This window comes from Carassius auratus, chromosome 18 (genome assembly GCF_003368295.1).
Source record: "Carassius auratus strain Wakin chromosome 18, ASM336829v1, whole genome shotgun sequence".
Taxonomy (NCBI): domain Eukaryota; kingdom Metazoa; phylum Chordata; class Actinopteri; order Cypriniformes; family Cyprinidae; genus Carassius; species Carassius auratus.
In genome coordinates, this window is record NC_039260.1 from 7,300,185 (window position 1) to 7,444,363 (window position 144,179).

Consider the following 144,179-nt stretch of genomic DNA (forward strand, 5'->3'; position numbering starts at 1 on the left):
CCAAACCAAATATACTTGTGGATTTTAATGGGAGAGATCAACTATAGAGGAAGTGTTACAATGGATTATGGACTTGTATTTAGGTCAGAAGCAACAGTTTTAGGTTAAAACACCTTAAAGATGAATTTGTTTCTTACAAACACGCATGTGGATTATTATGATGTATTTATCAGCTGATGGCATCCATTCACTGCAGAGGATCCATCGGTGAGCAAGTGACGTAATGCAAAATTTCTCCTAATCCGTTTCAATGAAGAAACAACCTCATCTACTTGGATGGCCTGAGGTTGGGTACATTTTCATTTTTGGGTGAACTATTACTTTAAAAAACAGTGAAGCTGTGGGGGAGTGGGAAACACAATATAAATCACAATTTTGTCTTTTAGGACAAGCCTGCAGTTATGGCACAGAGCATTGCTTGTACATTGGGGCCAAACAAAGCAGCTCTTCCCGTGCAAAATTCCTAACTGGTCATCTTACCAGAATAGTGATTTGCTAACACATCTAACCACCTGTGTGACAAACACTTACAGCTGATCCCATGAAATGTCAGTCAGGTTTAAGGAAATGCCCCATTTATATTCCTGGGTAATGCATTACGTTTGCAAAGCCAAGCGTTGGATGGACAATGGGATGTGGCAAGATATAAGTCGTGGCTTATATTCACACTAAAGATGTGCACACCACCTACTAGCAGTATTTCATTTCAGTTGGATTGGGTGGGTGGCTTCCTCCCTTCAAGTAAGCTCCTGGCAGCATGAGACAGAGTACACACTACACAATGATATGAAGACATTTTTTTTAAAAAGCAGCTCACAGAATTATAGATCATCTGACAGCACAGGGCAGCTGAGCGTTAAGGGTACTTGAAATATGTCTGCGGTCAAATTGCTTTGGTATAATCGGTCAGAATCAGCCGTTTCCATCATGCAAGGCCATGAGACTCCTGTGGCACATGTGCACCATCACAGTAAAGCAGTTCAATACACTGATCGTCTGAATGAAAGGTCACCAGCACGAAGGGAAGCAAATTTCACAAATTATGTGAATATGTGCAAAATCAGATACAAAGTGAAATGTGAATTCATAGAGGTGAACGATTACCCAGGGGAATCAAATTGAATTTGAGAAATTTAGAAAAGGAAGAGCGAATCAGTATCGTAAGGACATGCACACGCAATGAGACCTCAAATGTAATATACAAAATAGGGAATATAATAATGAATGGCATTTGATAGCATAATTTTAACAGCCCACAAAGATCATCTGCCCAAAAAGAGGTGTCATGTTTCTGAGCTTGTAGCCCTCTGTGAAAACAGGCTCAAAACAGCAGACATTGTCTTTGATTTTTCCATTTAAAACTACTAAAACATTGAGAAAAAAAAAAACATGTTCTTAGGTCTCTTGTCTTCAGTTAAGGTAATAGTTCAGCCAAAAATGGAAATTCCAGCATTACTTTCAAAACCTGTATGGTTTTCTTTCTTCCTTATGACTAGAATGCACTACCTGACTTTTAAAACCAGATTTCCATACACTTGTGAACTCATAGACTTAACTGTAGATGACACACTAATAGACTTCATAGTCATTTCAAACACAACAAACGCACTAAGAAATGTGCCTTGTTGCTAGGAGATATGAGACAAATGAAAACATGTATGATATCTTCCGACTGAATGGAATCATAGTCTGAAGCTAGAAAATCTGAATCTGTGCCCAGCATTCAACATGATTTTCTGTGAATCTGTAAAATCTGCAGGCTGGCTCTGACTTTTGGCAACTAGCATCGACTCCTCCAGACAGGGCAAACATCTTGTAAGTGTATTCTAGACTTTGGATAAAATGCCATATTGCATTAATTAAATTGGAGATCTATGAAGGGATAAGTTGGACTTGGAATATAGCGAACAAATCTTATGAATTACTTCTGTGGTGCTTTTTATAGTCCTCATTGAAGCTTGAAAGGCCATGGTCACCATTAACTTTCATTACATGGAAAAGAGCAGAGTGAACATGCTTCTAAATATCTCCATTTGTGTTCCATGAAAGAAAATGAACGAATGAAGCCCTGTAGAAGTCTTAAACTCCACATTCACACAAGTGTCTAAAAAGCAGTTCTTTGCTGATCCGCTAAAGGATTTTGACAAGGGGTTTTGATGATCTGCTCCCTGAGAGACCCTACCCTTATTAGATTCCAATCGCCATTTTACCTGTTTCCCCATCTCCATCAAGACCAGATTTCAGAACAGCAGAACTAGCACATCTAACTAAGGGGGCAACAACCAAGAAGATCGTCCCAGTCCCTGTAAATTTTAGTGACGGGCCTCTTTTTAGAAAAGCATAGCCCTGGCAGGACAGACGAAGGTCTGAGGGAAAAGTAGACATTCACACACGTTTGTAGACTAGAGAGGAAAAAACAAATGTCAGGCCTAACGGTGATCCTCAATTTTCAGATTTTTCCAGTCTTTTCAAGTAGTTCTGTTTGACAAATGACCACAAGCGCTAACCAATACCCCTCCCCGTTGTTCCACTCGTTCATAAAAAAAAAAAAAAAAAAAAACCCTTTGAATTCAAGATGATTTCTGCGCTAAAAGGGTAAAATAACTACCAGGCTTCCTTTGCCAAAGGAATCCCATGACGTTTTTATAAAACAATTTAGTCCAGCTTTGCTTCAAAAGCATCAGTTCAAGTGTTGATTGACTAATGAAACAGTTTTGAAATCCTTACGCCACTGGATCACAGTGGACCATTTGGGTTCTTGCCTTATGGCTTGGCTGAGGCATGGCAAACATGGCAAAACAGGCCAAGAACGTCTCTCCATTCTGATCCATGCCAAGGGGCAGAAGTGACCTCAGGGCTGAGGTGAAGAAATGCACACCAGACCACATAAAACCTGGTCCTGTTGCTTAAGGTACTCAGCATAAGGTACTCAGAGAGACCCCCGTCCCGTTTGGTTCTCCTTCACCAAGGGCAGCCATCAGATAACCTGCCATGCAGCTTGTCCATACACATTAAAAAGACACTAATAAATTAAAAACATGAAAGCCAAAGAATTCTCGAAGGCTTGCTGCCACATGAAAATCAATGGATGGTTCATTTTAAAAAGCTCCAGATAAGATGGGTCTTTAAAAAAAAAAAAAAAAACTGGAGCTGTGTTCACAGAGACCAGTGCATCTCGTCAAAGTCCACGGCCTCACCCAGGTTAGCATCGGTCTCCAGTAAGCTCATGATGACCGCCATGGCTGCCTCGTCAGTGCTCAGAGCGCCTAACCCAGGAACCCCCTCCAGATCCAACTGAGAGCTCCCCTCTGGATGACAGGAGCACAGGCGAAGCAAAACATCTTTAGTTCAGTTTAAAATATTCTAATATTACAGAACAAGAAAATATACATTTTATTTTTAATCAACAGAATTTGTCATCATGATATTTATCATAACTTACTAATACAATCTTAAGTATACTTTTTATTTCGAATTATTATTATTATTAGCAATAACGTATCATGAAATTTAAAAAAAATTATAATAATTGTGAACACAAATTTGTCATGAAAATCATGTCACAATGCAAAAAGTCTTACATTTTCCACACAAAACACAAAACCTTTTCTCCTGGGAAAACCTAGACACATGCTTGACAAGCTAGTATCTTAAGTACCACATGGCCAATGTAATATAATAATGTGACATCTACCCATCAGACTTTCTCCCGCGGTGAAGGCCCCACCCCTCGCTTCCTCCTCTGAGCTTGATTTGCCAGGCATCTCCACATCTGTCACTTCTCCATTTGGCACCTTAAAGCATGTGAAGTACTAAAGCGTTAGAACACAAGAAACCACAAAACTTGTATGTTAACTTCTAAACAGACAGACACATTTGTCTGACAGTCTCACATTGCTGCTGGCCTGAGCAAGGGCCAGTGGAGACTTGTCCTGCAGTAAACTGAATGGACTTGTATTGCCGCTGGATGGTGAGGAGTTCATCCTTAAGAAAACAGCATGACATCAGAATTCAAAGATCTTTTTTTAGGGAGGTGCAAAACTGCATATTTAAAAAAAATCAATCAATCCCTAATTGACAAAGTTTCCAAGAATCTTTTGCACTGCTGCTGACAAAATAAATATATTATGTATAGTGCTTCATACAATTAAGCGTGATTAATCACATCTAAAAGAAAAGTTTTTGTTTGCATAATATGTGTTTGTTTTGTATATTTATACACATATGTATATAATATACACACAAACACAAGCAAATACATGCATATCTTTTGAAAATGTTTACATGTAGTAACATGTCTATATTTATATTCAGAATCTTTATTATAAATAAAAATATTTAATATATATACAACGTATTTTTCTGAAATATATACACATGCATGTGTGTGTATTTATATATACATAATAAATACACACAGTACACACTCATATATTAAGTTTAAGTGCGATTGTTTAATGTCACTAATTATGTACTTATATTTATAAAAAAAAATTAACTACTCAACATCATTAATTAACTTGTCGATTGAAGAACGACAAGCTTACCAAACAACTCTGAATCACCTTCATTTTCATCGCTTGTAATACTTCACTGCAAATTTAATAATAGAAAGGAAGCTACATAATTAGTTTACCTATTATAGTCCATTATCTCATTAGCAATTTGGGTCCCTATGCACCCAGCGTAAATCATGCCTGATGCACTGGAGATCCCTGGGATGATTGGAACTTGTTGGGACTTCTTGGCATCATCTACAAAACAAAACGAACAAAACTACTATTGGACCTTAAGAGTTGGATATATTTAGAATTAATAATAACATAAGGTTCGCTAAACCAAAAAATTATGTCTTTCTGTTTGATATCCTTAGCAAGTGAACTCTGCGGCCAACTTTGTAATGTGTTTTTTGTATACATCTAATCCTATTGGAAATCTCTAAAACTGTTGCCATTATTGTGCTTATATAATTCATTTCAAATCAATAGTAAAATCTGACAGTGATGATGAATTTCACATATTTTATCATTTTTGAGACAAATCATGCCAACCAAATTCAGGTGGTTCCAGCTAATGAATAAAAAAAAAAAACACAAACCCAAACAAAACAAAACTAAACCAAACCATATCAAACAAACAAAGAAACAAAAAGATACACAAACACAAAACTAAACAAATCCCCAAGCAAAACAAAAAACAAATCAAACAAAAGAAAACAAACAAAAAACAAAGCAAAAGGTATATATTTTAGGAAGGTGACCAGCTTTTTATTAACTGGAGAGCTGGACTTGCATTTATATAGTTTCCTTCTCCTCTACACTGTATATGGTTTTACAATGCAATAATGCAAATTATAGGTACACGCCTAGAAACAAAACATATTTACAACATTCACAGATCTCAGTACTCACCCTCCGAGGCCTTGGAACTACTAGGCTGCTCAGATTTATCCCCTGATCCACCTGGATTACTTTTACCGCTGAGTCAGGCGGAAAAAGAGTCAAGAAATAATCGGTTATCTCATTGATCACAGAATTTGGACGTGACAGGTTGAATCATGAATTGTTATGCATTAATAGGAAAAACGGCCTGTTAGAAAAACCAGATGAAATGCTGGTACTTACGATATTACGGTGTTGGTCGACACTATGTATTCTATTTCTTTGGTCCAGGGATTTATAAAACTAAACCACTGACTTTGTAAGGTGACAAAAGAGCCATATTTCGTTTTAAACTTATAGCAGTTTGTCTCAATCTTCTCTTTACTCCTCAGCACTGTGAAAAGAGGCGACCGAAATGACACATTAAAGGAAGTGCAACCAAAAATAAAACTGTAATTTACTCATAAAACCAGTCATTCCAATCCCATATTATGTTTTGTATTTGGCACAATATAGCTTGACAGACACTTGTTCAATCATTAGATGGAAGAGTTTATTTTCTTCTAATCTTTTTTTCCACAGAAGAAAGAAACTTATAAAGCATTGGAATGTGTAAAAGATAAACAAATAAAAGGTAATAAATGTCACATTTAGTTAGTTGTAAATGCATGTAATCCAGTATTACACTCGGAAGCACTGCCCTCGTGTATCTGCCACTGAAAGCTGTTCTAATGTTCTTTAGAAGTAAGACTAATGATTAATGATGGATGATAAGGATTTGGCAACTCTTTTCCTTCTTTGTCCAAATGTTTTCGGCAATCTGCCTAGTTTCTTGGAAAATACTTTCAGGAAAACCTGTTTAGAGCTCTAGTGCTCCTAATGGTAAGGATCTGGATGCACGGTACCTTTTCGGTGTCTATCTGCCAAATGAGGCAGGTCGTCCAGATGGAAGTATTCATAGCAGGATGTGCCTAGCAGCTCCTGGGGTAAATAACCCAGAATAGTGGTGGCTCTGTGTGAGCAATATAAATAGAATTCATTTTTTTTAAATCACATTTCTCACCATGAAACTTTAAAGGAGAAATAACTTTTTAGAGACAACTCCCAGAGAAAGTGCCACAGTGTTTACACCAACAAAACATAACTCTTTTTATTTGAGTATCTAGGCTATCCTGTGCTCAAATTAACCAAACAACCAAACCAACAGCAGATGTCAAGACTGTTTAAAAAAACAAACGTTTTTTAGCAGTAATTATATTTGGTACCTCATAAATAACACAAGGATTATTATAGGATAATTATTATAGAACATTTAAAAGTTTTATTATTATAATTTTCTGTAAATAATTGTATATAATTTCACATAGTTTACTATTCTGTTAATTACTGCCCAAAATTAAATCAATATATATTCAATATATACATTTCAAAATTTCAATACAAATATTTCAAAAATATTGTATATAATTACTTTTATTAAAAGGGTGCACGTAAGTGGTGCACAGGTGTACACTCACTTTTTATGTTAAATATAATAATATCATCACACTTTATTATTTTGTCTATTATATTATTTTAAAAGCGTGCATTATCATTATTATTTTATTTCATTTATATTTTTGTAGTTATATATAGGGGTCACACTATGTGCAGTGCGAGTACCAAACCAAATCTCCAGGTACTCTCATGAGAACCATGAGAGTTATGTGCACCCATTTATTAATTTTTAGATATGATACAGTAATTTTTATATAATGTATATAGACTACTAAAACCAATTTAAGTTAATTACTCCCCAACAGACACTTAATACTGACATAGTTAACTATTATGTGAATAACAAATACCTAAAAGTTGTCTTTTCTTAACAAGAAGGAAACTAAATTCAAGTTTTAAAAAGAAAAAGCATGCTGCCCTCTAGTGAGAATGAAGTGCCCATGTACAGTCCACTTACTACGGAACATACCAGACAAGGGAAAGTTATGTGGGTAATTACATACTGTGGAGCTAGTTTGCACAGATGACTATGATTAGGCACACAAACAACTGCCAGTCACAAAAATTCACATTTATTTATTCCCAAAACAAGAGTCAATTTACCGTTGATCCACAAAGGTGAATTTGCCATCCATGGCGTAGCGGGTGACAAATTCAGTAGGCTTGACCTTGATCTCTCCGTTGGCCTGTGGGAGGGTGTGGGGGTGCACGCGGCCCACTGCTACCAGGCAGCTGAAGTGGGAGCTCTCTTTATCCGTCTCAGCCTCCCCCTCTGTGCCCAGCTGGCGCGTGGGCCAGGTGCGCATGTATCCCGTGCAGTGCACAGTGCAGTACCGCTGTGACTCTGTTGGGGCAGTCGAGCAAAACAGAGTCAATTTACAGGTGAGCTGTGAGCCAAATGTCCCACCATATGTTGTTAAAGCGGAACACAAAGGTGCACGTTTCATTCCCTTTTGGATTTGCTCGATTTAATCTAAAAACGTGCCGTGACAAACATCTGACAAATGTTTTTTTATTTCAGTGTTGTGACAAATGTGATATGTAGAAAAGCTTAAATATAAGGAAAACTAGGTTATAATGCATTGTTCAATGCATGTTCAATATATCAAAAAAAAATAAAAAAAATAAATAATGCATAAAAACCAATCCATGGCTTTGCAGGGTTGCCTGAATAACTAACTGTTCTGGGCAGTTTGGAAAACGACATGTTCACCAAGAAAAGAAATGTCAAAGCAAAAAGAAGAGTAAATATTCAGAAGACGTCATCAACATCAACATCTTGAACCTTTGGTTCTGAGCAATAAGAATGACATTGTCAGTCTGAAGCCAAGAATAATGAACCTTTATTTAACTTCTATCTTCTTTATTTTTTTAAATAGAAAAATCATAACAGACAGTGGATTTGATTGCATGAACAAGACTCTTCTGATTCACTTCATTGTCATAATTAAAACTGGAAAACCGTCTTTAACAACTTAATTGTAAAAACTGGATGAGCTGCTGATGTATCCTGACTGAAATGCTACTGACCTTTCTTTTTTGAAGCCCCAGCTTGGAAGTCCCTCTCTTCTTTGACAGTAACTTTGTTGTACTTCATTCGGCAGAAAAATGAGCGCCGGGCTCCAGAGCAGAGCCGAGCTGCTCCGACGGGGAGCTCAGCCTGCACCTGCAATCCCGCTGCACATAAACTCCAGTTAGATTGGTTGAAAGAAATGATTTTTTCTCAAAAACTCATAATTAGGTTTTTACTCACCCTCATGTTGTACCAATTTTTTGTACCAAAAGCAATCCTATGGCTTCAGAAAACTTCAAATACAGCATATGAGTCATATGGACTACTTTTGGTCTGCTTTATGCCAGGAAACAGGTTTGAAAGTCTGGGTTTGGTAAAGATTCTATTTTAAAGAAATTCATACTTTTTAGTGATCAAATGTGACCATTAAGATGTTTATAATGTTACGAAATATTTAAATGCTGGATTCTTTTGATCATTCTATCAATCAAAAATGGTGTTCACAGAACTATTAAGCAGAAGCACTGCTGTCAACATTGTTAATTTAGATAAACGTTATTTGACCCCCAAATCAGCATATTAGAATTATTTCTGAAGTTTCATGTTAAACTGACGACTGGAGTAATGGCTGCGCAAAGTTTGGCTTTGCCACCACAGGAATAAATTACATTTTAAAATATATTTAAATAGAAATTACTCATTTGAACTGTAATAATCTTATAGGAATATTACTGTTTTTACTGTATTTTTTTTTTTTTACAAATAAATGTATCCTTGTTGGTCATAAGAGAATTCTTACTAACCCCAAACATTTGAATGATGGTGTATAATATTCTGTATATTTATTAAGCAGAGTTGAGTACAACGTGCATGCAACAAACATAAAACTGTATACGCATTTCAGAAAAGCATTCAGGAAACACACACTCAAACTTAACACAACCATTTATTACGGTCAAAGTATGTTTACTTTTGGCGTCTATGAGGCGCTCCCGTGGGTAGAGTTCAGAGGCAGACAGCTGTTCCTTCACTTTACCAATGTCCTTAGGATGAACATAATCAAACAGGCTCTGTCCAATTAACTCCGTCTGGGGAGAAAAACATTGAAATGAGCCATGATTTAACTAATCCATTTTGCCAAGAGGTCAGATCATAAACCTAGTTGTTTATCATCAGATGAACAAATGCCGTTTTCATATATATATATATATATATATATATATATATATATATATATATATAAAATTTGTGAGCATTTTTCAGGAATTCTTGAGATTAAGCATATTCTTTTCCAAAATTGAACTGATGTCTATAAAACTAATGTCCTTTAAGAATGATATTGGCAGTTAATAGTACGCTTTTGAGGTCATAAGAAACAAACACGCTAGTATGTCTAAACATTTAACTGTTCATGTATTTTTATGAGCGGTTTTAAAAAACGGCATTTGTTTACCTGGTGACTTTGATGACTATATTATGATTCTATGATGTGGAAAATGGCAAAAAATAAAGAATGAGTATATATATGTGACAATTTTTTTGTCTTGTAGTGGTAATGTACATCTTTTCATAATTATAGCACTTATTTTATTTTTTAAAAAGTTTATAAAGTATATATATATATTTGAACTGTTCTACCCGACTGTAATTCAGTGTTTTCGAAACAGATTCTGAGACAAAGACTATCTTCCCACGGTCACAGCCAACCACAAAGAGAAATCCATCTGCAGCCTGGACAAGAGATAGAGATAGAAAGAGATCATTTAGGGTTGATGTTGTAATTTCACAACCGCAAACAGTCAAAATGCCCTGTTTAAACAAAAGCTATTTCTGGAGCCTTTTCCACCCACATAATCAATAATTTGCAGTGATAATTCTCCTGCTGTTACAAATAGCTTTAAGACATGGTTCTATAAACTGTAGGATTTACCCTTAAGACAAGGTGTTTGAGCTCATCATCTGGGAGGAATGCAGGTTTGTAATTGGCTTCTGCAAACGAGCTGGTTGCTCCTGAAAAACAGGCACTCCATTACCCCACATACATCCAAGAACATCCATCACTGTTTGCTCTGCTTTAATTATGTGTTTGTTCTGCTTTAATTAGGTATTCATGAAGGAAAATACATTTTTCAAGCTCAATATTAGTTTTTGTGTTTGCTAGACTACACAAAAAGCAAATCTACTGTAGGTACCTTTGAGTGATTTGAGGTGCTGGACAGCCATTCGTAACACAGTGAGTTTGTCAAGCTTGCGGGACATGGGGTTACAGGTGGGAATCATCGCTGCCAACTCATCAATCAAGTTATTCATCTTATCTCGCCGCCGTTTCTCGATCTGACTGTGAGGTTCTCTACAAGATGAGATTTGTGTTGTAAATACCACTGAACTCCACGAAGTTGAAATATTACCACATTTAAGGCCCCATTTACACTGCATGGTTCAAGTGACACAAATCCGATTTTTTGCTCTCATGTGGCACAGATCGGATATGACCGGTGAACGTGTAAGCAGGAAAAAACCGCATGGATTCCGATGTTCTCAGATCGGATTCAGGCCTAATTCATATGTGGTAATAAATCGGATATGAATCGGATACGTGCATTTGCGTGTGCCATGTAAGCAGACAAATCGGATATTCCCCAGTGTAAATGCAGCCTAAGTGTACGTCATTTTTTTAGTGTTTGAACTTCAATGACAGTGGAAACTTAACAACTAAATAACAATAATAATAATAACTTTAAAAAGGTGGATAAAATAAATAAAATAATGATAAAAAATGTGATAAGTACCTGACACATTTAATTTTTAAGTGCTGGTCGTCTCCTTCCGATCTAAGAAAACATGATAATAAAAGACATACAAGTGTTAAAAATAACGATTAAAACTGTAGATCAAGGTGAGACATATTGAGTTTCGTAATGGGCTAAGTACCTTCCCTGATCGTCCTCCATATCCTCCTCTAGATTTGAAGCAGATTTTGTTTCCCTGGAAACAAAGTTGTGAGATGATTAAAGTGACTCATGAAATGCTGCGGTGAATCTAAAGAGGACAGTAAACACAGACCACGCACTTCCTCTCCCAATGCATCTCGACTCATTCAGAAAAGCAGGACAGGGGTTAACGGTTCAAACAAGAGGATATTAGTCATCAGCTATAGCAAATCAGCTATAAAATCCAAATATCCAATATTAATGTATTGCATTCTCACACGCACACACATACTTTTTCAAGAAACTAGGGCTGGCCGGTATGAATATATAGAAATTTATGAGGGACTTTACTCACAAAGAAACATGGAGTAATGAAAAAAACAAAGTGGCAAAGATATACGATTGTACAACAACTATGTGACTCTGTATCTCATCAATACGAATTAAACCTATGCAGTCAATGTGACTTATCCAGGCAGCATTAAAAGGCAGAACAAACAGTACAGAACTACTATTTTTCATGTTTTGGTGGTTTGTGTCCATCAAGCTACGAATGAGAAAAGAAAGAGGAATCAAAAGGAGATTTGAGATAGAAATAGATTTACACTACAAAATGACACTACTATTTAAAAGCCACATTACAGTAAAAACATTAATTGTGAAATATTACAAATTAAAATGACCGTTTTCTCTCTTATTATATCTTAAAATATAATTTACTCCTGTGATGGCAAAGCTGAATTTTCAGCAGTCATAATTCGATCTTCAGTGTGACATGATGCTTCAGAAATCATTCTAATATGCTGATTTGGTGCTCAAGAATTTCTTATTATGGTCAATACATTTTTGTAAAAGCCATGATACATTTTTCCAGGATTTCCTGAAGTTCAAAAGAACAGTATTTATCTGAAATCTTTTGTGGACATGTTTACAATATGAAAACAACATTTAAATAATTTAAGTAATTACTTTTTTATACAATTTAAAAAAATTGTATTAAGATTTAAGCATTTAAATAACTAGATCTTTTTTTTTTTTTAAATAGGCATCGTCACACTTCTGTTCAATATACAAACAATTCTTCAAACCATTTTAATAAACCATTTGCAATCTTTAATTTCTTATTACGGTAAAAATACAATATTGTGATTTATACAGTAACTGTCATATTTTGTAAAAACGCCAGCCTCTACTAGTGACAAAAGTAAAAATGTAAAAATGTGGATATACTCACGGGTTGTCCATGCTGCCTTTCCGTTTCCTGGGCAGCTCCATGCCTGAGGCCATGCCGGTGGCTGAGGCGGGGGTCATCAAACCAGACAGAGAGACAGAGAGGCCCTGGGGTTCTCCCTCTAGTGAGTCTCCTGCCAATGGTGGGAGGGATTTAGTATAGTGAATTTACAAAAAGACACACGCCAAAACACAACTATGTGCTACATATTGGAACCAGGGCACAGTGGAATAGATTTCATAACAGACATCTAAAAGAATCAGACCATCTGTAATCGGCGGATTTTTGTGTGAATTCAGAGTGACTTTTTGTCTGTGTGCGACAATAAACAGGACATTATTTAATCTTGTGAAAGTCGTCTTAAAAGTGTAATATTAAAACCCAGAAACCCAGTTTGCACCTGGTTCTTAGAAAGAAAAGTTGACAGAGAACTACTTGCCACATCGAGGCTGGGCGACCATGAGTACAAAACAAACAATTGACTTCACCTCCACAGAAACGTGCATCACTCTTTCCTTCATGCACATCTATACACCTATTCAGACAAGGAGGAATATGCGAGTCTTTTTAAATACACAGTCTTTGACTTCCTGTACAAACGATGCTTTAAAACAAGAAGCATTTTATAGCTGTGTATCCATTTCTATTTACATAATATCCAGTCTCCATTATTGAGGACAGAACAGAACTGTCAAACACTAAAATCATGCATCTGTTGAGTTACAACAGCTTTAGCTTCTGGTTTTTGGCTTAAATCATTGCAGCATTTAGTCATCGCTGCAAATAAAAGCAAAGGACTCTGATTGAAGACATATTGTCAATTCAATTTTGGTTTCTATTTATCATAAAACCAAAAATCCCTAGTGTTATCATTAAAATATATATATATCAACAATTAGCCCATGCTGAAGTAAAGCTATTGTGAATGCAAATAAATAAATCTTTCCACATATTATTATAATTACTATTATTATTATTATTATTGAAATAAGAATGAATAGACTATGTTGAAGTAAAGCCAGAATGTGAATGGAAAAAAAATAAATCTCTTGACATAGTATTATTATTATTATAACACTGGAAAAAGAAAGATTATTTGAAATAACATCTAGTCCATGCTAAAGTAAAGCTACAATGTGAATGCAAAAAAAGTATTAATAATAATAAAATGCCACCCAATATTATAACAGTTATTATTAGTTCAACAATAACTGAAAAAATGAAGAATTTAATTTTTATTATTATTAAAAACTAGCCCACATTAAGGGTAAATCTACAAAGTGAATGCAAAGAATAAAACGAAGCTCTTCACACGAGTGCGGTTCATCATGTTGCAGTTCAAATCACAATCACAGTATTTCTTGCACTAACTGTAATATGACTTTTCTGAGCAAACTGTGCAGCTCTACCGGACACCTGGCAGACACATAATAGAGCTGTATTTGCCATCTGTTATTGCCATTGACCACCATAATCCATTCACAAATTCCCTGCAAGCAGAGCACCTTATTCATGAAGAGGCTTTAATGGTGCAGTCTGTTTTCCCGCCTGCTTCACCTGTTGCTTTAAGCCTCTAAGATCAACAGACCCGCTCCACCTCATCAGGCCCTGAACTGCATCTGCGCGTCCTCCTCACACCGGCCATGTGTACACGTGCATGTACTTTGTGTGTGTGTGTGTGTGTGTTGTCACAGTGCCATCAGGTTCAGGCGACAATGGAACAAGCCAGGCCAAACACAGCTTGTGCCCCTGGCTCCTATATTTAACAGTGCTCTGCAGGCCCAGTGACCTAAATAGTTGTTAACAGATCGGCAACAACCTGATTTTTAATCCTGAGTGCTGGAGTGAAGATCTGCGGCGGGATTATTTGGTTTTACGAAGCCGATAGGAAGGCCGCACCCAACAGTGAAGAGCTCTGTCTTTCACTTGCTCATGATATTACCTGGACTTCACTGCATTGTGTGACGTCATTTGCACAAGAGAAAGGCCATTTCACTGGCTCACTATTCAGTTTCAAGGATGGATCATTCAAATGCATATATACATATATGTATGCACATGCCTATGTACAATTATTTTCAATGTATTCAACCTCAAAAAGAACACATCTATCATCAGCTTAACCGTACTTCTCAAAACAAATGCATTTTAAGTGTAATTATACTCTTTAGATGTCATTAAAAGCAATACACACCCATAAATTGAAAAAATGCCTGAATAATTTACTAGATTATCTATCTAAATAACTTGGAAAAACAGTCAATGCAAGCACTACTTGTCATCATGTAAAAAAAATTATCACAAGGTGCGGTAAATATTCATGATACTTTGCATTGTTATTATAGAGCTGCACTAGAAACATGTCCAAACTCAAGTTATTTACGTCAAACGTTGTGCAAGAACGTGACAAAAGTGTGTGAAAGTAGGTCAATGAATCCACTTCGGTGTTTTTAGCTTTGGCACACTTTTGGCACCACACCTTGGTAGTATTTTACGTCTCACTGTTGAGCATTAAACGGTTAAGCTAAATGTTGGACAAACAGGTAACCGAAGGGTTTAATTATAACCATGTTGACGTCACAAGTTTTTATGTCCCGTAAACTGAAAAGACCGGTTTTCTGTGATGTACTGAATGACCCTTGCAAATTCTCTCAATAAGTCATCTCTATTGAAGTGAGGGAAGAAGGATCTGCTGTAGCTTATTATACAATAAATATTTACTCGTTTGTTACACAAAAGCTTAAGAAAGAAGAGCTAGCTTACAATCATTGAGTCACTAAACAACAACAGGGTCATCAAGACTTCAACAAAGCAGAGGGTCTGGTTTCAACCAGAATGAGTTTATTTTTCAATAATGACTGGCTCACTGTAGATTATTCCACTTATTAAATGGCTACTTACCAAAACAACTAAATAATGAATAAACAAAATAGATTAAATAAACAGACATCAAATACTGATTTCAGCTAAAAAATATTTGTTGAGAACTGATTGGCACTCATTATACAACAATATTGGGCTATTGACCAATCACAATCTATAACTTATATTTAGCAAAATATAGTACATTTATTATGTCCACACTTGTGTTGTTGATAACATGTGCAACTGACAAATGGTATAGTGCCTTATTAGAAAATTCACAGCAAATGATTGATGATGCAGATGAAAAACAATGTTAACTCTTCCCACAGTTAAATAAAACACTGGTGCGTTCCAATCACTAAAGCGTGAATGTCAATGACTAATGTCTAGGTTTAAAACCACAAATCATCCAGTTATAGCATCTTGGCATTGGATGGTGGATTTTCTGTTTGACGAAAGCAAAACACTGCAATAATGCCACAATAACATTCAATGCAAAGCAATTATGCGCATTTTTTTCAGACTTTTTCCTATTGATGTAGTTAAAATTACTCAGCTGCATGGTATGCTCTATTTTTCAGTTCAGTTTTAGACTTCGAGTTGCTTAAGAAATTTGTCTAAAATGTGAGAATCCGTAGACATGACAAATGTCTAAAACAAAAAGTAAAAAAAGGCATTCAGTTCATACATTGCTTAATTTTTCAAACAAATACAAAACTGATTTAAAATAATTTTATTAGCCTATTTTGATAATTAGGTAACTAACCGGTGGCTATAACAACTAGATAAGCTACAAAATTATGACACTCCTATTTTTTTTTATAATTTTTTTTTAAATGTAAGAATAAAAGTATAATGTAGTTATATAAAAGCATCAATCTTCTTGACAAATATACTTTTAAATGTCTAATGGATCATCACAACAAATAGTCATCATTTACTTAATCAAAGTTTGCTTATATTTTATTCTAACACAACTAGCCATAAATGAAAGACAGAAGCATCAGATTTAGAAATTATTTTGATGTGGGTTTGTAATAAACTGGATAAGTAAATGGTAAATTCTTTGAGCTTGATGCTGGCACTGCTTTATGCAAATCTCAAAGCTTACCAAGACAGACATCTGGCCCTTCAAAATAAAATACAAACATGCGAATGACAAAGAAAATCATGTGTACACAAATTTCACGAGGCACACATATCTTAATAGTTTCTCTGAAAACAGAGAAGAATAAATGCTTAACATCTAAATAGCAAGATCAAAAAACAAACAAACTAAAAAAAATCTAATGTCTAGACATGAAGGCAACAGGAAACTGTCTCTTCGACAAGAGAGGAAGTCAAGACAAGCTGTAAAACTGACAGACAGAGTTGAGATGTGACAGTCAGAACATCATCAAAACAATCATTCTTAACTATTATATCCGAGATTTAAAGAGGTCTGAAAAGTGGTGCTTTAGAAGGAGACCTTGAACAAGACTTTCCTATTCAGTTGAATAAAAACACATTCTCAAAATAGCCTCACCATTCAAATCAGAGGAGCCTCTTTGGAGACCGTGACAAAGCGTATACGCAACACTTGGGCCTATGTGTGCAGCACATCCACTAGACTGCAATCTTAAATTCTCTGCTGAATAATATTGCTTTTAACTGTACTTATGTGTCCGTTTGCACATATAAAAATAACACATTAAAATTCCTATAACATTTCTCAGAAACAAATGTACAGCTACTTTCAAAGCTCTCCATTTCAGCAGTCTTCAACATTTGATGATTTGAGAAGTATAAAAACTCTTCCCAGTAGCTCAGGATCAGGTGTGTTAGCAACCCATCGTGCAACATATTTCATCAAATATATGATGTAGCTATAGACAGGAAGTGGTCAGTCAAAGTATTGCTAAAACATAGTGCAAAAGTGTCACAATAAACCCTACTTCTGCTGACCTACTTTTGATCAAATCTTCTCCTTTAACTTTACAGCTTTCATAGTCCTCACAAACAAGAGTGAACTTCTATTAAAACATTTTATGTATTCAGCTCAAGGAATCTAAGAAATGTTTTTTCAGATTCAATACTTTTTAAAAGTAATGGATAACTAAATGTAAAGGAGTTTAATACACTTAGTTACACGGTGTATATACGCAATATATTAATATAGAAAGTGTGTTAAATATGTTTAAAACCCATTTTAAAAAATACAGAAGTGCAAGCAAAGTGATGCAATATGTAATGAAAAATATAACATTATATACTATAAAATTCTAATATAATACAATATGATATATGGTTATATCATATAACGCCATAATATAATAAAATGTAATGTTATATTATAATATATTATAATATCATATAGCCCATAAGGATAAGGATTGAATGAGGAAATTTGTTGTTACAGGATGGCACAGATTCAGACTTTAAAAGATTTAGTATATGCAAAGAATGATTCAATAAAATATTGGCTTTCAAACTGTAAATGTAGGAATAAAATCAGCTCATTCATTCCATTTTGCATCTCACTTTTTAATGACATTTTATCATTTTTATCTTCATTTATAAAAATATCTATAGTAATATCACTGAGGGAAGACTAGCATTAAATAATTAATAAACGAAGAAGGTATTAATATACAATGCTGTCTTCACCCTCCCCTACACATAATTCCCACAGACAATCTACCAGGACAAGTGCATTTTACTTATCAGCTTTGCCAGAATTTACCAGAAGCGTAGGATAGTAAATAATTGGCCTGAAAAAACACCCATCACCAAAATGACTGGAATCTGTAACTCAAAAGAACAGTTACCTAAGAGACATACTTTCCAGATGAGACCCTAAATTCCAGTCACGTTTTTCAGTGTTGGGGAAGGGAGGGGGAGTCGGTCACGAGAGGAACTGACAGCAGATTTAGGTTACACACTTTAGCCAGAATTAAGAGCACAAGTGCCCTATTACATTAAACAGCTTTGTTTCCGATTGTTTATAGCCAAGTTATGCAAAGGTTCACTGAGTTAGGCTGAAGAGAGAAAGCAATGCCTGATAAAGAGGAGGGCATCACAGCTCTGGCCTACAAGTGTGCCGAGTTTGACCTACATATTACACAACCGTCACGTTTCAAGAAAACAGACTAGATCAGGCAGCACTATGACCTCACAATGCTAATGATTCACATTTACGTCACAGGAGGCAGTTTCACTCATTAAAAATGAGACCGAATTCACTAAGGGAAAGGCATCTCTACTAGACAGTGTACTTGGGAACTGAAAACCCAATATATCTAACAAATATATTTAAAAAAATGTGACTTATTGCACAGTATACATAGTAAAACTCTCTGAAGTAGAACAATAGAGTACGAATGTTTCTTTGGGGCTTATGTAGGCTATTAACCCATTTATTAAAGAATTATCTAAATAAAAGATGATCAAAAGTCAGTATTATAGTTTTCTACACACTTTACTATATACTCTACTATAGCTCAAAACTAAAAACACCCGATTTACGATCGAATGACTCTTGTGAATCGAGTCAAAGCACTTATGATTCAATCACTTGGTTTACTAATGAATTAATTCGGCAAGTTTACGGAACTCGAAATTAGTAGTACTTAAACCAAAAATTGTTCGGGATAGTTGGCCATATGGCAATGTGTAAAAGACACACATCAGGAGTTGTGGTAGTCAATCAGTAAATAAAGAAATAACTTGATTAAACATCACATTTTCAGTTTGTTTAATGCTTTTATACACAGTTGTGGCCAATAGCATTTAGGCTATGCCTCCTTTTAAATCAATAGACTACAATTGCAAAAATTATTTCCTACTCTTTTGTGTGTGTTGAACAAAAATCTGAGGGCAATACAATAAAAAATAAACATGTGTATATATATATATATATATATATATATATATATATATATATATATTTTTTTTTTTACAAAAATAAAAGGTGGAGCAAAAGATGAATCACAAACAGAACAGTCAAGTTATATTCTTTATAATTTTCACCGTTATACTCAAATGTAAACACAACCGGTTAAATCATCGATTTAACGCATTTTTCGGATAAATTCTGATTATTTTATTATGATCACCGGTGGAGGTTAGGGGAAAAAAAATATTTTTTTTAAAGTATGCCATATGAAATATACAAAGTTTCCGAAAACAAGAGAAAAAAAAAATCGACAGTAGCACGCAATACACACATGAAGACATTTCCCGTTATACACAAAAGGAAAAACAAAAACATTTAACGTAAAGACCTAGCATAGCCACAGCTGAGTGAATGTGACGGCAGCCAATCTGCCAAAGGCCTCGCAAAATAACAACAGCAAAGCATACTACATGTTAAAAACGCGAATATCAGTCACATTAGAACCAGAATAGGTGGTATTAATCTGCGTTAAAACTCAAAATGTGGCAGGGTGAGCAGTTTCGACGCGCCTCTGCTCGTGTTTGCAGGAGTTCGCTCTACTGAACTACTGACCTAGTTTCGCAGCGAACGCGAGTGTGCAAACCAATCAGCGGGGAACACCGAGAGCTCCCCTCTCCTCCGCCCGGCACTCAGCGCAATCTACACTAACTCTCTCCGCTTCAAGCGGACCCGGTTAGCCTGGACTAACTTGTATTGTTTTAAGCGGCGACTTACCTGGCATTTCCCCCGTCGCTCCGTCACCGCCGCCAGCCGCTGTATTCCTCGCCGACATGGCTGGAGCCGGTACGCCGGGGCCCAGGACTCCGATGCTGCATGTGGAGAACGAAGGCGGTGGTAGTTATTTGCAAAGTGGGGAGAGAAAGAGGAGAGGTGAAGGCGGAGAGAGGGACAGCGAGGCCTTTATAATGTATTTATTTATTTATTTTTACAACTAACTAAATTGGGAGGGTGGACCGAGCGTAAAAACGTGCAAGGAGAGGACGCGATGGAATCAGAACAGTGGTTGAAATCCAGGGAAACGCGGAAGACGACGACAACGCACAATCTCCTCCTACCGTCATCAACACCGCCTTCTCTGCTGTCCGTTCCCTCACGTTACTAACCTAGTAAGTCACGCGATATGTTACGCAAGCCGAGAAAAATGCGGTCACGGATGCGATGGCGGTATGCGGTACTGAACGAGTGCCGGTCAGCCGTCTTTTCGATTGCAGCAATGTTAATTCAACATTTCGATTCTTTTCTTGCACCATCATATATATTCAAACTAGAACTGAATGTACGTTAAGTAATAGGCTATATTGATGATTTGTTTGGAAGTAAATTATATCACAAAAAGCAGACCAAAAACTATTCCTATTCGAGTTGTTTAAAAGTGCCAAAATATTGGATCCTGTATCCTTAACATTCTTATTTGTCTGAAAAAAAAGAGTGTTAATAAATTAGTGTCAAGTAGCCTAAAAATCATTACACTAAAATAAACCAGCGCATTTTATATTAAGTGTATGCATTAGGCCTATTTTATTTTATTAGTTTTGGCAATCCATTTAACTTGTTTATTTTTGAGTAAACTCATTATTGTACAAATGAAACAAATTTTACTGGTAGCCTTATGATTTTTGAATAAGCTTGTCAGTCAGACACTTAGGCTACTCTTTCATATTGTATCAGACTAAACTGAATTACTAGGTAATCCTAGGTTTGATTGATTTTATGATAATACCATTGAAATAATAAATAAAATGGAGTGTTGCTCAGTAGACTATAAATAACAATAGCGCCCTTTATATGTAATGGGATTTTCATTCATTTTGCTTAAGGAAACTATTGTATATGTCTTTTTTTTTCTCACATGAAAAAATAAATAAATTCATCACTCTAAAGATGCTGTGTTGTCTGCATTCTATTTAAAAGATTTCAGGGATTAATTTAATGAATGTGTCTTTGCATGGTTTTTTTTTTTTTTTCTTCTGGCCTGATAACAACTTTGACACCTACCTTGAAACGATCGAGTAACCAATTCTGAAAGAAAAAACAGACACTCGCGCCAGCTAGTGGACAAGAAATGCACCTTAATCATTTTTTTTTTCTTCTAATGGTCCTTGAAAATAAACGCAGGTGATCTGATCTCATATGTAGCCGCAACTGACTTTATTATAACAACACACATTTATAACACACAATTGAGACACAGGAAAAGTTGAATCACACTTTTTCCTGCAAAAGATATTGCATACAGAAAACAAGAGTCATAGTTAAATGATGCAAATGAATACTTTATGTGACCACCACTTCAAGTCCATACATTTAGTCCACTAGATGTCACTCTTTTCTTTAAGAACAGAAAGTGCCCTGGACCAGAGTGTGCTTTCATGATACACTATACTATTAATATATAATAATAACTTCAGTAAAAGTTAATGGGGCAGTGATGACACTTTTTTTTTTGTGAATACATTAAAATTAATTAATTATTTTTATTGTGTATTATTGTTTTGGTTCACATTTTGTAGATAAAGAATCTTCATTTGCACAAATGCACATGTTCATTTTGATCATTGTGAATAGTAAATGTTTTTCAGTTTTTTTTTTGTTTTGTTTTTTTGTTACCTTTGCATTGAATGGCAGACCTTCAGTGAGGCAGCTCCAGATTTTATTCATGGAAGACTATTGAGGCTCCTAAAACAAGCATCAGTGAAACAAAGCCCTAGAGCTGTGTAGACTACCAATTGAAATTTTTAGACCTCAATATCTGTATTTTTAAAGCACACTGTTTTTTTTTTTTATTATTGCATAAAAAAAGCTTTCACGGGAAAAAGTTGCAGCCCTTAACAAGCAATAGAATTAGATTGCATATGTGACTTTTATGCATCAACTACAGTGCAACGGCCCTCACAGTTTGAACCTTTATGTCAGTGTTTGGTTGTTGACGTTGATACATTTGACCCATGAACCCCTGAATCTGATTCTCGGGATAAGGGTGAGATTGGGACTAGAGGACGCAGTGTCTTGTTACAGCTGCTTGTATTATAGAACCCTGAGCCTGCGATCCTTGACTTCACTGTCAATATTTCATGAGCTCTGCTAATCACTCTTTTCGGCTTGCTTTTGTATGGGCAAGACCAAGAAAGGAGAGGTTGGAGAAGAGGCAGCAGTTTGGCATCTTCTGTCACTGTCTGTGACGGAGCTAAGGAGAATGCCGGAGTTTCCATTATTGATGTATGCCACCATAACTTTCACAATGCCGATGCACTGAACCGGAGAAACACGGTTTTGCCCCATTTCTTTCCTTGTGCCTTGTTTCTGGATGTTCTTAGCCCAAACCGCATGAATGATTGTACCCAGAGCATCCAAACCAAAGTCCCTCCTCTTCTTCCTCTCTGTTCCGTCTCTGGCTCAGCATCTCTCCTCCTCCCCTCCAGCACACCTAGACCATCTCAGTCCAGCACAGGAGAGGATGCTCACCAGCGTCTAGTGGATTTTCTGCAAGAGCAGAAGTGTGAGAAGACAAGTGTTTGAGGGACAGAAGAGCAAGGGAAGGAGAAATGCCACTGGGGGGGTTTGCGGGTCTAAAGGAGAAGCTCAAACCGGGGAAGGAGGAGTTGAAGAACAGTGTGGGCGACTCTCTGGGGAACCTGCAGAAGTAAGTGTGAAGGCAGTTGAAGTCTAAGCGCTGAGAAGAAGATATGAGAAGATTGCTTGCTTATACATACTGCGTCATGCTTAATTATGGGAAGGGATTTTAAAAAGTAATTTTTTTTAATTTTGAAATCAACTTAACATTTTCTGAGCAGTTGATTTCTGAGATAAATCAATCATATGCCATTTAAAGATATAATTGAAAAAAATGGCAAAGAATACACTAACATGTTGCCACAGGATATCTTTGCTTGTCAGGGCATCTAGAAATATCACGACATTATTATGCAAAAACATAGCATTTTCACTTTGTATCTGGGCCAGTAATTTAAATGTTATACAGTTTTAGGTGTACATTTGAAGAGATTAAAAACCTGAAGATTTCACATTAGAGCGAAGTACATGTACATATTTCTTGCACATTAGACAGCTTTATATGTGAGATAATGTACATAATTTCCTGTGTCTGTGTAACATTGCCAGGAAATCTCTAGAGCTTGTAGAAGTAGAACTACACGATACAAAGGGGAAAATTAAAATATGGGTGCACACTAAGGTCATGCAATATTTATTTTAATCCCTACTTTTAAAATGGTTTCTGTTTGCAGAATTTCATGCAGATTTGTGTATAAACTAAGCATGCATAAAATGCACCATAATTGAATTAATAAGGCAAAGTAGAGCATTATAATAGGTGCACAAGAGGAATGCCATTTCCAAAACAACAAATATATATATATAAATTTTTTTATATATATATAATTAATTACAATAGCAATTAGAACAATTTTTACCACTTTTCTTGTGGTTAAAATTGAATAATATATTGCCTTGGATGGATGATTATAATGTAAATGCTGTAATGTTGGTTCATGGTTATCTTTGCACATGGCTTTATGATGTTAAGAGGTGATACTGTCCTTTTCTGGATTATTTTCTCCACATCTACGTCATTATATTTTCCTTATATTTTAATTTTTTTCATCTTATGGCAATTTTAAACATCTATACAGTCTCCATTCATGCTGTAAAATTTAAATTAAAAGAAGCATCCTGAGAGTTCTGAATTCATTTAAAACAAAAGATATGAAAAAAAAAAAAAACGTATGGAAACAGTTCTGATCTGAATAAGTGTATGCATTGTTCACAGTAGCAAAACATGCATGTGATCCATTTCGAGAGTGTACTAGAGCAATACTTCACCTTAAAGTGGCTCATGTGCAATAACAATGCTTCACAAACATCAGGAACAAGCTCTTGAAATGATGCTTCTTGATCCTCCATTCACAATCCTCCAGTGTCCAGCTTTTACTGAGCTCCTTCCACTGTATAGAAGAACTCAGGTGTGCATTTCAAAATAGACAGATGAAAGTAATTCCTGTGAGGTGGAGGATGAGAGAAAAGATGCAGGTTCAGTAATGGAACAGGTGCGTAAGGGCGAGATGGAGGGAGCACCAAACGCAATGTGACCTTTTCAACGGCACACTCTGGCAACCCTTGCTGGCCCCCTCCAACTCGCAGTCCATCAGTACATCACTCATAAATATGGGTATATCACTTTCAAACAGCACTGAGTTGAATCTAGATCAGCTAAAGTTACATTTGTAATCCAAAAAGAGGGCCTATTTTGGTTTATACATCAGTTATGGAGTTATATAATTTAATTTTTACAAGCCATGACTATTTCTAAACCATTTTATATCCTACGGTAGGAAGATCGATGGTTCTTATGTGGCTGAAGAGGACAACATTGAGCTGACAGAAGATGGTCGGGCAGTGGCAGCCCCTGAACGCAGCCCACCCCTTTTTGATTGTGGCTGCTTTGGCCTCCCCAAACGTTACATCATCGCCATCCTCAGCGGACTTGGCTTTTGCATCTCGTTTGGCATCCGCTGCAACCTCGGTGTAGCCATTGTAGAAATGGTTAACAACAACACTGTGTACATCAACGGGACTGCCGTCATGCAGGTGAAACTAGGAACATATAAACTGAAAATACCAAATTACCTTTAAATTAGAACGAGGGAATTTTTAGGTAAAGGGATAGTTCCCACAAAAACGAAAATGTTGTCATCATTTACTCACCCTCATTTTCTTCCAAACATGTATGAATTTCTTTGTTCTGTTGAACACACACACACAAAAAGATATTTTGAAGAATGTTGATAACCAAACTGTTGCTGGTAGCCACTGGTTTCCATAGTATGGAACAAAAAAGACTATGGAAATTAATGGAAGTCATGGAATAACATAGGGGTGAGTAAGTAAGTACCGTATTTTCCGGACTATAAGTCGCACTTTTTTTCATAGTTTGGCTGGTCCTGCGACTTATAGTCAGGTGCGACTTATTTATCAAAATTAATTTGACATGAACCAAGAGACATGAACCAAGAGAAAACATTACCGTCTACAGCCACGAGAGGGCGCTCTATGCTGCTCATTGCTCCTGTAGTCTTCATTGAGCAGCATAGAGCGCCCTCTCGCGGCTGTAGACGGTAATGTTTTCTCTTGGTTCTTGGTTCTAAATAAATGCGACTTATAGTCCAGTGCGACTTATATATGGTTTTTTCCTCATCATGACGTATTTTTGGACTGATGCGACTTATACTCTGGTGCGACTTATAGTCCAAAAAATACGGTAAATAAAATTTTACTTCACTTACCGAATTTAGCATTCTCTTACATCTTAACTTTATTTTTATTCAATTGTTCTATTGACAACTCTGCTTTTATCAGTAATAAATAACCAAAAAAATATAGTTTATCTATTTTATAACCACGTACACATATACTGTATATAAACACACAAACTGTCATGTACAAACTGTCAACTTAATATAAGTAAATATTTTACAGATAATATTTTACTTATATTTACTTCATTTTATGATGCTTAATATTTTAATTATCTTAATTATCTTTTTTTCTGGCTTGAATTCTCATTATTGACTTTTTACATAGTTGCCTGCCACAATTTCTTGTAATTTCCTGTCATAAGAAATTTTAGGAAGAAGACATGACTCACACACACACACACACATATATATTCAGAGGTCATTTTACTATGAACATCTTATGATAACTCATTTTTATATCATACACAGGAATGTGCATACAAAAGTTTTTTCTATTTTTTATTACTATTCTTTTTTATTTTATTAATTATATAAAGCTAACGTGGTCTCTTCTAATGCTTTTCTCCTTCAGCCAGCTCAGTTTAATTGGGATCCAGAGACGGTTGGGTTGATACATGGCTCTTTTTTCTGGGGCTACATTGTCACTCAAATCCCTGGAGGTTTCATCTCCAATAAGCTAGCAGCTAACAGGTGAGCCTCATCTTGATGCCCGGGCCTCCACGCCACATCTGGAAGGCACGCCTTTGTTTCATAATACAACTCTCATATTACATTCAGTGTTGAAAGGTGTCTGAAGACCCAAGAAACTGCACAAGTGCAGTGGTCAGGGCTGCGAGGGTTGAATTTGTGCCGTTTGTTGATTAGAGGGGCGATAGCGGTCTTGTAATAAAAGCCTCACAGGAAAAGAGGACACGTGGCTGACAGAGTTAATAATGAAAGATCCAGCAGTAGATCTCTCGCTGAAACACCAGCCACTGGAATATTACAAGTGTCACTTAGACACTGTTTTGGAAAAAAAGAAGCAGATGGATGGATTATATGGAGATAAAGGACAACTGAATGAAACAAAATGACTCTCTTCTGTTTGATCCAGTGATGATGTGCCAGCTAGCATTATGCCTATTCAACCTGATGGGTTTTTCAGCAAAGTGAATTTTGAATGGAGGAAAAAAGGTCTTTGGTAATTAGTTTGCAAAATATTGAAGGTAAAAACTGTATAATTTAATCAGTACAATCAAGTTGGATATCCAATAAAATTTGCATATACATGACAGATCAGGGTTTGAACCTAGGCCCCCGTAGATGCTAAATACAAGCTGCACCAATGCTATATTGCTATAGTAATATTTTATTATAACTTAAAAAAAAAAAAAAAAAAACTTTTTTTATTCATTTTTATTTTTGTTTTAGATTTAGTTATTTCAGTACATCAAGTAAAACTAAATTCAATTGATACATATATATATATATATATATATATATATATATATATATATATATATATATAGAATATTTATAGAGAGTTTAAATGTTTTCCTTTGATCACGTCTTAATGAAATACATAAAGATCCTGAGTAAAACAAAAAATATTTTTACTCTAATATTCATTGACAATGATAGATAGTTGCACTAATGGTTCCAACTAAATTCAGTGCATTTCTAATGCATTTTGATATTATTTTGTGATATGAAATCCTTATTGTAGTATTTTTCAAGTTACAAAATTACTCTCTAGGTGTCACTAACTCGTCACTTTATATGATGTCAAGAAGAAATAAATATTTTATGATTAATGTCTTTCAGAATTTCAGGAGTAATGATAGAGTTATTCAATTCAGTTATTCAGATACCATTATGGAATAACTTATCGTCCTCACTGTCTGCTTTTCCACAAAACATTATTTATATAAATCTACATTATTTAAGGGCGCATTATATTTTTAAATGGCTTAATTTTGACTGAATCCATGATACTTGCATTAACTAACATTAATAAATTTCTCTGAATTATTCTCAGGGTGTTTGGAGCAGCCATTTTCTTGACGTCAGTCCTAAACATGTTTATTCCATCAGCTGCCAGGGTCCACTATGGCTGTGTCATGTTTGTGCGAATCTTACAAGGACTGGTGGAGGTGAGTGGCCCCCAGTGATCTCATCGTCACACAGGTCATAAAATATTTACTTTTTATTATTAATTTACATGTGACATAACCTCACATATTACATATTAATTTTAAATGGTATGCTATTGATCAGTGTATTTAAAGCAGTAATACATTCAAAGATGAAAATTCTGTCAGTATTTACTCACCCTCATGTCATTCCAAACACATGACTTCTTCATTTCTGGAACACAAAAAGATAATAGATTGTTTACACCATCTTCGTTTCCATGTGAATGATGATATTCAACATCCAAATACTATTAAAAGCACCATAAAAGTAGTCGTAAAGTATATACTAGGCTATACTTTAAAGCCACCCTGCTGAAAAAAAAGAGCATATGCTGGTTAGGTATGATTTGATGCTGATTTATGCTGGTCCTTTGTTGGTTTATGCTGGTCCTTTTCTGGTTTACGCTAGTTCTTTGCTGGTTTATGCTGGTCCTTTTGCTAGTTTGAGCTGGTCCTTTGATGGTTAATGCTGGTCCTTTTGCTGGTCTATGCTTGTCCTTTGCTGGTTTAGCTGGTTCTTTGCTGGTTTATGCTGGTCTTTTTGCTGGTTTGAGCTGGTCCTTTGCTGGTTTATGCTGGTCCTTTTGCTGGTTTATGATGGTCCTGCATAAACCAGCATCCCAGTGTCAAAACATACCTAACCAACATATACCGGTATTTTCAACAGCTTTTGAGTGACGACAGACTTAAATTTAAGTCATGATTCACTATCATTGATGTCATTATATGGGTGAACTGCTCTTTTAAGTATTAATTGGTCATTAGAATTACATTTTGATTAAATAAATAAATAAATAAAGCATACTAACCATGTATAATGTTCACAGGGTGTCACATACCCAGCCTGCCATGGGATGTGGAGCAAATGGGCTCCTCCACTGGAAAGAAGTCGTCTGGCTACAACCTCGTTCTGTGGTGAGTACGTAATATTTTATTGAAACAGAACACATCGAGGTTACTCACATAGAATCACTTGCTGAATTCGGAAATGCATACTAGCTCTTACCATTTTATGAAGTATTTCTATAGCAGGAATAGTAAGAGTTGTATGTGGTTCTGAATTCAGCTTGTTCATTTGTTTAGTTATTGAATACATCAATGTTTTAACGAATCATTTGAATTAATGATTCAATGACTCATAAAGACATGTGGACAGTGACACCTTCTGGTGTCAGGACGTAAATGAGCTTCACTTTCTATATGTAAAATAGTCTTTCTTTTGTTGATACAAATGAAGCAGCACCCTCTCCCATTTTCAAATTTCACTTGAGAATCCTTTCCTATACCAAGCAGGAAAGTTTACAAGTGCATCCAGTAATAAAATATACATTAAGACACCTTTTCATTAAAATCCCATTTCCTGCAGCTGCCAGACTGTCCTTCAGGCAGACAGAGGCACGTGTTGTGCTGAGGTCTGGAGTTGTTGCACGTGTAACTGAGCAGACTACTCTGAGTTTGATGAAGGACTTGAATCCTGGAATTGGCATTTATTGCTTTAAATGTTCTTATAGCTTGATGGCTTGAATAATGAAAGAATCTTCATTTTTGGATGAACCATTACTTAAAAAATCCTACAAATATATGAAAATCTAATGGTAAATGTACTACATTAAAATGAACAAAACTAGTTCTGCTCTCTCAAAGCTGAACCGAACCAATCATGCCAGTTTTCCTCTGGCAGTTATGAGGCAACCCCCGCAATGGCTTCAAATTATTGAACTGTCATGTGAAGGGATTATTGCAGGTTGATTAATGCCCTCTCTCTTAATTTAACTTTCTTAATTACGCCTTTGTGTGTGTGTGTGTTCTGGTTGAAAGGATCTTATGCAGGAGCTGTGATAGCCATGCCACTGGCTGGAGTTTTAGTGCAGTATGTAGGCTGGCCCTCTGTCTTCTATATATATGGTGAGTTTAGGGTAAGCCTTTGAAATGTTTTGGTAAAAAATGACACTGAAAATGAAAATCTGAGTGATGACATTTATTAACTGATATGCACTTTATGACACATTTGTCAGACTTTAATCAATCAAAATAATTTACATTCTTATTAGTTCTGGGCAATTATTAATCCGGATTAATCACATCCAAAATAAAAGTTCTTATTAACATGATATGTCTACGGTGTATATTTATTATGTATATATAAACATTTTGAAAATGTTAACATGTATTAACATGTATATATTTATATTCATATAATTTAGATTATATATATATAAATATATTTATTTAATATATAAACATAACATATTTTTCTAAAATATATACATGCATGTGTGTGTATTTATAATTACAATAATAAACATACACAGTACACACACATATGTGAATTCGGACCATAATATGATTAAACTGATGCCAAAATATGTGTCCCGCCTACGTCGTGAAAAATCAAAAAAGGTGGAGGTTAAATGCTGGACTGCTGTTGCGACTGAGGCACTTCAGGATTGCCTGGAGAGCACAGATTGGAATGTAGTGACCGATGGGACTGACAATGTCAATGAAGCAGTGTTTGCTATATCGGGGTATGTACAATTCTGTGAGGACGTAATCATCCCCCGAAAGACTATTAAGATGTATCCTAATAATAAGCCCTGGGTTACCCCAGAGTTAAAGCAACTCCTTAATGAGAAAAAGAGAGTGTTTAAATCAGGAGGAAGTAGAGAAGAGAAAAAGACAAATGAGTGTAAAGCAGCATATAAACATAAGTTAGAAAACTTTTTTAAAGGTGACGCTAGGAGAGCTTGGCAGGGAGTCCAATCTATCACAGGATATAAGTCCAAGAAGCATCCGTTGGTAGCAGAGAATAATTTTAATATGGCAAATGAATTAAATGATTTTTATTGTAGATTTGACATACATGATTTTAAAGTTGAACAGAATGAGATTATTACAGCAGTAAGAGACATGAAGGGTATAGATTTTGATATCCCCATGGATGAGGTCAAATTCTATTTTAGACGTGTAAATCCTCGTAAAGCATGTGGACCTGATGGTATTAGCTGCAGGACATTAAAGGTGTGTGCTGATCAGTTGGCACAGCCCTTCCATAGGTTGTTTCAGCTGTCATTAGATACAGGCGTTATTCCCAGCCTATGGAAACAATCCTTAATAGTGCCTGTGCCAAAAAACAATAGACCTAAGGAATTTAATGATCTGCGCCCTGTTGCCCTTACCTCTGCAGTTATGAAATGTTTTGAAAAAATAATTTTAAAACAACTTCTCCAAGAGGTTTCACCCCTTTTAGACCCGAATCAATTTGCTTATCGTGCAGAGAGAGGTGTTGAGGATGCACTATTATCTTTGATTAACAGCACTCATGAGCACCTTGAACATGCTCAAAGCCTGGTCAAGATTGTGTTCATTGATTTCAGTAGTGCTTTTAATACGATCCAACCCCACCTGCTGGTGAGAAAATTAGTGCATTTGGGAGTCAATCCCCAAATTATTTTATGGATCTATGACTTCTTGACAGATCGTAGTCAGCAGGTCAGATTTAATTCAAGCATATCATCCTCAAAAATTATAAATACAGGGGCACCACAAGGGTGTGTTCTGTCGCCTATCCTATATACATTATACACTAATAATTGTCAAGCTTCCTCTTCAGCTCACATTTATTTTAAATATGCTGACGACACAGCATTGGTTGGTTTTTTAAAGTCGGATATATCTTCTGTGAGTGGTTTTCAGAGGGAATTGCAGGGTTTCACTCAGTGGTGTACTGAACATTTTCTGGAAATCAATGTGAAGAAAACAAAAGAGATGGTTATAAATTTTAGCAAAAATAGAATGATAGTTCCCCCCTCTAATATTAATGGTGAATTAGTGGAGAGGGTTTCAACGTATAAATACTTGGGAGTTGAAATTGATTCTAAATTAACTTTTAATGAATGTGCACTAAACAAAATTAAGAAAATGCACCAGCGGATGTACTTCCTTAGGAAATTATATAATTTTAGATTAGAAAAACACATTCTTGTAATGTTTTATAAAAGCCTACTTCAGAGTGTTTTGTCCTTTGGCCTCATCTGTGTGTTTGGTAACATGCATGTTAAGAACCAAAAGAAACTGCAGCGCATGATTAAGATGGCCAGCAGGATCATCGGAATTGACCAGGTGTCGGTAGCTCAGCTGTACAATGAGCTTATTTCAAAAAAGACTGACCAAATCCTTAATGACCCTACTCACCCTCTATATCATAAATTTATTAGAAGTAATAGGTCAACTGGTAGAATTTTACAACAGAGAATTAGAACAGAAAGGTATAATAAATCATTTGTCCCCATAGCGATCAGATTGTATAATGATCACGCACATCGCAAGCTATCATAGTTTTAGCTATTTGATAATATTATAAATTTTTAACGTCAAATGTTGGATTGTAATTTTTCATTCTTGTAGTACTGTTTTTTTTGTATAGATTGTGTTTTTATGTGTTGTGTTTGTTTTTTGGAGAATATGTTGTGATAAGGGCGTGTAATGAATGAATGACCATATGAATTTCCCCTTGTGGGACAATAAAGTTCACCTTGGTAAACCTTGGTAAACCTTGGTATGTACACAAAAACTTTTATTTTGGATGTGATTAATTGCGATTAATAATTGCCCAGTACTAATTCATATTAAATAGATAAGAATTGAAGAAAGGTTAAAAAAGGGGGTTTGCAACCTCAAATAACTTGATTTTTTTTTTATAAACATTTTAATAATCTATCAAATGAAATGATTAAATTCGATGGATATTCTTTATGGTACCATACATGGCAAAAAAAAATCCTCTTTACTTTTAAGAGTAGCAGCAACATGATAAGAGTGAGTTACTGTGAACAGACTGCAAAAAGTAATAAATCTATGAGTCACTAAATAAACTGCATGAACCCTTGATGTCCACTGTAATGTGTTCATTTGTAATGCTACATTTCAGGGGTGCAGTGTTAAAGTCTGGTTCTGTGCTTATATCCAGGTGTGTTTGGCATAATATGGTATAGTTTCTGGCTCTTGCTGGCTTACAACAGTCCAGCAATCCATCCCACTATCAGTGAGGAAGAAAAGACATACATAGAGACCTCTATTGGGGAAGGAGCCAATTTAATGAGTGCTACTGAGGTAGTCCAAAGTCTTCTTTCATGCATTTGGTATAATAAAACTGAAACTTTCTATATATATTTAATTTAATATTAAGGTGGCAATGTAGTATCCTAAAATACTTTGTATAAAAGGACTTTTTTTTCTCTCTTTGCAGAAATTTAAAACTCCTTGGCGTGAATTCTTCACATCTATGCCTGTCTACGCAATCATTGTGGCAAACTTCTGCCGTAGCTGGACCTTTTACCTCCTGCTCATTAGTCAGCCAGCTTACTTTGAAGAAGTCTTTGGGTTCCCCATCAGCAAGGTGGGCTGTTACGTGATTTAAAGTCACGGAATCCTACCACAATTCACTCTAGAAATAAGCTAAATACTTGATGTCGGTCTGTTTCAGGTGGGCATTCTGTCAGCAGTGCCACACATGGTGATGACGATCATTGTGCCGATCGGAGGCCAGCTGGCTGACTTCCTGAGGAGTCGGAAAATCCTCTCTACTACAGCCGTGCGCAAAATTATGAACTGTGGAGGTAGGCAAAGTCCCAAGCTCACATCATTGGTCAAGTTCTTGCTTTTAAAGGCCTGTTTACATTAATAACGGTAACTATAAAGACATAGTGTTGACTGACCCTTAGGGGCCATTCACACATTTTTGTAAAAATGCAATATGCAGAGCAGTGCAATGGAAAAAACGAAAGGTCAAGGAATTTTTAAAGTCGAAATTGTCTTATTAGAACTCTGTGTCATGTGCAAGATGGCTGATGACTAAGTTCTGCCATCATCCACAGGTTTTGGCATGGAGGCCACATTGCTCCTGGTGGTTGGGTTCTCACACACGCGTACAGTGGCCATCTCATTCCTCATCTTGGCGGTGGGCTTCAGTGGATTCGCGATATCAGGTAACGCATGAGAGAGGTGTCAGTCATCAGAGTGTCAGTCAACATAATCCTCTCTCTCATTTGGCTTTGTTTGATTCTAACCATTTCATTTCTTTGTACTTATGCCACATCTCCAGTTTCAATAATACGGGTTACTCATTTGTAATAAAAGAACTTAGTAGAAAGGGCATGATGATAGAAGCTGAAGTATTAGTTTCTAAAATTACACAGAAGAAGATCTAAATATGTGAAATGTATTTTTATTCTTTGACACAGGATTCAATGTAAACCATCTGGACATAGCTCCTCGCTATGCTAGCATTCTTATGGGCATCTCTAATGGAGTAGGTACCCTGTCTGGAATGGTGTGCCCCCTCATTGTTGGAGCACTTACCAAACACAAGGTATTTTACTTCATCAACTTATGCTTGTGCACAGAAAAACATAATACTATATGCACAAGGAATTGTTTTTAACCTAAGAGATACAATCACATGCAAATAGCTTCCTTCTTTCATGATGAAGTAATTTTCCTTATATTAGATTAGGGGAAATTTTAAGTGTGTAAATATTCCTGGATATTCAAAAACATGACATATATATATATATATATATATATATATATATATATATATATATATATATATATATATATATATATATATATATATATATATATATATATATATATATATGTATATATATATAGATAGATAGATAGATAGATAGCACTTCTAAGGGGTCATTAAAATAGCAAAAAATTATTCCAGAAGTATTTAGTATACATAAATATATTGAAATGATCAAACTATAAAAGATGCAAATTAAACTTATTTCATATACAATATAATATAGTTAAAATAATAAATAAAAAATATTTTTTCCTACTGTTTTTAATTGAAGATCTTGAAAATTCTGAAATTTCTAAATTAATGCTGTGAATGGACTATATCATGGAGCCTCCGAGGGATCTTTTTATGAGGGATCTTTGAGTCAAAAAAGTTGAGAACCAGTGATCTATAGTGATACATTGTAAGAAAAATAAATGATAATAATTACTTATAACCAATTATGAATATATATATATATTCATTCTATTTAAGGTAATTACTGGCTAAATTCATTTATGGACAGTTCTGTGAGGTTCTTAAATATAAAAATGGAAAGTAAGTGTAAGGTTGTAGGTTAAAACTCAAAAGCTCAAACAAGTTCACCCTCACCTCTTTTGCTGTGGAACAAGACACTTAAGTTTAAATTAACCCTTTAATGACAAATAAGCAAATTGAATGTGCATTTTTGTTTTACACAAACATATTGCATATCCTCATTACATTTCTATGTCCTCAACAGACTCGCCTGGAGTGGCAGCATGTCTTTGTGATTGCTTCCATGGTGCATTACACTGGCGTGATCTTCTATGCCATCTTCGCCTCTGGTGAGAAGCAGGACTGGGCCGATCCTGAGAACACCAGTGACGAGAAATGCGGCATCATCGGGGAAGATGAGCTGGCTGATGAAACCGAGCCCAACAGCGACAGTGCACTGGCCACCAAGCAGAAGACCTATGGAACCACAGAAAGCCCTGCAGGCCGTAAGCAAGGCTGGAGGAAGAAGAGAGGGGTGACCGTGCAAGCACATGAAGATCACGGATCAAATCATTATGAAAATGGGGAATATCAGAATCAGTATCAATGACATTTTGGTCACATCACACCCAAGACTGAGACCTGAGGTGTAAGAGGATTTATTTAAGTAACCCACGCTGGGAATACAACATTCCACCTGACATTTGACATAACAGTATATCTGAATTGTGAAAAAATATTTTGGATGGCATCCTTTATGATTTCACCCTGCTGTAGAAGCTGAAGGAACAGTCACATGTGAATGATCTGTGAGTAGTTAATTTGACAGCTGTAGGCAGACATAGTTTCAGCTGAAGTCTATACTACCTGTTTAAAAGTTCAGTACAATATTTTTAAAGAATTTTTTATTTTTTATTCAGCAAGGATGCATTAAATTGGTCAAAAATGACAGTGATAATATTTATAATGCTACAAAAGAACTTGTTATTTTTTTCTTTTTTTTATAATTTCCATTTATTAAATAATGTTTATTTTTTTCTTGAGCACCAAATCAGCCTATTAAAATGATTTCAGAAGGATCATGTGACACTGAAGAATGGAGTAATGGCTGATGAACATTCAGTTTTGCATCACAGGAATAAATAACATTTTTAAATGTATATAAAATAGAAAACAGTTACTTTAAATGTAACTTTAAAAAAGTGCAGCTTTGGTGAGCATAAGAGAATCTTACTGTGGTCCCAAAAGGTCCTTAAAAATGTCTGAATATCATTGCCAGGGGCACCGTAAGGAGAGGGGGAGGTTAGGATGATTCTAAGAATGGAGGGGGAAACTTGATTTCTACAGTAAAACAAACCATGCCAGAAAAAAAACTCAATTTTAAATCATGCATTTGTTCCAAATTCTATTTATATCTAGCGTACTATAAGGCTGACAGCAGAATATGCATTGGTTCTTTTTGATTTTATGTTCTGATTGTTGTCAGCTATGCAAACAAAGCAGATGTATAGTACATAAACGGGTTAAAGAGTCAGAAATATTGTTCTGTGGCTTTTCTTGCATGTAGTAGTGCAGCCTCCACAAACCTCTTTGCTAAATTCAACACATCTCAGAAAATATCATTTAATCATAAAAGTTTATAATGGTCAGAAGATGGATGTGTATTTAGTGGAATGCCTTTGAAAAATCATTAATAACTCATAGTTCATATGTGTATGTGGAAGAGCTTTAATAGAGTTTATGTTTGGCTGAATATAGAAATGAACCATTTTAGTACTTTAGCAACTGAATATAGATATATAAAAAAGATACAATCCACAATGTGCCTGATTTTTTTTTATTTTATTTATTTTTTGCACACTACCTGTTGAAAAAGACATTTCATTGCTTACATGGATGTGAAGATGATTGTTTGAAATGTGCACTTTACCATTGCATCATTGTAACTGATGTCTCTTTAAATGTTTATTTGGAGGAGAATAAAAAAATCTTTCAATTTATCTTTTACTTATACATGTATATGTGATAGATATATTGCCTTGATATAGTGTTTTAATATAGCTCAGATAGCATGCATAATTAATTGGGCACATACATTAGATTACAGCAGCGGCTGCTCTTCTGTTTAAATAGCATCTAACACTTTTAATGAGTTGAGTGCGGAGCAAATGAAATAGAAGTAGACGCAAACGAGACTCTGGACTCACGACATGTTCGTTCTCAGAGAGAATAGATGCATGTTTATTCTGGGATGCTGAAATTGGCTCCTTTTGTCTTTGTTGGGAGCTGACAGAACTCTACTGGTTTCTGTCATTTGGGAGTAAACATCCTTCACATTATCGCTATTCTTAGGTTCACAACAGCATTTCACAGTGTACAACAAATTAGTGTGGCCACCCAAAGATAGCGGCAGGACATTCACATTTTAAACACACACTAACACTTTATCACAGAAAACTGGAAAAGAAAAATGAAAAGGAAACAACAACAAAAAATCTATTAAAATAAAAATAAAAAATCTAAATCATTATACATTATACATAGAATAACATTATGCATATGATTATACATACATGCATTGCATTGAAAAAAAATTCAGCCTACACATTCACAGTTCCAGACCTTTTGGATCTCTAGTTCCAGTAACGTATGTATGTTTGGATTCAGTGCACCATCTTTTGATTTGTTGGTTGGGTGTTACGTGTTAACAGGTCTTTTTAAGGTAAATCTTGGGAAAGTTCAAGGTTGTGGACCTTGTTATGGCATTTTTTGTGCCACAGTCCTTGAAAGCTCATGTTTAACATGCTGATATGAAGCCTCTCGTCGGTTTGTACTACTGTTTGATGGTCTTATCTCTACATCAAGCTTTTATGATTTGATGTGTGGTTCTAAAACGGTAAACACTTTTTATTTGAGATTAACTACCAGATGTCAAACAAAAAGAGGCTTTTGGGTGATAGCTACTCTCCATGCTTCTCTGAAACGCAATGTTTCATGTAATTTCTCAGAAAGACCATTCTAGAATTTCAGACGTTTTAGTTTGCTTTGGCTCGGGTTTATCAAACCACACAGAGAAAGGTTAAGTGATGGACACTCCACTATTATATTAAACATATTTCAGATTTCATAAATAAAAGATGGATGTCCTGTTAAAAACGCCCATACTGTAGTGTGGTGTGACTCACTAAATAGCTGAAGTGTTTGATAATAGTTTTTTAACGGAGCCATGAACGTGTCCTTCTTACAAGGCCATTCATACCCCCTCCCCCCATCCTCCACTGCTCCACAAACAGTCACCAGCCAATGGCAAAGGTTTTGTTTATTTCAGAGTGCTGTCTGTTGACTCAGAAGGGCCCTCTGTGCATGGAGCAACACCCGGTAAATGATTAAAAGGCTTGTTTTTAGATACAATTATAGCGAGAATGAAATTGAAATTGCAATGTTCAATTTCATTACATTTTTAAAATGTCACTTTTAATATGCATTCAAGTAAGAAAAAAAAATCATGTAGCAGAGTTATTTATTATTAGTATCATTTACTATAATATTTTCTTAATAAATTGAATATACTTTAGCTTTTATTTTTATATATTTCTGTTTAAATTTAGTGTAATAGTTAGTAGTTTTATAATTTGCATTTGCTTTTTATTTATTTATTATTTTTCATATTAATGTTTATTTATTTATTTATTTTTACTACTACTAATTAGGTTGTTACTTAAATTTTAGATTTGCACTTTTTTTATCCAAAATAATACTTTTTTTTTTTAAATAACCAAGGCAATATTTGTAATTTTCATTTTATTTAAGTTTTATTTCATTTAAATAAAATGTATTTTTGTCAAAAAGTTATGTTTTTATTTATTTAGAGGACCCAACATAGTACAAAGAGTACAAAATATGTTAGAATTGCCAGTTCTATCCCCTCCCCCCCAAAAAATTATTGGTATTAACAAGCATAATAAGGATTGTGCAACTTGTTTTGTAATGAAATTTGCTAAATATTAATTTATTAATGACAATTATGAAGTATTACTAAAAATCCTTGACAGAATAATGATTGATAACCCTTGATCAAAATAACTCGCATACTCAATTGTACTTTACAATTGTAAAGTTGGGAACAAAATGTTGCAATCACATCTTACACGAGCGTTTAAGAGAACATTTTGGGAGATCGTTTAAAGCTTAATTCTAAAAATTGCCACTAATGTCAGCCTGCCATATGTTGCAAAATGTGTCATCATCCCTGTTTATAACATCTCGAGCCAAGTTGCAGTAATTGGTTATTGGGCAATTCATCAGACCCAGAAGTAGACTACTGTTCTCCACATTAAGCACACAGATATCCCACAATATTTAATATAACCAAAAAGCAATTCATAATTCTTGAACCAAACTATCGAAGACAAGTATCAGATATCAAAGTTTCCAGTGATGAGCTAAAACAGGTGTATTTCTAACCAAACACTTTAATTAACACGAGAGACTAGCATCATTGAGTAATAATTGTGTTTACATGAGTGTTAGGGGATGTGTGTGTGCATCTCTGGGGAATGCGTTGGGAAGAAGGGTGTACTTTACTGGTTATCTCTCGCTATTAAGGAGGTAATGCTGCATTTGTAGGCCTGTCAGCCAAAGTTTGAAGCTGATGGGAGAGGGAGGAACTTCTACTACTCATGAAGAGAAACAGATAGATAGTTTAATTAATAACCACTGTCCCGTTTCCCCATGACCCCATCCACTCTGTCTAGCTGCTACACAGAATCAGCTTGATGCTTATTCCCAAATACTGATGGCTTCAAATATCAAGACATGACCCAGGAGCATGCAGCGTCTGTTAGAGTAATAGGTAAGGAAATTATATTTCTGATACTTGTTACTAAAATAAATCATCTATTATAGCTTACTATTACTTGATGATTGGGGTGATTGGGGCGAGTGTGGAGATTTATAGATTGGAAATGGCTCTATGTTATGGAGACCCTCTGTGTGTACTAGCATGTAAGCTCATGGGAAATTATGGGCTGGATTTATTATAGTTTTATGAGGGAAACTGGTTGTTGTGACTGATGTATCAATCAATATCGCTAACAGTTGAGGTCTGGTTTCATGGTAGTTTGCGACACCGTGGCCTCATTCACATATCCTAAATCACACCGCTGTGACTTTTCTTAAAAGAGCCAGTGTTTCCTCTTGTATTATTTATGCTGGGAAGGTAATAAAATGCCATTGTTGATAGAAAATTAGCATTGCTGCTGTCTCTAGTATTGCTTTGAACATAAGCACACATGCTAATACTGATACCAAGATCAACTTTTACAAAAATAAATCTTCCTTGAATGCATAAACAACTGAAAATGAATAAATGATGTTTTTGTCATGACAATGTGAAAATGATTTATGTATAGCAACCTTTGCTCACACCAGCACTTATGTAGGAAGTATGAAGGTGTTGAGTAACAGAAAAAGAGAAACAAATCTTCTTTGAATCCATAATAACTTGAACTTTGTGAAAATGATTCATATATGTGGGTGACAAAACTGTGAGTCAGTAACTATGAAACAAACGGAGGCAAATTGTTGTTTTTAGCATGAGCGAAAAAGTGTAAAACTATAAAACACCTTTAATTTTACCACTACGCATCCGCATGTTTTGTCCTATAGTCAAATGACATTTCTAAAAATAGACTGATCGTACACCTATAATGAGACTTTTCTTAAAAGAAACAGTGTTTCCTCTCGTATTATTTACACAAATGGTGGGAACATCATAAAACGGGACTGTTGAAAGAAAAAGAGCATTGCTGCTGTTTGCTGATATTGTTCCTTCAATAGAATACGATTTCAAATGAACTAAAGTACACATGCTAATATCAAGAATAAAGAATTTTAAGAATAAATCTTCCACAAGTGCATAATGTGAACATTTATTAGTCATACCGTTTTTTGTCATAAATTGTTGAACATTTTTCATTTATACACACCATTAATGAGGCTTTGCTAAATTTAAAGAAAATGTGCATGAGTATTTTAATGAGGGAAATCAAGTTCACCTGCATCATGTTTTACTTCACTGTGTTCAGTTTATGGTTTCTTAAAGTAATAGTGCTGTGAAGTAAAGTAAAGTAATTAAAATCTTGTTTCATTGTGCTAAAAGTTAAAGTAATTATAACCTCATTTAAAGTTCCAGTGTAGTAAACTGTTGAAAAGCAATATACAGTTATATTTGATTTCATTTTACCATATACACATACTATAGGTGAACACAAAATGATGTAGACGTGCTCCCTCCATACCTGTCAGGAAGTTTTTGAAACTTAAACAAAGGAAAGACCTGGCCTTAAAGAAAAATACATCTGAGATGAAATATTGTGGAATGTTACCAAAATATTTTGAATGATCCAAAAGAAAAATGTAGATAGTTCAGCATTAAAAAGGCATGGGAAATGCAGATATTATAAAATCCAGTGCCAGACTGTACAGTCCAGAGTTGAAACTGGAGCAAAGGCCAGTGCAATCAACTGTAACATTTCCAGTTGAAAAAACTAAAAAAATGATGATATGACTTCTGATATGACTTCATATGATATGACCTTGTCCTCCTAATCTCAAGGAAATCTAAATTAAATCTGAATGATGTAGTATAAAACTTTGCATGTTAACTTCAATCATTGATTTTTTTTCTTGAGAAGCAGTATCTAAATCAATTTAAGTGACGTGTTTTACTATATTGCGCCAATGCCTTAATTTACAATAAAAACTGCCTCCATTTGTAGGTAAAGCAACCACTTCCTCCATTTGTTACTGTCTTGAAGAAACAGGATTAACCCCATCATTCACTTCCATCCTGGACTGAGGGATCTTTGGACTCCAAGACTTAACACACAGGCTTCTGAATGAATGAGTGGGTGGGCCATGACGTCAATGTGGTGGGACCTTTACAGATCCCACCCAGTGATGTGTTCCCCCTATCAGAAAGCTCACATTTTTTTGGTGAGTATATTGGAAATTCACATTCATTTCTTTCCTATGTTATGCTAAGGTTATCTTCACCATGGTGGTTGATGAAATAAAACTATGAGTCAGAAACTAAGAAACAAACTGAAGCAAAATTCTGTTATTAGCAGAAGACAAAAGTGAAACTGTCACCTTTTAATTTTACAAACACGAGTGAGCATGTTTTGTCCTAGATGACATTTATAAATCTAGATCGATCCTGCCTGTAATGAGACAGGAATTTGTGACTTGTCAGGTTAATGAGCAACTATAGCAACCTTTGTTCACACTAGCACTTATGTATGAAGTATGAAGGTGTTCAGGAACAGTAATACTTTATGAAAAGGGATACATAGACACATGCTGAGGAGTTAAAGAAACAACTGGATGGTTAGGAATCAATACGGCTAATAACCATCTGTACCCTTACTGGGTCGCACTGAAATGGCCATGGTTCGGGATAAGGCTTCAGGTCAGTACCGTCTCATGATATTGTCGTCATATTTTGTGTTGTTGACGAAAATGTAGTGCAGATATAGTACAAAAGTTTTAGATGTCTTGTTTACTTTAAAATGATTGGATTGCCAATGAGAATTCAATGTGTCTTTCACAGTTCTGAAAAAGTTGTCATTATTAGCAAGTGGAGTGCATATTTTTTTCCATGATTGTTAATAATGAACACAAACATAGAAAAAAAGCTGATGACCTTAAGGAGTTTAGCTCGAAATATGCAAATATATAACACGTTTAGGTATTCTAACTTTATTTCTAGCACTGTGTACTGAAATAGGCCAGACCGTATAGTTTATAATGCAATACGTAACAGAAAGTGCATGTAAAGTTCTCGGTGTTGCCACAAGGGATGCTGTGGCCGTTATTAGAGTAAACATAGAGTCTTCTTTTATAGTCAGTTTACTCTTTTAGGTCAACTATTGAAATAGCGACAGATTCATCGGTTGTTGATTGAATGGAAGCAGATTTAAATTGTAAGAAAGGGGCGGGGCTTGTTTAAAAACAAGAAGTTGGTCGTTTCACAGGAAGATCGAGCTCACAATAAATTAAAGAAACACTTATGGATGAATCATTCACAGTAAGATCTATAAGATGCATTTAGAAAATAAGTAAGGTGATTTTGAAATGTATATATATATATATATATATATATATATATATATATATATATATATATATATGTATATGCATATGCATATGTTTATGTTTATGTATACGTGTGTGTGTGTGTTTAATCAAAAATTATCATAAAAATCTACTCCCTTATACAGTAATATTGTGTAAAATCCAGAGTAAATCCACTTTGGTTAATGATTTCTTGTTATTTCTGGGTGTGTTTGACTTCTGTATTATGTACATTTTACACAATCTACTGCTACTAGTTGGATAGAGGATGATTATGTTCCTAGATGGTTTTTAATACATACATATGAGGTAGTAAAGATCTTAATGATTCTTATGGTGTCTGAAAGGAAACAGTACCTCAGCTTGTTGTAGTTTCACTAATCGTCATGTTGGCATAAGACCTATTAGCATTCTGTGCTGGGCTAACAGTAAGGTGAACTTAAGCTATGCATCTCCATGACACATGTAAACTGACAAGCTTCACTCACTCCTGCCATCTTCTCCTCAGATATTCTGGCAGAGCAGAACAGTCCATTGCTACAGGACCAGGAGGTCATGTCCTTCAACAGCTATCCCAGCATGCAGTACACCTCGGTGGAGTCCTCCATGTCATCACCATCATATTACTCCAGCCAGCACTGCTACCCACAGTACACTGGGGAGGAGTGGTACTCTCCATCCACCATGTTTGAGATGAGGAAAGGACCGTTGGAGGGAGGCTTTGATAATATACTGGACGAGTCTTGCTCTGCTGTCCCAACTGTGTGTAAAAGATCCAGACACGCAGCCCACTCCGGAAGGAGCAAAGGCGAGGAATTGTGTGTGGTCTGTGGAGATAAAGCATCAGGATATCACTACAATGCACTTACATGTGAAGGATGTAAAGGTGAATGCCAGTATTTTTTCTTGATGTTTTCAGTCACAAAACATGTATTCCTGAACAAGTTTTTCATAAAGTTGGAAACCAAGAACCGGTCCTTATTCACAATCAATTCTATTAAAAAAAAATTAAAATAAAAAAATAGCAGGATTTAAAGTTTTCACACGGAACAACATACTAAAATACTCTTTTCAGTGAATCCAGCACAACTTACTGAAACAACAATGTGAAGCATACAGTGTGTGCAGTCCAATTCCTGAAAGACTCAATCTTATTATTAGATTTTTCTAGTGAATCAAAACCATACACCAAAAACATACAGTGTGAATGTAGTCCAATTCCTGAATAAATGAATCTCATATGATGGTTCTTTGTAGAGAATCATATCCATAGTGCAACCAGTGTAACCCAATTCCCAAATGATTGACTCTAAAGAGTCAGTTCTTTTTAGTGAATCAAACACATATATCTTACAACTATGGTGAGCGTGATTTCACCAAGTACAACATGTTCCTGGATCAACATTCCAATCAACCAATCAACATTGACATATATCTTTTCAGGAAATATCTGTTTTAGGCTTACAATCAGGGTTAGGTGTTTCTACACCCTTATTGATCAGCTGTCATTTCCCACTGATTTTGGGAATAAATTATGGGTAGGGGTTGGTTTAGGGGCAGGGATTGGGTTAAGTCTATATTTTTGGACAAAAATGTTGATCAAGGATCATCAAAAGATGTTGATCCAGGAACATGTCATGGCGAAATCACATATGTGAGATCGGTATAGTTACTGACAGGTTGTTTATGTAACACCATGTAGTTAAAGAGTTTTTTGTCAGTAATATTTCATGTCTAAAAAAATAAATCAATTGAATGTTGAACTATGTTATTATGACCCCTCTAATAAGGCATTAAACACCATTTAAATATTTTTCAAGAACTGTTGTACATTCATTTTTTATTAGTATTCATTATTCTCATAATTTTGCAATGCAACTTTTTTTTAACATTGGCTCAATGAGTGGAATGTAGTTCAGGGCTAGTTGTTGATAGATGCCAAATATAGCTTTTTATATTTATTTGATAGACACTGTAATAATGTACAGTTGCACCTTTGTTCTGTGACCTTGTTGTTCACCCTTAAACCTCCATAGAGACTGTATATTGTATCCATGGCTATATAACTTATGAAGGAGGTAATAATTGAATGGAACCCCATGTGCCAAATTTAGCTCTTTTGAAAATCATTGGCTGAATGACTGCAAGTGTAATTCCACCTGTGCATGGACAATGCCTGAAGGGCAGATGCTGAGCTATGTGTCCCAAGTCCCACAGGCTTGGCTGGGTTTGGTGCTCCTTCACGTTCAGTTTGGATTGGGTTCCCTCTCAGCTTTCTGCTGAATAATGATGTAGGCAACCAGAGCCACATGCCACCATGCAAAGTTAATGTGTGTTATTGTGCTTATGGGCTCATGCTGGAATAATTACCTGTTCCAAAAACAACTGCACATGTTTGTCTCCTGCCTAGAACTGAAAATTGATCATAGAAGAGTATCTGTATTACAGTACTGAACGTAATGTCTTAAACATTACACCATACCTACCACAGGCTCCAATGAACCTTTTCCTTGATCTGTGTTTCAATGTTGCCTTCTTGGTTCTCCTAATAGTTTAGACCTAAAACGGAAGCCACTGTTGCTTCTAATTTTTTTTCATTATGGTTTTCAAAATTAGAAAATAGTTAGATTCCTATAATGCCTGTAATACTTTGGCAATACGTACAAAAGAATGTCATGCAAATAAGGCAATTTAAATTTGAAGCAATGTAATCTACTCCTGAATGCTTTTGTATGTCTATTTTTGCAATTTGATCTGTCATCCTCTTTGTATGAAGTGTACAAACAACTGATAGTATGATTTTATGATATGAAATTACTTATTTACCAAAACCGTGGATCTCAGGGAATTAATTTATGACACAAAATTTTAATTCAGGTCTGTTGATAGAGGTGCAGTGTTAAATGCTAAAAAAGCTAAATGCCAATAATTAAATGCAATTTCTGTCCTTGTAAAACCATGAAAAATGGTGAAAAATAAAATAAAAAAATACAGACAAATGCATGAAACTACTGAAATTCGAGAGACATTAAGAAACCAACATTTTTCTAGCCTATTTTAGAACTGCATATCGTTTGGGCTTTACAGGTCATGGTAATGTTAATACATTTCGATGTTTTGTAACATTTAGCTTTCTCAGTTTTTTTCTGTGCTGAGTCACTGTATGATGGTCTATGAAAAATCTGGATCCTGATACCCAATATTATAGTATACTATAAATGAGTGGCATATTGAACATGCTGTGCTATTTCTTCCAGGTTTCTTCAGGAGGAGTATTACAAAGAATGCTGTATATAAATGTAAGAGTGGAGGAAACTGTGAGATGGACATGTACATGCGCAGGAAATGCCAAGAGTGTCGACTCAGAAAGTGCAAAGAGATGGGCATGCTGGCAGAATGTGAGTAAGAGCAATGTAAACATTATAAAACATGTTCCTGCTCAACTAATACATGAGCCCGAGAGTCACGCACATTGTGAAATCAGATAAGTCAGATCAGAAATTCTTGAACAGCAGTAATAAAGGTAATTAACTGGCATAGTCAACTTAATTGATTTTCCAAAGAGAATGTATCTACAGAGGTACAATGCTCTATTTGGGCAACAAATGATATGAGATGGTTTGGGTTCAAAAATATTGATTGACTTGAGATAAAATATTAGTTGTGGAAGTTGTATTTTCTAAGCTTATTTTTTAAATATAAATACTGATGAGGAATGAAACAGATCTAATCTGTATCTAATTTGTTTTTGCATTCTCAGGCTTATTAACTGAAATCCAGTGCAAATCCAAAAGGCTGAGGAAAAACACAAAAGCCTCATCTGACGAAAGTATAGGGGATGATGTTGGTGATAGTAGAGATGCTAAACAAATTGTATCTACCACTAAACCCTCTAAGGTAAGAACAACACAGGTGCTGTCTGATTGGGTTATTATTATAATAAGTGGTGAAAACTTCCACAAAACAAGCTAAAATACTGTCCCTTTTTGATCTGTGCAACTTTAAGTATTTAAGACACAGTGTACTTGGTGCCATGCTTGTTACAATGTAACTTTTCAAGTATAACTGCAAACTAAGGGTGTTCTATGGAAACTTTATTGAAGTGCTATAAAAGGTTAAAGGGCAACCTCAATGATTCTCTTTACCATCATTCTGCTCACTTTTGCTCATATATACGGTTACTTCTGAAAGATTATATTAAGATCAAGGGCTGTAAAATGGCTGTGCAGGATCAAACATTGGCTAGTTGACACCCATCTTTATTTATTGCTTCACATAGCTGGATACTCCATGATCCAATCTTATAAACAGGAATTTTGCCACATTTTCTCATTTCAGGAGAATATAGAACTGAGCCAAGACCAACAGGCTTTAATAAGTTATATAGTCGATGCTTACAACAAACATCGCATTCCTCAGGATATGGCGAAAAAACTGGTATGTCTTCTCGAAAATCAACCCTTACATTTTATCTCTTTTTAGATCAGCTTTTTAAGTCTTTAAATCTTTTTATGATTCTTTAATGCACAAAGCAGCCAAATGCTACTGTTAAAATCAGTAAACAGCATTGCCTGTTCTTATCACTGTTATTATGTAACCAAGGTTATCACCACCCCAATGTCGTAAAAGAGTGGCTTATTTGCATGCTTTTTTCCTCCTCCCAATCTGCTCATAGCTACAAGAGCAATTTAATGCAGAAGAAAACTTCCTTCTACTGACCGAAATGGCAACTAGTCACGTTCAAGTGCTGGTTGAGTTCACAAAAAATATACCAGGTACTGTTTTTCAAATTCTAGAACAGCTATTTCGCTAGCAGGATCTATACCACTTATCTGAAAAAAAAAAAAAATTCACACAGTTCTAGAAAACAGGATGCAATAATTTCGGCAGTTCTAAGCAAACATATTTTCTGAGCAGGTTTTCAGTCTCTGGATCATGAAGATCAGATCGCTTTATTAAAAGGTTCGGCTGTAGAGGCAATGTTCCTGCGTTCAGCCCAGGTTTTCTCCAAGAAACTGCCCAACGGACACACAGAGGTGCTGGAGGACAGGATCCGAAGGAGTGGTGAGCTCATTATTTGGATTGCAGTATAATTTACAGCATGACTCAATACCTTTAACTGCTTTTATGGACCGTTCAAAGGAATCATGACTCTGGGATTGGGTTTCAAACTAGTATGCCACGTACTTGTTGAGCCCCAGAACAAAGTCCATAAAGTTCACTAGGCACGTTACATAAATAATGTATCTGTCCACCCTAAACAACGATAGGGAATTTGCCATCTTGATAATCCCGTGGTGTACATCTCAAGTGTAAAAGGACACTAAAGTCAGACTGGTTTCAGTTTCAATGAAGTCTAAGCACTGGATGACTGCCAGGACAGCAAAAAGAGGAAAGCCCTCATATAGATAGTCAGTATCATATGCCTTACAACATGTAAACAGATTCTGTAGAGGAGCTGTGGTTAAAGAAGGAAGCATGATCAATTCAGTCTCTTAAAAGCATCTTAAGTCCTCCAACATTGCAACAGTGAATAAGCTTTATTTTAAAGATAGTTGCTTTCAGCCTCTCAATATTTGAAAAGCCATGACGGACGTTCAGTTGGTGATATTTCTAAACAGGCAGATGAATGCAGAGTGGCATCGACTGTTTGAATCCATCACTCTTTTCCCTGCAACACAGGCTCAGGAATATTCACGCAAAAGGCCAGCGGGGGAGAAACAGACTTACTATCTAAAGAGACTATTGTTCTCTGTCTAAACATCGAGAGGCCTATTGTCCCACTCTCTGGCTCTCAGCGCCTCTGACATTTCTCTGGCATGAAGTCTTTTTTTTTGCTCCCTCGTTTTTTTTTGGCGGAAAGTTATGACAAAGGTTATCCTTTCATCTTTTTGAAATTAATGAAACTGTGAAAGGAGTCTGCGTACTGCGATCATTTCATCTCTTGGGGGTGGTGACTGTTTGTATATAGTGAGATTGTGAAGAGTTCGTTACACTCCAGCACTGTTTTTTTTTTTTGATAAGCTGAATTAAGTCATGTTTTTAACATCCTAGCTGTCTTCAGTGTGGCAGCTCCCACCGAGGGTTTCCCTGATTGGTCGGTCTGTAAACCAAACCCTTATGGCTCTTCACACTGAATGCATTACATCAGAAAAGAGCGCTCGGCTCACATAGCCAGTGAAGTATGATAATTATATCAATGATAATGATAAAGACAAAGACCTCGCACAAAACAGGAAAGCCTTTCATAGACAGGCTTTAAATGAACTGCTGTTACTGAGGATCCCACTGAATGTGGAAACGCACAGCTGTGGAGATCCGAGGCCAGATTCAGATCAGCTCTGACCTAACAGACAATAGAAAGCAATAAGGTCGCGACCCCGATGATCTGCCATTGCACACTGAGGGAGTTACAGAAAATCTCTTCCAAAGCAGACAGTGAATACACTGCAAAAATCATCGTCTTAAGGTATAATTGGTATCATTTCACGTTTTTGTGTAGTCAGAATATATACACTTTCCTTAACCAAGATCAACTTAATTGCACAAGATATGAATAGTTATTTTTAATAGTTTTTTTTTTAAATTAATTTTCTTATCTCATGATACAATCTTTTGGGGGGGGGGGGGGGGGGGGGGGTCTGATTTTACAAATAAAAATTTGTTAATATAGTTATAAACAAGTTTCAATATTTTTTTTTCGGAGACAGCAAGACAAAAGTAGATCACAAAAAGCATAAGATGAGATGTAATAGGCCTACATTTTATATTATTGAGGGATGGATACTTTCTAAGAGGAAATTGTGTGATTTATTGTAGTAAATGCATGGGACACTCGCTGTTACTTTTAAATATAGCTAACACTGCCACCTTGAGGCCTCAGAATAAAACTTTTCATACACTTGTACATGCAACAAAGACTACTGAATACTCAAAGTGTGTCCCATTAGATTTATCTACTGAAGCTCAAACAAATACATATTTTATGGGGGTAAGATCACAGAGCCACGGCTGAATGTGTGTACTAATGTGATGTTAAGTCCAGTAAAGAAAGCATGGCCTTTATTTAACTTTAAATCATGGTTGGTATGTAAATATGTGCCTTGGTTGATTAGCTTCAAAGAAACATGTTTTTGAGTGGTTACTGTCGTTTTTACATTCTCAGTACTACATAGATATTCAATACTAGAGGGATTTATAAAAGACAGAAAAGAAATACCTTGGTGTAAATCTTCATAAATATCTTTATTTCCTCCATAGGCATATCTGAGGAGTTTATCACACCCATGTTTAACTTCTATAAAAGCATCGGGGAGCTGCAGATGATGCAAGAGGAACATGCTCTCCTCACTGCTATCACAATCCTCTCACCAGGTCAGCTGATATCGGTCACTTAATGTTTTAAATAAAACGTTTCAGAATGCAACGGTAGTTCAGTTAGTGTTAGGGTTGTTAAAAACAGTGTTCTTGTGTCGCCAAAGTTTAGTGCTGATTTGGTGCTCAAAACACATTTCTTATCATTACTGTACAATGTTGAAAACAGTTAAATAAATAGGAAGTTCAAAAGAACAGCATTCATTTAATATAGAAATCTTCTGTATCATTATACAAATCTATAAGGCTGACATGTTCCAAGTAACCATCAGTGTAAATGCATTAGCATCATATGATAGAAATGTTTTAACCCATTTAAAACCCACATTTGGTTCTTATATAATCAGTTTCCAATAAGTTAAAAAGTTAATGATTAATGGGGTCACAATAGAAAAGGACATATTTGCCATTGTTTTATGCTTCACAAGTCCATAAATGAAATAAATTAGTTTCATATGACTGAAATTGTTCTATCTATCCATAGACAGACCATACGTTAAGGACCAGCAGGCAGTGGAGTGTCTGCAGGAGCCCATGTTGGAGGTGCTGAGGAAGGTCTGTAAACTACAGCACCCCCACGAGCCCCAGCACTTTGCACGGCTTCTTGGTCGTCTGACCGAACTTCGCACCCTCAACCACCACCACGCAGAAATGCTGGAGTCATGGCGCATGAGCGACCACAAGTTCACCCCCCTCCTCTGTGAGATCTGGGATGTTCAGTGACTTAAGTGACTCTTCCACATTTAGAGGAAGAGAAAATTTACAAAAAATGGGCGCTTAAAAAGAGAAACGCTATAGACTTTTACTAAGCTGCCAAAGAGAGGAGTTTACACACTTTTCAGAGAAGTGGACTGTTAAAGTATGTAATATAAATTTAATATTTTGTCAAACTTCAAGTAAAACAGGAAATAAGAAGATCTTAAGACATTATCAGCGCTTCAAGAAAAGATTGATATTGTAATGCCTTTGTAAATGTTTACCTGGCCTTTGCAACTTGGCACCTTGGTTTGTTTTAAAATCTGATTTCCTTTATCAGAGGACTTTGTGGCTTTTTACATTTTATGTCTGTTTGTGTTTTATGTAATTCATCTAAATATTCTTTTCTTTTAATTCTTTTCTTTTTCTATTCTTTTAAATTCTCTTTTCACTTTTCGAGAATTATGTAACCATTCTTTTTCTGTGCCCAAATATATGTGTTTATCTGAAAACTGGTGTTAACCGTTGTGAAGTATATAAACAGTATGTTTAGAATACCTGACCAAATATTAGCCCATATAAATCACAAAACCATGGGCATTAAATTAATAGTTCACCCAAAACTGGAAATTTGCTGAAAATGAATTCAACTTCAGGTAATGTTGATGAGTTTGTTTCATCATCTGAACGAATTTGAAGAAATTTAGCATTATATCACTTGTTCGCCCCTGCAGTGATTGAGTTCAAACAGCTGATATAAAACCTAACAATAATACACAAGCAATCCACACGACTCCAGTCTGTTACAACCCACACATTGGGAACACAGGAACGAGCGAGGAGAATAGAAATAAAGTACATTTCAAAGTATTTAATAAACAAGACTGGGATTACAAGAACATGTGAAACACAGAGGACATGAAATGACATTTGACAGTGGATAGGAAACGAGTGGCAGAACACACTTTAGATAAACAGAAACTAATGGGACACACCTGCGATCAACAGAACTAAATGGGAATAGGAACAGGAAAAAAACAAATATGGGAATAAACATAAACTTGAGCACATGGGGGAGGAAAACACAAGACATGGAACAAAGTCTGACACAGTCAATCAACATCCTGTCAAGTAAAAAAAAGGCATGTTTGTGAGAAAAGTAAAAAGTAACGCGGTGTTAGCTGTAACACACGTGATTTGAATATTTTCACACATGCTAAGCATAACAAAATTCACAGTATTTATTAGTTACCATATCAACATTATATAGAAAAAAATGTGCGCCAAAATTCAGAAATATTTTGAAGATATCGCTGACCATTTATTTTACCATAGTAAAATTAAAATTCTGGCTTAAGTAAATTTTTCATCTCAGTTTTTTTTTCATTATTTAAAATGAGACAAATCTGCTATTATTTTAATCTCCAATCTGTCATTTATCAGTTCAGATCGTTTTTTAATGCTTTGATATCTAGCAGAAGGCACTAGTTTTAAATTCCACTTGCGCAGATGGGGCACGTTGTAACACTTTGTTACAATCAGAGGTGTAGTGGTAAAAAAAGAGGTGGGTTAACTATAAATTCTGGGCGACCACATCGTGGTCACGGTAAGGTGGGCCACTGCCTACCGGTGTATGTGTATCCTGATGACATCGCTATAAGCTATTATGTGATATTACTACCAAGGGTATCACTGGTTGTTCCCTCATATAGGTCACACAATCACTATTCAATTCATACATTAATCTAAGTTCTTGTTAAAGAGACTCAAGAAGGAATAATAAGGTTGAAATCTATAAAGTTTACTAAATGACAAAACAGAGAGAACTATTTTTTTAAAGAGGAATAGAGAGGGAGGCTTATATCCAGGGGTTCCAATGCAATGCACTTGTACATAATGATTAGGGATTTGGGATTATTTTAATAGTCGATTAATCTGTTGAATATTTTCTCAATTAATCGGTTAGTTGTTTGGTCTATATTATGTCAGAAAAATGTGGATCAGTGTTTCCCCAAAAGCCCAGGAATGGTCCTCAAATGGTCCTCTCGTTTTGTCCACAACTCAAAGATATTCAGTTGACTGTCACAGAGGAGAGAAGACACTAGAACATATTCACATTTAACAAGCTGGAATCAAATATTTTTTTACTTTTGTCTTTCATATATTTTATCAATGACACAGACTGCAATGACACAGACAGCTTCCTTACAGAAGGACATCCTTTTGATCACGTGGTTCACGTGAGATGATTGACAGCTTTACAAACTAATGATATTGCACTGATGTCATAGCTGACGCGAATCAAGAGAGAGCAGGCGGCAAGGAAGTCGACCGGAAGTTGAAGTCGGCCGGGTGCCGCAATCTTGTAGCAGAACTTTACTTGCGTTAGCATTCCGTTTAAAGACTTAAAGGCGTTTAAAGACTCCGTTTTTCCATTATTTATTTCTAAAGATACACGACAATGTATAAAGGGCTCCATTTCCTTCTATGTTACATTATGGCCCCGTAGAAACAGTTTTTGTAAAAATAGGCTAACGATTGCATCATAACCACTCGACTCTCTGTCACATTACCGTACAGACAGGAGGAGAAGCTCGCAGGCTATTAACTTAATATGGCGTACTGGCATTACATTTTAAAATACAATACAAAATAATTAATCAGAATACTTACTCCTGCTCACTCATACCAAAGAACTCCCCGCTCAAGCTCACCGTCTCGTGCTGGAGCGCGTGGGGGTGCTGTAGTTTACAGACCTTCCTCAGCACCTCCAACATGGGCTCCTGCAGACACTCCACTGCCTGCTGGTCCTTAACGTATGGTCTGTCTACGGATAGATAGAACAATTTCAGTCATATGAACGATGGCAGTTTGCACGCACAGCTACTAGAAGATTTACATCTGTCAGGCAGGTTGCTGACGTCATCAAGCTTAGTTTGAGTCTGCGCGTCAGAAACGGAAGTGCTAAAAAACGCTAAAAATGGGCTTCACTTGTCTCAATTGAGTTCCAATGGGGTCGCTGTGTCCATTTCTTTTACTGTCTATGGAGGAGAGTAATTGTTAGCTCTGTTAGCTGTTTTAGGTTCTTCAGATCGCATAAATCAGTGTAAAATAAATAGAAATGTTATTGTGTATGACGAAATATTTTACAAACATGTCATACAATTATTATCTCTTCAAACGTGCGCACCATTGGACTATAGCCCTTGCGAATCGTGGATATTGTATGTATACGAACACAAATAAACCGGAGATGAGATGAATGGCTGCTGTATGAGTGATGATTTCTATTCAAAATAACGAATGTTATTATTATTACTATTATTATTATTAATTGCCGGATATCCATTTTTGAATCTTGATGCAGTCTGTTGCGTGTCGTTCATTTTGAACGAATCTTTAATATGAATCGGGACTATCGAGTTGAGCATATGAGCATTACACAACATATGGGTTCTGAATCGACAGGTGAGGTCCGAGTCTTTTATTCTTCCTGTCAGTCCCATAGAGATGGGAAGAGAAACGATTAGTTCATTTTGCTGAATGAGACTCAAAGATCCAAGTCAGTAAAATGATCCGAACTTCCCACTACTATGGGATTATAATCCCGCCAAATGTATTGCAGTCACAGTGCGAAAAATAACAAGTAAAGATAAAATATTTAAAAACACGTGTAAGATAATAACGCACAAAACTGAAAAACGAATGCAGTTTTTTTAAAATAACAAAAAGCGAAGTCATGGATCGAAAAATAATAAGCGTAAATCAAAAATGTAAACGCGTTTAAAATTCTATTGCACAAAACTGAAACATGAATTCAAAATTTTCCAAATCTCAAACAAAATCAGGTTTCCTGCTCATATGTTATTTTTTTGTGTGCTTGTGTTTTTTTCCCCTTTGCTTTTGTTTCCACGTTCTGCGCTTGCGTTTCTAAAAGTTGCAGTTTGAGTTTCATGTAAATCAGGGCAGGCTTCAGCGTCACCATTGGCCTGCAAGTTCTAGATTGACAGCTGCGCCTCCAGCCAATCAGTTCAAGGGGGAGTTGACGTCACTCCAATGCGACTCGTGGCTGCTGTGGCAGGTGTTTGTGTGTGAAGTAGAGGGTGATGGTGACACAGGAGTGGATTTTCAAATCTCTCCCGTCCCCCTCCCGCAAAAAAAGATCCCGTCCCGTCCCAATCCCACAAAAAAAAAAAAAAAAACTGGGGGAAAATCCCATCCCATTTCCCGGAATGACTCACGAGCTCTCCCTCTCCCATGTTGTATTTATTTATTTTTTTCAGCCGGAATCTGTCAGTTACAGTGAAAAAATTCAGCACAGATCACAGCATGCCCACTTTAGTTAATATTGAACTGATTGGCTAGAGGCGCAGCTGTCAATCTAGAACTTGCAGGCCAATGGTGACGCTGAAGGCTGCCCTGACTTACATGAAACTCAAACTGCAACTTTTAGAAACGAAAGCACAGAACGTGGAAACAAGAGCAAAGGAGAGAAGATCACAAGCACACAAAAAAATAACATATGAGCAGGAAACCTGATTTTGTTTGCGATTTGGAAAATTTTGAATTCATGTTTCAGTTTTATGTAATCCATGACTGCGCTGTTTGTTATTCATTCATGTTTGTTTTCGGTTTTGTGTGTTATTATTTTACACGTGTTTTTAAATATTTTATTTATGCTTATTATTTTTCGATCTGTGACTGCAATACATTTGGCGGGATTCTAATCCCATACACTACTACTGGCAACACCGCAAGCAATTGGTCAACCCTGGCAAGTTGCAGCGCAATATGAAATACTTCATCTTTAACAACAAACAACCTATGAAACTAATAATGAACAATATGAAACTAAAAAGACATAAGCTTAATTTAAAATGACATTGGAACTGTAGACTATTTAGAGGTGGGTAAACTCAATTTAGAGGTGGATAAACGTACTTTGGAGGTGGGTAAATGCTATTTCCGAATTTTTGGGAGGTGCGTAAACGGCGTTTACGTGCGTTTAGCCTCCACTACATTCCTGGTTACAATCTGCTATTCTATGACATTGGCAATGTAATTTACACTATTTACTTTCATGAATTTTAATGAGAAACAGCGAGAAACAGGTGAATAAAGACCGACAGTCAATGTGTAATGTTTAGAAATTAGTATTTCACAACATTGTTTGCTCGTTTACGTGTGTCGTCGCAAGCGCTTGCAATGTGTTCATTATCAAACCATAAAATCAGATTATTTTTAATTCTTAAAAAACGCCATTAGGCCTATTTTATTTGAAAAAAAAAAAAATATATATATATATATATATATATATATATTTTTTTTTTTTTTTTTTTTTTTTTTCTAAAAAATATTTTAGTTTGTCATGTGTATAAATATTTTTTTCATTTGATCAGATAACATTTTAATCTGCCGTGTGGTCATGTTACAACGTACCCCTCAGATGTTACAATGTTCCCCACCTACGGGGCATGTTGTCACATTTCACTTCCATTTTTTTAGGATAAATAAAGAAAAAACGTATACACTGTAATTATGAAACAAAGCAACATATTTATAATAGACAAGTATAAAATTACTGTGGATAAAAAATAATAATTAAACTGAGAAAGTCAAAAAGTGTTACTTTGTGCCCCTCTATCCCCTACATCTATAAGATGGCCTGAGATTGAGTACATTTTTCATCATAAATTCATGAACAAATGAAAAAAGTAAGATGTAAGTGTTGATCATGATATTATCCACTATGTGAACAAAAGTATGTGGAGACCTGAATGCACCGCATATATGCTTGTTTGACACTGCTTTCAATGCCTTGTAGAAAGGGGTTAGTGTTCCATACCAATTTCATTCTTCTGGGTAGGCTTTTTAGACAATGGAACATTAAGGGATCAGCTCACCAGGATATTGTGCATCCTAAATGGTTCTCTAGATGGCAATAGCATAAGGGATTTGTCACTGGATATCACTGGAATTCATGGTAGTTCACCCAAAATGGAAAATTATGCCACCATATACTCACCTCTTGAACAGACCAAAGTTGTTAATCGTTGATATGAGCAAATGATGAGAAGCTGATTAGTCTGAATCTGATCAAATACTATTGTAACTCACGTAACTGATTCATTCATTTGATTCAGTTATTCACAAATCTTAAAAAATAATAACTTTTTGTGTTTTACAGAAGAAAGAGTCATACAGGTTTTTCCTATATTTAAATGATTTTCCATTGACTGTATGTGCAAGATTAAAAGTTATTTTAGTGTTAATATAGATTTAGCATGATTAAGTTGCAGAACATAATATTCTGTTGCCTGACTTCATCAACATAAATTGAACATTATCCAAATTTATTGCTTGTATACTGTAATGGTTTTTTTATGCTTGTTTGTATTCAAATTAGACATTAACCTACAGTAGGATGTAAATGGATCACATAGTGTATATGAGTGACTATTTTAGACAAAAACACTCACAAATTTGGGTTACCCATTTTTATCCTACTGATAAATTCTTCAGCAAAAAAAAAAAAGGTTGCACTTTTTTCATGGTTTTGGAACCATGGTCTAACATGCAGTTATGCAAAATGACAGAATCATAGTCGTCCTGTTCTAACTGTCCAAAAAATAAATCTTGTTTTCTTGATCTTCAAAATACCGATTTCCTTGTTGTCTAGTGAATGTTTTACTTAATGGAAACCCAAAATCATGAAGGGGTTTCTCCTTAAAAATGTATTTCCTTCTTCCGTGTATGCCTTGCATATTCAGTTACAGTTATATTTTTTGCATCTACTGGGTTTAAGACTGGACTTTGTGTAGGTCAGCTTTTTTTCTCTACATACACCATTTTATTTATGCATGATCAAGTGCACTGTCACGCTACTACACAAAAGAGCCAAAACTACTTTTTTAAGATAAAAGAACAGAATACCCTAGAATGTCACTGTATAGCGTATAGATTTTTTCTTCTCTGGAATTATGTCCATTGTTAGTTTAATCCATTAATTAGAAGGGATTGCCCCATTTGTTTGACCACTTAGTGTATCTGGTAAGTCAATTATATTTGAGGAAACCCTTTTCATTATCAAAGGAAATTAGACATTAAACTGAACTTGGACAGGTAGATGATTGCTATGTAAAGATAAAGAACTGATTAGTATCACTTCACGTTACATCATTTTTCACACCATTTTGAATAATAGCGTAGAGCTCCCTCCCATCTGGTTATAAGGCTCTCGTCCATTTTACAGATGGTTAATCAAACGCTTCTGCTGCTCTGCATGCATCACTATGGAACAGCAACAGAGACATGAATTCAGGTACTTAAACACTTTTTTTTTTATAATAGCCAAATGTAAAGATTCATTGTTTTATTTACTTACTTACTAATAAGAATATATATAAAATTGATGTGTTAAATGTTATCTTCACACATCTTATATATATTAACATATATTTTTCCCAAATTTTATTTGTTTTTTAAAAATAATGATTGACTTTCTGCTCAAATTTATTTATCTTATATGTGTATGGTTATATATTTGTGTGTGCATATAATATTTATGCTACAATATTATGTTAATGTATTATTATTTTTTTACAAAACTGCAAAAATAGGCCGGCTTGGGATTTGTGCAGAGAAGTACCATACATTCAAGATGATCAGATGCCAAAGAAACGAGTGCGGTGTTTGAAATGGTTCTCTTGTGCCATCGTTGGCATACTTGTCTTCGTCCTTGCACTTCTCAGTAAAGTGAGCTGCTTTGCTAATCATTGGCTAATCATTTTATGGATGATGGGATAACATTTAACTTATCCATTGAATATTACACAAAATGTTAGACTGAAGACCTTTTTTGTCTTTACAGACATCATTTCTGCTATTGATTACATTTGGGAACAATCACACTGAGATTATATGTTCAGAACAAAAACCGACCGCCCTACTAGGCATTGGCTTCGTTCTGATTGTACCAAGTGTTCTCCTTCTGCTAAAAAGCACATGGAAGTTTATTTTCAAGAGTGCAACCATGCCCTCGAAAAAAACTCTTTTTTGGGTAAGAAAACTAATTTCTCTTGATTTTTAAAAAATAAATTGTAAATAAAAATTATTAGAATATGTTTTTCTGCTTCTTAATTCAGTGTTACTTGCCATTTCTTTAAAAATGTTTGTGTTATCTACAAAAATTTTGTAAAGTTAAAAAAGTTTTACACCCATTTTTTTCAGTCTAGTAGGAAGCATAGAACCGGATTACGTAGGCTGTAACCATTCTGACTTTGATTTGACCTTTCTTCTAGGTTCTGTTTGTTGAGTTCCTGGTAGCACTGGGAGCAGCAGTCCTAACAATAGTAGCAATGCCACATTTTGACATTGTCACCAATGTGATGATCTTAAACAGCGTGAGCATCCTGTCCGCAGTGTTCCAGGTGGTCGCTGAGTGCCTTGCCAAAGAGAAAAAGAGGCTTATAATGCTCCCCGTATGCTCCATTTTCTTAATCATCACAGGTTACGTGCTTTTTGCTATGAATTTTTTGTTATTCGAAAGTTCCCTAGAGATAAATATATCAATTGGCCTTGCCATCGTTGGGACCATTTGTGTTTCTGTGAACTGGTGGGAGAACTACAGCACGCTCTTTGATGTATCATTTCTAGAGGGCATTTCCAGAGACGTCGCTCAGTCCCGTAACGTGGTCTGCATCATCTCCAGTTTGGTGAGAATCCTGGTTACGTCAGCTGTGGTTGGAGCTTATGTTCCTCTGTCAGGTCGAGAATGGAAATCGGTCAAACTCGTCTTCGAAACGGTTGTCGTTTCATTGGTGGCCATCCAGATTGCATCCTCTGCCCTGTGCCGCTGGTTTGTGGTTGTGGCTTGTAAAATGCATGCCCTGCGCCGCAGCTTCGTCCTGCCCATGTACCTGGCCTCGATCACAGTTTTGGCAGTGTTTTTGATTCCAACATCAGTCAGGCTCCCAAACTCAAATCAAACTTCCAGCTGTTTTGAGACCTTTCAGCCAAAATCCAGTGACGAGTGGTTGTATTTGATGTTGACTGATGCTATGATAACTCTGAACACCAGGGACATCGTGGTACACAAGAAGACAGGAGGACTGGTTTGTTTGGGCTGCTCTGCTCTGAGCTGGTGGCTGGGACTCATGCTCAGTACCGTTTACATCTGGTACCTTAAGATCCATCGAATAGAAAGAACCCAAGATCTGTTTGTGCGACGCATGTATGAAGGAGCATTTCTGGAACAATCCATGTTGCTAAATACCCGTTTTGAAATCAGAAAGAGAATCAAGGAGAAGAAGCAGTAAGTGTTTTTACTTCATAATTATGGTTAAATCAATGCACAGTAAATGTGTTCCCATGAAAAATAACAAATGAGATCTGTTTAATGTTGTAGTTATTTCTCTAAGACGTTACTAGGGCTGCACAATTATGACAAAAATCATAATTGTCGATTATTGAAATTATAATTGCGATTATTAATTAAGATTACCACAATTGAATGATGTTTATACCATTTTATATTGCCATATTTTTATATGAAAATAAACAAGCTGAACCCTCAAACTGAAATCTTTTAGTGCTTTTCTATAGTATTAAGTCTCAAATTTCAACTATACATTGGACTGGTTTCTTCTTTAAATTTTTTATTTTTTTTTAAATGAATGGCATCATAATGTTATAATGAAACTAAAATTAAAATAATGGAAAACCCCTTAAGATAACATGTTGAATAACATAAGTTGACTTTGAATGATTAATTACATTACATAACTGTCCCGATTAGATATTCAATTAATTGTGCAGCCCTAGGCATTAGTAAAATTAGAAGGAGAGCAAAATGAGTTGTTTCATCTGAGAAAGAGACCCCTCAAATGTATCTCCTCCAGAGTTTAAAAAAAAATCAAAAAAACTGAGGAATATCAACTTTTCCTTTGGATTTCTTAACATGAAATGACTTCATAAATATATAATGTACTCCTCAGTGAAGAAGAACCCATCAGAGTGTTTCTGTGTGCAACGATGTGGCATGAGACCTACGATGAAATGATGAAGATAATCATCTCTATGTTCAGGTAAACACAGACTACACTTACTCAGCTTGTAAATAATTAAATTGAATTTTAATTGCAATATTATTTCTTTTACTACCAGGCTCGATAAATACAGGCCCAAGACCAAGGAACAGGAACAGAGTGATGTTCAGTTTGAATTCCATATTTATTTTGATGATGCTTTCAAGGATGTTGATAATGGAAGGCATGCAAATGAATATGCTGAAATTATTGTGGATGTAATTAAAGAAGTTTACACGTAAGAATCCTCGTTAGTTATATCGGTTTATATGTTCTGAGAACTTATGTGCAACTCTACTACTCTACTAACATTTTACATACCTTAGCATTTTCAGTGAAGAGGATCCATGTATTTTCAAGCAGAGGCCAGCACTACCTCGCCAGAAGATCATCAACACCCCTTATGGGGGTCGACTGGAATACACCCTCCCTAAAGGCAATTTGATGATGGTTCACCTCAAAGACAAGACTCTTATCCGTCACAAAAAACGATGGTCGCAGGTAATATTCATTAAAGATCCAGTTAAAACACAGATACAGATTAAAAAAATTTTTACCCAGAATTTCACCAATCATCTGTGTTCACAGATAATGTACTTGTATTACATTCTTGGCTGGAGACTTAATCGACAGTACTTCAAAGAGCTTAAGGCAGGTGCAGAACTGGGTTCCCTTAAGGAGAATTTGAAGGTTAGTAGCTTATTATTAGGCTTTATACAGATTAATAAAATATCACCCAGACTATCTGACAACATTATGATTTTTTTCAATGCTCCTTAGAAAGACAGGGAGAACACATACATCTTGGCCCTGGATGGGGACACTGATTTCCAGCCGTCAGCAGTCATGCTGTTAATCGACAGACTGAAGCTCTACCCAGAGGTTGGAGCTGCTTGTGGCAGGATTCATCCCACAGGCACAGGTTGGATATATTAAAGCTACATATTGTGACTTTTGGTCCACAATCTTGCGGAATAACATTGTTTTGGTTGTACGTTGGCTCTGCTCGAATAAATGTGGTTGCTTGCAGAAACAAAGTACACATGGAAATCTAAAAAGATGTCATGCCATTGTGTTTTGATTTATTGGACACATTGATGTTTTTAAATCAAAACACAATGATTGTTGATTGACTAACTGATGGTCCATTGTGATGTGCTCTTACTCTATGCAGAATGTGAACCACTTAGATTGGTGTTACCCCTTTCCAAGGTTCAAATACAACCGCAATAAGAATATTATTCCTTTTGCTACAAGATTATTCAACTCAAATGTGAAAGACAATTTCTGTCGTACCATAAGCTGAATAATTATTTATCATCATTTCAATTAATTATCTTACCTGTTAAGCAAGAAAAATACATTTCTGGGTTGATTTTGAATCCTTACAAATTTCGGAGTTCTCGCCACACCTGAAAAGTCAATCCAGTGTTGATTCAGGTTTTATTATGGACTGCACTTTTTTATGTTTTCTACATTTCTACATATTCTACATTAAAAATACATTTAGAATTAACAATGATGGCTGTACGGAGAGTAAAAAAAATATATCTAATGCAGAAAAGCCATCTCTTTTTCCAAGTTGTGTAGATGACATCTGAATCTCTTATGAAAAATTTTCAATCAAATCGTTCTCTGTGTGCAGTAGAGAAAGAGCTGAGAATATTTCCTGTACCATTGAAGATTGTAACCTTCCTTTTAGAGGAAAGAAGTACATTTTGTAAATTAATTTCAGTTATATTTAAACCCCCCTGCTAGTGATTCTCAATTCTCAGTTGTCCCAATATATTTTCTTAGTTTAGTTTATTATTCTCCTTATAAAAGGTCAAAAGGAAATGCTATCATTTAACATTTTCCAAGATGTCTTACATCAGAACGTTGTTTTGCACAATGCTAAGCCGAGTGGCTGTGTTGTGCCATGAATTTTCCACAATAGAGAATGGGAATGTGTCGTCACAGCTGCTATATGCTATAGCCCGTATCAATGTCTGCATTAAATAGGCTATCTCTGCTTTTGATTAAGGCTATGTTGATACAGTAAGCATGAATCATTCCAATGCAATCTTAAGTTGATTCATATAAATGTAAAATAATATCACCATACACATAGTGTATGGTGTACAACTCAAATGTGATGTGTCTCAATATAATATAATATATATATATATATATATATATATATATATATAGTGGTTTGCATTAAACTGTAAGCCCTAACACTACAAATAGAAGAAAATCATCTCTTCACTTCTGCTTGAAGGGCCCATGGTGTGGTATCAGAAATTTGAGTATGCGGTGGGCCACTGGCTGCAGAAGACTGCAGAGCACGTGTTCGGCTGTGTACTGTGCAGCCCTGGATGTTTCAGTCTTTTCAGAGGAGCTGCACTCATGGACGACAACGTCATGAAGAGATACACAACCAAAGCCAGTGAAGCCAGCCACTACGTCCAGTATGATCAAGGTCTGCTTGAAGCTATCCACTGACAAATTATATCAGTTCTGCTAAGATTAAAGTAATTAGCCCTCTGTTTGGTGTGATGTCAGGTGAGGACCGCTGGTTGTGCACACTGCTGCTGCAGCAGGGCTGGAGGGTGGAGTATAACGCAGCGTCTGATGCCTACACAAATGCTCCACAGGATTTTAAGGAGTTCTATAACCAGCGCAGACGCTGGGGACCCTCTACCATGGCCAACACCATCGACCTCTTGGGCTCAGGACGACTTACCTCTCAGAGGAACAGCTCTATCTCAAAACTTTACATCTTGTACCAGATTATCAGCATGGCAGCTTCTATCCTGGGCCCTGCCACTATTTGTCTCATGATATCAGGTAAAGTAAGCAGTTAATAAATGTTTATTTGAATAAAAAATCTTATTGCATTTATTATTCTGTTTCAGCTGTATGGGATAATATGTTTTTACAGTTAAATTTGTCCAAAATATCTATTAAAGTGCCTTGTTTATCTTGCAGGAAGCTTTGTGTTCATCTTGAATATGGATGAAAATTTAGCTCTAGCTTTGGCCATAGTGCCCCCTACTGTCTACCTCATCCTGTGCTTCAAACTGAAATCTGACACACAGATTAAAATTGCAGCAATCATGAGTGTACTCTATGCATTTCTCATGGCAGGAACAATTCTCTCAATCATAGGTAACTTTTTTTTTTTGTATTTAAGTATCTTTTAGTTTGATCAGCAGTTTTCTTTACAGTGTCATTTTCTTTTACAGTTGGCATAATAAGACTTTTCTTTTGTAGGGATGCATTAAACTGATAAAAAGTTACAGTAAACACTTAAAATACAATTCTTAAATTATTAAAATAAAATTATCACTAGAGTAAATTATATTTTGAAACATTAAAAAAATAAGAAGACTTGAAATTATAAATTGTAATAATAACTTAAAATGTTACAGTTTTTTACTAGGATATATGGTAGTAATTCAACTCAAATTGTGAAATGTGTTTATTAAATAAATTAAATGCACAAAACTGAAGTAGTGGAAGGGGGCTTTCACACGGGCAGTTTAGTGCGGAACACGGGGCAAGGTTCGCATGAAAAATCACTAATGTGAACGCTGTCATCGGACTCTGGTCCACACTGGGGTACCGAACCCGAGACTACCTGGAGAAGGTGGTCTGAGTTTGGCTGCTCCCGAACTGTTCGCGTGAATGTGCAAGTAACACGGACTCGGCTGCGCACTTGTTCAGGAAGTAAAGTATCCCCACATGCGTAACACTGTCGATATCATTGTTTCCTCAACACATGAGAGAGCCGAGGTTGATTCCACACACTCCTAAAAGTAAAAATTAAATTAATTAAAATTAAATAATTAAAATGATTAAAATTAGTTATACTGTGCATAATAGCACCAAAATTACAACAAAAAAATTACACTTATGCTCAGTCGCTTTGTGTTCTCCTTGCGTTTTCCGTGTGCGCTTGCGATGACGTAAGGTGACTGCAAACACACCTGGGTTCGATACAACTAAGTGTGAAAGCAGACCAATGCTGTGGCTGCGGGCGGCACCGGAAACAATCGCACTTGGTCTCTGACAGCAGCAAACGAGCCCAGTGTAAAAGCCTTCTAAGTCTTTGGTTCTTTTAATTGTGATGATCTCAACAGATTAGAGTATGGTGACATGTCAATCAGCTAATCAACTCAAAACACCTGCAAAGGTTTCCTGAGCCTTCAAAATGGTCTCTTAGTTTGGTTCATAAGGCTACACAATCATGGGGAAGACTGCTGATCTGACAGTTGTCCACAAGACAATCATTGATACCCTTCACAAGGAGGGTAAGCCACAAACATTCATTGCCAAACAAGCTGGCTGTTCACAGAGTGCTGTATCAAAGCATGTTAACAGAAAGTTGAGTGGAAGGAAAAAGTGTGGAAGAAACAGATGCACAACCAACAGAGAGAACTGCAGCCTTATGAGGATTGTCAAGCAAAATCGATTCAAGAATTTGAGTGGACTTCACAAGGAATGGACTGAGGCAGGGGTCAAGGCATACATGCATGTCAAGGAATTTGGCTACAGTTGTCGTATTCCTCTTGTTAAGCCACTTCTGAACCACAGACAATGTCAGAGTCATCTTACCTGGGCTAAGCAGAAGAAGAACTGGACTGTTGCACAGTGATCCAAAGTGGAGATGCCCATAGACCAAGTTGCTTGAAGCCCAGGGTTAAGTTTACACAGTCGGTGATGATTTGGGGTGCAATGTCATCTGCTGGTGTTGGTCTGTTGTGTTTTTTGAAAACCAAAGTCACTGCACCCGTTTACCAAGAAATTTTGGAGCACTTAATGCTTCCTTCTGCTGACCAGCTTTTTCAGCTGGTCAGCAGATGGTTTGTTATACTTCCTCTGCATTCCCTGTGGGTATCTACTCCTGGTTATTTACTCCATAGTCAACATGAACTATGAGGTATTGTCAAGAGGAAAATGGGAAACAAGAGACCAAAAAATGCAGATGAGCTGAAAGTCACTGTCAAAGAAACCTGGGCTTCCATACCACCTCAGCAGTGCCACAAACTGATCACCACCATTCCACGGCGAACTGAGGCAATAATTAAAGCAAAAGGAGCCCCACCAAGTATTGAGTACATGTACAGTAAATTAACATACTTTCCAGATTTATTTTTTTTTATTGGTCTTATGCGAGTGGCAACTTCCCGCTCTCTCTCGTGAAGCCCATACGGAAGTGACTTAAACTGCAATGCATTGACTGGCCTCTTGAGGCTGGCTGCAAAAGGGAGTCAATCCCATAGACTCCTCATGTTAAAATGCCCAACTTTACAGCAAAAAAAAAAAAAAAAAAAAACATGTTTACAGCCTGGTGCAAAAAATTATTTTGGTTTACATAGCTAATTTTACCCTTCATGACAACTGTGAGGGGGGTGAAATCTTTTATCACTCATCCGTCTAAATTATATTAACCCTTAAAGTTATGCATTAAGTGCGTGGCCACTAGAGTGACAGATGGACTGTCGCTGCTGTCACCGCCGTTGCGCTAGGTGGGCGTGGCTTCAGCAACCAGCTACCACCTTTTTGCCTATTTTTGATTACCCCAGAGTGACGCATGGTGACGCGCTGCCCGCTCTGCCCTCTTTTGGTTTTAAAAATTCTCTTCGGAAACCTATGGGTGACGTCACGGACACTATGTCCATGTTTTTATATAGTCTATACAGTTTATGACGTATTGTAATTTGTTGAGTTAGTGAATTGGTGGGTATGTGAGCCAAAATCATCACAATTAAAAGAACCAAAGACTTAAACTACTTCAGTCTGTTTGAATTTAGTTTATTCAATACACAAGTTTCACAATTTGAGTTGAATTACTGAAATAAAGGAACTTTTCCACGACATTCTAATTTATTGAGATGCACCTGTATCTACTAAAACTTATGAATGGTAGTGTACATTAGACTTCGATGCATTAGAAAATCTTACCTTTCCCAACCTTTTGAAAGCACAGTATTGTATTCAAAATCAATACGATCTAACCTAGATCTATAATACTTTCTCTTCTCTTGTCAATTCTTATAGGTGATTTAGTGAAGCAAAAGACTTTTCTGACCCCCAGTGGTCTGTTTCTCATTGGCATGGTAGTTTTGTACATCATCACAGCAGCTTTACACCCTCAGGAATTCTCACAGGTCATCTATGGATTGTTATACTTCCTCTGCATTCCCAGTGGGTATCTACTCCTGGTTATTTACTCCATAGTCAACATGAACAATGTCACGTGGGGCACTCGTGAAACCGGCAGCCAGGCTAAAACTACGGCAGTCGATACCATCAAGAAGAAGTTCATGAATGCCACATGCTGCAAATGTCCATGCTTGGAATCTGAAGATCTGAGTGAGAAGATATTACCAGCAGAAACCAAAACAAAAACTGAAAAAACACACATTCCCTTAGAAACACAAAGGTAAAAATATGCCACACTATACGACAATTTCACACACACACTTCAGTCCAGTCTTGTGTAGCATTTTATTTTGTAACTATTATAGGCTTGGTTTTAATACTACTACTAAAACTGTATTCCTACAATGTAGGGATCATGAGTTCCAGCTAAGTCCTCATCAAAGTAAGTGTGACTTCCATAAATAATATCATATTCTGGACAGATTTATTGAATTTGACTAACATTGAAACTAATATATGTTTAATCCAAAAGCTTGGATTGAACATCTGCAGATGAAATCTTACGAATTTCCTTTGGATGAATATCCACTGCCTTTAGTAAGTCTAACTAAAAATTTTATTTTATTTTAGTTTATGCTTATTTTATAATGTTTTTGACCATATCATACTTATATGAGTTGCTGATTAGATATTAGCAAAGCATATTTTACACAGAGATGTTTTAATTCTGCATTTTCAATGCACAAATTGCAGGATGAAATCAATTTCTGGATAGAACTGCAGAAGAAATATCTGGAACCTCTAAAAGAGAATAAAGAACAACAGGAAAAGGTTGCTGATGATCTGAGAGAACTTCGAAATAAGGTAAGCAAAATATTAAATAAAGTATGTCAGTATACAAAAAGTACTTATTTATGTGGTTTTGTCTAAAGTATTTGTTCTGGAACAGTAATGATTTGTTTTCATGCTGTTTTGCTTTTCTTTTCCTTACAGGTTACATTTGCCTTTTTCTTCTGCAATGCACTTTGGCTTGTGGCAACTTTCTTCCTTCAGGCGATTGGTGACTCAATCTCTATAAAGATCCCCAAAATTTATCCCAACGGGACTTACGACCCAACAGAAGTGTTTTCCCTAGATCCAATCGCACTGATGTTTCTACTGAGCTTCACAGTACTGCTGTTAATGCAGTTTGTTGGAATGCTTTACCACAGGTAACTGAACATGCGAACAAGAATCGAATGACAATTACTGATAAAGAGACATTTTCTTCAATGGAATATGTTCTTTTGTTTCAGAATCTACACATTAATCCATTTTGTGGCATATGCTGACACAGAAATTAAATCTTATAGAAAGCAGTCACATCAATCACATCAGGTGAGCCAATGGATCACACACAAAAAGATGACATTTTAAATGTTATAGTTTTTTATTTATTTATTATTATTAACCATTTTGATCATGTTGCACAGATGCTGGACACAAACCACCAGCCCAAGATGTATGGTTCAGACACAGCTTTGTGTTTCCAGAACCCATCTGCTAGGTCTATAACTTCAGTGTAATGTTTTGCACTTAATAATTAATATTTGTAGTCCAGTGGATAATAACATGTGCAAATAGATTGTTCTGAATATTTATTTAGTGTTAAAACCTGTATTTAGAGTAAAACATCAGGCCTTACAATTAATTAATTAATATGCAAATTAATAATTAAATCACAATCAGTTATATAGTACTCAATATATTATTTATTTTCACTTTATCATTTCAATTCCATATACCATACCACTAAATATCTTTCTTTCTTTTTAAAAATAACCACACTAAATTAACATGTTAAATTCACAGTTATGTAAAAATATTTTAAATCTATTTCTTTGAACACATTTACTGTTGTGGTTTTAAATAAAATAAAGTGATACATGCTCTTTTGAAATTCTCTCATTGTGACATTGTGAAGTTTTAATGTTGTTGAACAGAAGTTTACTTTGTGTGAAAACTTAAATCCTTTTTTCTAAATGCTAGAAATAATTATTTTATTGTTTTAGGTATTACAAGCATCATTCTATAAATACTTTAATAGTATGAAACAAAACACTTATCACTTATATGCGAAAATAAAAATAATAATAATAATTGTACAATTACTACACAAGACTGGACTGATAGCATTTTACATTTACGTGAACGTCATGTGCATGTTGCCTCTAATCAATGACACTGCAAATATACAATCAATAACTTTAACCCAGGATTTAGATAGAGTTAAATGTCAGCTTATCAATTCCCACAATTAACTGATAACGCAGTATTACATTTTGATTTACCCAGGGTTAACTATTTCAAGTGTGAAAAGTCCAAATGCTTGTTAAGTCATAAATTAAGTTTTTTCCCCCTAAAATTATACAATAATCAAACCAAATGTGTCAATACTTCTCTAAAGTTACCAATATTGATATAATTGATTTATTAAGCTCATTCCCTTCTCTCTTCTCTGATGTCCTGAGCTCATGTCATTGAGCGAGGCAGTGACATTGGTGTGACCCAACTTCCGCCTACGTCAAGCGTGACCTTTTCAACTCACTCAGTGTCCTCTGTTATTTTTCAAATGCATTTTGGCCCCGCCACTATCTGCCTCATGATATCAGGTAAAATTTTGCATAAAAAATTTGAGATACACCAGTAGACCAACTGATCTGTTTTCCAGAATTGCTGCATTGCTGCAGATACTGCATTGCCATACTTTCCCAAAATGACATTTGTCTGGAAATGCTATGAAGTCTGTAAACAGCCAAGAGGCCAGGAATGCTAAAGACGAATGCAAAGAGACTGTTTGTGATGCACAAAATATTAAAATATAAACATTGAATTGGAGGTATAGGGAGCTATATGAATATTTCACTCATGGTAACTGGCCGATATCAGAAACGTTTCGATGCCATTTTCTTTTCCTCGTACCTTCATATGAAGTAGTGTTTATAAGCATGTTGCTGCTTTGTTTATAGCGGTAACCGAGGAAAGGCTATATCGCAGCTTTTCGTAAGCACCACCTGCTGTCAAAGAGTGAACTTGAATTTTCATTCAGCCTGTTTTTGATTTGTGCAAATGTCTTATGTAACATTTTAAAAAATCTGAATCAGAAAACTCTATTTTTGATTTAAATCTTGAAATTATACAATCTAATTTGAATAAAAAGTTAGCATCTTTGGTTGGATTGTGAATAAAATACTGATTGCCTCTTATTTCAAATGATGAGCAAAAAAAATGCTTCTCATGGCAGGAACAATTCTCTCAATCATAGGTATTGGTTGTTTTTATGTCTAAAACACACACTATATATATATATATATATATATATATATATTGACACATATAGGCCTACTTTTGTAAAATGATAAGGACTTCTCAAGAATTAGGGTTATTACAGTTAACAAAAAGAAAACTGATAATAAAATTAAACCATTAAAAATCATTTTAAACTTTTTTTTCACTAAATTAACATGTTAAATTTACAGTCATTTAAATGTATAATGTAAATATATGAAAAAGATACATGCTCTTTTTAAATAGTCTCTTATTTTTGAACAGCAGTTTTGTGTAAATACTTACTGAGAAGACAGACAAAGCTCCACCTTTTGGTTGTTTTTAAATGCTAGAAATGATTATTTCATTGTTTTATGTGATGTAAAATAAATTAAAAAAGGATAAACATAAGCATTAATACTATGAAACTAAACACTTATAGATTTCGGTCTTGTGCTAAAAAAAAATAAAATAAAATAATAATAATAAATAAACCATGAGAAAGATATCGGACATTTTTAATATTTGTTAAAGTACTAGGCTACATGTTAACAATAGTAATTACAATGGAACAATAAAATCAGCATCAACTGTGCCTGCGTACATTTTACTTTCTAACCATGTGAGACTGTTACACTAACATAACATTCTAAACAAATAGAGCTTACAAGAAATAGTACATTTATAGTAACATTCACTAATGAGTTAACAAAAGGGATATATGCTAGTGCTTAACAGATCAGTCGATCTTTTACATTTAATACGAATATATGTTAATTAAAGTTCCAATTTAATGTACAATAACTAATGATCTGCTAACCATAAGGGCTTTCACATTGTTCCAAATTCCATTCTAAACTAAACTAAAGCGTAGGTATACTTTTTACACTTGTAATTTAGTATATGTTATGTATGTGTGTGTGTGTATACATATATATATATATATATATATATATATGTGTGTGTGTGTGTGTGTGTGTGTGTGTGTGTTAGGCAATAACGTTACGCTTTGGTTCTCAAGGGAAAGTTCTGTCTATGTTCATGGATTCGCCGTCAGGGTAGACCAGGAAACCAGAGAAGGTTGTATATCTTCCCTGGTTGCTGTAAACGGCATAACCTTCATCCTGCTGACTGTACAGCCAGACAGTGTCTCCTCTTTTCAGTGACAGCAGCAAACTCTGACTCTGCATCTCTCTCCGCCGCGACATGTCCTCGTCGAACACCATGGCCCGCACCTCCCCTTTGCCCGTCATCAGCTTCACTGAAACCGCACGACGAGGGTGCTTTCCCACGGTAAAAGCAAAGTAGTACGCACCAGGGAAGTGGCAGGTAAAATGTCCGGATGTTTTGTTAAAATGGCCACCAATGTTCACATACTCTACATCAAACGTGAGAGCCTCTCTTTCACGATGCCCTCTGCTTTCTCCCAGCGCTGATCTAGTTCTTGCCACTGAAAATGCAGAACGTGGTTCCTCAATGGTTGTTCTTCTTCTCCAATCATAATAGGCATCTACAGGGGGAGGACAACCCGGAAGATGAAGGCCTGGAGGAGATAGGTGGTTATTGAGATATCCAACAGAAGATGTAGAGTCTGGGTAGATGAGATAACCACTAAATGTGATGTATGGTCCGACATTGCTGTAGATGGCATAGTGGGGATTCTCCTGAAGCAGCAGGTAGACTGTATCCATAGGTTTTAGACTGATCATCACGCTCTGGCTTTGAACCTTGCGGCCCTGGTTCTGGTATCCATCATATGCCATGGCCTGCACCTCCATCCCGTTCTTCACCAGCATGACCGACAGCATCTTTTTCGGGAACTTTCCCACTGTGAATGAGAGGTAGTACGCACCAGGCAGGCGGCAACGGAAAGTGCCCGTCTCTGGATTGAAATCTTCTCCGATGTTGACTAGAAGGCGGTCAAAGGTCACAGCTCGTTGAGTGCCACCCAATATGCTGCTGCTACGTGTGGCAGAAAAGGCAGAGCGCAGGCCTGTTGTCATTGGGCTGATGTTGAAGGATGCAGCACAGCCCAAATAGATGATCAGCCCAAGTAGACAGGAAACACATCTGTTTGGTCTCCATAATGCCACACAAGCTGTAGTAAAAAGACATTATCCTCATCAGAGGTATTTCATGTCACTTTTTTGCCACTGTTGAAAAATAGTTCTCCGAAAACACAACTAGTTATTCAGAAATGTATAAGACTGTAGTTTTATATTCTGCATCACACATACAAAATAATCACTTTTATTTCTGTGTAAAACTATATATATATATATATATATATATATATATATAGTCATTGAATTATTTGAATTATGAGACCATGATCATTAATGTTTTAACCATCTGGGGGTCTTTGGTCATGTTGTGATTTAATCAGAATAGTACAGATGAAGATCAAACTTGGTGACTTTTGTGGCACTTGCTATATGAACACATAAACAAAAATGTGGATATGATTACAAAAGGCTAAATAGTCACATAGGTGATTTTCATGGTCAGAACCACCACATTTTGACCACCACAGGAAGTGAGAAATATAAATATACAGAGCAGTTTTCTGGGGTACAAACTACAAATCAGCTATGATTATTTTTGATAATGTATAAATATAAATCTGAATGGAATAAACGTAATAAAGTAAAGTAATTAAGTAACAAGGGAACATGATGGCATTACATTTTTCTTTATTTCTGCCCCTAGATGTCTTTGCGCTGGAATTTAAATAATATTGCTCTATTTTCAATTTAAACAATATTAATAAGAAAAGAAAGGAATATTATTTTTGAAGTATTTTACACATAAATAAATGGTGTGTAATTTAGAGGTGAATATTGTCTAATTGTTGCATCTGAACTCTTCACACACACACACACACACACACACACACCAAAAATATATATAAATTACACTTCAGTCTATTTTGGATCACAAGTGTGACCTGTAAGTAAGGAATAACTAGGGGTTAATTAAAAAATGTTTTTCTCTTCTTCTTGTTTTCCTTTTCAACCTTCAATCAAAAAACAACTTCAAAGCTCTGCCCTGCCATTCTGGCATATGGAAATGTGTAATGAACTGGCTAAAATGCCATATAACCATGCTAGGAAGTTAGGTTTAGTCCTGTCAGAATGGATCCTGCCATTCATGTCAAGTGCTCAGTGGAAGCAGTAGTCCATCTAATTCAGCTGGCATTGTCTGTTCACAATGTGCACCGGGAAAAAGGCAATAGATTAGACACCGGTTCATCTGCTGCTATGTGATGGAACAAAGGCATATTTGGGAGGGAGGATTGAAAAATGTCATGGGTGCAGATCCATGGGAGACTTCATGGTCAAGTGAAGGCCCAGTCAGTTATTAACAGATGAAGAGCACATTGAAGACCATAATAAGACACATTAAGGATCAAGTAGTGAACAAGAGGTCACTGGTAGTATTTCCTCTTCTTTTTTCCTCTTCTTTTTGACTTAATAAAATAATTCAGGTTGACAATCAGGAAAAGTTTAACAAGAATTCCAACAACTACCTTATTATCATCATGTAATGTTTCTCTCTACCTAGTTTTTTATTAGGCCTACTACTTTTACTATTTATACTTGTATTATGAATAATTATATAACTGTTTAATATGTTCCTTAAATGTTTTAGTGTGTACTCCAAACATAATTAACTTAAGTATATATATATATATGTGTGTGTGTGTGTGTGTGTGTGTGTGTGTGTATAACATTAGTATTAGTTTGATACATCATAATATTTAAGGACTCTCTTAGTCTTCACTATTTCAATTTTAAGATCTATTCATCCATCATTATATGCTGTACTGTGATGTGTAAATGCCAGTATAATATAATATGAACATAAATGTCATAAATATAGTATACATTTTGACCATATCATAAAAAATATAAATCGTATTTAATGCTATTTGATTTTACAAAAGTTATATTGACTATAAATATGACATAATATTTTAGGATAAATCATACTGATTAAAAATAAAAAGAAATGTTGTCCTTTGACAGAAAAAAATATTTCATACCTGGTCTTAGTATCTGAAGAGACTTCATTTCTGTGATGAGCTGCTCCCCTGTGTCTGTAAGCCTTTGAAAGACTCAGTTTGTACACCGCTGTGAAGTGGTGTAAATGTTATTTCTGTGTGGCATCTACTCCAAAAACTTCAGTCCCCATGTTCAAATAAAAGAGGTATTAAGAGAGAGAGAGAGAGAGAGAGAGAGAGAGAGAGAGAGAGAGAGAGAGAGAGAGAGAGGGAGAGGGGGGGGGTGCTTCACGAATAACTTACACTTTATCAACATACAGTAAAATCAAATTCATATACAGTTTATTTGATTACGTTTATAGTTTTATGTTTTATGTCAGAATAGACTATTGCCATACTACCAATACCAGCTATCCTGACAGTGCCATTATAATAGTTTTATAGACTGCAGATGTAGAAATGTAGCGTTAAAACAGCTTCTCTGGAGTCATTTATGTGCATATTTATCAAAAATGCTAATTTCTAACAATGATCATGCCAAATACAGAAGACGTCATCAGTAAAAACAGCAGAAAAAAAAGTGTAAAAAAAATACTGCACAGAATAAATAACATAAAACACTTTAATCACTTGTTTTCTCGGAACGCGTGAAAGCAACAGCTTTAATTAAATACAAACTACAACTTCCATTTCATCCTCAAATTCGTCCGTTTCCGCGTGCGTCTGGACGCAACGCGCCGGAAGGCGTGTGTGCACTGCGTCTCCGCCGTCGATGCAAACGAAGTAAGAGGCACTGAGTCAAAGCTAAAATCCGCATTCAAGACAAGATGGCAGGGTTGCCCCGCAGAATCATTAAGGTAACCGTGAATTGAGACACACTACGCATTTTTAGTCCGTCTTTTTTAAATCATAATACCACGAAATCCTTAAATAGCATTGAAACTATCAGCCAAAGAGAAGCGACAGCTGGCTTAGCGTTTGGCACTCTGTTTGTTAGCCACTTCCGTTTCGGTACATTCACTCGTCTCCCGAATATGGGTGGGTTAAAAATACATCCACCGCTGTGAAAAACGGCGAAGAGCCTGTGTCTTATTCATTACAATTTGCAAACCAAAATTAAAAACCCAACTAATTCCACAATAACTGAAGTGTAAATGGTCAGAGAGGCACGCTCGCGGTCATTCATTGCTTGTGCTCGAGCTGTTGTGTGTGAGCTCGCGAGCTAACCGCTCCTGGGACGCTAGCTAGGCGTAAAACTTGGCAAAATGATGGAATTTAAGAAGTCACACAATTATTTCCCCTAACGATTTCACTTTTAGACAGTCATATATATATGTTTTCCTACATGCAGGATGATTATATGACCATTAAGGATACGATTATAAGCAAAACAGTTCGGCTCGGTCGCTTCGTTCAGGCTAGGGAAGCTGTTGCGTTGCTTCTGCTGCTAAATGAGCTAATGACTGCAGGCCACAAAACAGCTGTAATGCCAAATAAAGTACAAGAAGAGATAATTAAATAAGACATTAATTGAAGAACAGAACATCGGCATGTTTATTCTCCCGGAATAATTAAAAGTCTAACGCTGAAATAAAGGGGCCGCTCCCCAAATTTTATTTAGATTTAACTCATTGTCACCCCTGTGCATTTTCAAACCAAAAACAAAAGTTGTGTGTCATTCTGGAACACTAAAGGAAATATTAGACAAAATGAAAGTCTCAGTCTCCATTCACTTTCATTTTTTAGAATAAATGCAGTTAATGTAAATGGGGTCTTGAGCTGTCAGTGTCTGATAATCCTAATCATCTCCTTATGTGTTCCACAAAAGAATGTGATAATTTTGGGAAAAACATAAAAGCAAATAACAACAGGGTATTTTTTTTCTTTTCATTTAATATTTTTAAATAACTTTGCAGTGAACAGATTTGTGGCTAGTTAAATAACACAAGCGGCTTCCTCCTGATAATATCTCAACTCTGAATGCATGTTTCCTCATATTTAAGATAGATATTAAATCCATTAGAGCTGTCACTAATGCATCCCTGTGCCTCTGTACTTTTTGGGGCATATGTGGGTACTGCTAATATGTAGTACAGTGGTTCCCAAACCTGTTCTGGAGCACCCCCTGCCCTGCACATTGTGTATGTCTCCCTAATCAGACACACCCAGTTTAGTTCTCTAGTTCGAGTTGATGGGTGAAATCAGGTGTGTTGGATAAGGGAGGCATACAAAAGATGCAAGGGGTCATCCAGGACTGGTTTGGAAACCACTGATATAATAATTTGCACCCATACATTTTTTGGTGTCAGGGAGGATACTGTTAATAAAAATGTTTTGCATCTATAAATGTATACTTCCTCAGTTTGGCAGGGAAATGAACTGACTAATGTGCGTTGGAGGGCTGTGAATGCATCCTTAATGTCCCCCAAGCATGAGACCATGACAGGGAGCCCCTCTCTTGTCTTTGTTTGCTCTGCATGGTTTTGTCTGTGGGTTAGCTGGAAAAAATGTGAGGAATTTCATTCTGAATACAATGGATATGTTAAGTTAACTGAGATAACAGTAAAAACATAGGGATAATAACATGTATATGGCTGTGTTTGGAGTTAAAATTGAATATTTTTTATTCAGCACAGACTAGACATGTGCCGGCATTTGGGTATGCAATATATTATGGTAATGAATATGCACGATATTGTTATTGTGGGCACTTCTAAATACAGTGAATAATTATATATTACAAATTATTCCAAATTTGGAATGCATTTTAAGAATACAAACCCATTGGAAACCCCATTAATACAGCAGTTGCACTACTTTCTAAAGCATACCTAAATATCCATTCAGATTTGTGTATTCGCTATGATGTTACATTTCAGTACTGTGCTAAAAGCATGAGCAATTTATCGCAACAGGAAGATTTGATACCGGCATATCCCTAGCACAGACACATTAAACTGATCAAAAGTAACCAAATCAAAAATGTTTATAATATTGCTGTAGAGCGAATATTTTTTTTCAGGATTATAAAAATATCTCTTGCTAGTTTTGTCCAGTTAAACAACTGGAAATTCTTGTAGAAGATTCTTGTTTTACAGGTTCATCATTACATAGCCCTTTGAACTTGGTTACAGGACAGGTGTGGTAGCTTTTGGGAATAGGATTGTGACACTGAGATTGTAATATCCACGTTTTGGCACAAGTTCTCAGATGCCAAGTAGACAATCTTTCAGGTGTAGTAGAGTACAGCAGTTCTCGGATGAACGACGTCTCCAGACTCAAGCATTCCACGGGTCATATCAGATTCTCATTAGTCATATATGGGTGTGAGTTTCCACAGGGCTTTAAAGTTCAGCCCGTGTCTCTCTCATAGGATGCAAAGTGTCTGGATCTGGTTTTAGTGACTGTCAGTTTAACCCTTCAAGACTTGGTTTTAGATGCCAGGTACTATATACAATGACTACATTATTTTAGGTCCAATTTTTACATGCTGAGAGAGTTCTAGAGGTAGCCACAAAAGCCCAAAATCTGTAAAAGTATGAATTATCAAATTAGTTTTCAGCTTTGCCATCACACAAATATTTTTTAACATGTCATCAAATAGAAAATAGTTTTTCTTTTTATTGTAGTAATGTTTTCACAATATTACAGTACTTTTACAGTACTTTAGTCTTAATGAATTCCATGTCACTTTGAGTTAAATTCATGTGCACTACTTTGACATATAATACCATGATAATACTATGATAATTTTCATCAAGCAGTGCAAGCTACAGGACAGTGTCAAGGCTGATTATGTAATAAGAACTGTGATTTGATATTGAAATTGCCAGGCACTGTTTTTTTTTTTAATGTCGTGCAAAGAGTGTTTACTGAAAACATTGTGAGTGCCTAACCAGCAGTTTTTATGGTGATGTTTGTGCCTTGGGTGATATTTACATTAAACCACTTTTCTTATTTAAGATACATAGACTTTCAGGAAACCTTTCATGGTTCAATTATTAGTGCCTAGTAGCATTCAAAACTCTGGGGTCAGTAAGTTTTAAAATGTTTTTGAAAGAAGTCTCTTATGCTTACCATTGCTGATTTTATTTGATGATAAATACAGGAAAAAAGTAAAATTGTGGAATGTTATAATATTACTTTTTCTAATTTAATTTATTTTAAAATATAATTTATTTCTGTGATGTCAGAGCTGAATATTTAGATGCAAGTTTTTGATGAAAAGAAAATTTAAAAACAGCATTTATTAAAAAAATATTTGTCTTTACTGTCCCTTTTCATCATTATATTGCAACTTTGCTGAATAAAAGTATTCATTTCTAGCAAAAAATGTATATATATGTTATCAATAATAACATGCAGCAGAATTCCACAGGGATGGAACAAATATTCACAAATTTTATGTTCAAAAAATTTGATAAATACTATAGTACTTTTGTTTACCAATAAGAATCCAGGGATTTCATCTCCAGTTTTCACATTTTGCAAATTAATAGATTTGAAAATTATTAATGGCCTGTCAGTCCTTGTATCACATAACCATACAGGTTTGTTTGGCATTGGAATGTGCTGTTGATGTAGGACAGTTAGTCTTCGTTACATGAACATTGTGGAAGGTTACAAGGTGAAGCGATACAGTTTTTCAGTAACACAAAACGGTTGTCACTGTGCACATTAAATGTTTCTTTCTACTGATTTGTTTACTCCGATGTACTCGACTGTCTCAGTACCAGTGCTTTGGCTAATTGCTAATTTACCGAGTGTGTAAATTCTGGATGTTCCAGTCTAATTGATCCTGTTTCCATGTGTCTGTGTGTGTGTAGGAAACACAGCGTTTGTTGGCAGAGCCGGTGCCAGGTATAAAGGCAGAGCCAGATGAGGGGAACGCTCGCTACTTCCATGTGGTCATCGCCGGACCTCAAGACTCCCCCTTCGAGGGAGGAACTTTTAAACTTGAACTCTTTCTTCCCGAAGAATATCCCATGGCAGCTCCGAAAGTACGCTTCATGACCAAAATATATCACCCCAATGTAGACAAGCTGGGAAGAATATGTCTAGATATTTTGAAAGGTGAGAGAGTGTTTTATTTAATCTTCTAAAACTTTCTAAATAACAGATCATGCTGATTTTAGTAATCTTGACCTAAGCACTAATGTCATTAACGCTGAATGCTTTAATTCTGCTATATGGAACACACACTTTCTTTAGACATGGAACAAAATGTGATTCATCATTTTATCTGCCATCAAAATGGCAACATTTCTCTTTTGAAGTTAATCAGATGATACCTAGAAGTTTCATTATTTAGGTATCACATCCTAAAGAATCTGTTTCTATATTTCACATCTGCTGTGACTTCAAACACATCATATATGTTTACATACATTACCGTTTAAAAGGTGGTGTTAGTAAGACTTATTTTATTTAGAAATATATTACTTGCTACTTTTATTCAGCTAGGATGTGTTACATAGTGACTGTAAATACATTTTATGATGTATAGTGTTGAACTATTTATTCATTAAAAAATCCTGAAAAAAAAAACAGCTTTTCACAAAATTATAAAGAAGCACTACTATTTTCAACATTAATGATAATAAGATGTTTCTTAGTCACCAAATTAGATTTTCAAATGATTTCTAAAAGATCATGTGACACTGAAGACTGGAGTTATGACTGCTAAAATCTGCTTTTCAATCCCAGGAATAAATGACATTTAAAAATGTACATTTGGAATTTAAATCAAATTTCATAAGATTACTGAATTTTTTTACTTTTGAAAAATTGTGTGTGTGTGATATGGAAGATATGATGTGGTCGTGTGAATTTCTGTGTGATGGTGAAAATTCAATAGATGAAGCTAAAAATGAGCTCGGAACAACCTTTGTTCTCAGTTCATTCATTCCTCAGTGTGAATGCTAGACTATCAGTATTTACAGTAATTATATTTTAAAATTGTTTGTGTTTGTATCTGACAGCGTTTGCTCATATTAAGAGAAAACAGAAAATGGGAGAAGCAAAAGTTTTCTGAAGCAGAAACACGTACTTGAAACCCATTTAACATTTTTATCCAAATAATTCCTTGCTACATAATATTTTATTATTATTTATATCTTTTTAATTTCTGTAAGCCTGTAACAGTATTAACATAACAGTAGACAGTAAAAATGCTAAATAATATGATTTTTTTCCCCTTCACCCGTGGTTGAAATAGGCAATAAAATGTGCTTTATAAAATTTAGAAATTAGGATTTTGTCCCTTGAGTAGTCTGTGGGAGAAAAATTAATATAAGTTATGATTTCTGGGAAAAGACTCATTTTACCTTTACCTTAGAGGAATGGCAGTTTGAGTCTATTAGATTTTATAGCTCACTTATCTAACATGCATATAGTGTGAAAGATTTGCCCATTTAATCTCTTTTGGAAGATTGAGGATCACAGAGAATGATCTCTCTGCTCGACTGTCCAGGGCTGCACATGTGGAAGCTAGCAGCTACTTTTCTGCTAATGCTCTTTCTCTTGTTTATCTCTCTTAATGGCATGATGTCTCACAGATAAGTGGTCTCCAGCCTTGCAGATCCGCACAGTGCTGTTATCAATCCAGGCATTACTAAGCGCTCCCAACCCTGATGATCCTCTAGCAAATGACGTCGCAGAGCAGTGGAAGTCTAATGAAGCTCAAGCCATAGAGACAGGTGGGGGCTGGTGAAAAAATTTTGTCTTATGATTCTGCCTTCCTTCTCTCAGTTTTGAGGAAATATTGCAAAATATAATCTTGCAATTCTGGGAAAAACTTGTGTAATGAGTGTAACTCAAAATTCTAAGAAAAGTCAATGAAGGGTTATAAACTCAGACTTGCAAGATGTATACTTGGAATTACAAGATAGAAAGTTATAATTGCAAGATATATATTAGAATTCTAAATACATCTCGCAACTTTTTTTTTGACAACAGAATAAAAAGGTTAACTGCATTTTTTTGTTTTATTTCATAATTCTGACTTTTTTCTCACAATTGCGAGTTCACATGTTCCATGCAAGTTCCATTCCCCTGGAACACACATACTGGTAAAAAAAAAAATGTGTAGCCTGAATGCACTGTAAGTCGCTTTGGATTAAAGCGTCTTCTAAATGCATAAATGAAAATGTAAACATGTAACTATTCTGAGTTTACAAAAAAAAAAAGGTTTTAAAATTGTGACGACAAGCACGAATTCTGAGAGAAAGTCGCATTACCTTTTAATTTTTTTTATACCATGGCGAAAATGGGCTTCCATACAATTCTAAACCTTAATGTCTTGAATTCTGCAGAACACACAATATTTTAAATATTTGTCAAAATATGGAATGAATAATGGATATTGCTAATATTTATTTGTCTGTTTGTCCTAAATTCCCTTAAATCAGAGGTTTTTCCTCTGGGTGTTCAATAAGCTTTAAGAGGCCAGTGGTAGTCTGTCTGTCCCAGAGGCCTTAATCCATAATAATACTCTTGCGAAATCGTTCTTATCTCATGTAGCTGCCTTCGAAGTACATTGTTTTGCTGTTGCTAATTGCTTTTTACTGTTAGTCATAATGAATTGGAAAAATCAACACCCTTTCTGTTTACACAGCTGGAGCTGAAGTCAGCTTTGTGCGGAAGATACCATGTAATTTATCTGTACATGGATTTAAGTATAAGAGAAAACACTTCCGGGTATATTAACTCTGCATTTGTTTGTCTTTTTCAGCCCGAACATGGACCAGGCTTTATGCCGGAAACAATATTGAAGTCTAGAAATGTAGGTGGGGAGACAAAGAGAGAGAGAGAGAGAGAAAGAGGAAGTCAAGATTGAAAACAACTCCATGTTCTGCCAAGACCTATTCATTTTCATTTAAAGGACACAGTCTTAGGAAACAAAAAATTATGATAAACTGTAAAGAATATATTAAGACAAAAGTAAAAAAGAAAACTTCAGGCGATTTGTGATTTAAATGCACATTAGTATAAAAGTCTTTGTCCTGATTCACTGCTGTTGAGATGCATGGGCAGATGATCTACTCATACAGCTTTTTTCACAGTGGTTGAGTATGTAGCCGCAGACTTCTGCTATGAAGCGTGCATTAAAACGGTCATTTGTCTGTCCTTTTTTTTTTTTTTTTTTTTTTTTTTGGAAAGGGGGTAACTTTTTATATTTCTTTTAACCTATTTTCTTCATTGCTCTTTTTTTTTTTTAAATTTTTTAATTATAATTATTATTATTATTAATGAGGAGCAGCAGACTAGCCCCCATTTAGAACACCCTTCTTTCAAACTGCAGACGTACCCTGATAGAAAACCTAGCAAAAAAGTGTTAAGTTCAGTAAAACTGAAAAGAGACGCCAGATTTAACATCACATGCAAACAGTAATTTCCCCAGGGAAATAGTTAAACTGGAAAGTCCTTCCACCATCACAGAAACCGATAAAGATGTAAAACCTAATGTAGACTTAATTTATGTTTTGGACTACGTGCAAGATATAGCTAGAGTGAACAGAGTTTTTGCGTAATATTTCTTTTAGTATAACAATTCTGTTAATGTATCCGGTTTTAGTGTTTTGTTTTATCTATCTTGCCATCGCTGTACTAATTGCACTCTTGAAACTCCATCATTGTGTGCTTTTTTTTTTTTTGTGTCCATCACGGTCCAGTGCATCGAGATTCATTTGTCTGTTTCTTCCCTTAAGCATTTATTTTGAAACGCCATGGTTGAAGGGGAGGGCTGGAGACAAATGACGAATAGTGAGGTTTTAGTAAAGGGGCGAGGGGTGGGAATGTTTGCAGAAACATTGCAAAAGATCAATAAAGGCTTTGTCTCAATTCCCACGATTGGTCTTTTGTTAAAACATCAATTTCAACTGTGTTTGTAACTTCCTGCTTTCTATAGAAAGGGGAAAAAGATCCTGCTTTTTAAAATGTGATGACAACAGTCCACACACATATTTCTGTTCTTTCTGTAAATAAAAATCTGTTGATTAATAAGAAATATTTATGTGGTGGTTTTATTATACTTTCAAGAATCACTAACACGTTAAAGGCTCTTTTGTTTTTCCATGTCTGCTGTTTTCCTGCATTTCAGAAACCTTTCATAGGCTGGAGAAAATATTAGTCACAGCATAATGTTTACCATTACTCTAAAACAACCTGTGGTCAGTTTTATAGATTTATTTCATTTAAACAAGTACCCTATTAAATTATGAAGATTGCCGTTGTGATTGTATAGATTATGGCTGCATCATTAAACTTTATCAACTGTTAATATTTTACGATTTTTATGTAACTAAGTCAGTGGTTCCACTTTTTGTTTCTCCAACAATATTTCGTGAGTCGGTTCTTTTAAGTGAGTCGGTTCTTTGACTCGCCGGAACTAGTTAAAACCGTTCGACGATTATTTATCTTGCACGTTTTAGTAATCTGACTTGTGTTGTTAAATTATTAAACAATCAAATGTTAAACGTTTTCAGTACGTTTTATTTGTATCATTCTTTCTCTTTCGACTATTAAAGCAATTTTTTCATTAGTTTGGTCAAACCGTTGATTCACTCTTCAAGTCGAATCTGTCAGAAAAAAAAAAACTGGTTTGCAGAGAATAAGTCGGTGAGGTGTTGATTCGAGAACATCAACCCCAAAGACTTAAAATAATGAAGAAGACTTTAAATAACATTTTTTTTTAAATCTCTTTTTGCACTCAAATGATTGCATTTATTCAGGGTACCAGCAGATGGCGCCAGTACAACATCACCACAATCTCTGTTATAACTCCGCAGCGTGGCTTTTGTCTCTAGTGTTACTTTGAGTCAATAACTGCTGACATTTGTATATAAATTATAGCGATGCAGACTTGTTTAATCCTACCCTCTTCTAACCCTCGTGAATCAGTTTCCTCTTTTGTCTGGCGGCTGGGATGATGTCTCATTCATATTATCAAAAAGGGAAACGCCTATCTGTTGATAGCATCTTGGGTTTATAACGCAGATCCTCTTGCAGCTGATTTAAAGCGACTGCGCAGAGCTGGAGAGCCGCAGCAGAGGAGTGTTCACACCACCATGCTCAAGACGAGAACACCACAACTCCCAGTTTCCGCTGTCAAGAGAGGAATTATGTCTTCAACGTGAGGCGCTTCTTATAAATGCAAACTGCATGATCAGCCTGGAAAATCTAGGACGACTTTCAGCTCTTGGCCTGAAAGGCAGCTGCGTTGCGCGGAGGATCCAAAAACTAGGCAACCGAGAACACTTGTATTCTTGTTTTGTTCGGAGAAAACCCCACATGATGAAATTTAAGCCCAATCAGACAAGGACATATGACGGAGAGGGCTTCAAAAAACGAGCAGCCTGTCTGTGTTTCAAGAACGATCGGGAGGACGAGGTAAAGCTGAGATAAGTACAGATGTGGTTGGTGCTTTACGTGTAGTAGCCTAGTACTACTACTACCGTCGCCTTCAGAGACGTCAGAAATAGATATTGCAAGCCGTTTTTCAATTGTATTTCTTGTTACTAACAATATATTTTACAATACAATGACTATTCCTTTAATTAATGTTAGCCAACCGGTAGTGACTACTCATTGGAAGCTTATCTGGTGACACTTTACAATAAGGTCCCGTTAGTTAAACGTAGGTAGCCTAATAACTTCATTGTTAGTTGACTGACGTTAACATTTGGAACCATCCAACAGTGACAACACGTCAACTCAATTAGTTAATAGTCCCTAAGTAGTAACTTGTAACTATTCCAATGCAACATTGCCATTGATTGTTATATGTATCTGTGGCAGCTATTAACTACTATCTTCTGACCTAATCCAGTTTAATAGTAACTATTCAATATACTATTGTTATTTATTAGTTACTGATATATTTAAATAGTATCCATTCCTGTTTTACTTGTACTAATACTGTACTTATTTCATTTCCTATTCAATTAAATTATATTAAATAAAATGAATACATGCATGTAGTATTATAAAAGCAGAGTATGTAACAGTAACTAATATTAATTATAAAGTAAATTTTAATTTCAAGACTTACTAATAAATTGTTCGAAATTAAAAGTTGTATCTGCTCATATTTAATTGGTGTGAGCTTTCATGAGCTATCATTTTCTTACCTTAACTAACAGGAAATTATTGTAAAGTGTGTAAGTATACCTAAATAATTAATGGTAACATAAATGCTATTCATTTTTAAGGACAAAATGTTAAAATGGCTTGCCATATTTAATCCTTTTTAAAGTAAATACGCACTGTACACCCAAGTAAAATCACAATAAGACTCTTATGGGTGGTTCTCACGACCACTAATTCATGATTCATGTCTAGAAATGTATGACTCTGCATGGAGGACTGATGGGAGGTGTTATAATTGTGATCAATGAGATCAGCTCACTAAAAGCCAGCAGTGAGCTTTACTCCTGAGTAATGACAGCTGTCCACAACAGGTAGCAACTGACCTTCTGCTTAAGACATCATTTCTCATCCAGATCATATCTCACAGACTAGTTGTTGCCCGTTCTCCAATTGAATGTTTTCATGGTTTTTGCGGTTTAAGGTATTTGTATACTGTTTTGTAGTCTATATGAGAGAGAGAATAAACACAATGTTCTTTATTTAGCAGGGTTGTTGCCTAATTTTTTTATAAAATGTACTGAATCAGCCAATGCTCGTGTGAGATTTAGTTTTCAGCTAGTTTGATTGGTCTACCACAGGATTGGTAAGTATTTATGAAAACACAGACTCAGTTGAAACTGTATGTAGTTTATAGAGGCTCTATTTAGTGCGTACTAACTAAGGGTTTTGTGATTGTTTGACATGTACAGTCAATTTATATAACTTCATGCATTGGGTGTTCAAAAAATCAAGAGAATAGTTACAAAGGAGAAAAAGTAATTTCCCGAAATGTAATCACTTATATTATTTACTCACCCTCATGTAGTTCTAAACCATGACTTTAGAATGGAACACAAAATAAAATACAATTTCTATTCGACCTAATTTAAAGTCTCCCGTTGAGAATTCTTAAAGAGCAGTTACTATGAAATTGATCACCCGTAACATTTTGCGACCTCCTTGAAAGTAGGTTCTGCTAAGAGTAAAAATACATTTTATTATGAAATGTGTCAGTCACAGTCGAGGTGTTCTTGACTTCTGAGATGAGGGCTTGATGTGGGTAGTGCACTCCGAAATTACAGGAAAATGCTGTTATATACACAAACACTCCCCCAGAGATGTCTTATTTTCCTTAAATGAACTTAAACTTGATCAAACTACCAAGTCAGTGTATTTTTAATTAAGAAGTACCACTAGAGCTTTTGAAGTCTGATTACATAAGACCTGCTGAGGCATGGGCGCTTCGGACTCGGAATATTCCGCATTGCAACAGGACCTGGTCTCCCAGGTCTCTCCTCCATGTGATTAGCACTGAGAGGGGGAGGAGAGGAGGTAAGTTACACTGTGTTCTGAGGCTCCAAGTGACCTATCAGCAGCAATTTATAGAACCAGAATGACAGCGCTCACTGTCCCCTGACGGACTCCTTTTCCCACTTTTTATCTTTTTCTGTCTTATTGATTCAGTCGGTTGCAGTTTTGCAGTTTTTTTTATCCTCCTGTTTGGGGAGAATTGTACTTCTTTTGTGTGTATTTCTATTGACTCTTGATCACTTTAATAGTTGAGTAAAGGAAGTCAGTCTACTGTGGACGTCAGTACATTCCTGTCATAGCGACAGCTAGGCCGAGTACAGGCGACAACATTGCACATCCTCGAGAAGTGCACTAAGTGTGGTCCATCAGCTCGTCTGCTGTTTGTGCTCCTGTCCTACAGCAAGACCTCACAAAGACATAATATTAGCTGAATCTTCGCATTTTTCTAAGAAAGTGAAGAGGGTACTTTGCTTTTCCTTTTCTCAAGCTCACTGCTTATATGTTCTGGTTGGTGTTTTGGGTGAATGTGAGTGCATTTGCACATTTTCTGAAGAAAGTGCAAAACACAATGGTATGATGTTGATATACAGTTGGTAATGTGTTTTAATCAGTATCTGCATATCTACAAAATAAGAGTCTATATATATATATGCACACACAAATACACATAGAAGCCATCGAAACTAATAAAGAGCAATAATATGTGACCCTGGACCACAAAACCAGTCTTAAGTGTCAATTTTTCGAAATTTAGATTTATACAACATCTGAAAGCTGAATACATAAGCTTTCCATTGATGTATGGTTTATTAGGATCGGTCAATATTTGGCCAAGATACAACTATTTGAAAATCTGAAATCTGAGGGTGCAAAAAAATCTAAATATTGAGAAGATCACATCTGAAGTAGTCCAAATGAATTCTTAGCAAAGCATATTACTAATCAAAAATTATGTTTTGATATATTTAAAGTAGGGAATTTACAAAATATCTTCATGGAACATGATCTTTGCTTAATATCCTAATGATTTTTGGCCTAAAAGAAAATTCAAAAAAAATTTTTTGGCTATTGCTAAAAATATACCCCAGCGACTTTTTTTTGCCTAATTTATCATTGAAACAATGTTATGTAAACATGGCTGGTTGACTTTTTTTATTTTTTTATTTATGTGGTTCTCTTGAGAGTGTGGTTTACATGTTTATTTACAATCAGAAAGAACATTGCTGGTACGGTGCTTCTGAAAAATGTGTTGGGTGTGCTTTTGGTTTGAGCCACTGTCATTCTCTCGCCCACTTATGATTCTTATTGAATGTTGTGGCTTTGATTGTTTTCGTCTTCGGATGGAGTTGTCCTAAACAAAAGTAGATTTTATAACTCTAGCTATTGTTTAAGTGTACAAACATTTATGTTAGTGATAAGCTGTAATTTCAGGTTTACCGCAAGGACCACATTCGCCTCAGGGACTTAATTGCAGTTTTTGAATTGTCAAGCTGGTTTGATAACAATAATGCCAGAGTAGTGCTGGAGTAGTCATAGCAACAATGATCCTGTTAAATGTGAACATGATACAGTGGACTGAACCTGAACAATGACCCTTAAAACAAACCAGAACGAAGCGGCACTCAGTTGCGTGCTGTACGTGACTGATTTTAAGCCATAAGCGTTTCCTCCTTTGGCTTGTGAGCTTTACCTTTCAAACTTGCAAATGAAGTGAAAGGTTTGATCTTCTGACTACATGCTGTTATGCTCGTTAGTTATTTTAGCCTGGCATTAGCTTCTCTGGTACACTAGAAACTGGAAGGTCATAGGTTCGATTCCCAGGAACACAGGTGTCAATCCACTGTAAGAAGTTTTAAAGTGTTTGTGAATCTTGTAATACTTATTATAAAGTAGTCCACAAATAGTTTCAAAGACTCAAAATCTCTGGTACGCTAGCAACTGTCATGGGGTCGATTCCCAGGAACACACACATGTAAGAAATTTCACATTATTTGTGAACTAATCCATAAATACTTTCACAGACTCTCCGGATACCTCAAAAATGGCTCTGACCCTGATGCCTATTGTGACTGGAAGACAGCCACTGTTTGCTGGGGCGGAAAGATTTGCACTCTCTTCAGTCGTGTTTAGGAAGATGGGGCCACACGTGCCCCACAGACTCATGCTGGGATTTAACATGTACTTCATCTTGAGTGTCAGTGGGACTCTGAACTGGGTCAGTGTGTCAGCAGATGCTCAGGACTGTGAAGGATTGAAGTAATAAAGCTAATTAATCCTTGTTTAATGGAGAAAAAGTGTGATTAATATATTAGACCGTTGTTTAGGGAATGTAATTCAAAAGAATGTGCTGGGTTTTATATGGTATAAGACATAGAAACGGTTATCTATTTGTTTTGGCTTTCAGACAGTCCTTGATTCAGAATGTTTTCTTTATCCTTGATTTTGAACGTCATTAGCTGGAAGACTGATCTATGAGAAGCAGGGTTGTGTAACGTTTTAACGGGATTAAAATGCTTTTAAATTCTAATTCAGATTAAATCAGGAATATTAAAGTTAAATAAAACTAAAAATAATTTATCAAAAACACTTTATTAAACATTTCATTTCAGTAATTTTTTCGGTTATTTTATTAAGCATTTTCTTTGTCAAACTTGATGTACTAAAATAACTAAAACAGAAATAAAAAAAATGATAATAATAATAATAAAAACTTAATATAATTTTATACAAATAAAATATAATTAAATGTATTAATGGAAACAATAAAAGTATCTCAGTGATACAAATTCTTTTTAAGGAGGTAACAAAAATAACACTTATTTCAATTTGATTTAGAATGGAATGGAACATTTGACATTTTAAATTAAAAGTTTCATTTATAATTTTTTTTTTACCCATAAATGTTGTCATATAACGTTTTTGTAAATTAAATATTTATATTTGAAATGCCAACTGTAGGAGTACAAGCTGTGGTAATTTAATTTATGAATTTCATAACTTCTGTTTAATTTATATACATATTCTCTAAAATGTATATACATTTATGAATTTATATTTTTTAAACCATAATTCAATGATATATATATAAATCTAATTTGATGCCAGTGTTTATATATATATATATATATATGTCAGTATATATTTGTGTAAAGGTATTGAACTTAATTTAATATAACAACCACACATGCTATAATGTAGAGAACACTTTCAAAACATTAGTGCTGTCAGAAGTTTTTTTTAAACTTGTGGCTAAGGTTTATTAATTTATCAGTTCCAAGGACAACTGTATCAAAATAATTATTGAAATGGCTTTTATGGTTATCAGTGGATGGCCAAATATTCACTGCTTACTGGAATAAAAATGCACTAAATTGCTAAAAATAAAGGTGACCCAAAAAAAAAAAAAAAAACTTAATACTCAATATTATGTTGCTGTATTTTTATGTTCGTATTCTTTAACAACTCACTTGAACCTGCATTAGTAGGCATATTAGGTTTTCCCAAATTAATGCTATGACTGAGCACTGTGAAGGCTGAACCTGTGAGATTTCTCCACATCTCATGGTCACCTGGTCCGGCCGCAGCTGTTTTTGCTCCCACAACTCATATTCCAAAGCAGAGCTTGACTCTCAGCAGACAGAATCTGTCACTATGGCTGAGGCAGCTGTTGCCGGTAGTTTATTTATAAGAAGTGATTCCACAGATATACGATTGCCTTCTAGAAGAGTAGTGGAGAGTGACCGCATTCACTGAGAGTAATGCAATGGAATCGCAGTAGCTATAGCTCATTATAGAAGTAGAAATGCAGTCATTATTAATATAGAATTCAGTAAAATATTGCATTTGCTCTATTAACATTTCTGTAAGTGATCAAGCTTGTAATTATCTGTCAGAACTACCACCTAATAACCGCCCAGAAAAACCTAGGTGCATTGTGGTTTATTTGCAAAGAGAAGAATGCACATGCATGTGTTGTGGTATTATGAAATTGTAGAATGAAGTTGTTATTTTTGTTTTCGTTGCACACAAAAAGTATTCTCATAGGTTTATACAGTTAAGGTTGAGCCATTAATGTCACATGGATTATTTTAACTATGTCCTAACTGCTTCTGGGCCTTGAACGTGGTATTACATTGCTGTCTTTGCAGGGTTAGAAAGCTTTCGGATTTCATCAAAAATATCTTAATTTGTGTTTTGAAGATGAACGAAGGTCTTGCAGGTTTGAAACGACATGGTGGTGAGCAATTAATGACAGAATGTAAATTTTTGGGTGAATTATCCCTTTAATATACCAGTGGCTCCTGACCATATATTGACGTCTTATGAATTGAAACAGTCAGTCTGTGCAAGAAACTGAACATTGTTTACAACATTATTTACCGTAAACTATAGCCTTACCAAGAATTATCAAACCAAGAAGTCTGATTCTTTTCAGTGAACTGGTTCGAATAAACCTATTATAAAACGGATCGTTCCAGTCCTTGATTCTGATTGGTTGAGCTGTGTTAGAAGCTGTAAATTACACTGCAAATATACATCTTTGTTTACCTCTGTGTGTTGTTGGAACCACAACTCTTTCTGAGGAACTACATTGTTTGGTGAAAGAATATTGTTACTGTGTGTGTGTGTGTGTATATATATATATATATATATATATATATATATATATATATATATATATATTACACATTATTTGCTTTGTTTATTCTGTGAAACCTTTCTAAGTATATGGAATAACCATTTTACACAAGCAATAAGACCTGTGAAGCCGTGGTTTACAGTGAATTTATAACAGCTAAGGGGTGTTGTTATGCAGTCCACGTCCTGACTAACAAACAACACTGCTTACCTGTTATAAATTCACTGTACACCACGGCTTCTTGTTTTGGGGGCTTATTGCTTTTATAAAGCACTAATAACCTAATCTCTTTTAATGGTATTGGACCCCATTGACTTTCATCATATGAATAGAAACAGTTAAAACAGTTAGATCTTCAGAATGTCGGTGTTTTTTTGTTTTTGTTTGTTTTTTGTGTGTGCGCATGTTCCACAGAAATAAAATCATATAGTAAATGATGTCAGAAATGGTTTTGGTTAGAATACTTTAAAGGGGCCATATGATACTTTTTTTTTTTAAGATCATTATTTTGTGTATTTGGTGTAAAAGAATGTTGACATGCTTTAATGTTCCAAAAACACATTTTCAAATACTGTACATTATTGTAGGTCCTCTATGCCCCGCCTCTCTCAAACGCGTAGTTTTCCACAAAGTCCCTCCTTCTGCCAAGCGCGGTCTGCTCTGATTGGCCAACTGACCCAGTGCATTGCGATTGGGCAAACACTGCAAGCACTCGTTGGTAATGTAACGCCCCTTTCCATAATTGTGAGCGATGTCTTTCAAAATACATTTAAAGACAGTTAATAATGTCCTTAGTTTTACCATCAGTTCAAGCCCTAAAGGGGAACAGAGTGGCGTGACAGACACCGTGATGATGCTTGTATGTGTTTGCAGTACACAAGCCACGGACAGTTAAAACAGCTGACTCCACTGTGTGACCCTGTCTCTCTCTGTCTCTCTCTCTCTCACACGCAATGCGCAAAACTCTGCATTTGAACATTCAATAGCAAATACTTAAACTAATAACAAATCATACTTTCAGTAGAAGTGCCAGATTGTCCCAACAAAGTCAGAATAACCTCCTCCCCTAGGCTCACGAAACGGTTGTCCATAAACTGTGTCGCTGTTCTATTGTAAGTAATCTTAAGGATTCTTAAATGCATCTACTTTCAGAAGGCCCAATAAAGTGCTTTTGCTTTTGCCTAGATGCACACAGCATCTCCCTGACATGGCTGCGGTTACTGAAACCACGCCTTCTTTCTTTGCCAGAATATCTGGGAAGCATTACGCAAATATTTACATAGTGATGTAGACATGTGGGGGCGTGTTTGAATGAGCTGCTTTAGGAGGACGTGGCAGAGTCTTAACTTTGATAAAAAATATCTTGTTGGATTTGAGACTTTAGTCTTTGCAACTCTACAGATCTTCTTCATGCACCAAGAGCTTGTAACACTCCAAAGAGAAAGGAAAAATTGAAATTGCATCATATAAAATGAGTTCAAAATTTCTTCAAGAATGCCAGGAAAGTTTATCAGATGGAGGGTACTTTTGCAGATTGATGTACTGTGAGCAGTATCAGGTTAGACTCCGTTACATAATCAAGATGTTCTGACAAAGTGTTGATGAGCATTTGGATTTGGTCTATCTGAATAAGCTCTGTTTGTGAATATGTGTGTGGCAGGTGTTGCTTGTTAGCAGCAGTCGACATCCAGATCAGTGGATCGTTCCAGGAGGAGGGATGGAGCCGGAAGAGGAGCCTGGAGGAGCCGCGGTTCGAGAGGTCTATGAGGAGGTGAGCTCTTTAAAAAAAAAAAAAACACTTCTACCTGTTCCTCAGAAAAAAAGTCTGAATGAACCTCTAAGACCTCAACACTGTTGCAACATCATTTATAATAGTAGTAAACGTGTCTTGAAAACCAAATCACCATATTAGAATGACTTATGAAGGATCTTGTGACACTGAAGACATTAAAAAATGGTACCAACTCCAAACTCTTGAATGGTAATGCATATTTAACATTAGCAAGGAATACTGTGTAATGTAATATGAGAACAACATTCATTAATATAAGAATTATTATTTTAGTAATTTTGCAGGAATCAGGTTTAATTAACACATGTAGGAATCACAAGAGGTTCATGGAGTATTAGTAAAATTACATTTTTTCTTATCTTCACTGGTTTACTGGTTGCATCATCAGGTGGTCTGTTGGGTAATGGTGGTTCCTCAGGCTTTTGATGTGCTATCGACCTTGAGACCTTGCTCATGTTTAAGTGAGTTATGGGTTGCAGCTGTCCCGTATCTTGTCACCAGGATTTTCTTGCTTTGCACCATGCATACTGCTTATTGCATACTTAACCGTATATTTTACTACTGTATGTGCTGTGTACTATTTTTAAAAAATAAATATGTGACACTGTATAGCAAGCTGCAAACAGTCATCATCTCTGTAAGCCAATTTTCGATTCAGTTGTAGAAAAATGTCTAAAAGAAAAATATGGTGTAATATTAGAGGAATAGTTGTCCCAAAAATGACGATCCTGTCAAATTCCTAATGCTGTTCCAAATGTGCATTGCTTTCTTTTTTATGTGTATTATAAAAGAAGGTATTTTAAAAGAATTCTTATTTATCCATACAATAAAAATCAATGGGGTCTAATGTGGTTTTGAACAAATTTATGGACAAAAACTAATATTTGGGTGAACTGTCTATTTAATATAAAAAAACTAACGAGTAAGCTCAATTATCTAGGTTTATCTTTTAAAATGTGTTTTATGCAATTAAATTATCCATACAAAGGCCATTAAATCCTCTCATCCACACTGCATTCCATTCCGTTTTGCCAACACCTTTGACTCAACTGTTACAGATACCGGTATGAGAACTATGGTTATCTGATACCACCACCACCACCACCACCCTATAGATCCGTCGTCATTCGCAATATGCGCATGGTCCCATTTTCTGTCATCTTCAATTTAAGCGGCTTCGCTAAATGAATCTTTTCGTGTCTATCTCAGCTAATGGTTATGTTGTTGGTTTCAAGGATGGGCTGTGTCATGACATTGAAGGGCCGTTGTAGAGGTTGCCAAGAGGGTAATTTGTTGACAGCTGTGAAACATTGCAGCGACATTTAGAAACCGTGTCCTGTTACCGTTGGCCTCGTTTGTCTGAAATGTACATGTCCCAGAGGTTCAAGAGTCACGGTGTTTGGACGCTTGCGGTTGCCCATTTTAAATGCATTTAATTACTGCAGTCAGTGTTGTTGTATTTTTTTTTTTTTTAAGTAAAATTAATTCTGGTACCCAAAACCAATAGTGAAATTTACAGTAGAGCTGTACTGTACTGCATCTGACTGTATAATAAAATAAATCAGCCAGGTTGTGAGGTTTTCTTTTAATAACATGTTGAATTCTACTCAATCATTTCAAAATCGAATACTCCAGGTTTAAAATTTCAGTTGCATAATGGCATAACACGCACACAAAAAAAAAACCCTGCACATCTAAGCCATATTTGGCCCATTTTTCCATTTTATCCTTCATGCACTAGACTTTATTTTTACTTCGAGGGATTTATTTGTTACATAATGGTTTAAAAGGTGTAACTCAAGCTATTCGCGTGTTAGGGAGACCCTGGAGGAGACCATAAACCTGTCTGTGAATTACGACATGCACTCATGGGACCCAAACTACTACCCCTAGGGGCTTTGCCATGGGGTGGGATGTCCCAAAGAGCTCCCGTTTTTTTAAAACAGGCCACTTATGAGAAGAACCCTGCCATTTTTTATGTTTGTTTAAAGGATAACCTAAAAAACTTATTGTGTCAAGTTAAATTAATGTAGACTGGCCATAAAAATGACATTTGACCTCATAAAATGTTTAAATTTGGTCCTTTTCTGGGTGACAGAATGAAAGTAGCTTTTTGTGTTTAGGGTTTGTCTAGGGCCATGCACATGTCATATGACTGTGTCAGATGAGGATACCCAGAGATGACAGAAACACGCTCAGGGTGTTTTAAATAGACAAAATCTCTCATACTCCCTGAAATCGCCCCCTGTTGTTTGTCAGTTCCGATTGTGAGCCGTCGTATCAACCCAGTTTGCGGGGTAAGCTCGGGCTGGTTGTGGCATTATGCAGTGTCTGAATGAAGACATGATGTTCCCTTGTGAGCATCATGTTGTCCGGGAATCTCCTGTGTTATGGAAACATGCAGCTCTGGTCTCGCGGATCAGTGAGCCGGGGCTAATGTGTCAGCACCGGCTGGTACGCTTCCAGAAATTCGGTGTGTTCATCTTCTTGTTAAGCCGCTGTTAACACTGATAGACTCATGCTGCAGCTTATGTCATAGCCGAAGTCATTTCCTTTTTAAAGTGCCTTAACCCCAACAAGCTTCATGTATAAATTTTGATGTTAGTGTGGCCTGTTAGAAGGAACGGAATTTGAGTGCTTATTAGTTGTTGTTGTTTTTTTTATATATATTTCTGTATGACTTGCAGTTTGACCATATTTAAAACAGAAAAGGTCTCTCTAATGCTTTTTCTGTGTCTGTTCCTGCTTAAACAGGCTGGCGTGAGGGGCACCCTTGGCAGGCTACTGGGGGTGTTTGAGGTAAGACTGCCAAACTGCCTTATATAAAGTAAGACGTTACTTCAGCACGTCACTGATACTGCACTTCAATAAACAAGACTTTATTTCATAAACATTTATAAATATCTTCTCTTGACACCTTCTCAGTGCATGTTTTACTGTGTTTCACACATTGTGTGGCCATGTGATAACTTTATATCTCTCATTCTGTACAGCAGAATCAGGACAGCAAGCATCGGACCTACGTGTATGTGCTTACTGTTACAGAGACACTGGAAGACTGGGAGGACTCGGTCAATATTGGTAAGTTGAGTAAGTTATGTGTATAAACAGTTCAGTTAGTCAATTGGGTTTACTTCGTAATTCCTCCAAGTGATTCAGATTCGCTAAAAAGAGCCTGACTGAAAGAGTCAATCGCTTGTGAATCAGATCAGACCGGTTGCACTGTATGATTTTGATTCACTAAATAGAAAGTACTCCAAAAAATCATCCATTCAGGAATCAGACTTCACTGATTGTGCTGTGTTTCAGTATGATCAAGGTTTTAACAACAGTGTGACTTTTTTGAAAGCCATTTTTAATAATTAAGTGGGATCTCAGCCTTTGACTTTCTTATGGTAATTGAGTCCTCTAGAGAAGCTCACTTGTAACTTTACCAAAGCGACCTCTTCCCATGTCTGCAGTAAATCAACAGGGGACTTTATTTGTGTGCAAACAGCTTAGTCTGCTAACGGGACAGAATTGAAATAGTTTTAGACGAGCTTATCATAACCAGCCCATTTCTTTTCCTAAGACACAACTGCTGATCTGTAAGCAGCTGTAAATATGGGGATTTACATAACGATTTTACTAAGCTATTACGGATAAAGAGCTGGCATGTGGATTAGCCCCTTAAAACCTTTTACTTACTGAACTTTTGTTGTCAGGAAAGATACACAATAATAACATTTGCCCACAGACAGCGCAATTCAAAACTTGCACTATTTGTAGATGGCGAGGGAAAGAAAAAAAAAACAGGTAATCCTTCACTCCCAGCAGCCGTATAAATAGACCGAAGTTTGTTCACAGGGAGGCGTGCTGTTAGCAGGGGCACAGTTGTTTTCCAGTTAGCGTCACTACACTCCCCTATCACTGGCCTCGCTCCGCCTGTACCATAGTTTCAGCTGCCAAATAGGGCACCATAACCTCAATACACAGAGTGGAAATGGGTTTACTCCACACAGGGCTGAGCAGCAAATGCAAAAAAAGGTCAATAGTGGGATTGTCAAAGTAATGACCTTTAACCTTCCTGCATATATGACATATTTAAAAGTGCTTAAAGTGAATGTTTAAGTTTCAGCACTTTGTGAGGGACTGTTTTCAGGACTATAAATACAGTGGAATGTTTGTCAGCCAGATGGTTGGGCAGCCAAACGTCTGACAAGTTCACAGTGAAGTTGACCTTCTGTACTGTATTTAAAATAAAGCTATACATTTTTTAAACCCAAGCAGCAATAACAGTAACAGTATGTTAGAAGTAAATGAAACTCTTGTGAGAACAAAATACATTTTCAGTCACCTCAGGCAATGGACAAAATGTAACAATACTCATCGAAATAAAAGGGGATTTGTTGTAGTGCAATTGAAGAACCAGTTTGGCTTCTCTCAAGAATCTTTCTTTCTTAAAGGAATAGTTCACCCCAAAATTCAAAGTCAATGGGTGCCGTCAGAATGAGAGTCCAAACAGAGGATAAAAGCATAATCTACAAGTAATCCACAGTACACTTGATCTTGATCTGTGCATATTTCTCTCCTTATTCAGACAAGATGACTTTTTCACTGGAGAAGGCAATATTATTGATAAAGGACATTATCAGGAAGCAACGGTTTGAAGTTAAAATGTCTTGATGGGTTTGTTTTTTTACAAACATGAAGCTTTTCACCTCACAAGGTGTTAACTGATGGACTGGAGTCGTGTGGATTACTTGTGGTTTATTGTGTTGTTTTTAACAACTCTCATTCTGACGGCACCCATTCACTACAGAGGATCCAATGTGGAACGAAAGCATTCCATGGATGTTAAAAGTTCTTCATGGAACCAATAAGGAAACTTTTTTTTTTTTTTTTTTTAAGTGTACTACTGTTAATGCAAATGTTTTGTATTGTACATGTTATTCAGGTCGGAAGCGGAAATGGTTCAAAATCGACGAGGCGATCCATGTGCTACAATGCCACAAACCTGTCCACGCGGAGTATCTCCGCAAACTCACTCCTCGCTGCGGCCCCACGAATGGCAATGCTCAGGAGCCGGTGGACACGGACGATAACGCCCCCCTCCACCAAACAGCCCCACATGACTGTGGACTACCCCATTTTCACAGATAGAACTGCCATCAGAGAGCATCGATGCAAGGGAAACTATCCTTGGACTGGAAAAGACAGTTTTGCATGTATAATTTCAATGTTTACTATTTGAACCTCTTTTTTAAGTGTAGAAATCAAAGGCTTGTTGTGAAATGCCTGCAAGTTTCTGGGTCAAAATGAACACTTTTCATTTGTAAACATGCATTTCAGGCTAAACAAGGAAGTTTTTTTGAAGATGGTGATGTTAAGTATTAAGCACAGATTATCGGAGATGCTTGCCATGATGGACATTTTGGAAATATTATTTTACAGATGGTTTTAGGTGGAGGAACACACATGAGGGATGTGCCAAGGTTTGATTGTTTTTTAGAATGGATAACTAGGATGGTCTTTTGAAATGCTGTCTATTTATATCTAATAGATAACTAGGCATATTTGTTAGACATTGGTTATATAAAAATTCTTGATAAAGAACCAAATAATAATAACAATAATAAAACATCAAATCATGAATTCTAGAATATGTAAATAGTCTAAAAGAAGATTTGGGCTGCTTTTGATTATATTAGATGCCTTCATCACAGATATCTACCTGTAATATAGGTTTAACATGCTGTGACGTTGAAGGTATTTTCAAAGTTTGGTCTTAAATGTGAATTTGCCACATTAAACGGTGCAATCTGATTGGCCTTCTTTTTGCACATAAAGGTTTAATTTTCCATCTCCTGTAGGGCAGAAGAACTACTTTTGAGCCACTGGCTCTTTAATTAGGTAAAACTTTAGAAAAAATATGCTCCCCGGTGTCATTGGTCCATGAAAGACTATGGAATGCAATGCGGTTTATGTTGCCTGAAGTGATATTCTGAATATTTCAGAAAAAGAGAAGGCAAAATGCCCAATGTTAACCCTAATCTATCTTGTCAAAACAGTGTTCTCTAAAGGCCACAGAAATGAAATACAATTGCATTGTCATTATATTAATAATTCTCCCATCAATAACTAAAATAGCTGAAGAGGAATTTTATTTAATGTTGCATACTACTTTATTCAACTGGGGACTGTTCCATAATGAACTTTATGTGGAATTTACTGAATGGGATGGAATATGTTGCCAAACTGTTTTATTAAGACTGTAAATGGTAAACAAGCATACTTCTCTTTCCTCAGAGGAAAGATTGCATGTTAGGTTGTAAATATGTTTTAATATTAAAAATGTCAGCTTCTGCTTAAGTATATTATTTATTCCCAAAGTTTGTTTTAGTCAGGATTAAAGAAATGCACTGCTAAACACCGGCACCTCAGCTCTTTACTTGTTTATCAGTGAGGCTTATCGAACACTGTTTAATATGTAAAAGATTACCGTTCAAAATGTCCCCTATGTGATTTAACAGAAATGACAAAAATGTGTTTTGCCTGTCCTCTGAAAATCAGAAACACCCTGACAACTAAATAAACTCATCTCTGTGTTTAAGCTGGAATGATTTCTGATGAATGGTAAACATGTTTGAACAAGCAATATGGCAGCAAAGGATAACCTATAATCAGAAAACATCCTTAAAAACATTTCTTGGAAAGTCATGTTGCAAGTCCTCTCCTGGAGGCATATAGTTTACAAGACAGTATGAGTTTATTATGAGGCTGCAAAAACATGCAAGTATGTTTGTCTTTTATTCAAAAGCCAAAGGCTAATTTTTCTTTTTTTTTTCTTTCCAGATGTAAACATCTTTATCCTTACTATAAATCTGCTGACCAGGCTAATATGGTTTGGTGTTCTTCCCTGAGTGGAGAAATTTAAAAATGTAAAAACAATGCTTTTCCTTCTCCATATATCTTTATAAAAAGTTTTTAAGGGTCTCAAGATTGATTATACCTCTCTAGTCAGGTGAAAGAGCTTGAAAAGGTTTGGGAAACCCTATCAAAATGTATCAACAGTGCAGCAAACTTTTTGTATACATCAGTATACAAAAATATACAAATATCAGTCAGTCGACCTATATTATCAAAAAACTTGTATACCAGTTTAACTATTTCTGCACATAAATGCTTTATATATATATATATATATATATATATATATATATATATATATATATATATATATATAAATATATATATATATATATATATATATATATATATATATATATATATATATATATATATATATATATATATATAAATATATATATATATATATATATATATATATATATATATATATATATATATATATTATAGAACATGTAAAAAAAACATTACAGAAAAAAACAGCCACATTTTTTTATTTTTTAATAATATAATATAAAATAAAAAGAGACATTCACAAGACGCCAAATACAGATTCATAATATCTTACAACAGACGTAGCTTTTGAATTTTTTTACAGTGAGTTCGTTAGAGAAAAACTTGAGAATTTTGACCATCTACATGTATGAATAAAAAATTTGCCATTCAGAATGATAAACTTTACAAAATTCTGAATATTTTTTATCATCATTCTCAAAGTTTCTGCACTTAAATGCTTTAAAAAAAAAGTTATTATATTTCGTAGTTCGCAAAGCTTCATGGGATGCGTAGTTCATGGTCTAATACCTTACATCGGGTACTCTGGATTTTAAATACATGTTTGCTTCAAAATAATATTTGTAAACCATTTCTGAGCTGGATGGCTTTGTTAATGAAATTGAACATTTTACTTTGGATTTTAAATTTTTTATTTTTTTTTTCTAAATAATGGGAATTAATGGGAAAATACTTCCGGAATCGAAGCCATGGAAAATGGGCGTTCATGGTTGGGCTCCATTCCGACAAGTCCCGCCTTTGACCTAATCTCTCTTTCTAATGATTGGTGGACGCTCCTTAAAGACAGCCTACGATTGGGCATCTTAGATGCCCCTCATACAAGCCGTCCAATCATGGCGAACAATGCTTCGGTGAAGGACGGGAGTCGGAAAACGGGTGGGCTTGTACAGAAGCAGCAGTGTGTGTCTGCAGGTGTCAACAACAAAATATTAAAACACACCCTCATTAGCACAAACCTTTTAACATTAGATTTTTCCTAGTTCTAGCCATAGAAAGGACCAAAATGTTAAGAAGGATATTACAGATGGTGAGTGAAATCATCGCAGACAATCATTCAGTTGCATGTGATATGTAGCTCATTGGGCCTGACACTGAATGATGGCCTTTTGTAAGACTGATTAATAATGACTTTTCGCTTGTGGTTTCTTGAGGACAGTCTCAGATCGTGAGTGAAGAAGATCTGTCCTGTTCTTGAGGAACAGTAAAGATCCTGATAATGCCATTCTGCGTAAATGTTGACATGGAGACCGAGCTGTTAGCTTGTTAGCGGGCTACATAGTTTTGCACAATCACTTATTAATAAGTCGTTTTATGATTAACAACAAACAATGACACGGTGTCAGCTTTGTTAATTATGTCCAAAAGATGTGTTCTGTATGTATTTTGCAGTGATCTGTCACTCACACTAGATTATGTCTCCATTAATTGTAATGTCTGATGTGTGGATCCTCTGACAGCCCAGGAATCCATAAATTATTTCTGCTTAATAATCCTGTAAACTCTGATCTTAATTATTGTAAGTTGTCATGCATGTGAGATGATGTGCAGTTATGTCCATTTTGCACTGAGTGCTGGCAGCATTCAGCAGTTGATTGAATCATTGAATGTTTATCATCTTCTTCTACCATAACAAGAAAAACGTGTTCAATTATGTCATGAAAAATTAGCTAAAATATTTACAATAATCTTTTGGAACATTTTGTGCAATCCACCATGGTAATATAACTGTTAATAATTCATATTTTTGACTAATTATACAAATAAAAGCATGTGCTGTGTTGTGAATACACTACAGGGTTTTAATGTTTTAATAATGTCTCTTATGCTGCATTTATTTAATAATAAAAAAACTTATTAGAATTTAAAATAACTTTTTTTATTCAGTAATTTTAAAATGTAATTTATCATTCTGATGTCAGAGCAGAATTTTGGTGCTCAAGAAAAAAAAAATATTATTATCATCAATGTTGTTAACAGTGCTGCTTAATATTTCCTACAAACAAATTTTTGATGCTGTTAAATATACATTTCTTGTAACAGTATCAATGTCTTTGTAATTTTAATCAGTTTAATGCAGCCTTGCAATCTTGAAACCTATATAGTGTATTTTATTTTTATTGCAAAATCAACAAATATATATTTTAAACACTGTATTTATACATCTGAGATCTTAGTATATTTGCTGCATTGCCTTTATTTTAAAGTTGGTTAACTTTAAACCAGCGTAAAACAGTATTTGTTCTGTTATATACATACTGTATTACAATAACGAGAATTGGGGGATAAAATTACAAAATATTATCCTGAAAATAAACAAACAAATTAAACCCAAAATTCCAAGGTTCTTAATAATAGGTTATATCAATATAAAATTATGCAAAGTAAATGTTCTTTTTCCTTTTTGTTTTGAGGTGTGATGTGAATGTGTATATATATATATGTGTGTGTGTGTGTATATATTCTCAAATCTCAAATTATTTATATATATATATATATATATATATATATATATACAGTACAGACCAAAATTTTGGACACACCTTCTCATTCAAAGAGTTTTCTTTATTTTTATAGTCATGAAAATAAAGAAAACTCTTTGAATGAGAAGGTGTGTCCAAACTTTTGGTCTGTACTGTGTATATGTATGTATGTATGTATGTGTGTGTGTGTATATATATATATATATATATATATATATATATATATATATATATATATATATATATATATATATATATATATATACATACACACACACACACACACACACACACACACACATATATATATATATATATATATATATATAACTCCTGTCTTTAATTACAAGTCAGTCTTCCTGCTATTTTTTACCATGATACTTTTTTGCATAGGGAAGGCTGCATATTTGGACATAGAACTTTGTATCACAGAATAATGATTTTCTGAATCAGGCCAATGTTATGTTGTGAGGTGTCAAAGTTATTCTCTTTCACAAGTGACAGGGAAGCTGAGAGTGAGATCTAATACTGATTAAAGAGCAGTTTCCAACCACTGTGACATCTTGTGATGTGACAGTAGACACACATGAAATGTCAAGGGCATATCAATGTTAGAAAGCAGTATTGTTTGACATCATACCGCTCTCATAGCCAAGACCGAGGGAAACGCTAAACGCCCCTCTTCCCGAGTATTTTGTTTCAGCCCGATGCATGTCCTCGTATGAATGACAGCAGTGCTGAGCACATCCCAAGAAGCGAACAAAGCGATCTTTGCTTTTACACCTTGTGAATGACATGCAGTGAGCAGGCCAAACCAGCACTCAGTCCTGATCGGCTTCCCAGATACCTGATCGGCTGAGCCAGACCTGAATAGTGTGATGTAATGAGATGAATTCTATCACCGCTGACATCTGACTCAAATTCTTCCTTTCTCTGTCTGTCTCTTTGTGGAAATAGACTCCTGGGAAAGGAGGCTCCCAGAGTTCGGAGTCTGAGCAGCCATCTGCTGATATGAATAATGAGTCCTCCGAGGTAAGCCGTATTAAATGTATAGCCCTACCATATTACTGACTAAATGCCTCATTGCCTTAAAGTCTTTCTCTTTCATTTGCTGAAATGATATCAGTGTGTTGTATTCAAGCCTGTTTTAGGGATAGTTCACCCAGAATTGGAAGTTCTGCAGTCATTTACTCACTCTTTTTTTGTTTGCTATTAAAATCAGAAGAAATGAGGTTGGAATAAAAATGAGGGTGAATAAATAATCAAAGAATATCAATTTTTGCATGGACTCTCCCTTTAACTGATGTAGATTGATGTCAAGTTACATGCTGTTACTTTGCTGTTTCGTAACTTCACCTGATTTGTGGTGTTAATTTGTTTTTGTCAACAGGGCTTCATTTGTCCCCAGTGTATGAAGTCACATAACTCTGCTGAGGAGCTCTTCAAACATTATGAGGTGTTCCATGAGCCAGGAGACCAGCCGTCCCCCTTCAGCCCCAGCAGGTGGGCTCCTGTAATATTAAACCCTTTTAGCTCCCTTTCCTGTCAGAGAAACTCAGTCAGATTAAATTAAATTCAAATTAAATGTATGCATCTAGCAGACGCTTTTATCCAAAGCGACTTAAAGTGCATTTAGGCTAATATTTTTTACCTAACATGTATTTCCTGGGAATCGAACCCACAACCTTGCGCTGCTAACACAATGCTCTACCACTTGAGCCACAGAAACCCTCAGATAATCTAGCAATCTATTTAATCTTAAAGGGAAATATAATAAGACTTAAGCAATACAGAAAGAATGAAATTGTCATATTGTTATTCATTAATATGAAATATATATAATGAAGGCTTGTGTTTTTCTTGTTAAGGGAGGATCTAGCCCTTCTTCGACAGGAGGTCCAAGATTTACAAGCTTCACTGAAGGTATCCTGCCTTTGACCTCCACCCTTCTTTTATCCAATCAGCCTTAGTATGCATGAAATGTGCATTACTACTCATAGCACCATTACTCAATAATGTAATTTCCACTGGATATGTGTATTGGGTTTAAAACTGATGACGTGCAATTTTGGTGTGCGTTTTCAGGAGGAACGCTGGTTTTCTGAGGAACTGAAAAAAGAGTTAGACAAAGTACAAGGACAGCTAGCAACTAACAAAGTAAATCCTTTGAAATACTTGGTTTTTCAAAAACAGAGATCAAAGATAAATGAAGAAAAGTTCAAATTTTTTATGATGTCTATTGGTTACTGAAGGAATGTTTGCTGTGTTCTCTAATTGAATTGTGGCATGTGTATTGACTTTAGGGCCCACAGATGGATGGTACTAGTGAAAAATCAGGTTAGTTTAAAGGAATGTACTTGGTTCAATACAAGATATGCTCAATCAATAGCTCAGTGGCATTACATTGATTGCCAAATTACCACAGGATATAGCAGTTTTTAAATGTGAATATATACTGTAACTTTTAAATTTCTTAAAAAAAATTAAGGGATATATCAAAATAGTTTGCAGTGCAAATGCTGTCAACAGAGTGTTTCTTGTATTGAATCTTGCACATAGTTTAAATGTTTTGTTTTTAAGCAGAATCGTTCATTTTGTGATTTCGTCAGTATTTTGTTCTTCTCAGAGCTCGAGATGAGGCTTAATGAATCTGAGACCGAGAAATTCAACATCAAACAGATGAAAGACTTGTTTGAACAGAAAGCTGCTCAGCTCGCAACTGAGATAGTTGGTAAGTTTTGCAGGAAAGTTCTTGCATTTTATATGTATGCGATCTTTAGAGTGTTAAAACGTTTGTTTCTATATTTAAAGCTGCAGTAGGTAACTTTTGTAAAAATATTTTTTTTTACATATTTGTTAAACCTGTCATTATGTCCTGACAGTAGAATATGAGACAGATAATCTGTGAAAAAATCAAGCTCCTCTGGCTCCTCCCAGTGGTCCTATTGCCATTTGCAGAAATACATCGCTCCCGTTAAGAAACAGCCAATCAGAGCTGTGGTCCGTAACTTTGTTTGTGCTCAAAATGTACAAAATGTATATAATAAGCGAGTACACCTATTTTAGATTGCTTCGGGGATACCGCGGCGGAGTAACCCAGTACCTTTGTGATCCTTCATAGACATAAACAGAGAGAAGTAGTTCCGGCTACAATGTTCTTCTGCAAGACGCAAGCAGTTCTGTTTATTAACCGCTAGAGCGTCAAAAGTTACAGATGCAGCTTTAACATTATAACAAAAAAAAAAAAGGTTTTATTAAAACCAGTTAAAAATAAAATAAAAAAGTAGCTTTAAATGAGCATGTTTTTCATATCCCAGACATCAAATCTCGTTATGATGAGGAGAAAAGCATGAGAGAAGCGCTGGAGCAAAGGCTGGCCAGTCTAAACCAAGATCTGCAGAAAGAGAAACAGGAGAAGGAGAAACTGGCGGCAGAGCTGGTAATGTCCCATTTATTGTCTCATGATAATCAGTGGGTTTGCATGCATCCTCTCATCTGCTGCTGCCCATACCTCATCAATCTCTCCCGGCTTAATCCTGTCTGTCACTGGCTCTCCTCCAGCTCCAGAGGCCTGGCGTGGAAGATGTGGAGGTGTTGAAGAAAGAGCTGGTGCAGGTGCAGACGCTCATGGACAACATGACCCGTGAGAGGGAGGAGGAGTCCGAGCACCTCAAGAGCCAATACGAGCAACTGCAGGCCAACTTCACTACCTCAGAGGTGAGCTCAAATCTGCTGGGACCTGTTCTGCACTGTATAACCAACATAAGGACAGGGTTACCATGATGCTTTGCTTCATAAACAGTCGATCTCTTCTGTTTATTCGGAAAATGTAAGTATTGATAGAAGCCGACAAATATGGAGACTCATGCCAGAATCAATAGCTCGTGGAGGCAGAGATACTGAAAGGTCATTTTGAGACAGCGACAAGCAGCTGACCTTTGAATGGGTGCAATAGTGATGTAACTTTGCCCATTGAAGTGAACCGAGATTATGAATGACTACAAATGGCTGGTTTGGTGATTTACTCAAAAAAAAAAAATGATGTCATTAAAACTCGCAAGCTATTTCGTAGTGTAAGTTCCAATCGTAATGTCGTATCCGAACACGTTTGCTAAACATCTAAAGGTCACACTTACTGTCCTCTCGCACAGACTCCTGAGGTTAACCATTAACTCCCTGGCAGGTCTCCCACCTCTGAGAGTTTCCTGTAAACATGCCTGTAATCGCCCACACTTCTGACCTTAAAATTGCTTTTCATTATATAAGGTCTCACAAACGCAGAATAGTTCTGGTTCATAGATCATTACAAACAGGTCACTTGAGTGGACTTTTTTCAGATATTTTGATTTGACTCTAGTGGGTGTACCTAATACAAAGGCTGCCATCTAGTGACGGTAGATGAAAATGTTTAGGTTGCTGTCATCATTCTTTACAATATGCCTCCATAGATCCATTAGATTACAGTGTGTCTGTTTATAGTGTGTCTAGTTAAGCAATAATATGCAGCCTAATAAACTGACACAAAGTGTGTTAACTACTTTATTCTGAACTAGATATTTTCTTTCAATACTTTTTAGCTTTAAATAAAATACCTACACTACTTTTCAGAAATCTCCTTTACTCACCAAGGATGCATTCATTTGATCAAAAATACAGTAAAACATTAATATTGTGAAATATTATTGCTATAAAAAAATAAAAACAAAATATTTTTAAATGCATTTTAAACTGTATTTTTTTATGTGATGGTAAAACTGAATTTTTAATATTTTTTTATATTGACTATTTTTATCATTAGAAGCATACCTAGAAGTGCCTTCTAGGTAGGCAGCTTAGCAGTGTTTGAAACACAGCCAGTGTTTTGCCCTAAAGTACTTGTCATTACCTGTATACCCAGTGTATTGGCACCTCTGTCTCTGTATTGTGTGTCCTGTCTCACCTCACTGTGTCCTTCTCCCTCGTTCACCCTTCATTTAACTCTGCGCCTGCTTTGCTTGCTCTTGGAGATTCGTAAACTGGAGGTAACAATTTCTCCTCTTGAAAGCCTCAGTGTTGTTTTTCATGATTCTGCCTGAATTCCCTTTTTATCTTTAGAAATGTATTAGATGTTGTGCAACATTTAAGTAGTCTTTCCTAATGTCTGTGTTTTATGTTCTTCATGTCATCAGCTTAAGAATTTTTTACTACCATTATGTAATATTCCTTCCGTTTGCATCCAGTGAAAAATGTAGTATGCGATGAAATGATTCTTTTTTGCTCTCATATTTTGCCATGTGCAAAAATATCATACTTTGGTCAGAGTAGATGATATATTAAAATCAATGTGGACATAAATAACATGGTGAAGGCTGAAAGTATAGTCACAGTTCTAGGTCATTTCCAGACCAACAAAGTTTCTGTGCCAACAAAACAGCAGAACATTTTCACAGAATTTAAAGACCATCCAGGGCTCTACAATATGAACATTTCAGTAGCATTTTTGAGTCAAATTTATAGTAAAATGGACAACAATAGTAGGCCTTGCCTCAATCTCACATTTCCATGCTTTTTTGTAGACAACAATTGCTCAGTTGAAGGCAGAACTGGAGAAAGGTCCTCAGGAGGCAGCGGTCTACACCCAACAAATCCACCAATTACAGAGCAGCCTCAACAACTACCAGCAGCAGACCCAGGTAACACTCGCATACAAACAGACGGAGATATGTTGTGTCTAGAGTTACTGGACCACCCTAAGCAACAAGGCATGTGCTGTATGCTCGCAGCAAATCCAGCTGTATATTTTAATGGCCTACTTTACAGCTCCACAGAACACACGCCAGTGCCAGCTATGTTAAGACCCACTTCCAAATATAAGTTTACTGTACCACCGTTTACAAGCGTCACCAGCTGGCTTTCAGGAAATGGCCCAACAAATTTCATTGGAGGCTTCTCGGGCTGCTTGGCCCCGTGTGTCCAGTCCAAAGTCACCCCACTGACCTGTCAGCACACCGTGTGTTTTGATTGGCCATTAAAGAGTGTTGACAGACACATCACAGATGCGGTGTAATTAAAGCAGCAGGGAGTGATTCGTCTCGTGCCTGTTGTGGCGGTCAGAGCGATATACAGCCACAGGTAATGACCCACAACTCTCTAGTCCATTGTTTAAGTTGTCAGGACTGGATTAGGAGATCAGACTCCAAAGGCGGGCTGGCTTCTGAAAAATGTGGAGCATGTTACTGATGGGAAGTGAAACGGGAGCGATTAAGGGGTCGTTAATAGAACCATCCCTGTGAAGTGTCCATTGGGATAAATATAAACTATAATTTTAAGTTCAAAAGGAAGATGCATGCAAGGACAGAAATAAGAAAGAGGGCAAACTAAAATTTGAAAATGATCGTGTCTCGACTTGCTTACTCTTTAGTTCAGTTGTTAGTTCCTATTGCTTCATAATACAACTTTTTTTGTTAATTTATACACATAAAATGTTATATAACTTTTCCTTTTTAATAACTGTCACAGTCAATTGCCCTGCCCTCATAAGAGAGATACCTAAGCTATCCCAGAATTCACAGATATTTGTCAGCATGCCACAACACTGTTATTTGGCATCTTATTGATTATTGGTGCTCTGTACAGTGTGCATAGGCTGGTCTGAAGAATGCATTATAATTAATTGTTTTAAGACAGTAAGTTTTGTATGAGTGAGTTGGTTTAATTATTCTGCCACTCCTCAGCTTTTGTCAGAGAAGTTATCTCGTAAGGGGAAGGAGAGTGAGGAACTCGAGGAGCGTCTGGGTCAGGAGCAGGCCTCTAAGAAGAGTCTTCAGTCTAGTCTGCACCAGAAAGACCTGGAGCTCCAGGAGAGCCAAGCCCGGGTGTCATCGGGAGAGGCAGCTCTGGGTCGGGCCCAGGCTGAATTGACCGAACGTGGGGAGGAGGCTGCACGACTAAGACGGGAACTCAGCGAACTGGAGAAGAACCACCAGGAGCTGAAGGCAGAGAGGAAGCAACTTCAACAGCAGAGAGAAGAGAAAGAAAACCAGGGCCTGCAGCAGCAAAGTGAGATCAGCCAAGTTAGTAAATAACTGGACAATATTATAACAACCAACCATCCAGTTAGAATCAGAATTAATTCCATCCATCTTTTAGTTCAGAATCATAATCATCCACCATTTAGTTCAGAATGAAATTCATCAGGTGAGAATCAGAATAAAATCTGACCATCCTTTACTTTTTAATCAGTCTCATCAAGTTAGAATCAGAATCAAATCTGACCATTCTTTAGTTCAGAATCCAATTCATCAGGATAGAATCAGAATAAAATCTGACTGTCCCTAAATTTAGAATCAAATTAATCAGGTTAGAATCGGAATCAAATTCATCAGGTTCGAATCAGAATCGAATCTGACCATCCTTTAGTTCAGAATCAAATTAATCAAATTAGAATCAGAATCAAATTCATCAGGTTCGAATCAGAATCAAATCTGACCATTCTTTAGTTCAGAATCAAATCCATCAGGTTTGAATCAGAATCAAATCTGACCATCATTTAGTTCAGAATCAAATTAATCAGATTAGAATCAGAATCAAATTCATCAGGTTTGAATCAGAATCAAATCTGACCATTCTTTACTTTGTAATCAATCTCATCAAGATAGAATCAGAATCAAATCTGACAACCACTTAGTTCAGAATCAAATTAATCAGGTTAGAAACAGAATCAAATTCATCAGTTTAGAATCAGAATCGAATCTGACCATCCTTTAGTTCAGAATCAAATTAATCAAATTAGAATCAGAATCAAATTCATCAGGTTCGAATCAGAATCAAATCTGACCATTCTTTAGTTCAGAATCAAATCCATCAGGTTTGAATCAGAATCAAATCTGACCATCATTTAGTTCAGAATCAAATTAATCAGATTAGAATCAGAATCAAATTCATCAGGTTTGAATCAGAATCAAATCTGACCATTCTTTACTTTGTAATCAATCTCATCAAGATAGAATCAGAATCAAATCTGACAACCACTTAGTTCAGAATCAAATTAATCAGGTTAGAAACAGAATCAAATTCATCAGTTTAGAATCAGAATCAAATCTGACCATCCTTAAATTCAGATTCAGAATCACATTCCTCAGGTTAGCATCAAAATCAAATCTATCCATCCTTTAGTTCAGAATCAAATTCGTCAGCTAAGAATCAGAAACAAATCTGTTCAGAATCAAATTCATCAAGTTAGAATCAAATCTTTTGGCCTTTTAGTGCAGAATCAAATCCATCCACCCTTTTGTTCAAAATCAAATTCATCCAATTGGAATCAAAATCAAATTGATCTGTTTATAGTCAATCAAACCCATCCATCCAATGCAATGCAATAGTAATTAAATTAATCCAGAATCAAATCCACCCATCCTGAATCAAACTCATTGATCCATGACACATTTGTACTTGTACTGTAATCAGGCTCTCATACTCTCATCCTCTCTAGCTGCACTCAAAGCTGCTGGAAACCGAGCGTCAGTTGGGGGAGCTGCAGGGCCGGCTGAAAGAGCAGAGACAGCTGTCAGGAGACAAACTCAAAGATCGGGAGCAGCAGGTGGCAGACCTGCAGCTTAAACTCTCCCGCTTGGAGGAACAGGTAAAGACAAAAAAATTAAATAAAAAATTCAGCTGATTAGTACAAATTCTTTACAGTACTGCACATATAAACTGGCAGACTCAGACCATGTGAAAGCAGTGAAGAACACAGAGTAATTACTTCAGTAGTCAGCGTGTTTATTGATAATGTGTTTACATGCAAAACCCAGACTAAATAATTATAACCATGATGGGCTTGAGTGTTTGTTTTCACTCTCAACCACTGCACTTGTCTGTGCATCTGTGTGATTATGTGTGTGTAGTTAAAGGAGAGCTCTACCAAGTCTACTGATCTGCAACATCAGCTGGACAAATCCAAACAGCAGCACCAAGAACTACAAACACTTCAACAGAGCACTAATGGCAAACTTAGAGAAGCACAGGTAACCATAACTGCCACATCTCCTCAGTGGATGTTTCTATAAAAAGCAATATTTGCTTTTACCATGCAGAAAAACTTATTGCAAAAATATGATAACGATTTAAAGTAACTGTTTTCTATTTTATTTATTCCTGTAATATCAAAGCTGTATTTTCAGCAGCTGTTAGAATGGACTCTAGAGAATGGACTTCAGAAGTCATTCCAATATGCTGATTTGGTTTTCAAGAATCTTTTCAGATTATTTTCAGCGTTTAAAACCATTGTGCTGCTTAATATTTTTGTGGAAAGTGTGACACATACATGTTCCTTTGATCTATGCAGAATGACCTGGAGCAGGTGTTGCGTCAGATCGGCGACAAGGACCAGAAGATCCAGAATCTTGAAGCTCTGCTGCAGAAGAGCAAGGACAGTGTGAGCCAGCTGGAGGCAGAGAGAGAGGATCTGTGTGCTAAGATCCAGGCCGGTGAAGGAGAGACAGCTGTGCTGAACCAACTAAAAGAGAAAAATCACTCACTACAGGAACAGGTACTGGACACTGCACTAGTGTGACTACACAGTCCTACACTTTGAACAGGGCAGATGCTCATTCCAATTTTACACCCATGTGTAAATTCAGATAACGCAGCTTACCGACAAGCTCAAGAACCAGTCTGAAAGCCACAAACAGGCTCAGGACAACCTTCATGAGCAGGTGCAGGAGCAGAAGACCCACCTGCGCTCAGCACAAGACCGCTGCCAGAGCCTAGAGACCACCATCTCTGAGTTTACCACACAGCTCACAGAGAGCAAAGAGAAGATTGCCCAGCTAGACACACAGGTACTTGTGCTGTGATTGTTCAGAATTATTTCAAATAATAATTCATGAAATCATGAAAACTGTTTCTTACTAGAGAATAGTTTTCATTTTGTAAGAAAGCTGAAATTAAATTTTCTTAATAATAGATGATAAACCTAATATATATAATAGTAATATTATAACTAATAATTTAATAAATTATACATAAAAAAATTAAAAATTATTACATTTATACATTTAATAACGACAATGACAAAAGCACAGAGCAAAATGACTAAAACTTTTAACAAAAATAAAATGGAAATTGAAAATATAGAATTAAGACTTTTCCAAATATGAATAAATAATATAGTATATTAGAGCTGTCAAATTGATAAATCGCATCCAAAATAAAAGTCATGCAAATATTTACATGTGCAGATCTACTCATTTTTATATATGATTTATAACATACAAAAAATATAAATGTATATTACAGATACATATATGTATGTAAATATATGTATATATACATGCATGGGTGTGTATTTATATCTACATATAAACACACAGCACACACACCTATATTATGTAAACACAAGCTTTTTATTTTGGATGTGATTAATCAATTTTACAGCACTATAGTATATACACGACAATAAAAATATTGCCCGCCCAATCTCATTCTAAACCAGTTAGAAAAGTGACATTATAGTGCTTTAAAATTTTATTTATTCCAGCCAAGTAATTATAGATGAGTTAAAATATTATTACATTTTATTCATATTTAATTAGTCACCAAATTAAGTATTTAAAAAATACCAGTTAAGTTTATATATAACTTTTTTGTATTTTAGCTAAAAGCCAAGACTGAGATGCTGTTGTCTGCTGAAGCGGCAAAAAATGCCCAGAGAGCCGACTTGGAGAACCACCTAGAGACTGCCCAGAATGCACTGCAAGATAAACAGCAAGTATGTTTCATTGCTTTGACACCATTTGAACCTAGTGTATTTTATATCAGTCCAATACAAGAAATGTAATTTTGTCCACAGATGTAGTTTTATTTTATTTTGTTGTGTGTGTGTTTGCAGGAGTTGAGTAAAGTGCAGGCTCAGCTGGAGGAGCAGGGCCGCAGGCTGCAGGAGAAGCAGGAGCAGTGCTCTCAGCTGGAGAGCAGTCTGAAGGACAGCAGAGACAAACTGCTGACTACAGAGCAGAAGATAGAGACACTGGAGACCCAGAGCAAGGTCAGCGTCACTGCAACACATTTCTGCTTCGTCATCCTGTCTCTTTTTTTAAATGTTACAGGCCTGTTGTGATAGTTACAGATATCAAACGACTTTATCGATAAGAAAGGGGTCTTGAATTATTTTATAACTATTTACACAGAAATAATTGCACTGTTTATTTGATTGAGAAATACTTGAAAGCTACATGCCATTGTGTTAATTTCATCTTTCCATATGCATTGTATTACACATTGAAATTTCTGTAATCTGATGTTTTTGCCTTGTATAGAAAGTAGAGGTAGAGTTAACTGAACTCCGCTCTGGAAGGGAACAGGCTCAGAAGGAGCAGCAGATGCTGACGAAGCAGATCAGTGAGCTGGAGATGAAGACAAAGGAGCTGAACCGTCTTTTAGACTCCGAGAAACAAGGGTGGGGAACTCATATGGGAAAATGTACAATGTTGAAGGCAGAAATATTTTAATGAGACGTTTTCTTTCCAGTCTTGGCTTATTTCCTTGATCTGTTTTTAAGTAAAATAGATCTTAGTTTATTCATTCCTCTTAAGAAAAATATTGTAGATATTGTATGTGTACATGCTTAATTTTAGGAGTATACTAATGTAACAGTTTAATGTCAGTATTTTTTATTTTTTTATAAATGGATACTTTTTATACAGCATGGATTAAATTGATCAATTGATAAATTGTTTTTCACAAAAATATTAAGCAGCTGTTTTCAACACTGGGAATAACAGTAAATGTTTCTTGATCACAAAATCAGCATATTAAATTGATTTCTGAAGAACCATGTGACACTGAAGACTTGAATAAAATGTAGCTTGTTTTCAAATATTATTACAATTGTAAAATATTTTAGTATACATGAAAATGAAAAACCATGATTTAAAATTGTAGTAACCTTTCACAAAATAATTTTTACTGTCTATTTACTCACTATTTTTAGCCTTGCTGAGCTTGGCGACTTTCAAAAACATTAGAATTGTAACCAAGCCCACTCTTCGAAACTAATAAGTATAGATCCATGGCATGACTTGTCGATCTTCCCTTTCCTTTCTGTCTCAGAGCTGCCACCCAGCAAGAGGAGTTGAAGAAAAAAACATCAGCCCTTTCAGAAACAAAACAACAGCTGGAGAAGGCAGAGCAGGAGCGTGTGACCCTGAAGGCCAGCCTGGATAAACTGTCTCAGGAGGGTCAGAAGCGGCAAGCAGAGCTGGACAAGAAAGCTCAGGGTCTGAGTGCAGATCTTAAGAAAGCTCTGGAGGAGAAAGATGCTCTGACTAAAGAAGTGGCAACAGTGAAAGAGGCTCTGAGCAAAGCTTCTACAGCTCTCAAAGAAAGCCAGACTCAATTGGAGTCAGAGAAGAAGAGCAGCAAGGCCACATTGGAGGAGAAGGTGAGAAGTGTGGCCCCAAAAAATATTTGGATACTTGTGTATGTACAAAAAAAAAAATCATAGTACAACATAGAAATTTTTGAAATCATTTGCTATTTATTTAAAAGTAGTACAATACAAACACACTTTTTCATGCAAACCTTTTCACAGAAATTTAAATATCAAGCTTTCTCCAATTTGTAGGAGAAGTTTTATCAGAAAGCCCAGCAAGAGCTTCAGAAAAACTCACAAAGCACTTCTAAAGAGCTCAGTCGTGTCAAAGCTCAGCTGGAAAAATCAATAGAGGTAAGCTTGTGCATTTATATTCAAGAAAGCATTGATTATGACTAGGGTTGGGTATTGTTTGAATTTTATCTATTCTGATTCTTACCGATTCCTATTTCGATTCCAATAAGAAAACAAAATCCAATAAAAAAATAAGTCAAACATTTCGATGTCAAATATAAAGACAAGTAAACAGTCAGCTATAAAATAGGAACAAACAAATCAATTAGCAATAGCATCAATAAATACAACTGAACCGAAATAGAAAACTAATTAAAAGTTTAAAAACACTGCATAGTTTTCTTTTCATTAATTAAATATTGATTAAAGTTGTTAAATCTATTCAATCAAGATCAGTGAATGTTTTCCTTTTGTTATTTGATTAACATTTAACGTTAATGCCAGGCTACGCGTTTATTAGAACGCATGCACATCTACAAATACTGTACTTGTGCATTTTCTTTTTCATCTGTTTAAATTCACTTAAGAAAAACGGCTGTGTATGATGAAATACTGACATTAATCACATAAAAAATGTGAACGCAGGAATCCTTAAGCAGAATCTAAATGCATGCATCTTATCGTATTGGAACGGGTTCTAAAATTGAACTGGTTTTCCATGCCCAAACCTAATTTTGACCTTTTATGTAACCTCATGTTACGGGAATCTTGATATTTTGTTATTATGTTGAATCTTTTAGGCAGAAAAGGGGCTTCAATCTCAGCTGACTGCACTGAACACTCAACTGAAACAGTCTCAAGATACACTGAAAGAGAAAGAAAATAGTGTACAGCAGCTACAGGCAGAGCTGAAGACCACACAGGGGTCCTTAAGCCAGGAAGTGAAGAAATTTAAGGTGCAAGTGTCCGAGCTGCAGACTTCCCTCACTAAAAAGGCATGTCGAGTTTCCTTACACACGTATGTGTCATAAAATGCATTTAAATGTATTTATAACATAACCAAAATTACTGATTTATTTTCTGTTCTTAAAGTGATAGTCCACCCAAAAATGAGCGTTCTATCATTATTTACTCTCCCTCGTGTTGTTTCAAACCTGTATGATTTTCTTTGTTCTGTAACACATCACAGAAGCTATTTGAAAGAATGTTGGTAACCAGATGGTTTTGATTTCCATTGTATTTTATACTGTAGAACATAAAATAATATATTTTGAAGAATATTTGATAACAAAACTGTTTTGGTTCCCACTTGTTTTTTTTGTCCATACGTTGAAAGTCAGTGTGAACCAACATTCTTCAAAATATCTTCTTTTGTGTTCTACAGGAGAAATTCATATACATTTGGAAGGAGGATAAGGATGAGTCCCTGCCAAGTTTTTGGACATTATGATTGAATTTGATGTGTAAGTCAATTGAATTGTGTTTCAGGCTGAAGAGGAGGCAAAGCTGAAGGAGCAGGTGACAACATTGTCTAAAGATCTCAACTCTGAGAAGAATCGCTGTGCAGAGCTGCAGAAGACCAGTGACAGCACCAAAGAAAGTCTCGCCACGCTTCAGTCGGATTACTACGGCAAAGAGTCTGAGCTCTCTGCTGTACGCCAGGACCTCAAGGTCTGTTTTATAAAGTACGAGCACATCTTAATAAATGATTCCATGCAGTATTTGATTATTGTCTTATTATTTGTCATTTAGGTGTGTGAGGAGAAGCTGGTTCTAGCTCAGGAAGAGCTGGTGGCCAACAGAAACCAGCTTAGTTCTCACGAAACCCAGATCCAGGAGCTAAAGACGGCCCGCACGAAGCTGGAGAAAGACCTCAGCAAGAGAGACGAGAAGATCAAACAGCAGGTGGAGGCTCTACAGAAGCTCCAGAAACAACAGGTGACAAAATATGTTGCACATTTTTGAGATATATCGCCATTGTGCCCTCAAGCAAGTCTTTGAACCACAGATTTTCCTGTGGTGGGAAGATTACGGAAGCAAATGCCACCAAGCTCGATTGGGTGGCGATAAATAAAGAGTCTGTTCCAGACACAGCGAGACTACAATACAACCTTCTGTTGTGACCAGGAATTGCTATAACTTTAATTTGCTTACCAACACAGACACGGAGAATGTTATTTCAGAATATTTATGGAAATAACGAGTTGTTCAGCTGACTGTGTCTTTTGTTTTCAGGAACAAATTGAGGAGCAGCTGAAGAAGGAGAAGACACAATGCGAGGAGCTCAAAGAGTGCCAGAGCGCTCTGGAAAAAGACAAAAACAAACTGTCCGCTGATCTTAAAGCTCTGGCCGAGAAGAATGAGAAGGTCAGACTGATCACCTCTGACCCCAAATTACTTTTGTGAATCATAGCAGCCTTAACCCTCCGGTGCTCTTTGGTCACTTTTGAGAGAATTTTTGTGTGTGTAAGAAGTTAAACTCTTAAACATCAAGAAAATTGTCTCTGTGTCTCTTGCAGGAGCTGAAGGAGCTCCAGGCAGCAAAGCAACTGTTGATCCAACAGAAGGTGGAGCTGCAGGGGAAGGTGGAGGCAGCTCAAGCATCTCTGGAGCAGGAACAGAGAGAGCATCAGAAGACCAAAGACTCCATCAAACAAAAACAGCAGCAGCTCAAAGCTGAGACGGACAAACTACAACAACAACTGGTACTTATAATACCAACTTCATTGATTTGATTATTAATGAATACTGTAATATTATTATTATTATTTTTAATCATTAGCAAGTGACCTGTATTGCTGACTTATACAGTATACTGTAGCAGAAATGCTTTCTAAATTTTCCACAGAAAAGCGATATTATCTTCTTTCTCAGGCATCAGAAGTGAAGGCTAAAGAGGAGGTGGAGAAGCAGAGGGAAGAGGCGGAGGTGAAGATGTCTGTGCAGGTGGCTGCACTGAACGAGAACGTGGCGACGCTGAAGCGAGAGTGGCAGAGCAGCCAGAGACGGGTGGGTGAGCTGGAGAAACAGACGGATGAGCTGAGAGGGGAGATCGCTGTGTTGGAGGCCACCGTCCAGAACAACCAGGATGAGAGGCGTGCACTGCTGGAGAGGTTTGACTGCGCTAGATACTTTTCCAGCATAAATACACAGAGAAAAATCGATGATCGCTTTCAATTCGATCCTTTTCCAGGTGTGTCCAGGGTGAGGGTGAGATCGAGAAGCTTCAGGCGAAGTTGGTGGAGATGCGCAGGAAGTTGGATGACACTACAGCCGCCATGCAGGAGCTTGGCCGGGAGAACCAGTCCTTACAGGTCAGACTGACGCCAACCCTAAACTGAAATTACTGCCCTTGCAATTCAGTTTCGGTGTTGTTTTGCATCTCTAGCAAAGGAAACTTAAGTTTTTAGTCAAATGTTGCTTCTTTTTCCTGTTCTAGATAAAACAGTCACAGTCTCTCACGCGAAAGTGGGCGGAAGATCACGAGGTGCAGAACTGTATGGCTTGTGGGAAAGGCTTCTCTGTCACTGTCAGAAAGGTCTGCATCACGCATACACACACACACGCTCACATTTTTATTTGATGAAGCAGCCGCTCAATGGATCAAAGTATGAGATCAATACAGTGTTAATGATCAACCTATTGATCCTCACTCCTGTGTTCAAAGGACTGTGATCACATGACACGGTGCATCAAAGCACGTTCCACAACAAAAGCATCTGTTTGATGTTCTAAGGAAGTCATTGGCATTGAATCATTCTTACATCCACATCAGACTCTGTCATATTTATATTAGCCAAAAAAACAAGGATTCTCAGTGTAACATTGTAAAGGTTTTATTTGTATTTATTTTTTTTCTTTTGATTTATCTGATACTAGTTCTTAAAACATCTGTATTTTAGTCTACGCCTTTTTACAATAAATGCATATAATTATTATTTTTATTATTTATTCACATAAATGGCTGACCAAAAGGATGGAAGGCACACTACAAATAATACTTCATGATGATGATGATAATAATAATAATAATAATAATAATAATATTTATATAATTATTATACAACAACAGCCAAAATAATGATTCTTATTTTATTATTAATAATGAGTATTTACATAAATGCCTAACCTGCATTTGTTATTATTGTTATTTTTGTTGTTATTGTTTAATAATTATACTTAATTATTATTATTTATATATTATATTGTTGTTATTATTATTATTATTACAATAATGCTTCATGATGATAATAATAATAATGTAATTATTATACAATAAAAATAATTTTATTATTATTATAATTGTAAATATTACTATTATTATCAATATATTTTTTAAATAAATGCTTAACCTGCAAGGCAGGTGATGAGCTACAAGTATAATATAATCTAATATATATATATATATATATATATACACGTTTTTTTTTTTTTTTCATTATTTGTAGCATGCTGCCCATCCTGCCTAGTCATTTATGTGAGACATTACTAGCTACATTGTCAATTTTATTCACATTTTGACATTTATATAAAAATACATGAATGGAAACACTTAAGATGTATAAATAAAGTTTAAAAAATGTACATCAAATGTTACACCATATTTTGAGCCAGAAATATCGAAATAACCAGAATTTCTCCAGATGAACCAAATGGAAGAGCGAATAAAATTTTCAGAATCGAATCAGTGCCAATAGCCAGCCCAGAAAAACCCAGCATCTAACTTTGTCATGTCCATTCCATTTTTGATCAGTGTCACATTAACCTACCCACCTGACCTGAATCATGACCCTTGTGTCTCTCTTTTCCCCCAGCACCACTGTCGACACTGTGGCAACATCTTCTGTGCAGAGTGCTCTGCCCGCAATGCCATGACACCCTCCTCCAAGAAGCCTGTCCGAGTGTGTGACAGTTGCTATGAGGAGCTCCAGGGCTGATCTCCCTCCCTGTTAACCCCGTCCCCTGCAGCCCTCTACGTCCCGCTCACCCTGACCTCTCCCCAGGGAACATGAGCAACCAGGAGAGGCCAGACGAGGGCGGACGCAGAAGCTGCAGGAACCACTGAGGAACAGCATGTCATGGTGGTCACTCGATGCTGCCAATCAGATAGAGGGAACACTAAATTAACCCTGCCAGAGTGGCTGTCCTCATCTGTCCAGTGCCTTTGCCACTTATTGGGCCATTTTCAGACCCAGAGGAATCAAAAGGGAAGAACCGCTTAAGCAGATGTATAATTTGTAATATAAAAACCAGTTCCTTACAGAAGTTTTGTGTAAAAATACAGCAGCTTTGGCACTCAGGATGGAGTTTTACTTTGATATCGTCTTTTAAAAGATTTAAGTGTAGGAGGCCTGGGTCGGAGCGAATCGTAGTAGAACCAAAGCTGTTCGCAGGGTCCTTATTTGATATATCATATTTGTAAGTAAATGTACAGGCAAAAGAGGCACATGTGAATAATTCGGATATAGCTGTCACTCTATTAGACTGTATCATTGTTCATTCAGTGTGGGCAGGTTAGCAAGCTATGTGGGTGTTACATACATGCTTGCTTTGCTGCTCTTATGTCTGTTGAAATGAAATACTTGATGTTTGTTTTGCATTCATAATCTCACCAGAAGAAGTTGGTGATTCTTTTAAAGATTTACGCACACAAATGTCTTTTTTTTTTTTTTTTTTTTCAATTTGTATGTTGGATGTACGTGCCCTGCTTTTAAGCAGTAACTGTGCATTGGCTGTGATTGTTTGTGTGATATTATATTATATTTAAAATGAATGACAGACCGCTGATTGTGTTTAAAATATCAGCTGCTATGTTTCTCTTCAACTTGAGCGGATTCTCTCATTCATGGCATTTACGCAATTGAGCAAATGCAACGGCACAAGCCATCACTTTAAGGCTAAAATGGGTAGTTCACCTAAAAAATAGTCCAACATTTTTACCAACTTTTTTTTTATTTTTATATGATTTGTCATCTTCTTTTTATTTGTTAAGCAGAACACAAAAGAAGATATTACAAAGAAAGTTGTCCATACAGTGGAAGTCAATGGGAACCAAAACTATTTACCAGCATTCTTCAAAGCATTTTATTGTCCTGTTTGTGTGTTTAGTAACCAACATTCTGTTTTGTAGATTCTAAAAGAAGATATTTTGAAGAATGTTGGGAACCAAACAGTATTTTGGTCCATACAATGAAAGTCAGTGGGAAATCAAAGGGAACCGAAAGCTCTTTATTTACCGACATATCAGAACATCTTATGTCTTGTTACTGTTTTAGTTACCAACATACTTCAAAATATCTTATCTTGTTTTCCTTGTTTATTTTTTTTATTTAACAGAACACAAAATAGATTTTGAAGAATGTTGATAAACACACAAACAAACATGTCAAAACGGTTAAATTCAAATGTAACCCAAACTCTGTATTTACCAACAAAATTTTTCATATGTCTCGTTTTCTTTGTGTGTTTTGTGGATTACAAAAGGAAGATATTTTAAAAAATGTTGAAGACCAAACCGTTTCAGTTCCCATTGACTCCCATTTTATTTTTGTCCAAACGGTGAATGTCAGTGGGGTCCAAAAGAAATTGTTTTGGACCCCATTGACTTCCATTGTATAGACAAAAAAATATATATATATTTTTTAAATATCTCCCCTTCATGGAGGTTTGAAATCACATGAGGGTGAGTAAATGACAGAATTAAATTTCTTTGGTGAGCTATTCCTTTATTAGAAGCTAGCATCATTGTAAGCGCTTGATATAGAACTAAATGTGAGCGAGTGCACTGCAACTAACTGCTGTAAAGTATGCTTCACTGTATGTGGTTTATGCAATAGCCATGATGTTTTCACTCCGCTTAATAGATTGTATACAGCTTGCAGCATCGATGGCACTGTTTGCTGTCAGTGTGATTCTGAGGTATTGATTACTTCCTGATTGTGTCACTAGATGGATTCAGGAACGTAATGCATAGTGATTCATATGTATCCCAGGATGAATCAAAAGTGTCTCAGGATGTTTTGCGCTCATCACCAGCTCAGTCATGCGACATGATTTCAGAAAATTGTATAGTATATGAATAACAGCCCTTTAACTTGATTTTGGATGAAATGTGTGCTGCAGTCAACAACAGTGTGATAGAAGCTACTTAGTGCCATAAACTGGTCAAAACCCTCCATCTGACATCACTTCCTGTTTTCTCTAACCATTAACAATGCTGTAATTATTAGCAAAGTGTTTGAAGAAAAACAGGTTGTGCAGCTTGCAAATAAAGCAAAACTTTTGACCGCATATGCAAAGTGCATCACTTGCAGGTTTTTGGAGCAGCACTACTCACTAACAACAGTATCTGTTATTTGGTTATCATGCATTATTATTATAGATTGATTCATATTCTGTGATGTGCTGAACAGCAGGGTGTTCACATGCATGTTGTGGTAATGTGTTTGTTTCGCCTTATGTCAAGGTTTGTTTCTGTCACATTTGTACATTTTCGAATGCAAGACACATCTTAACAGGCAAAACCCATCAGATACATGTTCTTTTGTTTAGCAGGTTCCTACATATTTGTGATTGTGATTTGTGATGAAAAAATCTATCAGAATATACTAAATGAGGTTAAAAAATAAAAAGTGTAAAATATCACATACTGAAGGTGATTTCAGGTTAACTGGTTTTGTTTGCCTGAATGTCCCGATTCAAATGAGGGACAGATGAACTTCTTCACCACCCAAGATTTTTTTGTTGAGAACGGTATTATGTTTTCTAATTGTTCATCATGTTTAAAAATAAATAAAAAACTAGCCGTTTCTATTTTCTTTCAGTGTCCCGCAGTGTTATTCAGTTTATATATATATATATATATATATATATATATATATATATATATATAAACATTATCTATCAATTATATTTCATTTAAGCTTCATTTCAAATTACCAAATATTTTTTTATAGTTTTACTGATGTCCTGTTTATACTTCTAAATGAAATACTTTCTTCATTATGTATAAAAACTTTATATTTTATTTTTCATGGTCAAACAAGTGAATTATTCACAAAACAATGTTATGTGATGCATAACATTATTTTAAAGAAGATCTTAATTTATACAAATTAGCATTTTGCCTATTGCACAAAGTATTACAACACAAACAGTCCATTCTTTACTGTATCTAAGCATTTAACTTTCCCCACAACACATAATGTCACTCTCTGTGACACAGATTCATCATTATTTATTTGTGTTATAGGAATGTGCAACATTCCAAAAATTGAAAAGCTGTTCCTTTTGTGGAACTTTCAACTGTTCTGTGTTACTACTTTTACACAGTGGTGATGTATTTTAATTTTTAGCAACAACAACAACAAAAAAAGTTTCAACCCCTTATTGTTTTCTTTTTAGGAAATAAAAAGATGTTTTGCAGTCAATTTGAGTCATACAGAAAACATGAATACTTTCATGGTGATTTCTGTCCTTTTAAGAGCTTGACAGCTTCAGTCCTGCTTTACTGTATGAAAAAAAGAACAGACATTCTCTCGTAAAAAAAAGCCTGTCATGATCGGAATAACATGAGGGGAGTAAATGATGATGGAATTTTCACTTTTGGACCACTACTGTGGTTCACTGGCACGCTTGGGGAAGATTTCTGCAAAGTCTCTGTATAAATTAGATCTGTGAAGACTCCAGAAAAGAGTTCTTGACCCGCGGCTGCTGACAGTCCTGCTTCAGCAGAGAACTGCTGGCATCCTCGATCTCCGTCACCCACGCTTTCTGAAACATACACAACATACATTTTTGTGATTTGAGCTAAAAGCTACGTTAATAATACCACTGTTAGATTACATTGCCAATTTGTATATGTAACCTTGACAAACCTTTTTTTCCCTCCATTCAAGTACACTTCCATTCAAATAGTCTCTAATGCTTAACAAGACTAGTTATTGAAGTAAAAATACAGAAATATAATTACAAATTAAAATAACTGTTTTCTGTTTTTATATATTTTGCCTGTGATGGCAAAGCTGAATTTTTATCATCAATACTCCAGTCCTCAGATTCACATGTTCCTTTGGAAATCGTTCAAATATGCTGATTTGGTGCTTAAGAAAAATGTCTTATTGTTATTAATGTTGAAATATTTTTGAGTAAACCATAACTTTTTCCAGAAAGAATAGAAAGAGAAAGCACCTGCCATTAACATACTAATGTCATGCCAAATAGACACTGATACTGAATAATCTAATGATGTTTGACATGCCAGCACTGGTTAAGTTTGTGAATTATGGGTGTTGGGTGGAAATCAAAGCCAAAATATTCACCTTCACAGATTCAGTCTGGGCTTGCAGAATGAAGACTCCGATGCACTGCTGGTAACGATTCTGGTGCATTATTATGAAGGAATTGGGCAGACCAGATGCTGAAACATTCAGAGATAAACTATCAGTCCATCAGAGTGAACTTCAGTGTTTGTATCTACACTATTATCAGTGCTGATCACACATGGGCTGGTCCATCCTCGATGGAAATTTCTAGATTACGAAATAATTACGTAACAACTGCAACATGAGCTTAATCCAAAGAGTGCGTCATGGTATGTTTGTGCGTGCTGCCGGCACCTGTGGCGTTGAGCTGGTCTATGTTCTTTAACTGCAGGCGGTCCAGAGAGATGGGCTGGTCCAGGACAATGAAGCTACAGCCCTCCTGTAATAACAGATCAAGCTCTTGGCCCACAACTGAACGCAGGGGGTTCAACTCCACCACGCCAGACCTCTACAATACATAAACACAAGACTATGAAGTTGTGTCTTGTACTGAAGTAAGCATTAAACAGCACAGGAAACCAATTTTACTTCTGTATTGAGCTGTATTTCCAAGTGAAAGAAAGGGTTTCAGCATATAATAAATATAGGATGAGATTGGACTGAATTTTCAGCAGCCATTACTCTTCAGTGTCTTTCAGAAATCATCCTAATTTGCTGATTTGGTGCTCAAGCTTTTCTTAGAATCAATGTTGAAAACAGTTTTGCTGCTTAAAGTTTTTGTGGAGACCTTTTTTTTAGGACACTTTGATGAATAGAAAGTTCAAAAGAACTGCATGATTTGATAAAAGTACCACTTTCTTTAAAAAAAAAAAAAAAAAAAAAAAAACGTAGGTGACCCAAACTTTACAACAGCAGTGTAAATATGGGGCCTTTTTATTTCATGTTGACTTAAGCATTTGATCATCATTATCTAGCAAAATTATCTTCAATTGTGAATTTAATAGCATCTCATATAAGATCAAATATATAAAAATATTTAACTTTTAATCTCCATTTACAGTAGTCAGTACAGTATTATCATCTGACACAGTCCACTGATCTCTATTTAACCTTAGCGTGTAAAAGGGAGTAATGCCTTGAATCAATAAGCACTCCCAGACAAAATCAACAAATCTATTTTCACATCACCGTCACACGCTCTGATGCATCGCCCATGCTTTGATTTCTGTCAACAGAGACAGGGCTGCTAAGCCTTTCACAGTAATAACACCAAACAATCATCCCTTTCCTTCAATCTTTAGAAACACACTTCATACTGATCTGTGTGGTTTACGCTGGGTACTCTGCTTTCCTCCCACAGCGTAAAGACGTGCAGGTTAGGTGAATTAAAGATTTGTGTGTGTATAATAGACTTGTATATAGATTGATTTGAGTACAGATTAACTAGTTCTTGCCATGAATACAACCATAGATGCTGGAATAGCGTTAAGAATAAACGAATTTACTTATACTGATCAATTACCGCACCTTTTTGCTTCGCTTGATCTTCGTGATTAGAAGAAATTCATCAAATAAAAACAGGTAGACCTCATGCATCTTTGCATTTTCTGTGTGCAAAAGAAAATAATGTAAGCATACAAAACACTATGGTCTTAAAAGCATAAATGGACCAATGAGAAAAACGGACTTATTTCTCTGACCTATGAGAACAAGCTTCCCATCGTGCAGAAGACTTCGATTAGACACCAGGTTCTCAAGGGTTACAGCTTTTAGCAAGTGCTTCAGATTCTGTAAAGAATCAAACACACACAGCTTTGGAATCTCTAGAAATGCAGTTCAAATTGAACTAAAATGAACATATAGCATGCTTAAAGATACAGATTTTGACATAAACCTCAGGAACATGTGCCCTCTTGTCTCGCGCCCAAACAGGAAGCCACACCAGAGCTTCCTTCAGCTGCTTCACCTTCTGATAGTTGTCCAACCACTTCACTTTTCCTTCAAGATCATCTGTACAGAGACACAGAGACACAGAGAGAAAGAGAGAGAGATTTGGGTGGGAACTCTATTGTATCATCAGCCTACACAAAGGCGGTTGGCTACGAAAGGTTAGCATGTTCATCCACACCTGCCCAAAACAAACATTACTGCTTCTGTAAAACAGATCCTGTTTTTGGCTGTTCAGTTGGAGACAATCAACTGAATTTAATTGTAGATTCTTCCTACTGCGTTCCAAGTACAGGATCTTTCATCAACAATGACACAATTGTGTTGTTTGAACCCCACACCCATCTGACAACTCTTCATTTTTTAATTGCATGAAAGTCACCAAGGAGAGATGTGCACACACACCCTTATATTGGGTATGGGAACGGTGTCACAAAGTTGGCTGAAATGAGCAGCTGCCATCCTGGAATGTTTTGAATTTAAAAAAATAATTGCTTTTGTATAGAAGATTAACCATAATAATCATTTCAAGCCTGTCTAGCCATAAATCAGCCCCGGAGCAGGTCAACAAGTCAAGACAGGATAACAAGTGTGATTATTACCATCACCTCAAGCACTGCAGAGAATATTATTGAATTTATAACAACCAACTTCAGTGTATTTTTGGTTAAAAGTTTAATTAATGCCAGCTAGCTTGGCTTGTAAAATAATATAAAAATATTTTGCCAAAATCTATGAGAATAATCTTGTATCACTACCACAACATACACAGTCATTACCATCATGGAGTGTTTTCTTTCACATTCTTGTTAAAATTAAACAATAATAATAATAAAAAAAAATAATAATAATAATAATAATAATAAATAAATAAATAAATAAATAAATAAATAAATAAATAAATAAATAAATAAATAAATAAATAAATAAATATTCTTTCATAACATACACAGTAATTGCCATCATGGGGCTTTTTCGATTACTATTTTTTCATAGTAAATTCTACATTTTAATAAAACTTTGATAAAAAAAAAAAAGCATTTAATAAATATATTTTATAGGATCTTATAAACAACACATGTTAATTAATGTATATAAAAATATTGTAAACAAAAATTTCAACATGGTATATGTTGCATATACATCTCACTTCCACGGGGCACTTGATAAACACATAATGGATTTATGACAAGTTGTGTAATGCTTCATAAAAAGATTACTGGGCTTGGACATGTAAATTCAAAAGTCGCATTTTCATAGCTTACAAAAACATGGCGTACTTTCAACTGTTTTGTCTTTGACAGAGTCACTGCGTGTCATATCGCACAGTGGCTGTCACTACACGCCTCAAAAACAGCTTTCCTATGATGGCAGTCAGAGAACAGGAAAAGTCACATGTCACCTGCTTTGACTTGAGTGTTTTACCCAAACCAGATCAAAGTGTCCTCATCTGAGAAACCAAGATTATCCATCACAATTACTGTAGAGAATGAAAACCAATTTTACCTACTATTGTAAAAAAAAAAAAAAATGCTCATTGAAAGTTGGTCTTTAAAAGTGTTAATCATTTAATAACACTGTTGAGTTATATTATATATATATATATATATATGAGCTAACATATTGCATTTTTTCCCCCACCACGGAATAAAAAGAAATTCTCACAATTCAGACTTTTTTTCAGAATTGCAGGTTTATATCCTGCAATTCTAAGATTTGAGAGTTTTTTTTTTTTTTTTTTTATAGAAATTTTATCCTGTGGCGGACACAACCTTCCAAAGTTATCAGCTACAATAACAGGAAATTAATTATCTGCTTATCGGTAAGGGCTAGAATTATGTCAGTGCACCTGTACCTTCATCTGTCACAAAAATGCCACCAACTTACAGATGGCTCTGTCAATGTGATCCACGATGGTCTGTATGGTGTTCTCCTCGTCCTCCGAGCAACTCTTTTTCCCTATGTTCTTCAACAGCAGATGGTACCGTGTAAACCTCTGCAGAGGAACCACCAGCAGATCCTTCAACTGGAGCCTGCGGCACTGTTCGTTTCGTTCACACCACTGCATGACACAAAGAGTGAAGATTTGGAATGTTAAGAGTCTAATGAGGCTTAAATTAAAATCAGCTGACAAACAAAATCCCTTGGGTGCAACTGGGTGCAAAAGCTAGAAGTGACAGGGCAAAATTGATGTGGAGACAGCTTAAGAATGTAATGTAAGAAATGTAAGAAAGGGAAAGTAGCAGAGTAAACACACTTTCACCCACGAGCCTGTCACCTGTTCCTGACAACCACCCAACAGTGGCCTGAACCTCACGTGGTAATGTTTGCCCTGTTCCCTAGATCTTGTCAGTATTGAGACCAAGCCCTGATTTACCGTGTCAAATCACGCTTGCCACGGTTACCTTCAAGAAACAGCCAAAGTCCTCCCTGAGCTTCAGGCTGTCCAGATAAAGGATGGCCGTACTGTAATTCAGGCAGTATTTCTGTAGACAATGGCAAATGCTGTCACCAAACGCCTGCAAAGCAAACAGTCAAAATGCAAGAGTAATCAGAAGAGAACAATAGCGATAAAACATTGTTATCTTTCAGCAAATAAGGAACAAATGCTTAATGGTGTTCAGTTTTTTTTCTAGAACAATCATTTGCTCACTGCCTAATCTAATAGTTTACATTTGGGAAGTTATACATTATGTTTAAAGGTCACTGACCATGACTTTCTATTTCTATAAGCATGTTTTTGTTTGTTTGAAAATTGATAATAATATAATAACACTGGATCGGCATATCAGAATGATTTCTGAAGAATCATGTGACATTGAAGATTGGAGTAATGGATGCAGAAAATGCTTTTTACTGTATTTTTCGTTAAAAACATTTTAAAAATCTAACACACACACACACACACACACACACACACACACACACACATATATATATATATATATATATATATATATATAAATGTCTAACTATGGTATCTTACCTTTTTTAGGAGTTCAAGAAAAGATTGAGTACTGTAGCTGTCTGGATTTGTCCACATCTCCTTAATGACACGCAAGAAGCTAGTAAGCAAGCCAAAGCTAACCTGCAATACAGTAAGAAACAAATTGAGACAACATAAGACTTAATTTTATAAACTGGAACAAAGACAAAAAAACTGCATCCAACAAAGTTTAAACAAGTAGGTTTTTTCGTGTCACATATGTGAACAAAACCAGTCATAAAGGTCCATTTATTTTCAAAATTGAGATTCATACATCATCTGAATAATCTGAATAAACAAGCTTTCCATTGATGTATGGTTTGTTAGGATTGGACAATATTTGACCGAGATACAACTATTTTAAAATCTGGAATCTGCAACTATTTGAAAGTCGCTTTGTCAAAATTAAGTTCTTAGAGAAGTATACAACTAAGCAACAATTTAACTGATACATTTACGGTAGGAAATATAGAAAATATCATCATGGAACATCATCTTTATTAAATATCCTAGTGATTTTTGGCATAAAAGAAAATGTGATCATTTTGAACCATACAATGTATTGCTGGCTATTGCTACAAATATACCCATGCTATTATGACTGGTTTTGTGCTCCAGGGCCACACATTTCAACTTAATTCCTTGAAGTCTTACCAGACAGAGCTCATTGAGATTTGCAAAGAGCCTCCAGGAGTCAATGTCATGCAGACACTCTGTCATCTGAAGGTCTGTTAGTGTGGTCAAAAACACCTACATGCAGAACAAAAGCAAACACATGTAAGTTCTATTTCTACAAAAGTGATTCAATAGTCTTTTGGCCCCAGAACATTTGTGCTAGCTAATGGTTCGCTAGTAAATTTCAGCTACAGTAAATATGCGACAAACATGCGACATGTCATTCCGTAATTCTGATGGCACGGTGTTCACACCTCTTTTAAAACCATGAGCTGATCAAGGAAGTAGACACATTCACTGGTGAAAAGCTCCCAAATGGCTTCCTGTTTACGGTAGTCTTCTGGATTTTCCGCTGCTCCCAGTTCAGTGTGACCTCTCAAAAAGTCCTCTAAAGACATATCCTGAAAAATGATAGAAAACGGACTCCTTTAGGCAAGACGTTACAGGCCAAAACGTAGATTTCTCTTTGATTTCAGACCATTAAATACACTTCAAAGGTGCTGTATGTAGGATTGACACCGAGTGGTTGAACTAGGTATTGCAGTCCAAATTCTAAATATTGAGAGGGTTTTGTTTCACCCGGCCCCTCCCCCTCAGACTTGATGCACACACAGGTTGCCAGTTTGATGACACCAACAGGAAGGAGTGCACTTGACGATGAATGAAATTTAATACGCTGTGTTTTCCATGAACAGGCAACCCAGGGTGCCAAGATACAATTAGGTAAACTGGCAGTGGGTGTTAAACGACAGACATTCCGGCCCAGAACGCACATTTTCAAAAGAGAATAACTGACTGTAGCATTGTTTTTCAGATAAACAAGTATGTTAACTTAGCATGTTTTTTTAAATATCTGCAAACAAATTATTGAAATGTTATGCTTTTGTTGAGTCAAAAACTTACATACAGCACCTTTAAATTATTTATTCACATCTGTTGATTTCAATTACAATGCATAAATATGATAATATGCGTATTATCAAGTGCTAATTATTATTTTTTTAAGTATAGTTAAACCTATTTGTAATTTTTTTTAACCAAGTAACTTCGGGTGTGGCCATGGCCATGCATAAATACTAATGTGCTTACCTCAGGGAGTTTTCAACTCACAGCAGTTTTGAGGCATCAGTTTTGAACACTTACCTTATATGTCTGAAAGTCTGTGTCTCGCCATTCCTGGATCTGAATGCCAGCCAGACACTTTTCAATGTCAGCTACGCTGCAAGTCTTCCCTTTTGTCTGCTGGAAAACACCACTCACATTTATTCAACATCACAGCGCCCTGCCCTCAACAGGTCTCTGTTTGTGTTTGAGCACAAACTGTGGAGCAGATTGCATAGCACGACATGTTTGAGACGTGTCCATTTTGTTGTTGTTTACTGTTAATGGAATTGATTGGGGGTAAGGGGTGCGTGCATTCAAATCTGATTAAGCTCAAAGTGGGTCAGTGAACACTATGTGCTAGATATCATCGGGAGCATAAAAAAAATTACAACAACCACAGAAGTGGCACAAGATCAAAACATCAGAAAACAGATATCTGCATGATGGAATTTGAAACGTTAAAATATGCGAATATTTACACTTACTGTGTTGCGCCGTGAGAAAGGCCACTTTGATTTCTTAGTGTCTGTAAAAGAGTGCAATAAAACTAAGTGCTTTGCATAAAGTCATGCATTTTATTAAGTATTGCTAGTTGGAGATGGGCTATAAAACTGAATTATATACTTTTGTTCATTTATTATTTAAGTCTACAGGTATACATTAGAACATGTTGGCAAATCATATTAAATAAAGAGTCATGACATTGAGGCATGACTAACCTGAATAGGCTGATTTATTTAAAATATCAGCTACGCCATTGGACACGAACAAATCTCCAGGGGAAACGTCTAATCCAGGAAGACTCACAACCACAGAGCTCCGCCTCCTCTCATGCAACCTGGGAAAAAGCAAACCGGAAAAGTGCAGGTGAGTTCGGAGAACATTCCGGCCCCTGAGGCAGCCAGCCTTTCAAAGTTATGCATGATGGATCTTCACTGAAATAATGTTGGTTAACCACAGAGCATCATATTTAAGATTTATTTGCTTCGTATTTGTATAACGACACTTTCTACAAGTTCGCCACAAACTGGACAAGTTTAGAGAGTAGATCTACATGTGAATTGCAATTCTGCCAAATGATTTCTCATACATTTCATACAGATACATTTACTCATAGCGCTTTAGACCACGGAAAACAATTATTCCACTTAATTAATCAGAGAAGGGTCGATAAACTTAATGCATAATCTCTTTATGCAGAGCCAAGCCATGCTAAACTTGAAAATTCAAGACAGAATTGCTTTAGCAGGAAATCAAAGAATTCCATGTTCACATTTCTAACATGCTTTGTTAGTATTATGTGGCTAGAACTGTGTTTGCAAAGATGATAAACAATACCATGCCATGTATCAACTGTACATGCACATCATTGCATAGTGGATCTACAGGCCTGTCAGCTGATACCTGAACAGTTGGATATATTGAAAGATTGAAATTTGATTATATCCACTGGTTAAGAACAAAGAGCAGCAGGGGTGGAAAGCATCCTGATTTTCTGCCTGCAGCCATAGGAGTGAAGTCATTGTTAATCAAGTCAAATGTTTGTTTGGTTTTTTTCCTAGTGCTTTTGTGTATTTACCAGGGTTAAATACACAGGAAAGGTAGAATTATGACAAACACTATTTGTTTAAAACATTTGTGTTAACTGCAAAGTAAATGCAAAAGTTTTTTTAGATTTTGCCAAATAAAGGTAAAAAGGTTCCAATAATTCTGAAAACGAATAATGAACTCAAATTGAAACTAAAATGGTATTAAAATTTAAATGGTTTACATGTAATGTTAATGTCAAGATTATAATCATGAGCTCACTTATGGATTGCAAACAATATAGAAAACCCTACAGTTTGGTCTTGTGCTCTTGTGCAGTTCCTAGTCATTATAGTTTATGACCAATACATTAGATTAAACAAGTTTATAGTTCCGTATAGGGATTTTATGTTCTGTTCTGCTATGCTTCAGTTCCTCTGTTACATTTTGACATAAAATCCTAAGGGCTTGTAGACAGAGCTATGACCGTTTTCACAGACAACTAGACAGTCTGGTTTTTGTTTGAGTTACTCTCAGCGTTGTGCCCATCCGGCTGTACAGAGACGCAATGATGTGCCACTATGTGATGTGTGTCAATAAACATTTTACAGGGGTTTTCCTCTTCAGATGCAGGTATGGGAGAGCAATAAGAGCTTGGAAGTAAGAGTTAATCGTACCTTCCATCTATGCAATAAATACAATTCTGTTTTTGCTACAACTAAAAAACTAAAGTTGATCAAGACAAACGTTGACTTGACAAATCTTTATCTGAAAATTAATAAGCCTAGAAATCTGAAAGTCATAAACAGTATGGGACGCCTTCAAATGTATTGCAAAATTCAAACAATAAATGTCACTTCAATGTGGCGTGACGGATCGATCATATTTTCCACTTTACTACTAGTTATAGCACACAATACACATGAATGAACATCAAAAGATGTGTTGAAAAAACTCACTTACTGAAATGTATCACATCTCTTTATCGCAATGTTTCAAAGGCAGAAAGATGTCAATAAAACAGATCGTAAAGATTTAATTTCACATGTTACATTTACCTCAGAAAACCATTTAATGTGCACACCTCATTATTTAGCTAGACCAGGGGCTTTCAACCTGTGGTAAAGACATTATCAAGGGGGCCGCGAGTATATGTTGATTCAGAGACGTCCCCCTGTGGATTTATGAATATGAGTTAGCAGATCTTTAGCCATCCACTAGGGAGATATCTGACTCCCTCTGACTAGTCCCCAAAAACTTAATGATCAGGCCAGTGCTGCTTCCTCAAGAAAGTTTTTCACTCTCACATTTTAAGCTTTGTCAGTTTAAACATTAAAGTCATTTTAAGCCATTTAAGCCCAAGACATGTGATAGAGCCCTCTATGTGCAACGTGCACACACTCTAAGTGCACAAATAAATAGCCTTCTCAGACAGCAGGTGAATACCAATACCAATGGCTGTCTTGAAGAGTATCCTTGTAAGCACAGTCGGTTGTTTTAAGTGAACGTAAACAGTAAAGAAAACATCAAATGAACATCAGTTTAACGGATCTGCCGGAGCTAGACCAATAACTCTCGAGATGAGGATTTTAATAAATATGTGCTATATATCATATTCATTCATTTTTTTATTTATCATGTTTTATTCATTATTTAATGTATTTTTGAATAAATCTTTCAGTTAATTATTACAGCCACCATTTAAAAGTTAGAAATTAAGTAGAAATTTACAAAAAACTGCAGTAGAAACATATTCATATGATTAACAAGTTAAAAACTGAATTATGTTTATATACAATTCAGTTGATTATTTAAAAATATATATTTTAATTGATTAACTGGCTAATTGTTTTTGGTTTTAGGCTTAATTAAAACTTTAATTTAATTTTTGGTGAATAATTATTTCGGTGCATCACAGATGGATGGATGGATGGATGGATGAGACTCAAAGTCTGTAACAAGATTGGTGTACATAGCTTGAGTTTGTCAAGCCAACATAAGTTCACTAACTGAAGAACTAAATATAATAACAACTGCAGATAGATTATCAGTCTTTCTGGGTTCATCACAGTAAATATGCGATCATATACCAATAAACACTCGAGTCATATACAGTTGCTATGAGATATAAATTCTTTAGCATTATAAAGTGAACACCCATTCCCACGGCACCTGGCACAGTGAACCCATCAAATACTTCCTTATTAACATTTTACTTTATCATTTGCATCCTTTTGGACTTTTTCAGAGATACAGAGGCTAATAAAAAGCCTCATGTGTTCGCTATTTACACTTCTAACTTCTCCTTTGCAAGTGCAAACAGAAACACAGATGCCAGTACATTAGGTTTTAAAACCCTACAAGTAAAAGTCACTCAGCGCATCTCCTTTTTACCGACATTAAAAACAGGTCACTGCTAATGGCTTGTTATCTGGAGGCACACCCACAATGCAGTCCTAGAATGAAGCAGCCCTCTATGCTGACTATCCCAGCCCCGGCACAATCACAAAGAAGGGAGCTTTGTGCTTGCACCTCCACGGAATAATGAATAACTGTCCCATTCAATCGCCATCCAGGGATGAGCACTGCAATCAGATGGTGCCATACTGTAATTAAGGCCACAATAGCTGCCTAATTATCAACCGCTGAAAAGATGACCAATGGTCCAAGCACAGTGGGCCCAACGGGGGGAAAAGCAGCACTAATGAGAGTTTGTCTAGGCTGAATGATGAGACTCTAATAGCGCTCTCTTAAAAGTTCATGCACAACTAACAAAGCAGCAATACAGTGAACAATGAACCTCCCTCTACCCCAGCTCCCCCTGCATCAGCATGGTGGCGCTCTACTGAAAAACTGTCCTGCTTTGGCCTCATTACCACAAAGAGAGTGTTTCCACACAAACAAATTCCTGGATTAATGAAACAACACTACAAATTAGAGATGTTGAGCAACTAGTACAGGACAAATAGTTTAAGTGAACAAGGAAATGCTGGTTTGAGACAGAACAAGTGACTAGAACACAGAGGGAAGAATTATGGTTCACATGCAAATATGTGGGGACGGTTTATGCAAAACATTAGAAAGAGACAGATCACATACCTTTCATGGAAGGGATCATTGGTCTGTAATCAAAAGAAGAGACAGCAAGATGTAAGTAATGTACTTTGAGGAAAAAACTCTGGTCAGCAGTTGCAAAGTATAAATTTCAGTGGATATCATCATGAAATATTACCCCTATATTTCTCACTTCTACTGATATCTCACTCTATTGTGGCAAGGCTTGGATCAATGGGTGAAAGGAGTGAATGGGGATTCTCTTTTATACTTTTGATCCTTCACTGACCCTGTCACCCTTCCATTATTTGGTGATTGCTGACTGTGCTGAAAGGAGTCTCATCAGAGGTTTTGCTCAAAGCTGTCAGTGCATGAATCAACTGATTCAATTGCAGTCAAAAGCTTTTATTGTGAACTATTACTTGGAGAGTTTGAAGAAGAATGAGACAGGCTTTCTTTGCCAAGAGCGGAAAGACTCTTGCCATTTGAATAAAAGATCGTATTATCACATATGATAACAGAGGACTGATATCAACAGCGGAGAACCCAGAAGACTACCGTAAACAGGAAGCCATTTGGGAGCTTTTCACCAGTGAATGTGTCTACTTTCCTTGATCAGCTCATGGTTTTAAAATTATAATATCAAGCCATCAGATCAAATTAACATTGAAAGTGTGATCAGGACAAGGGTTAATATCGTTAACAGAAATTAAAAATATTAAAGCATGTTTGTTAGTTGAAATAAATCTCAAATATATATAAAATATAAATACTATATGAAAAAAAAAATTTAAATTAGAAATGTTGTCTTGGCAGCTAAATGAAATAAGCTTAATCTGAAGCCCTAAAACTACTGAATGGACATAAATTAAATATATTATTTGAGTTTAAATACATTAATTTGAATTTAAGTACATTTATTTATTTATTATTTTACTTGTATACCTTCAACCTTCTGGTAAAATAAAATAGATTATACCATAATACAGAGAATGGTGCCAGTTGCATTTGCCATGGACAGCATGGAATATATATATTTTTTTAAATATCAGTAAAAATTTTACTGACTTCAGAATCAAGTATCCGGAGCGCTACTTAATAAATTTCAGCGAAGTATCATAATTAATGTTCATATACATTTAGGGTTGGTAATGCAAAACCTATATTAGAAAATACATTTTTAATTTTGAAACTTTTTTTTTAATGACAAAAAAAAAAAAATTAAGACATCTTGAACTCATTTATACCTGGTCATTGTCATCGGTTGTGCTCTCATTATCATCAGAAACTGGCTCTTTTGAATCATGAGACTCTTTGCTTTTGCAAATGACTCCATTGTCAAGGGTCTTTGAACGGTGTGATCTTATTGTCCCATGAATCTCTAAAGATTCAATGTTCCCATTCTCTCCATCCGACTGAACCGCCAGTGGAGATATCTGCCGGAATAATGGAGAAAGGGGACTCGTGGGAGTGGGAGACTCCTCTCCTAGAGGACCGTCTGACTTGCTTGGATCTCGGTAGGAGATTCTCATGCTCCTCATTCTCCTCAGAGTGGGAGACGTGGAGATGCGGCCTGGAGCTTGTCTGTCAAACTGAAATAAGTGTGGAGGCATGCCGTCAGACTCCGTAAGGGAACCGTACCTCAGTCTGGAGGGCGTTCTTCCTAAATCTATTCGCATTAAGAAAGGACTAGCAGTTTGTGTGTCTTTGTCTTCACTTTGTAGGCACTGGGTTTGGGTCTGTGCATCTGTCACTCTGACCGTTTTCTTTTCATGCCAGTCTATGTAACTCCAGTCCAAAGTTGTATCCACTTCCTTCCCATTTTCACTTATGAAAGCATAATTCAACTCAGTCATCTTGAGTAATCCGGCATTATATATCTAACAGAGGACTGATAAAGAATCAGATGCAAGTTTGGCTTGAGTCATTCCCACAAAAAATGTGTCCAATCCCAAAATCCATGTCTCTGGAGCTTCTGAAAAGCAAGAAAGGATTAGAAAAGCCACCCACTATGTTTATTTCAACTCTTGTAGAACTAGCCATGTACAGTATTGCCCATTTTAGACCCTTTGCGTCTAAAGAAAGTTACTCAATAAGACCTCTGTATAACGCACCAACAACTCTTTTAAGGCCCTTCGAACTCCAACATAAATTTTGTTCACGACTTGGATTAAATGGGTTAATCTGCTTTTACCAATACTTATGACGTTAAGCACCCAGACATTGAAAGCCCCTATAAACGTTATGCAATTTTCAACAAGTCAGGAGGATTATTTACCACATTCTCAATAGGCAGTTTGTAGTTTATCATTCAGCGTTCTTAAGTGATATTCTTGAGTCAATATTGTAGAAATAATTATATCACTAGAATGTGCATACTGTATGTGTGTTTATATGTTTGTATGTATGTTCAGTTTCTAACTTTGAACTATTAGCCTGTCTGTTTCTGGGGAGCTTGCAGAAACTTGGTCATTACATGAAACTGGGTGCCCTTTCCATTGAAAAATGTGATTTTAAAAAGCATATTCCATTTATATATACAATTTATCTGAAAATAATGCCTTCTTGTTACTAAATTGATTGTGCCATCAGGTAATAGTTTTACAGTTAATTTAGTCACTGCAAGCCTGGTGCTGAAGGTCGTGAATCTACAAGGTTTATTTATATATTAATTAAGCAAAACACATCTTTCATACAGAAATTCAACAATAATGTGCCTATAATTCTATATTCAAAACCATTTATTGTCATTGTTTACAAATGTTCATAGGAAACACAGAGGGCAAATTTTATAAGGCATGACCCAACTACAGTAGTACATTTTCAGCTTTTGCCTATATTTGTTTACCACATGCTCTATTGTTGCGCATTATAAAGAAACTTTGACTCGCACCATCACTGTGCAGCGTGGGAAACAAAGGCACCTGATCCTGCTCTAACAGACATGGGCAACTAGTGTAGGCTAAATCTTTTTTTTCCTTTTAATCCACAGTCAAAGCCATGATTATGTAATAAAACATGCTGTAAATACCTTAGCTTACTTCTTTGTTTCTATTAAGCAAAATCGTGCGATCACAGATGTTTCCAGACAAGCCAGTTATTTCTGACTCTGACGATTCGACACGTCTGTGCCACTTACCGCTTTTGTCGTTCCCGGGTGATCTGAGAATCGGGCTGCTGGAAGGGAAAAGAGTTGAACCAAATGTACAATGCCTCTGCTATAGTTTCACACAGGATGTTTATCCGAAAAATATTACACGTAAGAACAGAATCCAGCTCCGTTTAAAGTGAAATAAGCACGCTCTGGCTGTGTGGCTCAGTCTGGTGCCTTGTCTCCTCAGGTCAATGGAGGTGGAGCATATCTGTATTGTGTTGATATGTACAGTATATGCGTGTGAGAGGTGTGCAGCGAGCAGTACTGCGTGATGACCTCGTGTTTATTTAGACAGATTCAGGTAAGAAAGTCAGTAGATCTCGTAGATCTCGTGAGCTGAAACCTCATGGAAACTGAGCAAATGTCAAGCATCTTAGCTTTCCTTTCTGTGACCACGTGATAAGTTGATTACTGGGCTGCTATTCACATTTAGCTAGTTAGTTTAGTTATAGGGCCAGTCACTCAGTTTACTTAGATATAGTTACTTACTTATAGTTAATTATTAGACGTTGTTTATAACAGAATCAGGTATAAATCAGGATGACTGATTTTGTAAAATCTATTTTAAAAAAACGTACGAAGAAACGTCCTTGTTATTCATGATTATTTAGGTTTTGAAAGCCATTTAACTAGTATCTAAAAGTGAATTCGTTAATCATGTAACAGGGTGATGTACGAATCTGGGACTACACTTCCCATAAATCAGTGGGGTAGCGTAAGGATTACGTCTGTAGCGTGCTCTCATCTCATTCATCCGTTGATGTTACATAGGAAAGTTGCATTCAAGTCATTATTTGTATAAATAGCTTTTTTTCTTCTTCTTTACCTTAACTTCTAGAAAAAAAGTATTGAAGTTAAATGAAGATAGACATTTGTCTGTAAAGAACCCAATAGTATATTTTATGTATTATAATCTACATTTAACAATTTCAACATGTAAAATTGTAATAAAATAATTGCATAATGAAAATAAAAATCAGTAGCCTAACAATTGAGAAAGAAAAAAACATCCATGCGACCTTGACTTTATTTATTTTATTTCATTCTAATGACACTAGATGGCAGTGCAGGCGAGTTTAAACCTAAGCTTGGCAGAATCCATGCTGGAAACCTATCCCTCAAATCTGATGATTTGATTGGAATGTTGTTTCTGGATCAACATGGAGGTCAGATAAAGATGGCTCAGAATTACATTGTACACATGGTATTTAGCTAATGTTATTAACTTACTAACAAATAAACATTACACAATGAACCAAAACATTATGATCACCTGCCTAACATGCTGTTAAAACCGAGCCGACCCACTGAGGCATAGAATCCTGTAGGTGTCCTATGGTATCTTACATGAAGACATTAGCAGCAGACCCTGCAAACAAGCCTGCACTGGCCCTTTATGGGACCACTTAGGGCTAGCCTAAGGGCCCCTATAGGGCTGCCTGCACAGGGCCTCTGAGACTTTCATTGATAAAATTCAAAAACACAAGAAGCTGTCTGATCTCTAGAGCTCTCACGTTACTTTGTCATACAACAGTTGGTATGCGCAGTGCAAACAAAGCCAAAGTGTTGATATTTTAGGCAATATAGAAAACAGGACGTGTCCTGGGAAAATGGCATGTTTGTTCACCCTATGTTTTACATCATAATGGACGGAGACGGTGCTGTACGTCAGGGTTAGCCAAGACCGAGGCCAGGTAAGTTACACTGGTTTGCTGCATCGTTTGTTGGATTACAACTTTAAATGCACGAATTGACTTGTAGCTTGAATAATGTAATGATACATGTGAAAAATTACAAAATACACACACACACATAGCAGTTCTAATGCTGACTGATATCTTACAAAGGTGCAATTTTTTTTATATCTTGACCATGGTGACCAAATGTAGACAAGTTAGCGAGAACACAGTAAAACAAAACATAAATAAAAATAGAGCATTGTACAGCTCAATGTTCAGTGGCAGCTTTCACAGCTTATAAATAAAGAAAATGACACATAAAAAATAAGAAGAATGTTTTGCGAAAAAAAGCTGCATTAAAATTACAATGAAAAAATCAACAATGTACATAATTACTTTTATTTACATAATTGAACATGCAAAACAAAAAATTTACATCTGGTGACCAAAGTTTCGTCGTGGCGAACCGGAAAAGTGAAAGGTGCGTATACGTCGCCACAACGTAACTTTGTGACGTTGCCAGTTAGTAACTGCGACGTCGTGGCAACGTCGCGGATCGGTGGTCGTGTGCTGGTAATCAGTTGGTCATTTTTTTATAATTATTCTATGGGCGGACATGCAGTACTTGAACCTAATTTATGTCCTCATATGCCCAAACTAATTTAAAGGCTGTTTCAGCAGCTGTGAATGATGAATACATACTCTAAATGAATTCAGTTAATTTATTAACAAGCAAATATGAACAGTAATACACCCAGATTATTAATAAAAACAGGATATACAGCGAAATATGAATGAAAGCATTCAGCCCATACAGAAGCACATAGATTGAGATATATTAATAATAAATACATTTCCATATATTTAAATATCTATACCCTTCTGTAAGCATCCAGGGTCAAAACATTTTGCACAAACATGCAAGTCTTAGTAAGCACTCAGCACTCAGCACATTGCATTTAAATATTATCATTAACAATGCACACATTCATCAACTAATCACAAGCTCCCACAATAATACGTCAGCTAATCACACCCTTAACCAAACCACTACAAATAATTCATTGAAAATAATATGCAATAGCTTATGAACAGATGTATTATAGCAAATCAAGTTTAATGAATCTCACACCTATCATACAGCATTATGGCCAGTTCACACTGCCACAAAAATATATATAAATATATATATATATAAATATATATATATATATGTGTCTAATGTGATTTGCTTAACTGATTTGATTTCGGGTGCGGGTCGGGTGTCGGTTCTATTTTAAGCGGGTCGGGTCGGGTGCGGATTTTAATTAGTGCTGCTGTCGGAAAACGGGTCGGATGCGGTTTTAAACACTGCGGGTACGGGCGGGTACGGATTTACAAAATCGGACCCGTGCAGCTCTCTGGCAATGTCCATTCTGGGGAATATGGAGGCCATTGATAAGCCTTGGGCAGCCAGCACCGCTGATTTGAGGGTTGTCCCTCCTCAGACCACCACTGGGAAATCTCAACACTGCTGACTGGGAGCAATCCACAGCACTTACATTTTCAAAGATACTCAGACCCAGTCGCTTTGCCTTAACAATTTGGCCCATGTCAAAGTTGTTAAGATCTTTATTCCATCTTATTTCTTCTTCACCCAATATATTGATTTATGAGAAGCAATTGTTTGCTTACCATCCAGTCTACCCAGACCTTAATAAGTGGCCTTGCAAGGAGATGATCTACAATATTCGCTTCTCTTCAGACTGGTCGTAATGTTTTGGCTCATCAGTCTATACACTGCATCCAACACACCCATGCATTTTTCTCGGTTCTCATGCTCAGTTCTCAAACACTACCATAGTAGACAGTGGAATACTTTGAAGATAATGGATCAGAAAGACTTTTAGATATTGGAATATATTTTGTTTGAATGATTGCTGAATTTATTAAAGCAAGGCAAGTTTCAATAGATGAACAACTCGGTGAGTTTTTACTCATAAATTAAATTAAGGGCTCTCTAAACAGACTCTACATCTGTATGAATATGCAGATTATAAAAAGGTAAGAAAGAGATGGTTCTTTAAAGAACTTTGACTGAATGGAACCAAAAATGGTTCTATGGCATCACTATGAAGAACCTTTAAAGAACCTTTATTTTTAAGAGTGCTGCCCAAAAGGGGGCAAAACCTGCTCTTTATAGTCATAAAATGAAATGAACAATGATCTTCTTATAGAGTAAACTTTGTTGTATTATAGGGTACAGTTATTACAGATTTAGATATATGTAAACAGTTTTTCTCTGTTAGATTCATTTTCATGGACTTTTAGTTTGTATTGATCACTCATTCTTTTGTTCACATTTCCCATTATTCATCTGTTTCTATTGACACTCATTAATCATCACAGCTGTAATTGTCTATTATAATTGTAATTTCATAGATCAAAAAAAAACCCACCAACAACTTTATTTTGGCTTTATTGTAAGTGCTGAAAATACTGTGAGTTTTAGCATACAGTCACATGACTTGTTTGGAGATGGAAATGAATATCAGTTAAAAATCCTACTAAAAAGTTTTAAAACATTTTTATTATAATCCAGCAGGACTTCTAATTCATTAAGTACTTATTATTTACAATTATTGGTTGTTGTTGTTGTTTTTTACAAAACAATTGTTAAAATGATAACAACATACAAATCATTCTAATCTAATTAGTCTTTATTGTACACTATTAAACCGAGAAAATGACTGCCCGTTCTTTCAGTTTTGATGAGTCCCATCAGGTCAAACCAGATCAGTTTCTCCACACTGAACCCACAAATTCAAGAAGTCCCTTGACGGGTTGGTTGGCTTTGTGGTTGTCTGTGGTTGAGTACTTTCTAGTATCTGTCTATTGGAAATTTACATGCAAGTTGTGAGTTTTTTTTACGTTTCTTCTTTGGAGTTAGGTTCAGTGTAATAAAGCATTTGATGCACATATAAAACTTGAATATCATCAAAACAGATGAAGTTTATAGTGTGCAGGAAAACTTGCTTTGACACCTGCAGCATCTCATGCTGTAGTTTTCTCACTTCTACC

General features: G+C 35.9%; 9 protein-coding genes across 13 annotated transcripts; 6 read left to right on the plus strand and 3 right to left on the minus strand.

The window, feature by feature from the left end:
• Window positions 1–795: 795 nt before the first annotated feature.
• Window positions 796–20,879, minus strand: LOC113118275 (aryl hydrocarbon receptor nuclear translocator-like protein 2). The gene is made up of 17 exons (XM_026287332.1): window positions 20,066–20,879; window positions 12,556–12,685; window positions 11,323–11,376; window positions 11,181–11,222; window positions 10,584–10,741; window positions 10,322–10,401; window positions 10,030–10,122; window positions 9,362–9,479; window positions 8,409–8,555; window positions 7,482–7,722; window positions 6,287–6,393; window positions 5,625–5,775; window positions 5,412–5,479; window positions 4,637–4,754; window positions 3,894–3,984; window positions 3,695–3,794; window positions 796–3,308 (listed from the first exon to the last, which is right to left on the minus strand). Exons 1-17 carry the CDS (start codon window positions 20,121–20,123, stop codon window positions 3,157–3,159), a joined length of 1,908 nt encoding a protein of 635 aa, XP_026143117.1. The 5' UTR covers window positions 20,124–20,879; the 3' UTR covers window positions 796–3,156.
• A 1,310-nt stretch (window positions 20,880–22,189) lies between these two features.
• On the plus strand, window positions 22,190–35,730 carry LOC113118276 (vesicular glutamate transporter 3-like). Its single transcript, XM_026287334.1, has 12 exons — window positions 22,190–22,991; window positions 24,700–24,955; window positions 26,195–26,313; window positions 27,641–27,755; window positions 28,625–28,712; window positions 29,616–29,702; window positions 32,764–32,906; window positions 33,043–33,192; window positions 33,280–33,412; window positions 33,671–33,781; window positions 34,037–34,164; window positions 35,111–35,730. Exons 1-12 carry the CDS (start codon window positions 22,894–22,896, stop codon window positions 35,453–35,455), a joined length of 1,773 nt encoding a protein of 590 aa, XP_026143119.1. The 5' UTR covers window positions 22,190–22,893; the 3' UTR covers window positions 35,456–35,730.
• Window positions 35,731–39,486: 3,756 nt separating this feature from the next.
• On the plus strand, window positions 39,487–51,693 carry nr1h4 (nuclear receptor subfamily 1, group H, member 4). 2 transcript variants are annotated; one of them, XM_026287335.1, is made up of 10 exons: window positions 39,487–39,697; window positions 41,625–41,841; window positions 43,490–43,867; window positions 46,239–46,379; window positions 46,742–46,878; window positions 47,320–47,418; window positions 47,657–47,756; window positions 47,899–48,045; window positions 50,242–50,355; window positions 50,840–51,692. In XM_026287335.1, exons 2-10 carry the CDS (start codon window positions 41,745–41,747, stop codon window positions 51,076–51,078), a joined length of 1,452 nt encoding a protein of 483 aa, XP_026143120.1. In that variant the 5' UTR covers window positions 39,487–39,697; window positions 41,625–41,744; the 3' UTR covers window positions 51,079–51,692. The 2 variants fall into 2 exon arrangements, with proteins under 2 accessions (XP_026143120.1, XP_026143121.1); XM_026287336.1 differs by lacking the exons at window positions 39,487–39,697; window positions 41,625–41,841 and adding an exon at window positions 41,903–42,316 and having other exon boundaries at window positions 50,840–51,693.
• A 6,637-nt stretch (window positions 51,694–58,330) lies between these two features.
• On the plus strand, window positions 58,331–69,022 carry LOC113118278 (chitin synthase chs-1). The gene is given in 19 exon segments (XM_074559970.1): window positions 58,331–58,372; window positions 58,671–58,806; window positions 58,922–59,110; window positions 59,352–60,390; window positions 61,055–61,136; window positions 61,216–61,374; window positions 61,463–61,637; window positions 61,725–61,826; window positions 61,917–62,058; window positions 63,397–63,597; window positions 63,681–63,965; window positions 64,107–64,286; window positions 67,182–67,566; window positions 67,697–67,728; window positions 67,819–67,883; window positions 68,040–68,150; window positions 68,280–68,497; window positions 68,582–68,663; window positions 68,759–69,022. Coding segments are annotated over 19 exon segments (3,705 nt in total). The 5' UTR covers window positions 58,331–58,343; the 3' UTR covers window positions 68,852–69,022.
• A 2,071-nt stretch (window positions 69,023–71,093) lies between these two features.
• Window positions 71,094–74,854, minus strand: c1qtnf13 (C1q and TNF related 13). The gene is made up of 2 exons (XM_026287337.1): window positions 74,638–74,854; window positions 71,094–72,690 (listed from the first exon to the last, which is right to left on the minus strand). The coding sequence occupies exons 1-2, from the start codon at window positions 74,663–74,665 to the stop codon at window positions 71,609–71,611; spliced, it is 1,110 nt and encodes a 369-aa protein (XP_026143122.1). The 5' UTR covers window positions 74,666–74,854; the 3' UTR covers window positions 71,094–71,608.
• Window positions 74,855–75,299: 445 nt separating this feature from the next.
• ube2na (ubiquitin-conjugating enzyme E2Na) lies at window positions 75,300–83,602 on the plus strand. The gene is made up of 4 exons (XM_026287338.1): window positions 75,300–75,452; window positions 79,422–79,668; window positions 81,153–81,293; window positions 82,328–83,602. The coding sequence occupies exons 1-4, from the start codon at window positions 75,423–75,425 to the stop codon at window positions 82,372–82,374; spliced, it is 465 nt and encodes a 154-aa protein (XP_026143123.1). The 5' UTR covers window positions 75,300–75,422; the 3' UTR covers window positions 82,375–83,602.
• Window positions 83,603–84,421: 819 nt separating this feature from the next.
• nudt4a (nudix (nucleoside diphosphate linked moiety X)-type motif 4a) lies at window positions 84,422–100,060 on the plus strand. 3 transcript variants are annotated; one of them, XM_026287339.1, is made up of 5 exons: window positions 84,422–84,984; window positions 93,333–93,443; window positions 96,219–96,263; window positions 96,458–96,545; window positions 98,401–100,060. In XM_026287339.1, the coding sequence occupies exons 1-5, from the start codon at window positions 84,757–84,759 to the stop codon at window positions 98,604–98,606; spliced, it is 678 nt and encodes a 225-aa protein (XP_026143124.1). In that variant the 5' UTR covers window positions 84,422–84,756; the 3' UTR covers window positions 98,607–100,060. The 3 variants fall into 3 exon arrangements, with proteins under 3 accessions (XP_026143124.1, XP_026143126.1, XP_026143127.1); XM_026287341.1 differs by having other exon boundaries at window positions 96,461–96,545; XM_026287342.1 differs by lacking the exon at window positions 84,422–84,984 and adding an exon at window positions 93,062–93,230.
• A 1,374-nt stretch (window positions 100,061–101,434) lies between these two features.
• Window positions 101,435–121,488, plus strand: eea1 (early endosome antigen 1). The gene is made up of 29 exons (XM_026287343.1): window positions 101,435–101,694; window positions 104,105–104,179; window positions 104,538–104,650; window positions 105,016–105,070; window positions 105,233–105,304; window positions 105,451–105,484; window positions 105,774–105,878; window positions 106,465–106,586; window positions 106,709–106,864; window positions 108,703–108,819; window positions 109,861–110,199; window positions 111,618–111,767; window positions 112,030–112,149; window positions 112,470–112,673; window positions 112,765–112,965; window positions 113,781–113,894; window positions 114,015–114,170; window positions 114,442–114,581; window positions 115,235–115,565; window positions 115,749–115,850; window positions 116,531–116,725; window positions 117,219–117,401; window positions 117,483–117,668; window positions 117,966–118,097; window positions 118,250–118,435; window positions 118,605–118,843; window positions 118,924–119,044; window positions 119,170–119,268; window positions 120,545–121,488. Exons 1-29 carry the CDS (start codon window positions 101,671–101,673, stop codon window positions 120,665–120,667), a joined length of 4,194 nt encoding a protein of 1,397 aa, XP_026143128.1. The 5' UTR covers window positions 101,435–101,670; the 3' UTR covers window positions 120,668–121,488.
• A 2,247-nt stretch (window positions 121,489–123,735) lies between these two features.
• Window positions 123,736–139,738, minus strand: plekhg7 (pleckstrin homology domain containing, family G (with RhoGef domain) member 7). Of its 2 annotated transcripts, none has more exons than XM_026287345.1 (17): window positions 139,426–139,738; window positions 137,534–138,261; window positions 136,332–136,354; window positions 132,425–132,543; window positions 132,191–132,231; window positions 131,745–131,840; window positions 130,856–131,002; window positions 130,581–130,676; window positions 129,927–130,028; window positions 129,346–129,459; window positions 128,828–129,002; window positions 126,888–127,003; window positions 126,694–126,781; window positions 126,521–126,600; window positions 125,348–125,501; window positions 125,051–125,148; window positions 123,736–124,502 (listed from the first exon to the last, which is right to left on the minus strand). In XM_026287345.1, exons 2-17 carry the CDS (start codon window positions 138,140–138,142, stop codon window positions 124,398–124,400), a joined length of 2,163 nt encoding a protein of 720 aa, XP_026143130.1. In that variant the 5' UTR covers window positions 138,143–138,261; window positions 139,426–139,738; the 3' UTR covers window positions 123,736–124,397. The 2 variants fall into 2 exon arrangements, with proteins under 2 accessions (XP_026143130.1, XP_026143129.1); XM_026287344.1 differs by having other exon boundaries at window positions 131,745–131,843; window positions 139,426–139,736.
• Window positions 139,739–144,179: the final 4,441 nt, after the last annotated feature.

Excerpts from the sequence above, each read along its gene's own strand:
- LOC113118275 (XM_026287332.1), bottom strand. The coding sequence starts at position 20,123 with ATGTCGGCGAGGAATACAGCGGCTGGCGGCGGTGACGGAGCGACGGGG. Across the intron at positions 8,556-9,361 it reads GCGCCTCATAGACGCCAAAA|CGGGATTGCAGGTGCAGGCT; the intron begins GTAAACATACTT and ends GTTTATGTGCAG. Across the intron at positions 4,755-5,411 it reads TAGTTCCAAGGCCTCGGAGG|ATGATGCCAAGAAGTCCCAA; the intron begins GTGAGTACTGAG and ends TTTGTTTTGTAG.
- LOC113118276 (XM_026287334.1), top strand. The coding sequence starts at position 22,894 with ATGCCACTGGGGGGGTTTGCGGGTCTAAAGGAGAAGCTCAAACCGGGG. Across the intron at positions 26,314-27,640 it reads AATAAGCTAGCAGCTAACAG|GGTGTTTGGAGCAGCCATTT; the intron begins GTGAGCCTCATC and ends AATTATTCTCAG. Across the intron at positions 32,907-33,042 it reads ATTTAATGAGTGCTACTGAG|AAATTTAAAACTCCTTGGCG; the intron begins GTAGTCCAAAGT and ends CTCTCTTTGCAG.
- nr1h4 (XM_026287335.1), top strand. The coding sequence starts at position 41,745 with ATGAATGAGTGGGTGGGCCATGACGTCAATGTGGTGGGACCTTTACAG. Across the intron at positions 43,868-46,238 it reads TACATGTGAAGGATGTAAAG|GTTTCTTCAGGAGGAGTATT; the intron begins GTGAATGCCAGT and ends TATTTCTTCCAG. Across the intron at positions 50,356-50,839 it reads TATCACAATCCTCTCACCAG|ACAGACCATACGTTAAGGAC; the intron begins GTCAGCTGATAT and ends ATCTATCCATAG.
- c1qtnf13 (XM_026287337.1), bottom strand. The coding sequence starts at position 74,665 with ATGAAGTCTCTTCAGATACTAAGACCAG. Across the intron at positions 72,691-74,637 it reads TCTTCAGATACTAAGACCAG|CTTGTGTGGCATTATGGAGA; the intron begins GTATGAAATATT and ends TTTTTACTACAG.
- ube2na (XM_026287338.1), top strand. The coding sequence starts at position 75,423 with ATGGCAGGGTTGCCCCGCAGAATCATTAAG. Across the intron at positions 79,669-81,152 it reads ATGTCTAGATATTTTGAAAG|ATAAGTGGTCTCCAGCCTTG; the intron begins GTGAGAGAGTGT and ends GATGTCTCACAG. Across the intron at positions 81,294-82,327 it reads AGCTCAAGCCATAGAGACAG|CCCGAACATGGACCAGGCTT; the intron begins GTGGGGGCTGGT and ends TGTCTTTTTCAG.
- nudt4a (XM_026287339.1), top strand. The coding sequence starts at position 84,757 with ATGATCAGCCTGGAAAATCTAGGACGACTTTCAGCTCTTGGCCTGAAA. Across the intron at positions 84,985-93,332 it reads AGAACGATCGGGAGGACGAG|GTGTTGCTTGTTAGCAGCAG; the intron begins GTAAAGCTGAGA and ends TGTGTGTGGCAG. Across the intron at positions 96,264-96,457 it reads GGCTACTGGGGGTGTTTGAG|CAGAATCAGGACAGCAAGCA; the intron begins GTAAGACTGCCA and ends CATTCTGTACAG.
- eea1 (XM_026287343.1), top strand. The coding sequence starts at position 101,671 with ATGTTAAGAAGGATATTACAGATG. Across the intron at positions 104,180-104,537 it reads TGAATAATGAGTCCTCCGAG|GGCTTCATTTGTCCCCAGTG; the intron begins GTAAGCCGTATT and ends TTTTGTCAACAG. Across the intron at positions 115,566-115,748 it reads AGGCCACATTGGAGGAGAAG|GAGAAGTTTTATCAGAAAGC; the intron begins GTGAGAAGTGTG and ends TCCAATTTGTAG.
- plekhg7 (XM_026287344.1), bottom strand. The coding sequence starts at position 138,142 with ATGACTGAGTTGAATTATGCTTTCATAAGTGAAAATGGGAAGGAAGTG. Across the intron at positions 131,003-131,744 it reads CAGACTTTCAGACATATAAG|GATATGTCTTTAGAGGACTT; the intron begins GTAAGTGTTCAA and ends ATCATTTTTCAG. Across the intron at positions 126,601-126,693 it reads TGGGAAGCTTGTTCTCATAG|AAAATGCAAAGATGCATGAG; the intron begins GTCAGAGAAATA and ends TTTTGCACACAG.